Raw genomic sequence first — 126503 nt, 5'->3', positions numbered from 1 at the left:
AGAATACAAAGAGATGGGTTTCATTATGACAGCCCATGCACACACCATCACATCCTCTTCTTTGCTTCCTGCCCCCCTTCCTGTCCCCATCCCCAACCCCATTGGCTTCCTTTCCCTTTCTCCTCCGCTTTTTCCTCATCCTTCCCTTTAGACCTCCGCTCCAATAATCTCCCTTTTACTTGCATACTGTGTGTGTGTGTGTATGTGTGTGTGTGTGAATGTGTGTGTGTGAATGTGTGTGTGTGTGTGTGTGTGTGTGTGTGTGTGGTGCCTTTCCTTGTTTAACTTAATGATCTGATTTTTTTTTGCAAGTGTCATAATTTTGTTCTTTTTTTTTTTTTTAAAAGATTTAATTATTTGTTATATATATGAGTACACTGTCACTGTCTTCAGACGCACCAGAAGAGGGCACTGTATCCCATTACAGATGGTTGTGAGCCACCATGTGGGTACTGGGAAGTGAACTCAGGACCTCTGGAAGAGCAGTGAGTATTCTTAACCACTGAGCCATCTCTCCAGCCCCATAGTTTTGTTCTTTCTACCAGAATAAAATTCTTCTGGGGTATGCATCATATTTTTTTATTCACCCATCTGATGGCAGACATTGAGTTTGGTCTCCTAAGGAATAGTTGTCCAGTAAAAAAAAAAATTTTTTTTTTACCTGACAGGTTTTAAAAAAATAATATTTAGTGTTTGTGTCTGTTAGGGTTTTCATTGCTGTGAACAGACACCATGACCAAGGCATCTCTTATAAGGACAACATTTCATCAGGGCTGGCTTACAGGGTCAGAGGTTCTGTCCATTATCATCAAGGCAGGAACATGGCAGCATCCAGGCAGGCATGGTGCAGGAGGAGCTGAGAGTTCTACATCTTCATCTGAAGGCAGGTAGCAGAATACTGGCTTCCAGGCAGCTAGGGTGAGGGTCTTAAAGCCCACACCCACAGTGACACGCCTACTCCAACAAGGCCACACCTCCTAATCGTGCCACTCCCTGGGCCAAGCACAGACAAACCACCACAGTATCTTAAATATATCGTTGCCTTCTGGCTTCCTTCTTTTGTTTTTACTGCTTGTCTTATGAGAAAGGATTTTGCTATGTAGTCCTGGTTGGACTACAGGATGTATGCCAGATTGTCCTTGAACTCGTGGGTGATTCTCTTGCTTCTGCTTCCCAAGTGGTATTGTCTTGCATAGAGTTTGGGTCTCTAGCCCAGGATAACTAGAACCCTCTCTCTCATCCTCCTGCGTCTACTTCCCAAGTGTTGGGGATCAAACTCATGTACGCTAGGCAATTACTCTGAAACGTGAGCTGCATCTCCAGCCTGCTCCCCCCACTCTGCCCTCCGTGTGTGTGTGTGTGTGTGTGTGTGTGTGTGTGTGTGTGTGTGTGTGTGACTTGTATCCATGCTCATCAGAAGAGGTTATCAGGTCCTGAGCTGGAGTTTTATTTCGTCATGAGCCACCTGCCATGGGTGCTGGGGACAAAACGTAGGTCCTGGGCAAGAGCACCAAGCACTGTTTGAAGAGCTCTAGCAGGCACAACCATGGCAAACATGGCACCAGCAGGCCTTGCTCTTCCAGCTCCCGCTTCCTTGCTAAGCCACTACATTCCCTTATTTAGATTCCTCCACACTCCAAACGCTAGCCACCCAGGTCTGTTCCCTTATTTGGCCAATTCCTCAGGCTTGACTCATTCCTGAGGCTGACCACCAAGGTCCAGCTATCAAGACAAGACGTCAAGGTCTCCCAATCCAGACTCCCCACTTGTCTACCCTAATGAACGTGTCCAATCAGAACTCACCAACCCATCCTTGCTCACTGTAATACAGATCCTCCCTGTTTCCTTTTAAAACCACACCCGCAAATCTATTTGCTGCTCTTTCTGCCTAGCTGAGATTCAGCCTCCATGTCTCTTTGCCTTGTTTAATAAAGGATCACTCTGTGTTTGGGTGTGGTCTAGGCTTACTGGGACCCAGAGGTGAGGACCCCGAGGTGCATGCATGGGTCCCTTCACTCTTAACCGCTGAGTCACCTTTCTGATTTTTCTTTTTAAATCTTTAATGTATGGGGTTATAGATATGTACTACCAAGCTGGTTTACGTGAGGCTGGGGAATCAAACCTGTGTATGCTAAGTAAGCATTCTACAAAGTGATCTACATCTCCAGTCCTCCCCCATTTTGTGTGTCTGTGGGTGTGTCTGTGTGTGAGCAGGTGTGAGTGGAGGTCATAAGAGGTTTTAGACCTGGAGCTGAAATTACAGGTGGTTATTAACTGCCCTGTATGGGTTCTGGGAATTAGATTTCAGTTCTCTGAACAAGCAGGACAAGGTTCAAACCCCTGAACCATCCGTGGTTTTTTTATTTTAGCAGCTAAAAGTTTTCACCTTGGAGCTGTCATACCTGTATGTTCATGACCCTGGCATGTTGTGCCTTCGTTTCCGTTCAGTTCCAGGATTTTTTTTTCTTAACTTCCTCGTGTGTGTGTGTGTGTGTGTGTGTGTGTGTGTTTTCCAGTCATTTTTCTTCTCATTCAAGAAAAATGAATTTGTGTAACTTCTGTGATTTCTCTCCCTATTATTTTCTAATTTTACTCTCCTATGATATGATAAACTACAGATTATTTTCATACCTTTTGTATTTTTTAAACTTTCTTCGCGGCTTTGAATATGAACATTTTTAGAAAAGGTTTTTGGGCTGCTGAGAAGAACAGAAGTTGCACATCTTTGGATGGACTATTCGGTGAGGATCCTAAGTCCATTTGCTTGATGGTGTGGTCTAACAGTGTTTCCTTGTGCTGGTTTCATGAAGTTGGGAGTCTCAATGTTCGATCCATATGCCTGTGTCATTGTCACCTTTGGGGTGACTTGTTCCCTTTATTGGTAGCCATGGTCTTCTGAGATATTAGTAATTTTAATTTGAAGTTGTCTTAGTCAGGGTTTCTGTTCCTGCACAAACACCAGGACCAAGAAGCAAGTTGGGGAGGAAAGGGTTTATTCAGCTTACACTTCCACATTGCTGTTCATCCCCAAAGGAAGTCAGGACTGGAACTCAGGCAGGTCAGGAAGCAGGAGCTGACGCAGAGGCCATGGAGGGATGTTACTGACTGGCTTGCTTCCCCTGGCTTGCTCAGCTTGCTTTCTTCTAGAACCCAGGACCACCAGCCCAGGGATGGCACCAACTACAATGGACCCTCCCACCCTTGATCACTAATGGAGAAAATGTCTTACAGCTGGGTCTCATGGAGGGATTTCCACAACTGAGGCTCCTTTTTTGTGATAACTCCAGCTTGTGTCAAGTTGACACACAAAACCAGACAGTACAGAAGTCTACATCATCAGATGCCAGAATGGGCCAGTCTTTCTTCTTTGTCCTCGTCTTCATCCCTGTCTTCTTCTTCTTCTTTGCTTACAATTGCTTGGTAAATAGACTTTTATTGTTTTTTTCTTCAGTCCATGAGACTTTTTAAACTCGTCAAGGTGTGCTTTTGAGCACATACATAGCTAGATCTCGTCTTTGCAATCCAGTCGTCCATTCTGCGTCCATTGTATTTGTGTCCCCACACCCACAGTGTTCATTTGCTCTTTCTGTGAGACTTTTTCCCTGTGCTCTGTTTTCATGGTTAACACTTTAGTTTCTCTCTCTCGGTGTTGTGAGTAGTATTCATTCCTTCGAGCACACACCATATTGCAGCCTTGGTGGTCACGAGCTGCCTTCATTTGTACTGTGTTTGAAATGCCCTTAATATCATATTCATACGATATTATCTGTTATCAACAGTCATTTATTTTCTATCAACAGTCATTTATTTTCAAGGCTTGAAATATGTCACTCCAGGCTTTCCTGAACTTTAGAGTTTAGGGTAAAAAGTCAGATGTTCTGATCTGTTGGCCTTTGTAGGTGAGTTCATATTTCCCTCTTACAGCCTTTAACCTATTATATATATTTATATAGTGTATACTTATATATTATATATTTATCACGTATATGTGTTAAATATATTATATATATAATAAATATATCACTTTGCATTTTTATTATATTGAGTATAATGTACTGTGAAGAGGTTCTTCTCTGACCACGCCTATCTGGAGTTCTAAATGCCCCTTGTGCCTGAATGTACAATTCTATTTTAGATTTAACTATTTTCTCCCATAATCTCATTGACAAGGTTGTCCTTGCCTTTGTTTAAACATTTCGAGGTTGTTAGGTTTGGTTTCTTGATTGGATCCCTGAGTTCTTAGTGTTGTAAACTTTTTTTTTGTCATGCCTGGATGTAAGTGACTGTGGTTGGAATGAAAATGGCCCCCATCGGCTCATAGGGAGTGGCGCTGTTAGAAGGTGTGACCTTGTCGCGGGAAGAATGTCTCTAGGACTTGGCTTTGAGGTTTCAGAAGGTCAAGCCAGGACTAGTAGTTAATGTTCTCTCTCTCTTCCTGCTGCCTTGCCCAGCTCCTTCTCCAGCACCACATCTGCCTGCTGTGAGGTTCTCACAGCATTATGTTGGGACCATAATGGACTAAACCTCTGAACTGGGAGCCAGCCCTAGTTAAATGTTTTTGTTTTATAAGAAACCCTAAGACAATGTTTCTTTGTAAAAATCTTTTTTTTCTCCCCATCTTTATTAACTTGGGTATTTCTTTTTTTTTTTTTTCTTTTTTTTTTTTTTTGAAGCTGGGGACCGAACCCAGGGCCTTGCGCCTGCTAGGCAAGCGCTCTACCACTGAGCTAAATCCCCAACAACTTGGGTATTTCTTATTTACATTTCGATTGTTATTCCCTTTCCCGGTTTCCAGGCCAACATCCCCCTAGCCCCTCCCCCTCCCCTTCTATGTGGGTGTTCCCCTCCCCATCCTCCCCCCATAACCGCCCTCCCCCCAACAATCAGGTTCACTGGGGGTTCTTTGTAGAAATCTTAATCTTAACTTAAAAACTATTTTTAAGTGTGTATGGGTGTTTTGTTTCCCCCTGCGATTATGTTTGTGTACCAGACATGTATGTGCACGGCCCCTGAGAAGGCCAGAAGCGGGCATCGGATCCCCTGGAACTGGACTTAGATGGTTCTGAGCCACTGCTTGGGGGCGAGGAGTAGAACCTGGGTTTTCTGGAAGAGCAGCAGGCGCTAACTTCTGAGCCACCTCCAGCACTCCCTGTACCCGCAAATGCTCCGTGGCTCTCTCCTCGTGCCCGTCTATCCCCGAGGTTTTTACTTTAGCTTGGTTGAGGTATTGGTAGCACTCTTCACTGTGGGATTCCTTCAGTGTCTCGGTTTCCTTGTTGAACTTTTCTATTTTTGTCCACATCGCTGACCTTCTCATCCAACATGACGGCTACCTTATGCCGAGGGGTTTCCTTTCTGAGTCCTTTCTGCACTCTATCTGCTTGCTGTATTCTTTATGAGATTATTGATCACTTTTGCTACTGAACTTTTGAGATCTTCATCCAGGGTTTTACCCACTCCCGTGTCTTTTGAGTTCAGTGGTCGAGTCTCCTCCGTCTTTCAGAGAAGTCACGCTGGCTTACATTTGGTCATTTCCCCCGGGTTGTGATTTCTCTTTCCTGGCTCAGATCACCCTTCCGGGGTTACCTGGAGGTCTTCTTAGTGAGCCGCCCGTACTCGAGGATTCAATCCCCGGTCCCATTCTGAGCACCTAAAGCAAACTGCTGTAGTAGCAAGAACACCGAAGTGTCTGAGATACAGAAAGACAATCAACAAGAGTAATAACGCGCAAATATATTATCAATTGGCAGACAGACAGACAGACAGCATGTCGTGGAGGTAAGAGCTGTTTAGGACTGTGGAGGTTTGAATGAGATATACCTCATATTCTCAGGCCTTTGACTCTCTGGTTCCCCCTCTAGTGGTGCTGATTGGGGGTTGGGGGGGAGGCACTTAGGAGGTGTGGCCTTGCTGGAGGAAGTTTGCCACTGGGGATGGAGTTTGTGTCCTTCTTAACTTGCCCTCTCTGCTTCCTGCATGTGCCTGGGGATGGTGGGCTCTCAGTTTCTTGCTCCAGCAACCATCCTGCCTGACTCCCTGCCGACCCTCTGTGTTTTACTCTTTCCCATCTGGAAGTCGAATAAACCCTTCCTTCTGTAAAATTGCCTTGGTCATGGTGCTTTGATATATAAGTACAGAGCAAAGAATAAACGGCTACGGTGAAGGGATGTGGCAGGGAGACGGAGAAGGAGGTGAAGCAAAGTTAAAGGGAAGAGAAGAATGGAAAAAAATTTTATGATGGATAAAAGAGGAAGACATTAGGGGAAAAATGAAATAATAGATATTTCCCAATCATCAAAGAGATTTAACCAAAGTATGATAAAAATAAGAAGGGAATAAAAGAACGAAAGCATTCGGGTCAGGGTTCCGCGCATCCCCTCTCGCCCGCCACCCTGGCGCTTTGTGACTGTGTTTGTGCTGTTCTTTGATTCCTATTGGTGATAAAATGACACCAGGAGGAAAGGGTTTAATGCAGCTTACAGTTCCACACGGCAGCCCGTCGCGGAGGGAGCTCCGGACAGGAACCGCAGCCCATCGTGGAGGGAGCTCCGGACAGGAACCGCAGCCCATCGTGGAGGGAGCTCCGGACAGGAACCGCAGCCCATCGCGGAGGCAGGAGCTGGTGCAGAGACCATGGAGGAGGCTGCTGACTGGTTTGCTCCTCATGACTTGCTCAGCCTGCTTTTCTATACAACACACGACCACCTGTCCCAGGGCGGCACCACCCCTATGGGCTGGGTTCACTCACAGACATCGCCAATCTAGAAAATGCAGCTCAGCTTGTCCATAGGCTAACATTTCCACAGCTGAAGTGCCCTCTTCTAAAATGACTCTGGCCTGTGTCAAATCGATATAAAAACTAGCCAGTGTGCGGTCGTCTGTTTTTTCGTACTTTTAAAATGTAAAATCAGTCCTATATGGCTTTCGGAAGTTCTTCCTTTCTCATTCTTTTTGAAACAGAGCATGTTTTTCTTATCCTAACACTTCTCTGGGTCACATGATTCCGATTCCAGTCCGTGATCTTTCTCAGCTCTTCCTCAGTAGTTTCGTCGTTCACTGAAACAGAGCCTTCCATTTCTTGTGGGTCTGCTAAGAGTCTCCTCTGAGGGTTGAACCTGATCTCATGACCAGTCTTCATATATACTATGAGGAAAACCTAACGTAACCACCTTAGTATAGCTGGAGAAAGGATTTGATAAAGTTCAATACTTCTTAATGATAAAAGAACAAAAGATGCTCAGCAAACTTAAAAACAGAAGGGTGACTTCCTCACCATCATAAGGTTATTTATGAACAATCCACTTCCGGTATCATACACAACGGAAGGACCGAAGCTTCCCCAAGGATCAAAACAAGGCAGAGAGATTGGCCTTCACATCCACAATTCGGTATTGTACTGGAAGTCCTGGCCAGAGCAGTTAGGCAAGAAAAGAAATAAACATCTTCTAGACTGTGGAAAAGAAGGAGCAAAACTATATTTCAGATGATTCTACACGTAGAAAATCCTCCGGAAAGCCAAGCTTGTAATCCCAGGACCCTGAAGAATGAAGCAGGAAGGGCCATGGATTTGGGGCTGACTTGAGCTAGTAAGACTGTCAAAAATAAACTAAAACAACATTTAAAAAAAGGAGAGAGATGGGAAGAATTCCTTCAGAATTTACGAAAAGCTACCATGGCTAATAACCAAAAGTAGTTATTACAGGATGCGAGGTCAGTCTACCAAGATAAACTTCTATTCCAATAATGGCCCCCAAGAGGATAATAAGACCTGTATGGGGGCTGGGGATTTAGCTCAGTGGTAGAGCGCTTGCCTAGGAAGCGCAAGGCCCTGGGTTCGGTCCCCAGCTCCGAAAAAAAGAACCAAAAAAAAAAAAAAAAGACCTGTATGAGAAAACCTATAGAATATAGTTTTTAAATAAATGGAAAAGGTATACCATGTTCCTGGACAGGACGACTTTAATATATTTTCCAAGTTATCTACATATTCAATACAATTTCTATAAATATTCCAGTGCTTTCTTGGGAAAAGAGAAAAGCTGACATGCAAATTCATACAGAATTTCAAGGGGTCCCCAGTCAGCTAGAACAAGATTGAAAAATAAAAACAAAGTCGGAAAAAACATATTTCTCTAATTAAAACACTTGGTACTGGCATAAAGGCAAACATATGGATCAGAGGAATAGGACTGGGTATCAATATAGAATGCCCTATATTTTATACACACTTGATTTGACAAGAGTGTCAGAGACTATACAATATGAAAAAGGAAAAATATCACCTCAATAAATAATGTAGGGAACATCCACATGCAAGATAATAAATGTGATACTTGCTTCAGTCTGTACAGCGAAATTAGTTCAAAATGGGACAACCATAAATGTAAGCCAAAATCAAACAAGTCTTAGAAGAAAATGTATTTGTACGTCTGTATGACCTTGGATTTGACAATGAATTCGTATGTCTAATACCAAAACATGAACATCAGAAGAAATTTGATTTTATAAAATTAAAAGCTTTAAACTTAATAATGAATTATCAATTAGTTAAATCAAAAGACACCGACAAGATTTTCTTTAAAGGAAAGAAAATTAGGAATGTTGGTGGCAGCGTGCTTATCCAGTGGATACCAGGTTAGGTCCTAGCACTACACAAACAAAAGATAAAGCAGAAAAGAGTTAAAAGATGATAACATAGTCTTGAACAATATGTTAATGAATGCTTTGTGGGCTGGAGAGATGGCTCAGCGGTTAAGAGCACTGACTGCTCTTCCAGAGGTCCTGAGTTCAAGTCCCAGCAACCACATGGTGGCTCACTACCATCTGTAATGGGATCAGATGCTCTCTTCTGGTGTGTCTGAAGACAGCTACAGTGTACTCATATAAATAAAATAAATATTAAAAGAAATAAATGCTTTGTGTCCAGAATCTAGAAGAGATAGTTATAACTCACCAAGAACACAGCACAGGTTGGAAAGGAATAAAGAGGCAGTGGGGTGAGTTTGTAATCCTAGTGCTTGGAAACCTGAGGCAGGAAGGTCTCAAGCTTAGAGCTAGCATGAGTTACATAGTGAAATTCCTTTCAAAACAAATGGAGGGCCATAGTATCAGTGGTTAAGAGCACTGGCTGCTCTTGCAGGGGACCCAGGTTCAATTCCCAGAACCCCACAACACTCTCTGACTTAAGTTCCAGGGGGACTGGTACCCTTTTCTGGCCTCTGTGAACACTAACACACATGTAGTGCACAGACATACAGGCAAAACACATGTGGTGCACAGACATGCAGGCAAAACACCTACGCACGTAAAGTAAAAATAATGGAAAGAGTAGAATTATCCAAAAAATTCTCCACAGATCCATGTAAATGAACAATACATATATGATGTCCAACACGCACGATCAGTCAACATATATAAATAAAAGGCAAAGCAGGATACCAATTCACTGCTACTAGGACAGTGAGGAATAAGAAGAGAAAAATGGCAAATGTGTCTAGGTCGGTCTCTATGATAGTGAAACACAGAAACACACATGCCCACACATTACATGTGACCCTTAAAACTACATGTGTGTAAATGTACAGCTTGGTTTTTCTTGTTTTTACACATGTGTTACAATTTACAGGAAAAAAAAAACTTCACGTAGCTTCGTAAAAGTTAAATGAACATACAAAATGTGTTTTTAATCACTTACATATACTTAAAGTATATTCAAGTCTAATATTAATAAACTTCAATTTTATCAATATCTATGCATACAAACACAGACTATGCATAATGGTGTTCACAGCCTAGAGGAATGTCAACAAATGTAAGGACTCACTGTCACTTACAGCTACATAAAGTTAACGATGTGCTGCTCTGACACGTTCGTGGTCACTCTGGGGAGCTCAGGGTTTGCAAGTGTGTCCCCATCGCTTGTCTTCCAAGTAGTTGCACACTTCGTAAAAACTCAGTATTTTGGGGCTCACTGTATAACACATATATGATGCAAAATACATGTGTGTGTGTGCGTGTGTGTGTGTGTGTGTGTGCGCGTGTGTGTGTGTGTGTGTGTGTGTGTGTTAGTCAGATGTTATCTCCAAAGATCTGATATCTCCAGTAGTGGATATCCAGTAGTAAGTGTTAGGAGCTTAGAAGTGACACAGAGTTTGATGTGGACCAGGAGCAGAGTAGAACATAAGACTCTGAGCCTCTCTGTCTTGGCGTCTTCACCCATCACCATAGCAACACGATGGTCCTTATTGCACCCTACTTATCACCACCATATCCCAGCAGTCACCGTCATAGGCACCCGGCATCGAATTCTCACCATAACCGTCACACATATACACATGCGTCACACCTTGCACTCCTAGCTCACCATCGCAGACCCCATCATCTTTGCACTCCATCACCGTGTATCTAGGCCGTCATCATTGTAATTCGTTTGTCACTAGGAGCGGAGAAGCCGAGAGTCCCACAGCTGCACAGCGGTCTGTAGCCCAGGCCTTGTGGCCAGGCGCCTTAGTATTAGCTGCACAGACAAGGTCATTAGAATAACAGTTTTTTTATCTCTGGAGTGAAACAACTCTGGTCGTGAAGGATGATCTTAATGTATTCCTGAATTATTTCTTCTTCTTCTCCCCCTCGTCCTCCTCATTTTTCTTCTTCCCTTTCCCTCCCCTCCCTCTCCCTCTTCTTCTCCTTTTCTGTCTTCCTCTTCCTCCTCTCCCTCCCCTTCTGGTCCCCCTCCCTCTCCCTCTTCTCCTCTACCTTCCTCTTCCTCCTTTGCTCCCCCTCTCTCCTCCCCCACCTTAGCACCCTCCTCTTCTGGTTTTTGAGACTCAGTCTCTCTACGTAGCCTGGGTGCCCTAGAACTGGCTACATAGACCATGTTGGCCTTGAATTCACAGAGACCCACCTCTGCCTCTTAGTTTGGTAGAATTCATCATTGACTTCTCCGATTCTGGGCTTTTCATTTTCAGGAGACCTTTAATCACTGCTTTAAATACATTGCTTATTATTGATATACTTGGGTTTTAAAAATTGGTCTTGGTTTGTGGGCCACTGTGCCAGATGTTTTCCACGGAGATCTCTGGTCCGGCTAGGTTGGCGGGTCCAGGAGAAAGGAGGAGAACTCGGGTAGGTGTTGTTCTGCCTCCGTTTCAGGCCAGGCTTAGCCAGCAGGAGATGGACTAGTCAGCGAGTGGTGCAGGAAGGTTTCTGGCAGCAATTTTGGGAGAGCAGATCTCTTCCCCAAGCGGGCGATGTTACAGCTCTTATGACAGAAGCTCTCAGACAATGGAGTGATTCTTGTGCACCTTTAATTCTGAACTTGATCCTGAAATTTTTTGGATAGGTCAGACCTCATTTACATATTCGGGGGCGTGGTCCTGTCTCTACGACTGATCTGTCTTGAGCCTATATGACCTGTGGTCACGTCCTCACCTGTGGAGGAGGGGTTTGGGGCATCAAGCTCTTCGTGACTTGATCTGTCTCAAACATCTCTACAGGGGTTTGGGTGGGTGGGGGGCTGCAGCTAGTGACACCCTGATCTGGGAGGCTGGGAATGTGCCTGTCATCCATTTTAGGGTCTCCTGGGGATTCAACCTATTTCAACCAGGAATCAGGGTACCTTTTGCTGCCCGACATTGGGTCAACTTTGGTAGACCAGATGTATCTTGAAATTTATCTACCTTCAGATGTTCCAATTTACCAAAGTATGGAATTTAAAAAGTATTTGCCAATGATTCTCTGGATTTTGATATTTTTTTATATACTTTCCCCCTTGACTCTGAAATTTATTCAAATTATTTCAAATTATTAATCTGAGGCTTTTATTTTCTTTGGTTAACTTGGATAAAGATGTACCAATCTCAGTTATCTTTAAAAGAACCAGCTTTTTGCTCCATTGAGCCTTAGATTATTTCCTTTTTTTTTTGCTTCTATATCATTAACTTATTATTTATTATTATAATTTATTATTTATTATTGGCCTTTATTATTTCTGTGTAAGAATTTTGAATTTGGCCTCTTCTTGCTTTTGTTAAACCCTGAGATACACCATCCATTTATTTGTTTGAGATTTTTCTCAGTTTTTAATGTCAGCATGCGCAGCTGTGGCCTTCCTTCTAAGCTCTATCTTCGGTGTGTCCCAAAGGTTCTTGGACATTGTGTTTTCACTTGCATTTAAACAGAACAATCAAACATGTCCCTGACTCCTCCAGCAACCCACTGATCCTTCAGAGACATAGTATTCTGGCTAGGGATGTAGCCCAGTGGCAGATCACTTTTTTAAACAAGAATAAAGACCTAGGTTCAATCCCCAGAACCACGCACACAAATGTATCGTTTGATCCTCAAGTATTTGTTTACTAGCTTTTCTTGTTTTCTTTAAATAACGATTTAAAAATTAGTGTATATCTATGTGCATACCTCACTGTGTTTGCTGGTTGTGTGCAGGCCAAAGGGGATGTCAGATCTCTTGGCAGCTGGAGTTCCTGCCACCTGACATGGGTTCTGGGAACCGAATTCAGATCCTTCAGAAGAATACAAAAAGTACTTTTTTTTGGTTCTCTTTTTCGGAGCTGGGGACTGAACCCAGGGCCTTGTGCTTCCTAGGCAAGCGCTCTACCACTGAGCTAAATCCCCAAGCCCCACAAAAATACTCTTAAACACTGATCTATCTTTCTCTCCCCTCTTCTTCACTTCTGGGTTTTATTGATTTATTTTTATTTCATGTGCATTGGTGTTTGGCCTGCGTGTATGTCTGTGTGGGGGATCCACTGGAAGTTAATTATGGTGCTGGGAACTGAACCTGGGTCCTCTGGAAGAGCAGCCAAGGCTCATAACCACTCAGCCATCTTTCTGGCCATGACTTCTAGTTTTATCACATAATGATCAGGGAAGACACAAGAATTTATTTGAATTTTTATTTGTATTTGATAAAAAAAATCATCTTATGGCCTAAAATGTGCTCTATTTTGGAGAACATTCTATGGGATAATCAAAAGAATCTGTATTCTGCAGATATCAGATCGCCGTTGTACAGATATCTTTAGTTCCATTTGCTCTATGATGTAGCTTAACTGTGAAGTTTCTTCTTTTTCTTTTCTGTTTTTGTCTAGGTGATGTATCCATTGGTGAGAATGGACTATTGAAGTCAATGGCTTTATATTTGGACCTGTCTGTCTCTCTTTATCAACTAATATTTGTTCTCATACATCAAGTTGATGTATGAAACTATACACATTTATATTCTGTGTAATCTGTAGTAATCTGACTGTGTTCTGTGAACATCTTGAGGCTGAATGAACAAGTAATGGACAAGTAGTTCGGTGGGGAAAATTCCAGGGCAGTGTAGCACTGAGGATGGCACATCTCTTCGCCAGGCTTGCAATGAAGAAAATCAGCAATTGCAGGAATATGAGAAGAGTGCATTTGGAGAGGAGAAGGAATTGCAAAAGCCTGAAGCCACAGACACAGTGCGTGTAGACACTGCGTCTGCAATTGTCAAAGCAATTAGGCCATTAAGGAGAAGACACGGACTGCACTGGGGCTCTAGGGAAGGTGAGCCTTGGCCTGGCTCTGTTCCTTGCTTCATCTGTGCTCCTCCATATGCCCGGATGTGAGCAAGCCCTGCCAGCCTGTCTTCCCCGCCTCGGTGAGATGTGTTCTTCATAGCTTTGAGTCAAACAACTGCTCTCTTAAGTTTTGTCTTTCAGATATTTTATCACGGTATGAGATCACGCTAGACTCTGAATGACCTTTCTGGCCCTTCTTTTAACCTATCCGAGCACCCCCTTTTCCCATTTTCTATTTTTCTTTAATTGAAAATATTTTTTTTCATATAATATATTCTGATTGTGGTTTCCCCTCCTCCAACTCCTCGGAGATCCTCTCCTCCCTTCCCATCTGAATCCACACCATCTCTGTCTCATTAGAATCTACAACAGGCATCTAAAGAACAATAATAAAATAAAACGAAATAGGAGAAAACACAAACTCAACAAAACTGGAATAGGACAAAACAAACAAACAAGCAAACAAACAAGCAAAGAGAGGAAAGAGCGCCAAAGAAAAAGCACATATAGACACAGGGACTAAAAGGAAAAAATAGAAAAACATAAACAAAACTGGGAAAATCCAAGAACCCAAAACAACAAAAGCCCTTTCCCCTTTCACTCAATATAGCTTCCCCTTTCTTACCTAGACCCTTCTCATTTTTCAGACCCACACAGAGTAATGCTCTAGCCCATCGCCGTGCTAATACTCCTGTTCATTTTTTTAAAGATTTATTTATTATATATGAATACACTGCAGCTGTCTTCAGACACTCCGGAAGAGAGCATCGAATCTCATTACAGATGGTTGTGAGCCACCATGTGGATGCTGGGATTTGAACTCAGGACCTCTGGAAGAGCAGTCGGTGCTCTTAACCACTGAGCCATCTCTGCAGCCCCACTCCTGTTCATTTTTAAATATAGCACACATAGGTTTCTGACTGCAGTGGGGTCAGTGCTGCTGGCATTGCCGCCTGAGTGTCATCTCTACACATTGAAGTGTAGTCTATCGAGTCTGAACACGGCACTCCTGGGCCCTCCCTTCTTCCTCTGATAGCATTGAGCCCTCCGCTAAATGCAATGACCATGGTACACCAAGCTTGAGAGAACACAGTGGAGCAACCCTTAGCCTGTATTCGGGTCTGAACCCTGCCTCTTCCAGGAAAAGTCCTCCTTAGATACCCTAGTTTTTTTTTTTTTACAATCTTAATTCTGTTCTCACTTTTTCTAAGTGGTGTGATTTGACCAATGATATATGAGTCAGATTTTTATTGCTTTACAAACACTTGAAACATTTTAAAACAGAAGGATTTGTATGGGTTCATGTTTTCAAAGGTTTCAGTCAAGAGTAGGTGGCTGCATTGTTTCTTGGTAAAGTAAGGCAGAGGACTGTGGCAGAGAGGGCATCATGGTGCGGAATTTCTCTAATGGTAGCCAGGAAGGAGAAAGGGATAACAGTCTGGCTCCAGAGGTAAAATAAACCCTTCAAAGACATGCCTCATTGACTCCCATCTAAGATCATCTCCCCAAGTTCCACCGTTTCCCAGTAGTCCATTCAAATTTTGAATTCACCAATGGCTTAAAACATTGATTAGTTCACAATTATATATATGCTGCCTAAGGGTTTTACTGCTGTGAGCGGACACCATGGCCAAGGCAACTCTTATAAGGACAACATTGGGGCTGGCTTACAGGTTCAGAGGTTCAGTCCATTATCATCAAGGTAGGAACATGGCAGCATCCAGGCAGGCATGGTGCAGGGAGGAGCTGAAAATTCTACATCTTCATCTGAAGGCAGCTAGCAGAATACTGGCTTCCAGGAAGCTAGGATGAGACTCTTAAGCCCACACCCACAGTGACACACCTGCTCCAACAGGACCACACCTCCTAATTGTGCCACTCCCTGGGCCAAGCTTATACAAAATATCATATATGCATAACACACATATATGGATTAATTAGATTGCCTTACAAGATGGGGCTGGGTAGTCCACCAATGGCTGTATGGAGAGGCTAAGAACCTAATGGATGCTCAGCCCAAGAAGTTGGATGCCTCAGCAGAACTGTTAAAGCCTGGGGGATCCCTGCAAAGTGACTGGCACTGAGTCTACAGTAGAAGGCCAAAGACATTGGAATCTCTTGTCAGTGGAGGATCACAGTAACAGTGATCAAACTTACTCAGAAGTAACAAAGCACACACACACAAACACAGACACACACACACATACACACACACAGACATACACAGACACACACAAACACACAAACACACAAAGACACACACAGAGACACATACATACACAGACACACAGACACACACAGACACACACAGACACACACAGACACAGACACACACATACACACACACAGACACACACAGACACACACAAACACACAAAGACACACACAGAGACACATACATACACAGACACACACAGACACACACACACACACACACACACACACACAGAGACACACACTGCTTTTCCCTCATATTTCTTTGTATCTGATCCACCTATTAACGAATGTTATCCACACTGGTGTTGTGTCTTCTGACTTCATTGTATCTGTTACAAGATCATCCTATCTTAAAGGAAATTACAAGTGCTTTCCCATGAAGGAGGTTCTCATCTTTCTGCTGTACTCTTAATACCCAAGGCAGATTCGTTGAATTAATAGTACCCAAGGTGATGGTCAACCCCCTCCATTCTGTCTTCTTACATTCAATACTATCACCTGGCCCAACTATTTCTCTAGTGAACATGCCACAAAAGTAGTGGGCATTGCAAGTGGCCCACAGACTTTTCCCCTCATCTGTGTTGTCTGTGTAGCCTGCTGAGTGGGACACATTCTTTTCAGCCAGCCAATCACCTCTGAGAGCTTGTGACCTTGTCTCCTCACATTCTGCTGAACGCTGTCACACCTGTTAACCTGTCGCCACTGTTCCATCAAAGGAAGAGGTCTTTGGATTACCACCTCGGTTACCGGATCAATGTCTTACCTAGAGTTATGCTCTGATTGAGAATCCATAGGGAAAACATGTGGGACATTTGCTACAGAAGTAGTAGGTGTTGCGTGTTCACTGGAGGAACTGGTGGGGAAAGCGGCGATGTTTAATACAGGAGTAGATGGGGGTTGGGTATCATCTTGGGTGAGGTTAATTCGTTAATCTGTTGTAAGGCTACTTATTTGTGAATTCCCTTCGGTATGAGCTTTCGAGTCACCAGGTATGATATGCTAGGCTTCATTTAAGGTTTGCTATGGTGCTTCTATGCAGACCCCGTGCATGCACCAACGCTGATCCACTAGTCAGAGCAGAGAGTAATAAGTTCAGGTGGCAGGTGCTACTCTATCACACTGAGAGATGGGATCTTCAAAGCGCCAACTACCTTTTTGTTATGTTAATAAACTGGCTGACTCTAGCACTTTTCCAGTAGCTTCCGGGTGGAGACTAGATCAAGAGTAGAACTGTGACTTTCAGCCACATTCCCCAGCCTTCCGGACTATCCAGAAGGCTGGAGGTTGAGACTATTACCAGTGGCCATCGATTTAACCTATCGCTCCTACATGATGTTGCTTCCATAAGAAGGGGCATCAAAGACTGGGTTCAGGGAGCATCTTGGTAGTAGAAATTTGGAGGATCTTGGACTCTCATGCTCTTCCTGAGGGCAAAGGGCTTTGCTCTTTCCATATTCCTGGGCCATCTCTTCCCTCTGGGGTTCACCAAAGCTCTGCAGGTCCTTTAAATAAACCACTTAGCATGTTTCCCTGAGTTCATAGCACCACCATTCCGTGTCAATACAACACAAGGAGGAGAGACTCAAAAGATGATGGGAGGTTGGACCCTACCAAGCGGGCGTGAAGTGACTGACAAGGTACTTTAATTGTAAGTGGGACTGGGTCACCTCCCAATGACAGTGTCAAAATTGAACTGGAGTTGAGGACACCCAGCTGGTATCCACTGCAAAATTGCTAGGCTAGAAGTTGCCCCACATTTCTTGGTGACCAGAAGTTTAAAAAAAAAAAAAAACAAGCCAAAATACCACCACCACCACCACCACCACCACCAAAATATCTGTGAAGACTGTTAAATAGAGACTAGAAAAAGAAAGAAAACACCCTGGTTTTCCCCATTTCTATATTGTTAGAACATCACTTTGGAATACTCTGGAAGCAAAGAGTGTTTCTCACTTCCGCTTGCTCCGACTCTGTAGTGAGCTATACTCATCTGTCAGGAAAGTCGGAGCCCACCTAAAGAGATTCCCTACAGATCCTGGAAGATGCTCTTTAGAAAGTCATATGTCAGTCAGCTTTACAAAGATTATGATGCCAACTAAACTCCTGAGCAACAAATCTCCCCAGGGATCCCTAGAGGCCAGTATAGGCATCTTTAGCTATAGCTTTGAGTAGAAAGATAGGCTCCCAATTAGTCTCCTGCACTTCCAGAACATATGGTGGTACAAGGTGGTGTCAAATACATACACAAAGCACAATAAAAGTGGTTGCCACGGCGAAGAAAAATTGGTTGTACACTAAATCAGTGTGGTAGTTTGAATATGCTTGGCACATGGGAGGTGACACTATTAGGACGCATGGCCTTATTGGAGGAGGTGTAGCCTTGTAAGAGGAAATATGTCACTGTGAAGGCAGGGCTTTGAGGTGTCATATATATGCTTAAGCCTGGCCAGTGTGATCCAAAGTCTCCTGCTGACTGCCTTCCAATCAAGATGTAGAACTCTTGGCTTCTTCAGCATCTTGTCTGCTTGGATCCTGCCATGGTTCCTACTGTAATGATAATGGACAGAACCTCTGAAACTATAAGCCAGTCCCAATTAAATGTTAGCCTTTATAAGAGTTGCCTCAGTCATGGTGTCTCTTTACAACAATGGAAACCCTAACTGAGACAAAAGTTGGTACCAGGAGTGGGGTATTACTGTGATAGGCCTGACTATGTTTTAGTTAGGAGGAATGTGGATTTGGGGACTTTGAATTTGTAATGCTTTAAGTGGGACTTAATGGGCTGTTCTATAGGAATATGGAACATTGATGCTGAGGGTAATTTGCACTCTGGAGATTATTCTCATGTTTTTGGTGAAGAACATTGCTGCTTTTTGCTCTTGTCTGAAGAGTCTGTCTGAGGGTAAGAAGAAGAGACTCAGATTAATTGCATTGACAATGGAATTCTCAGAAAGGCCCAGCATAGACTTTGTCCTCTGGTTCACTTTCATAAAGAGCATTTTGATCAAGTATAGAAAGTTTAAAAAGAAAAAAAAAAACAAAATGTATGGATCAAGTATTAAAGAGGCACCAGGGAGTGCAATGGAGCTAAATCCTGGGTTAGAGGAGCTGAGCAGATTAAGGGAGTGGTGACTTTGGGGTAAGATCCCACCCACCTAAGCTCATTGTTTATGTGTTTGCAGTTGAACAAGCAATAGTTATGTCATGTTAGCTGGTATTACCTGGTTATTGTTTTTATTTAGATTATTAATCTGAAATGAACTACAATCCAGAAATGGATGGCATACCTGTGATCCAGATCTTGAGGCTGGAAGACCCAGGCTTTTGATCTGGATCTTGAGGCTTAGTGACCATGAAAAACTTAGGCCCAGGATTGGAGAGATGACTCAGCAGTTAAGAGCACTGACTGCTCCTCCAGAGGTTCAGCTCCCAGCAACCATATGGTGGCTCACAAACATCTGTAATGGAATTTGATGCCCTCTTTGAGTGTGTCTGAAGACAGCTACACTGTACTCATATACATACATCTTTAAAAAAAGAAACTTAGGCCCAGGCATAATGGGATGCACATTTAATCTTAGGAGACAAAGGCAAGCCGGTTTTTCAGTTCAAGGACAGCCTGGTACAGAGCAAGTTCAAGGTAAAAAAGATTTAGGTCCAGGCATGGTGGTGCACGCCTTTAATCCCAGAATTTAGGAGACAGAGGCATGTAGATCTCTGAGTTCAAGGTCAGCCTGGTCTAGGCAGTGAAGGATATAATAGAACAAGGGGGCCATGTTCCAACTCCAGCAAGCAACAGAACTGGACAGCTTCAGCCACATGTCTCTCTCTGGCTTTATAGTCAAGAGGATAAGGCGACTACTGGGACAACTGAAGCTGGTGAGCTGGAGCTAAAAAACTAGCAGTGATTAAGAAGAGACCAGCATCGCTGAGGTGATAGCTTCTGGGAAGTGTTTTCTGAGAGCACAAAGAAGCTGGGTTCCAGAGATAACCAAAGTTGTACCTCATGCTGCAGCTGGACTTGGTAATGTGTAAGAATTACCCAGGAGGTACTGGTTTTGAAGGCATTGAGGGGTCATGGAGAGCAGCTGAGGCCTAATCCTGTGAGAGGTCATTGGTGAAGGTTGATTGCATTGCAACTGCCTTACAGTTGATGGCCTAGGACTGAAGGGGTCATGCCAAGAAGTTGATGCTTGGCACCATGACGAGAGCCTATGAGAGGCTATTGCTGAAGCCTAGTTGCAGTGAAAAACCTTGGCACATTGGGGATGCCAGTACCACAGGATGACCATCGAAAACATCAGCAGCAATGGAGTGCAGTCAAACAGACCCTGGAGCGCTACAAAGGGTAGAGCTGGAAATGTGGCCCAAGCCCTTTGGAGGTGCCCAGAAGATCATGTGTCAATTCCAGACACTGGAACAAGAAGCTGTAAATTTGAAGTTACCTTGGAGACCCCAAGATGTTTGAGATGCTAGAGCTGTGGGATACCTGCTGAGGAGAACCGCTAACAGGGAGCGGAGACAGCCGAAGAGAAAGACGTGTGCTGCAGTCAACGAAGCAGAAAAGTGTCGGAGATCTGAAGACCGCTTTGACATCAGACACAGAGATGCAGAGTTTGGAGTCTGCCCAGCTGGTTTCTGGCCTTGCTTTGGTCCAATATTTCCTCACTATGATATTGTGGAATAGTAATGTGTATCCTATGATGTTGGAGGTGTGTGATCTGCTTTTCGATTTTGATTTTATAGAGGATTACAGTTAAGAGATTGCATGAATCTCAGGAGAGACTTTGGACTTTTAAACATTGGTGAGAATGGGATAGACTATGGAGATTTTTGAAGTTGAACCAAAGGTATTTTTCATTATGCTATGGCTAGGTATGGCCTTCATAGACTCGTGTGTTCGAACAAGCCTATACCAGGCAGAGTGTGGAATGTGGTAGTTTGAATATGCTTGGCCCATGGGAAGTGGCACTATTAGGAGGCATTATTGGAGAAGGTGTAGCCTTGTCACTGGAGGTAGGCTTTAAGGTCTAATATATATATTAGACCATATATATATATATATATATATATATAATATTATATTAGCTTAAGCCTGGCCAGTGTGATCCAGAGTCTTCTGCTGGCTGCCTTACAACCAAGATGTAGAACTCTCAACTCCTTACTCCAGCACCTTTTCTGCCTGAAACCTGCCATGCTTTCTACTGTGATGATAATGGACTAAACCTTTGAAACTGTAAGCCAGCCCTCATTACATGATTTATAAGCGTTGCCTTGCTCACGGTGTCTCTTCACAGAAACCCTAACTGAGACAGTATTGGTGAGAAAAGTTTAAAAACACAGTTGAGTCTACACCCAGTCCCACAGTATAATCAAACTAATGTCTAACATGGTAAGACATGGTTGGGCTAAGCCCCAAGAGTGATTTGCTCCTTTCACGGGTGAGGATATGTTTTACTTATTGCTTATTTTCAGGATGAATTGAAGAATTTACTTGTCCCCCAAGCCAGAGCCTTTACAGTCACTAAGAACTTGCTTGCTTTTGTGTTTCCCTGTTAAAACATGCCAACTTTCAGCCTACATGATCAAGGTCTACACATGATAGGACTGTCACCACAGAGTGTATGCTACCTCTTATCAAGAGCCATCCTACCTTGGCCACCTGCAAATTCTGGAAAACTTTAAGGAACCACACATTCCCATAGGGGAAAAAAAAAGTAGGAAAACTGGATGCAAGGTTCCCTCCTCCACATACATACTAAGACTTTGCAAGCCAGAGCTTTAAACTGTGTCTTCCTGAATTCATATAAAAACCTAAGCCCTTACATGCTGGTACCAAGAGTGAGGCCCTGAATGTAAAACCTGGTGTGAGTGTCAGACATTTAGGTCAGATCTATTAGCCTTCTTTTCCTCGAGACACTGAGAAGAGTTTACCTAAGGATCCCTTGAGACTTTTCTTTCTATTCGCAGAAAATTTTACATTCCCTTGTACTGACATATGATCTATGTCCAAGGTTCAATTTCTCCTGTATCTCTTATTTTCAAAAGGTGGCCCTGGCCTTTCTCCTTTTTTCATTTGGCTCCTTCTAGTCCTTTCCTTTCTTTGAAGATGGGGACAAGAAGGGTATGATACAATCTGACTGATCATACCTTGTGTCCTCCCCCCCCCCTTTTTGAGATAAGGTTGTTTTTGACTTGTAATCCTCCTACCTCAGCCTCTCAGGTATTGGGGTCATAGGTCTGTCTCATTGCACTTGGTACGATAAGGACTCTCACACTGAATAACGAGGCTTGTAGTTGAGCTTAACAGGGGGAAAGATATGCCCAAACCAGAAAGGTATGGGTTTCCAATATCTAGCCCAGTAACAGGCAAAGGAGGTGGGCAGTGATTACAGACTGAATGAGGAAGAACACCGGAGGAGGAAGCTTGGGAGTAGAGGGGCCAGGGAAGGAGCCTGAATAGCAAGTTTTGTGAGTGTTTAGGGCTTTAGGAAGGGAGTATCCATAGTGTTACAGGCGAAAGACAGGTCCAAAACGATGAGGACTAAAGTCTGACTTTGGATTCAACAACTGGGAAATCACTGGTGACCAAGTTTCTTCAGCGTGGTTGTACTGAGGAGGCAGTACTTGAGATTGAGGAGTCAAGAGCAGGTGAGGAGAAGGGACAAAGGCTTTGAGAAATGGGAAGAAGTGCGATGAGACATTTGTGCGCATGTCAGTCTGTATGACGGGAAGCTGAAAGACTGACTTCATTTCACCCACGATTTCTCCGCGGAGATGGGTGGGTAGGAACATCACGCTCACTTGCTGCTGTAATTTCACAATCAAATTAAACTACCACTTATGAACAAATAGGATAGGCCGGCTCTATTTCAGTTATGACTTGTCTTCATGTAGGAAATAAAAGCAGGTTGTGGTCAGTATCATCAGCCCAACATTGGACACGCTTAAAACTGATGTGGCCACTTATCGAGTGCCTATTATCTCTAGTAACTAGGCCAAACTGAACAGAAGGCAGACTAGAAAATGGTGCAATCGAGGCAGGAGGATAAAGGTTTCCGACTGGGCAGAGCAAACGTGGTGCATACCACCAGCCTGGGGAGAACCTAGAACCTAGATGGCGGTTGATGGGAGCCCAAGTCTTGGTTTGGTTGTATGGACATGACCTTCTGAATGGAGAGTTGATGAGGACAGGGGTTGTCAGACTGGGAAATCTCTGGGATCCATAAGGGGCGGGGATAGAAGACAGGCCTGTTAAAAGGACTGCAAAGCATTTTAAGAGAGAGTTTCTATTTGTCTTCTCCAAAAGTTTCTGCTGAGCCTCTTGCTGCATCTAGAGCAGGCAGGCTTTCTGTAGGAGGGGCTTGGTCTTTCCATGGATGGAGACTCAAAAACAATTTGAAAGCTCCTTCTCCATGTACAATCCAACTTGAGAAATATTCCACCATTATGCAAATACATGCAATTAAGTCTCTTGTTACACAGTGTGGTATGGATGTAACTTTAATTCTCAAAATTCTCAAAAGGTGTGACACAAATTTTCTTAAGAAGAATGATGAGTCAGGAGATCCTATCCCGTTGGCTCACCAAGATATGTCAATCATAGGCACACTGGTCCAAGTTCCTAGAGTTTCTAAGTCCTATCCTCCAATGGCAAGCCAGTATCCTCAGGGCTGGCTTCTTATTGGTTTGTAGGTATGGGCGGGGCCACCCACTAGGCTCCCACTGGCTCCACCCCCATTCCATGCAAAAGAGGGCAGAGCTCTGGTGAACCCATGTGATTGGTCATGTGGTCGAGGACGGATCGCCCCACCCCTTCAATGACGTCACCACCAACCCAAACTATCTCGAGAGCTAGCCCAGAGGTGGAGAGGGCTCTAGACCCAGGGGGTCCAGGGGAGGGGGCTGCGGCAGGCCCCACCCCCTCCAGATCCTCGAGGCCCGCGGGGTCCAGGGGCCTGGAGGGGCCCGTGAGATGAGCCCAGGGGGTCCCCAGGCACACTCTACACCCATTGGCTGGCCTCGTCGGCATGCAAATAAGGCAACGTCACTTCCTGAGGCAGCTGAGCGCCATCTTCTCTTTCTGGCGCGCGGGAGGAGGGACGGGCGCGGGGCGGGGGTCCCGCCGCGTAGGCGGAGGACGCGGCGGTGTTGCGACGGCGGCGGGACGCGGCGCTCCTCGCGCCCCGTGGTAGGTACGGTCAGCCCGGCCTGCGCCGTCCCCGATCCTCCCCGCGACCCACCCGCCGTCCACTCCTGGGTCCGCCCCGACGTCCCCACCGCTGTCCGCTGCGCTGTCCCCACTGTGGCCTGCCGCGCCGTCGCTACCACGGTGCCTTCGGAATCCCGGACATTCTAGTGCGCGGCTCGGGTCCCCTCCGCGCCCGCTCGCGGGTCACGTGGGAGCGGGGCCGTTCTGGGGAGGGGGAAGGGCGGGGACAGGGGACGGGGAGAACAGAGGAGAGGACTGGGCAGGGAAGGGGGACCTGCGGAGCCCGGGCACCGGGAACAGAGGCCGGGATGGATGGGGAGAGGGGGCGGGGCAGGGACGGGACGCCGGGCGTGGCGAGTGAGAGTGGTTGGGAGCGAAGGGAGGGTGGGCGAGGACGCTACTGGGAGGCGCGGAGAGACTCCGCGGTAGCGGGCATGGCGCCCCTCTGCGGCGACCCGGGAATCAAGCTGAAGCCTGACGATCAGTCCGTTGGCGAGGATGGCGGGATGCAGGGCAGGATTGTGGCCACGTCTGAAGCGCCGAGTTTTCTTGAAGGAGAAGCTGATCTCAGGCACTGCCGAGGGCAAAGCCCTGCCCCTTCATCCAAGATGCTGCGGCATTCGTGACTGATACGCAGATGCTGAGTGTAAAATTTAACTTTGCATCTGCCATTTTAGAGGGATTAAAATAGGTTTTATTCGCACAGTTTCTACAAAGGTTTGATTTGACGTAGTGTATTGTAAGCAGCACATAAGTTTTGTAACTATGCTTGACTTTGAACCAAAACTCGTTTGAGTGCTCAAAGTTAATGCGCTTAGGATGAGTGATCACTCCATACAGGTAACCAACCTGCAGTATACATTAGTACCGTCGTAACCTTCGCCTCAAGGGTTTTACTAGTTCGGGGCTTGGACTGGTCTAGTCTGATGTGGGAACAAGGGACAGCATGTGTAAGAAGTTATGGTAAGTGCGATGTTAAGCTCTGGTTGGAAGTCATGCATATCGCCTAGAGATGTCACAGGTGGTGGTGATGTTGGCCCCATAACGATGTCTTGGGTAGATGGAGGCCCTGGTCAGAAAATAGCGTTGACACAGTGATCCTTAGGTAGAGGTCCTTAAGCACAGATTTGTACTTAGGATAGGCAGGAAATGAAGTCATTTCAGGCTATTTTAGGCATCTCGTTGAGAAATGGGAGGAAGAGAGGTCTGGATCATTGGCTTTAGGGGATAAAAGTTAATGTAGTTTTTAGCTTGAGGTTTTGGGATTTGACGATATCTTTTTCATTTGAAATCAAGCTTTCAATGTACTGTTGCTTCATTGGTGGTCCCCTATACTCTGGGAAGGTAGGGCTTAGCTTTTCCACACCGCACCCAAATCCTTTGTCTGTTGCTAACCTGCTAGTTAGAGAAAGCAGATTGATGACGGTCAGGTGGCTAGAAAGGGGTTTTCCTGTGGGTTGAGGCAGACTTTCTGAATCACAGTGTTTGGAAGTTGCTAAAAGAAAGTCCTAATAATGGTTGGGGCATCTTACGGAGGTTTTTTTTTTAATATTTTATTTATTTATTATATATGAGTACACTGTAGCTGTCTTCAGACACACCAGAAGAGGGCATCAGATCTCATTACAGGTGGTTGTGAACCACCATGTGGTTGCTGGGATTTGAACTCAGGAACCTCGGGAAGAGCAGTCGGTGCTCTTAACCACTGAGCCATCTTTCCAGCCGCCCTCACTGAGTTTTTGATTTAGATTTTACTAATATGATGATTATGTGTAGGGCGTTACCAGTGCTGTCAACTGCTCTTGAAGTAAATTCCTTGCATTGCTTCACAGATGCAGGCAGCTGAGGCCCAGAGAGACTAGGTGGTTAGCTAGATTTTCCCAGCTATGAAGTGTTTGAGTTGGTCTCATCCAGGAAAAAGCTCCAGGACCTGTGTGCTGTGTGACCCTTGCTGTGTTGGCACCCAAGATAAACGCGTTTTAAAAATCAGATTTTGTTGGGCATGGTGGCAGATGCCTTCAATCCCAGCACTCAGGAGGCAGAGGCAGGTGGATCTTGGAGTTTGAGGCCAGTTTGGTCTGCAGAGTGAGTTCCAGGATCACCAGGGCTGTCTTGAAAAACCAAAAACCAACCAACCAACCAACCAACCAACCAAACCAAACCAAACCAAGACCCAGATTGTCTAGGAACTAAGATTTTCTGTGTCCTAAAGGGATTATCATCTGATCATCTTTCAAAATGTGAAGTATGTGTGTGCCTGTATGCTGTGTGCCCATGAGGGGAGGTGCTTGTAGAGGGGGGAAGACCAGGTCAGTCAACAAACGAGCTCTGGTGCTGGGAACTAGACCTGGGCTCTTTCCAAGAGCATGGGCTTAAACATTGAGCCGTGGCCCCAGTCATGTACATTTCTTTCCGACTGCCTAAGTGTGAACAAGGACAACAACAGACATCCTTAAGTGGATGGTGGGAGGTGGGGGGACAGGACATAAGGCTGCTACAGGTCACTAAGGGAGTGGAAGACGTAGTCCTCCTCAGGGAACAGCATACTGATTGGTTATCAAACACCAAATGGTCAGCCCTGAAGTAACATGCAGACCACTCAAGTTGTGTTTAGGAATATATGTGCATACACGTATGTATGTAATAAGTTTATGAAAAATGCTCTGAATTTGGAAGAACAAGGAATGGAATGTGGGAAGGTTTGGGGAGGAAAGGGAAGGGGAGTGATGTAATTATAATATCAAAAATAAAATAATAAAATACATATTCATCAGAACTACCCTTACCTGGGCATGACACCAAAGCAATAGAAGGAGCTCCTTAGGAAGTGTTTTGTGTAGGAGTTGGGTAGTTTGAGGTATTTCGGTGTCTAGAACAGGTTAAAAGTGTCTTTCCATAGGTGGGCAGGAAGCTCCGTTGTCTATCAGCCACTCTTTCCAGAGGTGAAGAATCTGCAAAACAGGGTTCCATTCCTCCCGATAATCCAGCGTTCTCTGTGAAGTTTAGTATCTTAGGATGGGTAAACCCTGTGACTAGAACGTTGTGCCCTTCCCAGAGTGATTGTCCAGTAGACCAGGGATGCTGGAGGAGGTGCTTGGACATTATGAAGCTTCAATAATTGCCTGTTTCACCGCTCATTTCCTCAGTTCTGTTTTTTAAACGGATAGTTCTGGGGGGGGGGGGGCTCTATTTTAAACCACAGTAACAACGAAGGAATGGGGGCACTTAGAGTTGAAAATGAAAGGAAAAAACCTGACAGCATTTGGCCCTGTTCCCAAGCCCTGAGCAAGTATCTATAGAAGCCCTTTAAAGCTCTCTGGTTCACGCACCCTCACTCTGTAACCCCTCTGCTTCAGAGAACCGTGAGTGCCGTTGTTTCTGACAGTAGGCCAGGACCTGGCACTTTCTCCTCCAGTGAAGAGTAGGTCTTGCCTGTGTGACTTGACACTGTTCTGTGCAAACGGTAGGTTTAACATTCTTGTTTGAGCTGAGTGGATGGGGCAGAAAGAACCACCAGTGTTTGGAGAATGAAAAGCCCTAGAAGATAACAGTGGAGTTTGAAAGAGGAAATAGCTCATTTGAGAGGACAAGTGAACATAATTGACTATGGTCTTGTCCTGCCTTGTTCTAGCTAACGTGCTCAGTCTGCCTTGCACGGTGACTGTGTGGTGTTTGAAAATGTATCAGGTTCTTCTCGATAGTATAACTTTTGAAAGTGCATTCTGTTTAAAAATTTTTACTTCATGTTCTGTAGGATTTTTGTAAAGGTCCTTTGTTTTGCACCACTAATGGTCCCTGAAGCTCCAAGACAGCCTTTCCTAGGTAAATGATCTGACAAGAAACTTAACTAACAGTTGGTCGACTCCATAAAGTTTTTCCTTGTTATCTCTGAAAGTGTCCTCTCTGTTAATCCTCAGCCTCCTCCTCCCCTGGTTTGATTCTTCTAGCTTTGAGTTCTAACAGTTGTTAGATTAGGGTATTGTTTCCTTTACCTCACTGGCGTTTGATGGGATGTTTGCCTAGAATGTGTTGGACCTCAGTCTATCCAGTCATCTGACCATTTAAAATTTAAGTTTTTGTTTACTTAGCATTTGTGCTGTTTTGTGACATTCTTTCCTTGAAGGAAGTTCAGTCCGTTAAGTGGTTGCAGCCGAGTGAAGGAGCTAGTGAAGGAGGCTTGTTGTCCTGCTGAGCCCGAGTCCCAGAGACTGCCGTCTTCTCCTTATCTAGGGGTTACAAAGGCTCTTAGAGGGTTGGGGACCCAGAGTTTTGGAAGATGGTACCAAATTGTGTTTAAACACATAAGTTATCACTCTACTCCAATTACCGGCCTGTTAAGAAAGTTACTCAAAAGTTGACTGTCTTTTTTTTAGTTAGCTAAAACATTTCCCACTTGAATTTGACTAATACTTTTTAAAGCTTTTAAAGATGTCTAAAAATTACATGTGTGTATGTGTCTGTCTTTCAGTTGCACAGAAGAGGTCAGAGGGCATCTTAGAGAAGTCAGTCTTTGGATCTTGGATCTGCAGCAAGCACATTGACTTACTCAGTCATTTCTCTGGCCCTAAAAATATTTCCTGACACAGTTACAGATTTACAGAAGAGTCACAAATGCATTACAGACAGGTCTCCCCCCAGTTACTGATCAGATGTCAAACAAGGTCTGAGAATCATCCCCCAGAGCATTCTCACAAACAGAGCATGTTCTGTACAGAGTCGTCAGGACCTAGGAAGCAGTATATTTTCCTGTCTAACCTTACACGCCTTTGAAAATTGGGGAGTTGTCCCAGTGATGTCGTTTGTAGGAAAATGATACAGATTAGAGTTGCATGGTTTAGTTTATCCTTCTTTCAGGATAGTTCCTTAGCTTTTTTTCCTTTCATGATATTAAAAATATTTTAAAATTACAATAATTTTACTTTTGTGTGTTTATTTAAACAGATATGTAAGTGTGTGCAGAAGTTAGAGGACACTGTTGATTGGTTCTCTTCTGCAGGGACAGCTCAGGGAGCCTCGCTTGGCAGCACGCACCCCACTGGCCCTCGAGAGTTCATACATCTGAAAAGGTCAAATAATTGCCTCCATGTTTGCACAGCGCACTTCCTAGTTCAACACAAAAACAAAAACTGCAGTTTCACTCAAAGGTGCCACCATGAGAATGCAGAAAGGGATGATGTTTCTCAGGACCTGATTTCTAAGCAGAATAAAAGTACATACAAGTGGTCTCTTCCTGTGTGGTCATTTTGTGAGTCCTGTTCTCTCTCTAGCCCTGCAAGCCCAATTTCAACCTCCTTCCCTGGTGTAAGCCACAGGCTCCTTTCATATTTTTGTGTTTGGTGGCAAAGGTAGACTTGCCTTAAGATATTTCTTAAAATGTAAAACTTATGGCTCTGTAGAGAGAATTGAGAAGTGTGGCCATCACCAGTCCCTAGGAGAACTTTTCTGCACCTCTCCAGTCAGTCTGTTGACTCCCCTGTAGACTTGGTCTCTTTAGATAGTTCCTGTAATGAGATGGCAGAAGGACTCCATCCAGCATCTTCTCAGAGTGTAGTGTTTTTTGCATCAGCTCCTTTTATTGTCAAACGGCGCTGCTCCCTCTGTACGTGGCACATTTGCTTATCCACGCACCATTTGATGGACACTCAATCGGGTCCCACGTTTACAAAATTAGCTGCTGCACTTGCCTTCTTCCGACCCTGACCGTGCCAGTCTGTGTCTTCATTGATTTTGGAGACTGGACCTCGCTATAGTCAAAGGTTGGTATTGGCTAGGATCTTTCAGCTTCAGCATTCTGGGCTTCTTAACAGACCTACCCTGAAGAAGGATTTGTCCCATTCTTTATCACACTTCTCAGCTTTTATTGGTCTGGGCCACCTTGAGCACTTTGTAGAGTAGAACAGCATTTTATTACCACATTCATGAGTCTGAATTAGAAATCTGTGTGGAATGTGGAGACAGCTACCCCTCTGTTGGAAGGCTGAGAAGCCAGTGGTGACTTGGTAGCTGGGACCAAACTTTGCAGAAGTCCCTTTATTGTGTGGAATTCCCACGCGGTCTTGGGTTTGCCTGTGCAAATGTAGCTGGATTCCATGAGAGTTCTTAAGAATAAAGTGTCTGGGGTTAGGGATTTAGCTCAGTGGTAGAGCGCTTGCCTAGCAAGTGCAAAGCCCTGGGTTTGGTCCTCAGCTCCGGGAAAAAAAAAAAAAATGAAGTGTCTTAGAGTTCATTTGTATGGCATGGCCTCTGCCATACTTGATTGGTTTGGTTAGAAAGTTCTGTCCAGCATTCTGTTACCTATTTCAGGTTCTGTCATAAGAGGAACTTAGGGGAGAGGCACTGCACCATACGTTTTTTTGAAAACTGCCACAGGTTATAGTCCTTTGCTGCCATGTTTCTGGTGCTTAGATCGCCTTGGTTTCGGCCTGTAGAGACTTATCCCAGCTTCTTTCCTTGTTCTGTTGACGCGGCCAGCACTGGAACTTCTGCCCATCTGTCTTTGCCTTGCTTTAGCCATGGAATTCTTTCCCTAAGGTATCCCGCCCTGCCCCTTGTTCAGTTTGAGACAAGGTCTCACATAGTACAGCTTGCCCTTGAGCTTGCTCTGTAGAGGAGAATGCTGGGAACTCTTGCCACCGCCTCTCAGGTTCTGAGGGTTTTTTTTGTTTGTTTGTTTGTTTTGGTCCTGGAACCTGTTATGTCGACCTCGCTGGTTTCAAACTCACACATCCCCCTGCCTCTGCCTCCCAAGTGCTAGGATGGGAGTGCTAGCCCCTTGATTTGTAGTAGATGGTACTATTTAGAAACTAAGATTAGGGCCTCGTGTACCTCTGCTGTTGTCTGGGTGTGCGATTGCCACCGCCTTCTCGGGGGCAGAGGTGTGGACTGAGATACGCACATTCGTGTCCGCGATGCACCAGCTCCTGTGAGTGATGCTGCGAGTTGCAAACGGCGAGGTTACCCTGCTGCCTCCCAGTTTAAGAACTGCAGGGTTTATCTGTACCTTTCTAGGTATTTTAAGTTGGTTTTATTGGGAGGGACTGTCTGCAGGTATTACATGCACTGTAATCATGGAGAAGACAGTGGTCGGTATGTTCACACAGTTAAGCATACTTGGCTAAGTTGGATTGTCTCTTCTTTTGAGGCAGACTTTTGTTTAATAGTTTAAACTAGCCTCCAACCTGTGGTCCTCCTGCTTCATCCTCTCAAGTTTGGGGATTGCAGATACGTGACATCACCCTATTTACAGATGTTTGAAAGTTGTCATTGTCCTTTCCCTTCCCTGCCACCGATCAGTTCTCTGGCCGAAGGCAGCCACTGAGATCTCCAGATAGGTCTGTCATTTCTATGTAAATGGAATTATAATTATATATACGTTTGGTTTTTTGTGTCTTGCTTCTCAGCAGACTTTCCAAGGCTGTAGCATGTGTTGCTACCTCTCTTTGTTGTCCAAACTATGGGTGTCCACAGCTTGCTTGCTTCTTTCTGTCTTCCTGCTTGCCTGCCCTCCTGCCTGCCTGCCTCCCTCCTTTCTTTCTTTTAAAGATTTGTTTATGAGCACACTGTAGCTGTCTTCAGACACACCGGAAGAGGGCATTGGATCTCATTACAGTCGATCGTGAGTGAGCCACCATCTTGTTGTGCACGGCTTTCTTAATGTGATGGATGTTGGAGTTGTACTTGAATAATTCTCTGAACACTCTTGCCTGTTTCTCTTGGGTGAAGCTGCTCGCTTAGGTGGTGGCATCTTCACGCTTGTTCCCTTGAGGAATTCAGGCTGCCTTGTGAATTGGCTGGCCTGTGTCCTCACCTTTGGCATCATGTGCCGGTTCTGATTTCCCCACGCCTTGGCAGGCCAGGACTTTAGCTTTTTAAAGTGACTCCGATGTGCGGCAGCCTTTCCTGTGTTTTGTAAAAGTATGTTCAGGTCCCTGCTCATTTAAATTTTTTCGTTTTTAAAGACACATTGTATTTTATGTGTGTTTGTCTGCATGTATGTTTGTGTCCTATACATACATGTGCAGAACAGACAGCTTCCATATGAGTTTGAGAACTGAACCTGGGTCCTATACAAGAGCAACAAGTGCTCTTAACTTTTGAACTATCTCTCTTCAACCCTGTTCAGTTATGAGTTCTTTATTCTGGATATATCAGAAATGCAATAAAAAAATCCCCTCATTTTTGTGGAATTTTTGCTTTTGGCGGTGCCCTCAGAGACATTAACTTTGTTGAAGTTTGTCTAATAGACTTTTTCTTCTGTGTGGGTGCATTTTGGTGCCACAGTGGGCTCTGGTGCCAAATCTGAAGCCATCAAAATGTGTGCCTGGGTTTTCGTCCAGAGCCTGCAGTTTGGCTTCCGTTTTAGGCTGAGTTATGATGCGGGTGTCGAGTCGAGGGCCCTTCTGTTGCTCGGGTGTCCTTTCCTCAGCACCGCCTGCCACAAAGGGACTGGATTAGCTCTGCTAAATGGTACTTGTACACATACGTTAGTTACAATTCTTTCTTCTTCTTTCAGGAAAATATCAAAAATGTTTCAAATTCCTGTGCAGAATCTTGACAACATCAGAAAGGTGCGGAAGAGGGTGAAAGGCATCCTTGTGGACATTGGACTTGACAGCTGCAAGGAGCTGCTGAAGGTGGGTGACGGGTGACAGGTGACAACGACGGGACAGGCCTCTGGGGCTGAGATTGGAGAGTTGACAAAGGGTGAAATTCTTCAAAAAATGCGGTTTCCTGAAGTCTTGAAAGACAATAGGATGGAATCTAGAGACGTAGGATGTGCCACCAGCCGCTGACGTGAGGTGACCCTTCCCTAGTCCACCAGCCACCGCACTGACGTGAGGTGACCCTTCCCTAGTCCACCAGCCACCGCACTGACGTGAGGTGACCCTTCCCTAGTCCACCAGCCACCGCACTGACGTGAGGTGACCCTTCCCTAGTCCACCAGCCACCGCACTGACGTGAGGTGACCCTTACCTAGTCCACCAGCCACCGCACTGATGTGAGGTGACCCTTACCTAGTCCACCAGCCACCGCACTGACGTGAGGTGACCCTTCCCTAGTCCACCAGCCACCGCACTGACGTGAGGTGACCCTTCCCTAGTCCACCAGCCACTGTACTGACTGCAGTGCTCAGAGGTGACCCTTCCCTAGTCCGCATAGGTCTCTGAACCAAATTCCCTGCAGGATGAAAGATACAAGCGGACATGTTCTCTGCTTCCACAGCCGAGGGCAAAGCAAGCACAGAAGACCGACTGTGCTGTGGTGGTGGCTTTGTCTAGTGTTCTTGAACTGTCTATGCCATCTACATCATCACTGCTATGACAGTGAACTGAGTAAAAATGAGTGACATGACCTTAATTCACCCTTGGCCTGTTGCTATGCAGTGCTAGCTCTGACATGTATGTGTATGTTGTGGAAGGTGTCTGCCAGGCCACACAGTAATCCAGTTGTAGCAAGAATTTTGATTTCTTTGGAAACTTCAGAAATGAAAGAAACATTATGGGAATGTGATTTTGTCTTAACCCCAGGTGTGGGATGCGGGGCTGCTTCAGATTGTCCACAGCAGCTGAGATTTGCCTCATGCTCTAGCTAGCAGGGACATGATTTGCTAGTCGCAGATAGTTTCTGTGATTGCGTGACATTTGGAATTCTGGGGACTTTTCAGAGGGTACATAAATGCTAGGGCCCTGAGAGTTAGGGGCTTTTGGGAGGTTGTTGGTTGTGGTCTGTTGTTTGTAAAGAAGAAGAAATCAGATATACTGACAGTGAGGATCAAACTTGTCCCAAGGAACTTGAAACCCCTCTTGGGTAACGTTCTTCTGCCTGGAGGACTTCCTTTAAGTTGTAGCGTCAGACTACATTTAGCTGTCTGTTCTTTCTCTCCCCAAAGTAAGGTTTTATCTATGGTCATGTCATAGACTTGTCATAGAGAGAGCTTTGCTGTTTTATTATGAGAACAAGGCTTGCTTTGAACTCACAGAAATCTGCCTGCTTCTGTCTGGAGTGCCTGGATTAAAGGTGTACATTACCGTGCCTGGCTATGTTGGCATTTTTGTTATGAAATTCTAACATCCTTTTTTTTTCTTAAAAGATTTACTCATTTTATGTATATGGGTGTTCTGTCTGTATTATGTATGCCGGAAGAGGGCATCGGATCCCTCTCTAGATGGTCATGAGCCACCATGTGGCTGTTAGGAATTGAACTCAGAACCTCTGAAGAACAGCTACTGCTCTTAACAGCTGAGCCATCTCTCCAGCCCCTATCTTTTTAGATTTTTAAGATATGCTTTATGTGTTTGAATTTGGTTATGTGTGTATGTATGTATGTATAGCATGTATGTGCCTTGTCCCTGCAGAGATCAGAAGAGGGCATTGGATCCCCTGGAACTGAAGCCATCATGTGAGTTCTGGGAAGCGAATTCTAGCCTTTTTCTAAGAGCAGCACCTGATCTTGCCTGTTGAGACATCTCTTCTGCCCTCCCCCATCTTTATTTTTATTTTATGTGTATTTTGAATGTATGTCTGTGTACCATTTGTACGCCTGATGTCCAAGGAGGTCAGTAGAATGTGTTGGATCTGTTTGTACTGGAAATAGGGTGGTTGTCAGCTGAGAACTGACCCTGGTCTTCTGGAAGAGGGCTCAACTCATCCTTTTAACCACTGACCTCTCTCCAGCCCCTTTTCTTCCTCCTCTACCTGCTCAGTTATCTCTGACACATGTATGTTACCTATCATTGCGTGTACTCCTGGTTTGGAGTAATATTTTACTCCTGATTAGCTAGCTGAAAGGTTTTGATTGGATACTGAACATTACTTGTTTTATGACTGCTGGAATTTTGTGTGATCTCTTACTGTGCTGGGTAGTTTTATGTCAACCTGACAAAAGCTAGAGTCATCTGAAAGAAGGGATCCTCAGAAAGAAGGGATCCTCAACTGAGGAAACGCCTCCATGAGATTCAGCTGTAGGCATTTTCTTGATTAGTGATTGATGGGGAGGGCCACCCCATTGTGGGTGGAGCCATTGCTGGGCTGGTGGTCCTGGGTTTTATAAGAATCAGGTGGAGCAAGTCATGAGGCAGAGTAGCAAGCGTTGGTGTAGGTGAAGGTAGTGTATTAATTACCATTGGCCATTAACTGTTAATTGGAATTAACTGACTCAGCTAATTTCTTTTTGATTATTAAAGGTAATCCTTGATTATAAAGACAATACTATAAACTATAAATGTTATAAAATGTAGCTAATTGTTAGGTAGAGAATGGAATTTAATTGCCATATTTAGAGAGGTTGACCTGTGTGCCATGTTGAGCTTCTGGTTTCTGTGCACATGGCCGTTGGTTTACAGGGTTTATTTCCCGTGTTTGTACTGGGTGGTAACTTTGCTGGTTCTTTGGTTAGCTTTGTCTTGTCATGAAGTGTGTACTTTACTGACTGGCCCATTCGGGACTTGGGAGTGTTACTGATGACAGGTTTATCTGGTCCTGTCATTTACCTAGCCAGTAGCAGTCATTCTCTAGTGACCAGAGGCCTTTCATCCTTTTGCAGTGTCACCTTTCCCAGCTGTCAGTAAACTTTCCAGATGATGCATCATGGCACCCCTTTCTTCGGGCTTTTCTGAGCTGTACCTTGGCCTTCCCAATTGTATATTTCTGTTCTCTGTTTTCACGCCAAACGGTTGCAGCATGCAGGTGGTTCTGTTCTGTTGCTCCCACTGTGATGATGGCCTGTCCGTGGACGTCTCATTGGCCCCTGCTCTGGGTTCCATGGTGACTCTGAGGGCACTGCATACCTTGAGTTCTGCCTGCTTTTTGACACACTTAGAAGTGATTTGTGAATGCTCCGTGGCAACTTTATAGTGCGTGCCAAGGTAAAGCAAGAATAGGTTTCACCTCCAATTTAGAAAAGTGTCAAAAGTGAACTTCAGAGAGATGGGAAGTACTCTGGCTCATTTCCCTCAGCAACTGCTGTCATTGCCTGTGAAACCGTTTTACTCAGAGCCTCTGTCTCCTGCAGCGTCTGCACAGTTCTACACTCTGCTCGGGCCCTGCCTGCTTATCCCTTCCTGGCAGTGTTGGCCGCATGTCCCTCCTGGTCGTGCTCAAGTCAGGCTGACTGGATTTGGGTTCTCTGATTTCGACTTCTCTACATCCTGAAAGCGCCTATCACAGCACTTGTCTCCAACAGGAAACAGTGTTTGCTTGTGAAGTTTTCTCATACCTGTCCTTCTCAACTGTGAAACTGAGCTTGGAATCTCTCTCACCCTTATGACAGAAGTGTTGTCTGCTTCTCCCCCATTTCTACCCTGTCAGTTGTGTGTGGATGTACCCACCCCCTTTCCTGTTGTTCCTGTGGACCTGGGGCTGGGCCTGGGGCTCCAGACAGCTGCCACTTAGCTCACCAGCTCCAGTTAGTATACTTCCTTTGTACCAATTTTCCTACCTTCTCAATGGAGCAAGGTGTGTGTGTGCGCGCGCGCGTGTGCGTGTGTGAATAAAATAACTTCTGGGGTTAGATGACTCAGCAATTAAGAACACTGCCTGTTCTCAGGTTCGATTCCCAGCATCCATACAGTGGCTCTCAATCATCTGTAACTCCAGTTCCAAGGGATCTAGCATCCTACTGTGGCTCCTGTGGACACCAGGCATACATGGACATGTGTAGGTAACACATACGTAAAATTAAGGAAAAAGAAAGGAAAAATGACTTTTGTTTTAGGTGAAAATAGAAAACACTGGCTGTGTTTAGATCCTGGCTAGAAGGTCCTTCAGTGGGCATGGTGAACACTGCATCGTGGTGAAGCAGGCTGTTGAGTGCCCGTGTCAGTTCTTCTCTGGACTGACTGTTCTCGAGCACTGCGTGAGCTTAGGGACCATTGGCCTTGCTTACATGTGAAAAGGATAGGTAACTTTTTCTTTTGGGAGAGAGAGATCTCTGTTTATTTCTTATAAAGTTGTACTTTAATGTGGACAGTTTAAACCTTTCTCTTGAGACGCATACTTTAAATGGCAGACGTCGTTAATGACTGCTTCCATTCTTTGCCATGTAGATTTATGAGAAGGCCGACTGCTTGATCGTGAAAGGAGGGATTGTGTACTCACGCGCTCTGTCGCTGAGCCTCGTGGCCTGACAGTTTCACCTTTTGATTTTTCCAGTCAGGTGTTGTTAAGGTTGCATTTGGACTTTGGGATCCTCCTGCTTCAGCCTGGTGTTACAGGCATCCACCTTCACTTCTGGTTTTAGATATTTCTGTAACTCACAATTGATACATGTTTTTTCTGTCCCCCCCCCCCCCCCTTAAGGATCTTAAAGGCTTTGATCCGGGAGAGAAGTACTTTTGTAATACATCGTGGGGAGATGTTTCTCTTTGGGAACCTTCTGGAAAGAGAGCGGTATGTACTTTGTAATTTGTTTTCATGGGGGCAAGTGAGCCGAGGCTCCCAGGCTGCTGGTTAATTGGGAGGGTCTGCTCATGAGGTGGGAAGAAGCGTAGCTAGAGTCGCTGTTGATGCTGACAGCTGTCCGCGTGCACAGTAGCCAAGTGTCATGAGAACTGACTGGAAGACAAACCTTTGCTGGTAATTCTTCTGAATAAAGGCTGTGCCATCCAGTGCCATACTCATCATTAATGGCATTCTAGTCAGTGGGAGACTGCATGTACAAAGGTGATTATCTGAGATCATAACGGAACTAAAAACACTTGTCTAGTAATGTAGGTCATAGTGTGATGTATTGCAGTTTTTGTAGGAATGCTGGTCTTTGGGGAGAGAGGGAGGGTTTGAAGACAAGGTTTCTCTGAGTAACCCTGGCTGCCCTGAAACTAGCTCTGTAGACCTTGAACTCACAGAGATCCACCTGCCTCTGTCTCCTGACTCCTGGAATTAAAGGTGTGCACCACCACTGCTTGTGAGGCTAATCTTCATAAGCTCATGTGGCTGACATAGGAAAGTATAGTGCGTGCAGCCAAGTATAGTAAATAGATAATTATGACTGTTGCTAGTTTAGGGGAGGCTTGCATTGCTACAGGACGGGGATGTGTTCTTAGAAACGTGTCATCAGGTGATTGCATTGTTGTTCAGTAAGCCACATTTAAATAAGTGTGCCTACCCAGATGTACAGGCATCCATCCATCCCAGCTTAGTCATGTATAGCATGTTGCTGTGCTGAACATGGTGGACAGCTAGTATTACAGTGGTAATTATCTGAACATCTGTTTAGAGAAGAGGTACTTCAAAAGTATTATATGTAGAAGATTTCCTAAGAGTTCATATCTGCGTAGGACCTGAGCTTGCAGATCCTCCTGGAAGTTGTTGTGGGGAAGGCAGTGGACATAGATGATGCCTACTGCCAGCTTTCTGAATGTTGTACATTTAGACTAAACTATGTTTACGTTTTCATAAATTCTTAATAGTTAATTTTTAATATTTTTACTTTATAATTTTGACCTTTTATCTTTTTGATTTGTAAGAAAATACAATTAGCTTAAAATACAAGTATTGTACATATTCTCTCCTTATACCTTTATTTCATATGCTCTATCTACTTTTAATCTTTTGTAATATTGTGCATGCGCTCACGCACGCACACACTCAACACACTCACTCACACACATATACTCACATTCTTCTACCTAGGCCTGTTGAGATTGGAGTCAAGATTGACATCTCCTGCTTCGTCCCAGTGTCCCAGTGAGGGTCTTTGGCACTGTAGGTGACCGGCCATCCCAGTGTCCCAGTGAGGGTCTTTGGCACTGTAGGTGATGGCCATCCCAGTGTCCCAGTGAGGGTCTTTGGCACTGTAGGTGACGGGCCATCCCAGTGTCCCGGTGAGGGTCTTTGGCACTGTAGGTGATGAGCCGTCTCTTCTGATGCAGTAGCTCCCTCCTCTGGGTCACCCCGGAGTGACCATTTGGCTTACCAGTCTCTCTTGTTACACATAGAACATAGAACCAGGTTCCCATAGAACTGTAGAAGATCTAGCTCACTGTTACAGACTGATGCCACACAGAAAGGGAGCAGGGTTCCTCTGGTCGCCTGGAGCACACAGGTTATTATGACATGGGGATGACTTCCATGAAGTAGAAAAGCTTGGAGTGTTGTAGAAAATCATTAATTTGAGAGCTGTAGTAACTTGGGGTGTGGATTCAGTTTGCAAATCTGATCCAAACTGGGCTTCTGTTAGAGCACAAGGCTCCTTTCGCATGTGAGATCCACAGCTTGGGAACAGTGTTCGTTGAAGCCAGAGATTTGAATATCCAGGAGTATGTGGATATCATACCCCGTGTCCATGTATCCTAGACTGTCAGAAGTTCTGTGGTGCCCTCCAGCAAACCCATCAGCTGTTGACCACAGACTTCCCTCTTCACAAGCGAGAGTTGTGTTCTTTTTAACATTTATTTGTGTGTGTGTGTGTGTGTGTGTGTGTGTGTGTGTGTGTGTGCTTGCGTGTGCGCTTGCATGTGCATGTGATATGGAAGTCAGGGAACAGCTTGGGGGGATCAGCTCTCTCCTTTGACTATGCGTATTCCAAGGAATGAATTTGGGTTATCAAGTTTGGTGTCAAGTGTCTATCCCCTGAGCTATCTTGCAGGCCTGAGAAGAGTCTTCATGAAATGATCTCTCACTGACTCTGGCTAAGGAGCTGCAAATTAGTTCCTACAGTATAGAATGGATTGAGTATTTCCACTGAGTATTTTAAAGGAACTTTAGATGGTAGTCTTGTGAATTGTTTGAGATATATAAATACTGTGTGTGGTCACATTGCCTTCAAGAAAGACTTCTCACAGTGAAACCCTGTCTTTGTAAACCAAATAAAATAAAATAAAAAGAGATTTCTTTTTATTGAAAGAGATGTCTGTATGAACTTTATGGTCAAGTTAGTGTCAGGTTCCAAATGTTTGAGGACACGGGCTTGGAAGGTGGCTTAGTGGGTAAGTGTTTGCTATGAAAGCAAGAAGACCCGAGTTTGGATCCTTAGTCTTGACCTAAAATCCAGGTGTGGCTGTGCACTGGATTATAACCTGCTGCTATGGAGGGATAAGGAAAAGACAAAACCGTTATTGGATCTTGCTGACTACCAGTCTGACTTCAAGTTCACCGAGACGGGCAGAACTAGACACCCTGGATCCTCCTGAAACCCTTCACACACACATGGGTGTATGCACCATACACTTACATGCACACAGAACACATACATGCACACAGAACACATACATGCACACAGAACACATACATGCACACAGAACACATACATGCACACAGAACACATACATACAGTTTGGGCACAGTTGTCTTGGGAGTACAGAGGAGAACTTAAGCGCACTAGAAGCTCAGGGCTTTCTGGTGTGTCAGAGCAGGGACGCCAAGGACACTACAGATGAGGTAAGAAGGAAGGCCCGACCCCACTCCCTTTCTTCTCATTGCTGGGCCAGCAAATGTATTGTTGGAGAGTGAATAAACTTTGTCCAGTTTAGCTTATTGACAGTGTTTGTTGACATGCTTATTTTAATAATCCAGTCTCTCTGCCTCTGTCACACACATACATGACACTCTGGCAAGGGGAATACAGGTGATCAAGCTTGGTGAGAAGTGTCCACTGAGCTGCCCTGCCGACCCAAGTTAGAGGCTTTGAGTTAGAAATACTGTGTACACGTCTGCTGAGTGGTCAGTGCTGTAGAGAGGGGACACTGGATCACAGACTGAAGGGAATGATGAAAGTTAGCTTCCTTAGTCAGGGAGTTGGTTGAAGTATCTTAGGCCTTGGAACAGGGAGCTAGGGAGAGGCCTTTGTGGTTACAGCACTTGTTGCTCTTGCAGAGGACCCAGGCTTGAATCCTTAGACCTTCATGGTGGCTCTTAACTGTCTTTAAGTCCAGTTCCAGGGAATCCAATGCCCCTTTTGATCCCTGTAGTTACCAGAGACATGCATGGCACACCTACATACATAGACATTAAACAAATCTTAAAAAATGTTAAATAAGTTATAATAATAGCTTGAGATAACAGATTTGTGTATTAGACAGCTGCTGTGCTCTGGGAAAACGGTATGCATAGTGTGTAATATTGGCCTGATATCCCCATGGTGTCTCCTCCTTTCTTTGGGGAAATGGGATTTAGGAACAGGGGCAGCATGGCAACAGGAATGTCACCAACGCCCTGGCCCATGTGGCTTATGCTAAGCAAGGTTGGGGAATCGCACATGAGGCTTTGTTAGGGAAGAGGAGAGTGCCCAGCTGATAGGTTTCAGAGGTCGGACCGTATACTGTAGAGGCTTGGGGCGTATGCACACTTGATTGGAGATGACACCATGCGGAGTCCTGACCACCCTGAGTGAAGAGAGTACTCAGGTTCTGATGTCTTGTCTGCTTTGCGTTCTTTATGGATAGACACCTTTCTTTTCCATGGGTAGGTGTCTCCAGCCCGCACTGCCAGGCTGTGAGCATGTCCCCATTGCCTTCCAGGGAAGCCGTCCACCCACTAGGAACATGCGTGTCCTTGAGGGACTAGGAATATGCGTGTCCTTGAGGGGACAGTGGCTGTGGTTCAGTCTCCATCTTGCTGCTGATGGGTGATGTGAGCCGTTCTCCTTTGTTGACTTGGCTTTCAGAGATATCCTTTGAGAAGCTTTGTAAAATCTGTTTTGTATTGAGACTTGTACCTGTTCCTTGTGTTCTGGGCACCTGACCTTTATCAGGTGTTTATAGGGCCTGCTCAGCTGCTCATATGCTGCTTGAGAACTGAAACCTTTGGTGGCGTCTTGAAGGAGCTGAAGCGTCCTGCTCCCTCCCATGGAGTAAATTTTATCATCTTCTCCTTTGTTGGTCCTGCTACTGGGCCTTTCAGAACCTTGGCCACCCTTGAGATTTATTCAACACTGGTAGATAGAGCAGGCGCGCGTTACCACATCCCTTGGCCTGTGCTTGACGGCCAGCAGGTAGACGACTCTGTGCTTGACGGCCAGCAGGTAGACGACTCTGTGCTTGACGGCCAGCAGGTAGACGACTCTGTGCTTGACGGCCAGCAGGTAGACGACTCTGTGCTTGACGGCCAGCAGGTAGACTCTGGTTGAACTACACTGTACTTCACCTTAGTTTTGTTGCCTTCGATTCTGAAGTAAGTCTGGGTTCCAGATACGTTAAATCTGAAAGGGTGCGTGTTTCGGGAACATTGGAAGTTTGCTTTCTGCTTCCTCTTCAGTCTGTAGCCTTCACTTTGTGACTGTTGCCTGAGACTACTGAAGGTCCTGAAATCCTAGAACCCAGTTTCACTGGGGACTGAAGGTCATTAATAAGATGTTGAATTGTGCGTCTACCTTATCAGACCCGAGTGGAGGGACAGTTTCGGAGGGAGTGGAGTGGGCGTGTGTTTACTGGAGTGACTGAGACTGCAGTTTCAGCAAGGACGGGCCAGCTCTGGTTGCTGCTGCCACAGCCTACTGTGGGCCTCCATAGTAGGTGACACGGGGAAGGGGTGCTGTGGTTTCTGTGCCCTGGTTCTGTGGATTTAGGTGAGACTGGAGGCTTCCATTCTTCCGTGACTCCAGAGAACAGGAGCCATTGTTGTAGAAGTGACGGCTCTCCTTAATGCAAGTGATTCTTGGCTCCCAAATCTGTTGAGTTTCTGCCTTGTCAGCTTGAGAACAGTTTCTTGTTTATTCTTTGAGACTTTCTTACATGTATATAATGTATTTTGATACCATCCACTCTGCCCCCTGTTCCTACTCCCCAGACCTTTCTCCTGTGACCGCCTTTGTTTTATGTCAGCTTGACATAAGCTAGAGTCCTCTAAAAGGAGAGAACTTCAATGGAGAAAATGCTTCCACAAGATCTGGCTGTGAATATAAATAAAAAAAATCCAATCAAAAAAAAAGGTCCTGCATTCTCTTAAACAGTGATTGGCGGGTGTGGGCCCAGAGAATTATGGGTTCTGTAAGAAGGCAGGCTGAGCCCATGATGAACCTAGCACTGCCCCATGGTCCCTGCAACACTTCCTGCCCTGCCCTCTCTCCGAGATGGACTGTGACCTGGAAGTGTAAGCTGATAAACCCTTCCCTCCAGCCTGCTTTTTTGCTCATGGTCTTTTCATCACAGCAATACCAACCCCACTAGGACACCCCTCTAACTGTAACCTCCTCTTTTGTGGTGTGTGTGGTTGTCATCTGTTTGGATGATGCTAGAGATGGAATTTAGGGCCTCCTACATGGTTAGCAAGCTCTCCACTGTCGATCTTTATCTCTCACCTGTGCTTTCATTCATTCATCTATTTACTTGTCCATCACCGACAGGGTTTTACCGTGTTGCCCAGGTTGGCCTTATGCATTTTATCCTCTGGTTTCTTCTCGAGTAATTGGGATAACAAGCCTGTCTTCCTAGTTAGCCTAGATCTTAATTGTCTTGGGGAATGGGGAAAATACAGTTAAGAAGGTCTTACAGGTTGAAAGCTAGGTCAATTGTAGTTGAATTCCAAGTTTTACAGTGTGGAGTGAAGGGGAAGCAGTGGGAAGGTGGAGGAAAATAACTTATTTGCAGAATATTATAGGACATAATGGAGTAGAAGTTGAAGTGATGAGAGAAGTGGGTTTAGGTGATTACCTGGAGTCAGCAAATGAGGACTTTGGACTACATCGAGTGTCCAGAAGTTAACAGTACTTGATAGTTTCCCAAATGGTTAAGCAAAAAAAAAAAAAAAAAAAAAAAAAAAAAAAAAAAAGTGCTGAAAAGAATAGTATTTGAGACGTGAAAATGATGTGCAAGCACCAAGTACCGTGGACATGGTTTTGTTGGCGGCACAGCTCAGTTTACTCACGAGCCTTGTGGAGAGGCAAAGCAGAGGCCAGGGAACTGCAGCATGGCTCCCAGTCGGAGGCTTCCGCTGGTAGAGTGCACCGTTGTTGGCGTTGTGATGTTCGGAGTGAAGCACACAGATGAGGGGAGTATAAGGGAACCTGGTAACTCGTTCCCCTGCCTGAGACTCTCTTCTCTTTTGACAGAAATACAGAACAAAGCCCTACTGCTGTAGTCTCTGCAGGTACTCAACGAAGGTGCTCACCTCCCTCAAAAATCACCTGCACCGATACCACGAAGAGGAGGCTGACCAGGAGCTCATGATCCCCTGCCCCAACTGCCCGTTTGCCTCTCAGCCCAAGGTTGTGGGCAAGCACTTCAGAATGTTCCACGCGCCTGCGCGGAAAGTCCAGAGCTACACAGTGAACATCCTGGGTGAGGCGAAGACTTCAAGGAGTGATGTGATAAGCTTCACATGTTTAAAATGTAACTTTTCAAACACTCTGTACTACAGCATGAAGAAGCATGTGCTGGTGGCCCATTTTAATTACTTAATTAACTCCTACTTTGGATTGCGAACTGAGGAAACAGGAGAACAACCGAAAGCAAGTGATCCAGTTTCTGTGGATAAAGCCCTGCCATTTGACAAGTACTACTGTAAAAAATGCAGCGCCATCGCCAGTAGTCAGGATGCCCTGATGTATCACATTCTGACATCAGATGCACATAGGGACTTGGAGAATAAGCTGAGGTCTGTTATCTCAGAGCACATCAAGAGGACCGGGTTTCTGAAGCAAATGCATATTGCTCCAAAGCCAGTGACCCACATAGCTTTACCGCCAAACAGCAGTGCTCCGAGCATTGCAGCCCCTCCTCCTTGCTTCCAGCTTGCTTTGCCACAGAACAGTCAAAGTCCCGGCACTGTGCAGTCAGTGACTGTGGCCCCAGGCACTTCTGGGAGCCTTACACACTCACCACCTACCACGGCCCAGTCTCATGTAGCTCTGGTCTCCAGCTCTTTGCCTGTGTGCCAGAGTAGCCTCACCCTGCAGCAGTCCGCTCCCCCACCTGTCTTTCTCTCTCACAGTGTCCCACTGAGTCAGCCCGTCAGTACTTCTGTGCTGCCTCTCACTCAGCCACTTGGGCCTGTGAATAAGTCTGTTGGAACAAGCCTCCTCCCTGTGAACCAAGCCATGTGCTCCGTGAACCAAGCTGTCCGCCCTGGAGTTTTACCCCTCCCTAAGCCCATGGGGCCCATAAACAGACCTGTGGGCCCTGGTGTCTTGCCTGTGGGTCCCTCTGTTAACTCAGGGGTTCTCCAGGCTACATCTCCTGGGGTGATTTCTGTAGGTCGAGCAGTTCCATCAGGAGTCCTTCCTGCAGGTCAGGTGACCCCTGCTGGTGTGATCCCTGGGCAGACAGCCACTTCCGGGGTCTTACCCACTGGCCAGGTGGTCCAGTCGTCAGTTCTCCCTGTTGGCCAGACAGCGCCATCTCGAGTTCTCCCTCCTGGCCAGACAGTGCCCTTGAGGGTTCTCCCTGCAGGCCAGGTGGTACCGCCTGGGCTGCTTTCTCCAAACCAAACTGTCCCCTCGGGAGTTGTCCCTGTGAATCAAGGTGTGAACTCTGGTGTTCTTCAGCTCAGTCAGCCAGTAACACCAGGAGTCCTTCCTGTGGGCCCACCCGTGAGGCCTGGTGTTCTGCAGCTCAGTCCGTCTGTCAGCACCAGCATCCTGCCCGTGAGCCAGCCGGTGAGAGCTGGAACGTCCCAAAACACTACTTTCCTTACTTCAGGTTCTATTCTCAGACAGCTCATTCCAACTGGGAAACAGGTGAATGGAATCCCCACCTATACGCTGGCCCCAGTGTCCGTCACTCTGCCGGTGCCCTCCGCTGGAGGCCTTGCAGCTGTTGGACCGCCACCCCAGGTGCCAGTGCAGTTCCTGCCCTCAAGCTCGGGCACACAGATGGGCAGCTCCTTGCCCAGCCTGCCCTCGCCACAGGTGCTAGTGAGCCCTGCCCCTAGCGTGTTTGTTCAGGCTACCCCGCCTGTGGCAGATGCAAATCAGGCACTCAGACAGGCCAAGCAGTGGAAAACATGCCCAGTTTGCAACGAGCTCTTCCCTGCCAACGTCTACCAGGTCCACATGGAAGTGGCTCACACGCAGAGCGAGGCCAAGTCCAGTGAGAAGCCTGAGCCCGAAAGGCTTGCTGCATGCGCCCCATTTCTGAAGTGGATGAGAGAGAAGACAGTGCGCTGCCTCTCTTGTAAGTGCCTGGTCTCGCAGGAGGAGCTGATGCACCATTTGCTCATGCATGGCCTGGGGTGCCTGTTCTGTCCATGCACTTTTCATGATGTCCGGGGCCTTGTGGAGCACAGCAGGACTAAGCACCTGGGCAAGAAGAGACTGTCTATGGATTACAGTAACAGAGGTTTCCAGCTGGACTTGGATGCTAATGGGAACCTGCTGTTCCCTCATCTCGATTTCATCACCATACTGCCACGAGAGAAACTTGGAGAGCGAGAAGTGTACCTGGCTATCCTTGCTGGAATACACTCCAAGTCGTTGGTCCCTGTGTACGTTAAGGTGAGGCCTCAGCCTGAGGTTGCACCAAAGATACCTAACAGACAGAAGCTGACCTGCCCGTTCTGTTTTGGCACATTCATGGCTGCTGATGCCTACGAGCTGCATCTGAAGGAGAGGCACCATGTCATGCCCACAGTCCATACAATGCTCCGGTCTCCGGCCTTTAAGTGCATCCACTGTTGTGGGGTCTACACTGGAAACATGACCTTAGGAGCCATCGCTGTCCATTTGCTCCGTTGTAGAAGTGCTCCAAAGGACAGCAGCTCAGACCTGCAAGCCCAGCCAGATTTTATCGAGAGCAGTGAACTGCTGATGGTCAATGGGGAAGTGATCCCCGAGTCCACCTTTCCTCTGAAGAGAAAGCTGCCAGAAGGCCATTTAGGGCCAGAAGAGCAGGGGGACGGGGACGAGCCCCAGCTCACAGTAGACACCGATGCGAGCCCAGGTTCAGAGAAAGGGCTGAGTGCTGTGCCTTTGAAGAGACAGAAGAATGAGAGCAGGACAGAGGGGTCAGGGGCCAGTGATGACTCCCTGCAGGTGTTGGCGTTAGACCCCAGTAAGTATGGAAGTCGTTCCTATGAGGAAAAGAAACAGTTCCTCAGAGACTATTTTCACAAGAGACCATATCCTAGTCGAAAAGAAGTGGAACTACTGTCCTCGCTCTTGTGGGTGTGGAAAATCGACGTGGCCTCGTTCTTTGGGAAAAGGAGGTATATCTGCATGAAAGCAATAAAATCCCACAAGCCCTCTGTACTTCTGGGTTTTGATATGTCTGAGCTTAAGAATGTCAAACACAGGCTGAACTTTGAGTGTGAGTCAGAAAACCTGTAGGAGAGTAAGTCTGAAGTCTCCTGACTTCCAGCCCTTCCCACCTCTCGCTCTGTTGTAAGTGTCCGAGGCCCTTCAAGGTGTCCCAGGTGCTCAGAAAGCCTGAAAAGGAAGCACACACTGCCACAGAGGAGCTGTTCTCCGCAGTTTGCGTTGCGGCTGTCTGTTTTCCTTCTGTCATGTAAATTAAATCTTTGGTATTCCATGCACGCCTTGTTTCCCCACGAGTGTCAGTGTCAATAGCAACAACCTGGAGTCTGCAGATACTTGGTTTTTCATTTTAGAGAATTTCTGCTTGTTTGAGAAACTTGATTAATAGAAAATTGAAGCGTTGCTCCCTCTTAGTTCCTAGCTGCAGCTAGTGACAGTGTGTGTTTAGAGAAGCAAGCACTCTGATGTGTATGACTCCCTAAGGACATACTTTTAAGCATTAACTTCTGCTGATTCTGTGACCGACGTTTGCTTAAGGCTACAAATTTGATTTACACCTTTTCAAGTGTCCCCTGACAGCTATTTTTTTAATATCATTATTCATTAAAAAAATCCCAGATGTTTTCCATTTATTAAAATATCCTGACTCTGAGGTCTGGTGTGTAGTAATAATCAAGTGTTGCTTTATAAATAAAGACTCTGTAGGAACAGAAATGCTTTATGGTGCACACTGTCTTTTGCTGTGATGACAAGTCATTTCTCCATTCAAAGGTAAGACATTTTTAGTGCCTTTAGACTAAACTGAAAACCCTGAGGCCCTTCCTTCTTGGAACTGCTTGTGAACAGTGGGAAGGAAGGGCCCACGATAGACATTCGTGTCTGGCTCTTGATTTAGACACAACCTGAGGTGGAATTCGGGTTTCGGGCATAAGGCGACAGGCAGACGAGCTGTGCCTGTGGTTAGAGTAGCTGGGGATGCTGTGTGGGAGTCAGGCCTTCAGATGAAGGGATGGTGAAGCAGTGAATGCTCACAATCCTGCCGATGCCACATCTTGCTTTTCCCCCTCCCTACGCGATCGGTAATGTAAAGCACCAGACTTGGTAACGAGGGCCGGCCAGCTCTGGTCCCAATCACCCTCACCCCTCCGGGTGACGCAAGCAGGGGTTGGCCCTCAGAACACGAGCTTGATGACCCTGGGAAGCGCTGCAGTGTTGCTGTATGGCGGTTTTAAAATACACTTGCATGTGATCACTGAAGTGTTGACTCGAGGCGGTTATCTGTGACTCTTGTAAATTCAGAGCCTGTTGGACCTTATTTTTTTTTTTTTTAATTTTCAGAGTGTCTATTTTTGAATTAAAATTTGTTAAACCACTGAAATTAGAACTGTTCAATTCTTATAACATTAAAACATTAAGTTAGGCAGGGCGGTGTATACTTGTCTGAGCTCCAGAACCAGGAAGGCTTTGTGTGCCTAACGTGTGTTCCATGTTACCCTTTCAGACTCCCCGTAGCCTCTCGTGTTGATGCTGCTCTGCACCTTGTGTTGTGCAGAGGCAGAAGCGAAGGTTCATGCAAGCGTCCAGTGGTCCAGTCTGCTCGGGATTTGAGCTACTATTCCTGGATTTGTGCTAAAACTCATCATGGACAACTTAAACCTGGTTTCCTTGCTCAAGTTCAGGCACGATGCCATGTCTTTAGGCTTCTATGTAGCTCTTTTAGTGTCAAGATCTAGAAACCACCCTGGTGTGAGGCATCTTCCTGGGTATACAGACCAGTCTGGAGGTAGTTTTAGAGTATTTACTGTGGCTAGGCACCCCTTTGAATTGGAATATTCTTAATGAGCAACGGGAGGAAGGCCTGGTTAAGTCAAGCCCTCCACCCAGGCAGTCTCAGCTGAACTTTGCACCTACAAGTGAAGTTTCCACTAGTGAAATGCTAGAACTGCCCCACGGCTGCCAGTTCAAGCCCGTTTATCCTCATTGTTGTCCGGCGTGTGCTTGTTCTCTGCTTTTTCCTAACAGGATGTCACTGCTGGCCTGTTCTACTGTTCTGCCTACTTAAAGCCTCAGCTTCTCAGGAGTCAGCAAGTAAAAGACCCCAGCTCCAGAGCTCTTCTAGTTCCCGAGCGCTGTCCTGATTGTTACTCCATCTTTAATACCTATTTTGACCACAAGCTTAAATAGATTTCAGATGCTAAAGGATCTTGTGTGAAAGTGAAGTTTTGGTTTTTGAGACAGGGTTTCTGTGTGTATCCCTGTCTCTCCTGGAACTTGTCCTGTAAACCAGGCTGGCCTCGAGTACACAGGTCCATCTGCCTCTTCCTCCCAAGTGCTGAGATTAAAAGGCCTGGGCCATCTGAGCTCTGTTTGTTTGTTTGTTTGTTTCTTAAGGTCTTTCTGAGTAGCCAGGCTCTCCTCAAACTCAGAGAGGTCTTGGCCCCGAAATCTGACTACGGGAACTGTGAACTTGTGCCACCACGACAGCATACTAAGAGGCCATTTTTAAAAGAAGTAAAGCATCCTGCCCTGAAGATAATTTTTTTTTTTTTTTTGGTTCTTTTTTTCGGAGCTGGGGACCGAACCCAGGGCCTTGCGCTTCCTAGGCAAGCGCTCTACCACTGAGCTAAATCCCCAACCCCAAGATAATTTTTTAAAGCTTAAGTTTGTTGACATGTGCTGGAGGAAATGCATTTATCATATGATGACATACATGACTGGGACAGAGTGCAGGGCTCTGGAGTAGGCGTAGCAAGTGTCAAGGTAGCCACTGCTGCTGTCTTTATTCTAAGTCCAAGATAGAAAGGCAAGGCAGCTGAGGCTCCCATCACATTAATGAACTCTGCTGCAGGGTCGTGGTTGTCTGGTATATGTCACTGCTGATGCCTTCACTTTGCTCCTAGGGATAGTAGAGATCCGGACCCTTTTTTGAAAAGCTATACATTGAGAACTAAGCAGCACACATCTCTGCCAGTACCCAGGAATGTACAGTTTCCTAACCGAGTACTTACTGTTTACATCAGCTCTTGAGATTCTACACAACATCCCATTTCTTGATTATAAAAGGCAAGTTGAGCTACAAATGCCATTGAAGCCAGTGATAGGGTGCTTGCTTGGCAGTGGGAGGTCTTGTTCAATGCACAGCACTGCCAAGAGCTGAACAACTGAGGTAGTAAAAGCAGGTGACCTTGCTACTAAGCCATTAGCATGGTTTCAGCTTGGTATTTTAAAAACATGTTTAAAATGGGCTCCTAACATGATTTGGAGGTCTGTTCAGTTATATGCTGGGAATCTAGGGAGGTGGTTTGGTCTATAAATTCATAAGTCCATTCTATTACAAAGTTCTTTCATGTATCTTTAGAGCTGCAAATTATTGTCTAAATTAAGCACATCTTGTCCTAGAATCAAAATGCCTGCCAATGTCTCTGAACTTAGAGTAATTGAGACGAAATCCCCCATAGAACTTCAACACTAAGCTCTAGATCTAACCTGCTTGAGTCTGCTCTGACCTGAGGGTCCGTGCCGGCCTCTTCCCACTGCTTGTTTTTTCCCTTCTGGGATTTATTCTGTGTATCGAGTATACCATAGCTGTCTTCAGATCCTGAAGATCCGTAGAGGGTATCAGATCCTGTTACAGATGTGTGAGCCACCATGTGGTTGCTGGGAATTGAACTTGGGGACTTCTGGAAGAACAGTCAGTGCTCTTCATCACTGAGTTGTCTCTCCAGCCTTGTTTTTCCTCTTGTAAAACAGCGTGTGGGGAGGAATCTGTCTGTGTCTTTGCGAGAGGGTCATTTGTTCTATTGACTTTGTGTTTTGAGTTCTGTGTAAATACTCATCTGGCAGATACATAGCTGGCAAAGATTCCTCTCTACTATGTGGGTGTCTTCTTCAGCAGATTATTTCCTTAGTTGTGCAGAAACCCACTCAACCCCTGGCTTTAATTCCTGGACATAATGGAGTGAAACCCCTTTGATCCACCTGTATCTTGTAGGTGTAGCCTATGCTTTCCTCTAGTCCTTTCAGCACTTCATTTAAAATGGAACTTTGATCTACTTGGAGTTGATTTGTGCAGGATGACAGAGAATGGATCTAAGTAACCACATCCCTCTTCCCAGTTACATGGATAAACATGCACGGATATTTTCCAGTTACATGGATACACATCATATATTTCTAGTTTCCGGTTACATGTGAATACGTGTATATAAATCTGGAATGGCAGTCCCTCCACTTTACTGTTTTTGCTCAGGATTGCTTTGGTCTTCCCTGGTTTTAATGGATTTTAGGATTCGTTTCCATTTTTCTGTGAAGAACGTTGGCAGATATTTTGACTGGGATTGCATTAAACCCATAAGATTAAGGCAGGACACAAAACAAACCATTTCAAATTCAGAAAAATAATTCCATGCATCTTACCAGATTGTCAGGTAATAAAAAAATTGATAGTAAAAATTCTGTAAAGTACATAAACTTGCTCTCTTCTGTGTGCACACCCTTCTCTCTCCTTCCCTACTTCCCCTCCCCCATGGTCACCTCCCTGGACTTGGTGCTTGGGGCCAGTAAACTTGCCCACCCAAGTGCAGCATCCTTGAATGTAAGAGCTGGTTCTTTGAGAAGTAAAATAGACTTTTGGCCCAGTTAACCAAAACAAAGAAAGACGTTCTGAATTAACTGACTCAGGAAGAAAGAAGCATTACAAGATACCAAAGAAATTCAGAATATTGTAAGATAATACTTTAAAAACTTGGAAAAAATCTAAAAGAAATGGCTGAATTTCTAGGTTCAGACTACCAAAGTCAAGCCAAGAAGAGATCAAAACACTAAACAGATCCAAACAAAGGAGACTGAAATAGCACTAGAAAGCCTTCCAACTAAAAAAGCTCAGGGCCAGATATATTCACAGCAGAATCCTACCAGACACTCAAAGAAACTCCACATTTAATTCTTATATCATTAAAAAGGAAAGGACAAGAGCACTCCCAAGCTCATCCCACAAAGCCAGTGTTACCTCAGATTATCAAAACCAGATCAAGACAACCAAAGAACAAAATTACAGACTGAGATCCCCGATGAATACAGATGCAAAAGTTCTCAGTGAAATACAGCAAATTGAAAACTGGCGAATATCAAAAAGACGGTTCCCTGGGAGTTGGCTGTATCCAGAATGCAGGGACGGTTCAGCACCCTTACGTCAGTAAGTCCTATAAACAGACTGAAAGAAAAGTCTCACGATCATCACAGTAGCTAAAGAGAGAGGCTTTGATGAACTCCAGCGTTCTCTCATAATAAAACTCCTAGAAAGGACGGTGAGAGGGAATGCGCCTCAACCCAATGAGAGCGACGTAAGACAAACCCACGGCAGTGTTACCTTCAACCAAGAAGATACTCGTGCAGTCCCCTCAACGTTAGGAAGGAGACAGGGCTGTCCACTATTCCCACTGCGTTTCAATAGAGTGCTCAGAACACCAGCTGGATACAAGTAGGAGGCCATTGCTCCTATGCGTAGATGCCATATGTAAGAGATCTCAAAATTATACCAGAAAACTTCTAGAAATGATTCAGCAAGGTGGCAGGAGAGGAAATCAACTCAGATATTTAGGACTAGCCTTTCCATGCACTAACAAACATTCAGAAAGATCCTGACACACTTCCTTTCCAACATCTTCGAGTACAGTAAAATATCTTGGAAGAAACCTAACCAAGAAGGTGGAAAGGCCTCTCCAATGAACATTTAAAAATTTTAAGAATTGAAAGACAAAAAAAAAAAAAAAAAAAAAAAAAAAAAAAAAAAAAAAAAAAAGGACATCCCACGTTCACAGGAGAATTAATACTGTGAAATGAACATTCCACCAAATTAAAATTTAAAAAGCAAACACTCTATTGGTGATGCTCCTGGTGATGCTCCTGAATATAGTGGGGAAAGTTTGTGAGCCGGTGTCAGGACTGTAGACTCCTCTTCACAGGGAAACAGGCAGTCCCACCGATGATTCCCATCTACTCTGTTAACAGAGCTCTAGGAGCTGCAAATGTCAGGTTCCTACTGTCAGACGACCTTAGTTTCCTGGCTGTACAAATGACCCTTTCAGAACTGTTTCCTGTAAAACCAAAAAATGCTAAACGGCCCACCTAACTTTCACGGCTGGAAGGTCCGCCCGGGCAGCATCCATCCTTTCGGTTCAGGACAAGATGCTGTGTGCTGGTTCAGATGAGAACGGCCCTTTGTTGGCTGACATGTTTGCATGTGTGGTCCGTTACTGGAGCCCTTTGAAAAGGACCAGAAGGTGTGGACTTGTAGCAGTGTCACTGGGAGTAGGTTTGGAGGTTTCAGCCCCGCAGGCCAGGCCATCTCTGCTTGCTGTCTGTAAATGAGGATGTAGTGCTGTCAGTCAGGCATAGTGCCATGCCTGTCTGCTTCTAGCCGTGACCAGGGACTGACCCTCTGAAAGTTGCAAGCCCCAGTTCAATGCTTTCTTTTGCCCACATCATGGTCTCTCTTCACGGCAATAGAGTTGTAAGACATGCTTAGATCAGGCATGTGGCCCTGGTTCCCACCCAAGCACCCATACCTCACACTACAGGATGTGAATGGCTGTGAAACTCAACTTGAGAAAGTGTATCCAGCTGGCATGTACCTGACGGCGCCATTGCTAGGCCTCAACTGTACCTGACTGCGCCATTGCTAGGCCTCAACTGTACCTGATGGCGCCATTGCTAGGCCTCAACTGTACCTGACAGCGCCATTGCTAGGCCTCAACTGTACCTGATGGCGCCATTGCTAGGCCTCAACTGTACCTGATGGCGCCATTGCTAGGCCTCAACTGTACCTGACGGCGCCATTGCTAGGCCTCAACTGTACCTGACGGCGCCATTGCTAGGCCTCAACTGTACCTGACGGCGCCATTGCTAGGCCTCAACTGTACCTGACAGCGCCATTGCTAGGCCTCAACTGTACCTGACAGTGCCATTGCTAGGCCTCAACTGTACCTGACTGCGCCATTGCTAGGCCTCAACTGTACCTGATGGCGCCATTGCTAGGCCTCAACTGTACCTGATGGCGCCATTGCTAGGCCTCAACTGTACCTGACTGCGCCATTGCTAGGCCTCAACTGTACCTGACAGTGCCATTGCTAGGCCTCAACTGTACCTGACTGCGCCATTGCTAGGCCTCAACTGTGCCTGACGGCGCCATTGCTAGGCCTCAACTGTACCTGACGGCGCCATTGCTAGGCCTCAACTGTGCCTGACTGCGCCATTGCTAGGCCTCAACTGTACCTGACGGCGCCATTGCTAGGCCTCAACTGTACCTGACAGCGCCATTGCTAGGCCTCATCTGTGCAGGGTTTGAGTTTTCCCCGCCCTGAGTTGGGAATGTTGTAGTTCATAGTCGCCATTTGGAAAGATAAAAACGGGTGCTATCCCTTCTCTGGCATACGTGTGCTTCCTCTTGGAGGCCAGCAGAATGCTTGAGACTTGAGCGAGCCCTGAGGACAGCATTATAGTTTTGGTAATGTCAGAATGATAGTGTTAGGGAAAACTGCAAACAAGGGTAAATGTAGGGGAAGTTGTGTAAAGACCCAGAAAAACTTCCCCCGAAGACTTGAAAGGAATATTCTGATTATCTATCAATGTGAGTATAGGTCTGTTTCCTTATCTGTAAAGTAGTAATAACAACACATAGGGGATGTGCCAGGGTTAAGTGGAACAGTTATGGCACGTTAGGCTTCGAAACACGCCAGTCAGTCCTTCTGTGTGCCCATGTCATCTTGCCAGTGGCATGTAAACTTAAATTCTTCCCTCACTCTAAACACAGCTAAAGTGTATGTGGAGGTTTGAATGAGAATGGTCCGCGTAGGATCACATATTTGAACGCTTGGTCTTGGTTGGTGGAAAGGTTTGGGAAGGACTGGGATGTGTGGCCTTGCTGGTCGTGTGTCCCTGGAGACTGGAGATTTCCAAAGCCCACGCCATTCCCGGTTAGCTCTCTTCACCAGCACAGAGGCCTCGCATGTGTGAATCAACTGCTTTAAGTTCTCAGCGACTGCTCCAGCACCATGCCTGCCTGCTGCCTCAGCGGCCACGGACTCACCCTCTGAAGCTGAAGTCAGGCCCCGGTTAAACGCGTCCTTTTATACGTTACCTATCTCTTCCCAGCAATAGAACAGCAGCCGAGAGGAAGAGGAATATCAGTAACACACGTTAACTCAAAAGAAAAGCTTTTTATTCTGATATGTACAACAAAAAAATTTAATATATAATGACAGATTATTTGAAAGAAGAAATAAAATGGTAAGAGTAGAGTTCTGTTTAGAAAAATACTCTCAGGCATCTGCTAAACACATGTAATTCCTCACAGACAACAGCTTACAAAGCTTAGACCTCTTTGCTTTAAAAAATGTTTTGAATTAATTGATTCACATCTACCAAACAACTTGGGCATGGCGAGAAACATCACTTCCTTTCTTGGTAGCAAAAACAGCGTTGTTTAACACGGAATACCAAGCGACAGTGTAGCCGAGAACAAGTCTTGTAGGAACTGAGTAGCAGTTTTTTTTGGTTCTGTAATATCTGTCTTAGTAAAACCCATTCCAGATCGCTGCAGCAGCACAGAAACAAAACAACTGCTCTTAGCGATTTGGAAGCCATGGATCTGGGTGTCTGGATTCTCACCGAGACCCACGGAGGGAGCATCTTGCTCTCCTTGTGTGGATGACGCTCAGCACATAACTGAGAAACAGACACAGGCCGAGAGAATGATCCTTAGCCAGAGCAGCTTCTGCCTGGTAAACAGTTCCCCGAAGGAAAGGAAACTATCTGACTGGATTCATTCTGGACAAAGGACAATGCAGTGAGATGCATTCACGAAGAGGGCAGTTCCGCGTCTTACCAGCAGGTGACACTAGACCATAGGGCAGCAGCTGGGGCACTCGACCTGGCTACTTTAAACCTTTATTTCCATGAAGGATTCACTTGGGTCAGTTTGTTCTCAGTTAATTAATGTGATATTCTCCCCCAACACTGTATCCAAACAGAAGACACAATTCATATAATATTTAATTGGGTCAGACATTAACAAACCTCCAAGAAGGTTAAAGAGAAGTGACCTTCTGTCAAAACCATTAAGTTCCCTGCGACTTGTTAGGATAATTCCTGACACTGCTCTCTGTTCCAGGAGCAGACATCGACGTGCTCTAATCTTCTCTTATAAAAGTAACCAGCCGTTTCAGAAGCAAGGCTAACACGCGCATCCACTAAACGGCTGAGGGCCTTTGGGGCGATACTCGTTTCTACTGAAGACATCTTAAAACTGCCCCAGTCACCCAACCCAACGAAAACACTAGCGGAACAGTTGATTTTGAATCCCACGTGGACTCGCTGGCCTCACCTTCTAGCCAGCAGAGTTGCTGGACTCCTAAATCCACTTTAAGCTGACAGCAGTGACTGCCTGGCTGTCGTGGCTGGGACAGCTCTGCAAATCCCTGTAACCGCAGTGGTTCTTGAGTATAGGCCAGAGGGCTTTTTTTTTTTTTTTGGTTCTTTTTTTCGGAGCTGGGGACCGAACCCAGGGCCTTGCGCTTCCTAGGTAAGCGCTCTACCACTGAGCTAAATCCCCAGCCCCCAGAGGGCTTTTTGAGCTGGTTGTAAACAATGTGAAAACAGACTTTCTGTGATGGAACCCAGTCTTAGTTTCCATTCTCCTGTCACAGCCACCCTGGGTCAGTAGAGCACTCAGGCATCACAAGATAGTTTTACACGAACTGGTTAAAAACATGAATTTTACTATTTTTATTTTAAAAAAGTCATCTATAAAGCTTCATTTTAAAAACAAGTATTTAAGCAGTGTTAAAAATACTCTGCGCACTTTGTATTTTGTTTCACTCTGCAAAGGTTCTGGACATGCAGTCAGGCTGGCCCAGATAATTTGCAGTCGTGCATATTTTAAGTTCTGTGGAAAAAAAAATCCTATAAAAATAGTATTCTTGTTCAAAAGTTTAAATAAAGAATAAGGTTGTAGGAATGATGATGAAAAAAAAAGAAAAGATGAAGTACACAATTATTTTCCTTATTTTAAAATTGACAAAAAATTTAAAGCATTTCCCTTTGGAGTCGCTATACATCTAATAGTACTACCCGCTAGTTAATACTTGCCAGCCGTGCGTCTTGGTAACACACAGTCTGTCTGGGACTTCAGCCTGCCAAGTGGCTCCAGCCCTAGAGGGTAATGGCCGGTCCGTGTTCCTCCACCCCTCCCTGGGGGAGGACCAGGCTGTGTCGGGGGTCTGGTTTCAGAGAGCTGAGAAATCTGTGGATGCTGCCATTGCTCTCCCTCCCAGAGCTATGCAGGCCCACGTCCCCTCTGTGCAGCCTGTGAGCCAGGCTGGCGCCATTGGCCCTCGAGAGGCTGCCTGGAGGCACAGCCTGCATCTTGGGAATGTGGTGAGGCTCTAGAGCCCCCTCGATGACGATGTCGGCCTCCTCATCACTCTCCATTTCCTCAGAATTCTGCAGGGCGTGGGTGCCTGGCAGGCTGTGGTGACTGGTGGTGCTGTCTGTGGACTGGACAGAGCTGCCGGAGGCGCGGCTGCTGCGGACCACATTGTTCCTTTGGTTGGCGGGCTTGACAGTGACAATGAGGTTGTGGCTGTTGGCTATCATCATGTCCGTGACTTGATCCAATGTCTTTCCAGCGACCTCAATCCCATTCACCTCCAGGACTTCGTCATTCACAGCCAGCAGCCCAGTGCTCTCCGCAAGGCCGCCGGGCACCATTCGGGAAATGAAGATCCCTGGTACCTTTTCCAGCCCGTGGGGTGTCACTCGCACGCTGGTGCCATCTCGGATGTAGAAGCCCAGCGGCTTCTCACAGCCGTGCCGGTAAAGCCTCACGCGGCGGTGCGTCTCAGGGAGGATGTCCACGTCAATGATGGAGGACACCGGGCGGAAGTCGTGCGGCATGCTGATGTTGAGCTGGGCACGCCGACGCAGACCCTCATCCCTCAGGGTCACCAGCACCTTCTTCTTCCTCGACAGAGTGCCTGCTCCGAAGCTGTAATGGTCTGCCTCCTCTGAAACAGTCCAGAGAGCGTAAAGTGAGAGGTGCGTCACTCAGAGGCAGAAGAGCACCAGCGTCCCGCGGTACCCGGACGCCCGTGTCTGCTGTCCTCACAAACGCCAGCTTTCTGTTTCCTGCCCCACATCTACTGCCCTAAGTCTGAATCCCAGAAGAACTACTCTCTCTGGGACTTGACATACAGAAAACACCTCCCAGAGCTATGGCCAAACTGGCCCACAGGTAACGAAACACAAAGACTTAGGGTGGGGGGCAGAATGAAGAGCTTGCAGTAAAGAGAAGCGGCAAAAGACAAAAGGGCTGAACATCTGGAAGGCTGGCAAATAGAAAACGGATTAAGGCACAGCTGGGCCTGGCTGTGGGACACTTCCACAAGACAGACGGCTGGACTAGGGGCTTCCTTCTTAAGCATATCCAGCCAAGTCCCTAGAGGACCCCTGTTATCCCGTCTCATCTTGCAGCTCTTAGGTCAGAGGACTGGCTCTGTGTCAGGCGAGTTCTTTTCTGTGTAGCACTCAGGGCCAATGAGGAGTTTCTTAGGGAATTAGGTTTTTGTTTTGTTTTGTTTTGTTTTTGCTAGTTTCTGGTCAGTGGCTGATGAGGTGTGGCACAGCACCTTGAGCCAACAGGGTGACAGGCCATTGCAAGGTAAGACAGGATGAATTAACTGGACAAGGATATGCTGACTAGCCTGGTCAAAAGTGCAGTTTTAAGAAAGCGAAAGGGAGTAGACTGGTGTCTGGAAATGCTGAAGAGAACATTTTCTCAGGTTAGAAAAACACGGCATTTGTTTTTATACTAAGCCTTTAATTTTTGACATGTGAGGCTATATAAGAAAGCACATCTGGACTCTGATCAAAGGCCTCAGTCCCTGTGGCTCGCCTCGAGGGATACAGAAGTGTCTGTTCTGCATACTGGTCCTGTAGCATTTGCACCTCATGGCGGCCTCCTCTGCATGGACTTGGGTGCTGTGATGCCTTTCTTTGCCAACAAAAACCCAACTAGAAAAGTCCTTGCAACACCCCTGTGTTCAGAGGCTGACCATTTCTTCGACCCTTGCCATTACAAGCAGGACGCTGAGCGGGGCCGCAGTGGTCTTTCAACAGCACTCTGCTGTTATTGGCTTCCTTCACGTGCCCGACTGGAAGAGACAAAAGACTGATGGAATAAACAGAATTAGGCCAGGCAGGGATGGCTGGATGAGAGAAAAGACTAAGAGACCAAACTGGAGGCAGCCCAGAGCCCAGAGCTCTCCACGCAGGCTAGTGGGAGAGCCCAGAAGTCTGACCTGGGAAGAAACTCAAAGCCAAGAGGGCCAGTGCTAGGGGCAGGGCCAAAGAGGACATCTCTAGGTTGCAAAGCCCAGCAAAGAGAAGTCCCACTGTTGCTCAGGCTTGCATTAGGCAGGTCCCCCATCAGGTGGTGTTCTCATGAGCACGTGTGAGAAGGACGCCTGCCTGCTCAGTTCAGGGAAGGCTCCTGCTAAGACCACACACAGGCTGATAACCAGGACGGCTTCAAAAGAACTTCCATCACCTGTAGATCAATGCCTGAAGCTACACCCATGATGGGCCCTGCGCTAAGCACACGGGACCACTGTGTTCAGGCTCCTCCCGGGAGACCCTACCTAATACGTTCACTGAGCCAGAACCCGGGGTGGCTTTCTGGAAGCAGCCAAGCTATAGTTTGCAGTGTGTGACTCAACTCCATGCCTCGGCTGAGCTCCTCTGCATAGAACACACCAGAAGCCCATCACGAGCCCCACAAACAGCAGATCACCCGACACCACCCTGGGGCAGTATCTGTCAGGCACAGCAGCTATGGAAACCAGGGGGATGAGACCCCAGAAAGAGGAAGGGGCATGCAGTGCACGGTGCAGTGCCAGGTGAGTGGCGGCCCCACAGCTCTCCATGGCCAGGTTTTGCTGTAACCCATGGAAAGTGAGCATGAACTTGAGTTCTAAATTTCTCTCCACGACATTAAATGGATATGTTTTATCTGTTAAAGGTGGGATTTTTGGCTCTCCTGTCAAGTGGGGCCCAGGGCACAATGCAGCCATTCTTGCGTTAGAGACCCTGTAGTTGTGAGCAGTGAGATTTAACAAGCCAGGTTGCCTAAATTTTGGCTTTCATGGTATGGCTAGCCCCTAGTGCCTAGCCCTGTTTTCTGGCCCTGACCCTGCCTCTCCAGCTCCCGTGTTTATTTAACTATGCGTCAGGAGGTGTTTCAGCAGAGCTGCAGGCTCAGGCAAGACAGCTTTTCCCGTCACTGTTTCCCGTCACGTTGACCAACAGAACCTCTCACTTTTCAACATAAGACAGTGCTCCACAGAAACAGCAAGGGAACGGGTGGGACCTTGGTAACTTACAGAGGCCATGCTTCGCTGCAGGTCCTCTTCTGTAGCTCCCAAGACAGTGATACCATGTGTGAGACATGTGTGCCAAGTACATATGGAGGGCAGAGGCCAGGGCACAGCTCTGAACATAGCGTCTGACGGGGACGGGCACATCAGAGTGGTGTGGTTACAGATCACACATCTCAGGGCAGAACGCTTGGAGCTGGTGCTAATCCAGGAGCCCTGGGACGAGCTTCCAAGGCTGGAGCAGGTGCCCCTGTGGCTCCCTGGTTCATCCACACTGACCTCCCTGGGGTCAGCCTGTGGATGCTGGCTTGTCTAGATGCTCTTGTGATGCTGTTTGTGGGGAATGTGACTACGGAGGACGCATGCCCCAGCAGAATGACCAGGGGCTCACAGAGCAGGACTTGGGCTCACAGAGCAGGACTTGGGCTCTCCCTGTGCAGTAATTTTTCCTGGTTGACCAGGTTTGTAGACCAGCTAAGGCGGTCCAGAGCTCTCATTCGGGTCTAGTGAGGAAGGGCTATGCTCCAGATCATAGCTTCATCCTGAGAACCACAGAGTTGGAAGTCGGAGACTATGTCTGTCTCTGACAAATGGCTGTGTTAGGAAAGGGTATGCTGGCTTCTAGGCAGGAAATAAGAGTGAAGTGTTCTGGGGGACAGGCAGATGCCACATGAGTTGAAACAGTATTTTCTGAACTCTCGGGGAAATGGGGCCACCGTAGACGAACCTGGGCTGTCTCTCCCCAAAGCAAGGTGAGCTGCAGCCCATAGACTTGCATGCAGGATTTTCAGACAGTAACGTGTTTCTATCTCTTGCTAAACAGAAACCATCACACGTGGATTTTGTTTATAAAAAAAATCCTAAATTATTCTAAAGAATGCCTCATTCCTAAAATTCCAGCCTTGGTTTCTAAAATAAATACCCTTTAAAAGAGGAAAATTGTCACAGCTTCTTCACCACGCAATATGCTAAACTCTTTTCTACAAGTGAACAATGAAAAGAATTTCACTTTTTGAGCTGAATATATCTTGTCTTGTTTTCCCTCATATTTCCTTTCCTTTCCTTTCCCTCCCTCCCTCCCTCCCTCCCTCCCTTTCTAACTTCTGTTTCAAGATATCCTCAATAAGGGGACAGGGAAGAAAATGGAAGTTTAACTCTGTAACACTCTGGAGACTACAGGTCTTTAGAAAGACTTTAAAGGAGATATTTTGTCACATTCAATCTCTTATAGCATATATGTACTTGGCATGGTTAAACTGTCCCTAACCCTGAGCCAAGCCTTTTCTTGGTGAGGAGGATTCTGCCTCCTTCTGCAGGGCTGTGCTCCCAGGAGGAAGCCTGTTTACTGGACTTTGGCACAGGACAAGAACAGGAAGGAGCCCCATCTTTGTGTGCTGGCTTCTTCTAGGAATGCAGGTGTTTGCTTCTGGGACTGGGCAAACCCAGGGCTTGGTATCAGCTGGGTCTGCTGTGCTCTCAGCGGAGAGACCCCTTTTAATTTTCCATTAGGTATTTTGGATGGAGATTGGAACAGGCATCAAAGTCTACTTCAAATCACTGCTGTGTATTATGACTACAGACAGAAACCTCAAGAGAGGTGACTCACCAATGCCATGTCTAACATCAGATGGTAGTGAGGTCCCAGCTCTGGCAACGGGCCACCCACAACCTGCTCTCTGAAACCCAGTTAGCCAGCCTGCGGCAGCCCGGCAGCCCCAGGCAGCATTCTTCTAGGTGAGCAGCTGCTGAGGATTACACTGCCTTTGGCTCACAGGGAGACTCACCCGACCACTTCAGCCTCCACTGCCCTGGGACTCTTGGCTTCATCAGCCAGAAAAATGTCTGGAATCAGCAATCATCCTGTTCTAGGCCCTGGAGCACCTGCATGTTGGAACAAGCTGTTTCTAAGCAGTGGGGAGCTGCAGGCCAGGACCCAGGCTCTGGAGCTGCTGTCATGGCCTCACCATGGTGAGCAGGACCATCTGCTCCATGACCTCTGCTCTCAGCAGAGGTCCATGCTCACAGGGTCACGTATGTCTGGGATGCTTCTCTGCTGTGGACAGTCGCATCGCTGGTATTCCCATTCTCAGAGAAAACAGAAATAGAAGAACCGTCTCCCATCAGCCATTGGAAGCAACAGCAGTCCAGGCAGGTACGCGGTGATCTCCACACATCCCGGGGACCTTCCCTCTGAGCAGTGCATGACATCAGTTCTGCCTTTGCTTATTCTAAGTCTCCCAGAGAGCAGCAGCCTGAACATGTGTCTGCGTGTCCCCTGGACGGGGAATACCGACAATCCACCCTGAAGAACAGGCAAGGATGTCCCTTTATATGAGCTCTGAGCACAGACGCTCATTCCAGATGACCTCGCAGGTGGGGCAGAGTGACAGGTCTGGCATGGCCTGCGCACGATGAGAATGTGTGAGCATGCTGGTGGGCACCAGGCACGAAACAGACTGATGGGGGCTTTCGCCATGTGACGGCGCTGTATTCAGAACTGCCTCCCTGTCTCTTTAACCAGGAGGCGCCAAAGAAGAAGGTGTGGGGACATCCTGGGGAAGAGGGTGAGGAAACCTGTCTCACCTGTCCTGCCCAGTGCTCTTGGCCATGTTCCTGGGTCTACAAGGCACTCAGGATAGTCCCTGCATCTCCCACAACCGCTTGTCCTAGTGGAAGTCGATTTAGATGGCATAATTAATTTAAATTTAAGTTAAAGACCTTTGAGGTAGGGCCTTACTATGTAGCTCTGGCTGGCCTTGAACTCACAGAGATTCCCGTATCTCTGCCTCTGAGTGCTAAGATTAAAGGTGTGTGCCACCACCGTGCTCACCAAGTGATGCACACACAGGGTCACATTGTAACACTTGCTTCGTCACAGTACAGGATAAGGGCACTGATCTGTGTTGGTTGTTTCTTTGTGTGTGGCTCGCACAGTAGGATGCTTTCTTTGTGTGTGGCTCCCACAGTAGGATGCTTTCTTTTAACTGCTTAGATTGGGAATATTTGTTCAATAAATATCCATTCTGAATGACTTTTAGTGGCCAGATAAGATTCCACTGTATGGGATTCCCTGAATTTCTTTAACCCACCCTGTTGTCAGACATTTAGTTAAATTTCAACTTGATCTACAGAGATGATAAGTGGGCAGCTTGGTCTGTGCATGTCACTGAGTCCGTCCTGAAGGTGAGCCCCTGTCAAAGCCTCTCTGTGGACGATGTAAAATAACCCCCCTTAGCTATTTGAAGGTATGCTGGGCCCCGTGTGTCCTGATCCAACCACAGAAACAAGTTCAAGGAAACGCCACCAACTGCAGCATCTGTCTGAAATCACCATCGGTCTGGTGTGTGTGTGTGTGTGTGTGTGTGTGTGTGTGTGTGTGTGTGTGTGTGTCACAGCACGAGACCTCAACACAGCAGCGGCAGCCATGAGAAGAGGGCTGCTAGCTCAACAGGGAACGAGTTTGAAAACCATAAAGAAAGGGAAGCAGGAAGGCAGGACATGGCTTTCATTCTCTCAAGGACATCAGAATGACGGGCTACCTGCAAGACTTTGAGTGGCTCGGCTGGCATGCCCACACACGCACACCCCAGCCTCTACTCGTCTGTGGGCAGCCCGAGACCAGCCAGCTTCTCTACCCACATAACTCAGATGCAGACAGATGGGAAACACCTAGAGGAGCCACACCACTGCACACAGGACAAGCTGGCGCAAGACCTTGTTTCCAACAACAGAAAGAGACATCAGTATTTTAACGCCTGTCACAGAGGTTGACACGCCAAATGTGCTCCTGGATTCCCCGGCAGTTTTATTTCCCCACCACTTCATCTTGAAGCCTTAAGACTTATTTCTTTCCTCTAATTTCACTCCAACCTCTAACCCCTAGGGCACCCCAAATGATATGACTGCAGAAAAGCGCACTGGAATTCCCTTGTATGGGCAGCGTCAGACACCAGTCACGGGCAGGGCTCCTAAGCTCCAGCAAACAGACTTCAGAGCTGCGTGAAGTACCATCAAGGGCTGCTTCCGCCTGTGCTCTCCAGTATGCGGAAGAAACAACGGCACAGGCTGGGGGTGAGGGTGTCTTCTATCTTTAACGTGACAGACAGACATCCATCTATGGCTCTGCGGGCTCCACCATCGAGCTCAGGGCTTCCAAGTACATACGGGGGCTACATGTCGAACAGCGTATCTTAGGACCTATCACCGTGGTTCCTTTACCAGGAAAAAAAAAGCAAGGATTTCAAGGAGCAGCCTGCTGTGCACTGTGGTTCACTCCTGTAGTCTTAGCCATCGAGAGGCTGAGACAGAAGATTTAAAATCTGAGGCTAGCCTGAGCTACGCAGAGGAAACCGTCTTAAAAACAAAACAAAGCACCACAGACACGAAAGTGAGTCACCGCCAGGGCAGACGAGGAGGGAATGGCGGCTGCGTGAGCGCCTTCTAGTTGAGTGCTGGGGTCACAGAGCTAGCTGCAAACACCGGGCCGGCTCGCACGGCATCTTGGGTACCCACTCATCCTCACTACCACTCATTCAAGGAGCCTCTGGAGTAGGCTCCTCTCTACAGGAGTCTGTCTGTCCTGCTCTGATCAGGTCCTTGGGCTTCTCCTGAAGCTGGGTGGTTTTGCCCAGCACTCCTCCACAGGACCGTGAGGCCAGGAGGTCATACTCAGGGCATGTGTTTCTATCCTCCTGTCTCCATGGAGAGGAGGCTCATGCTGTGCTCGGTGGGATGCACAGTAGGAGAAAGCAGGCTATGGCAAGGAAGGTCTCCCCTGCCTCAGTGTCATAGCAGTATGTGCTGACACTTAGGATCCCTGATGACACCACAGCAGGGGACACTAACCCATCAGAGTCAGGATTGGAACCTCCTAGCTAACCAGGAAGTAACTGGTGCATTCTGATAAGACACGCAGGATCTCACCCGCCTGGAGGCCATGTGCACCGGTGTGTGAGGATCAGATGCCCTGTGGTGTGGGTCTCTTGTAGTGGCTCTTTGAGCTATTGGGGCAGCCACCGTCTCACTATGCAGAAGGTGTGGCCCTCCTAGGCTGTGCTGTCCCAGGGTAGAAAGGCTTTCCCTCAGCATTCAGTCAGCCTCTGCTTCTCAGATGACAAAATCCATTATCATCACAGAGGTCTGTGGTCACCTCTTCCTTTTCTGTTCCCTATAAGCACATGGGCAACCCTCAGGTGAGCAGGGAACACAGGGGTCTAAGACACACCCCCCTGCTCCCTGCCAAGCAGCACAGGGAACACAGACATAATGTGTGTGCACTCAGAGGCAACCCTTAGTTAGAGGGGAGGCCCGCAGAGGGCGAAGGGGCAAGCACCTAGCAACAGGAAAGATCCACAAAGTCAGCAAGACTCCGCTTTGACACAGGTTACCCCAAAGTAAAAAGGCTTGAGATTTCAGGAGGCTGAGAGCAGAGTAAGTGTGTGAAAAGGCGCTTTCTTTCAACAACAGCCCCAAAGGACTTAGTTTCCACCTAAGTAGTCTTTTCTAGAGATGTAAGGGAGTTTCTTTCTTTAACATTTTGTTTCTATGGAGAGAAAGGAACTAAAGCTTTCACAGAGCAGAGCATCTGTACTCACTATTGGGAAAAAATGGGTGCAACAATAATGATCAAAACTCTCCAGTACCGTCTGTGCACTCCTAGGTCAGCCTGCTGGCACCGTGGTGCTCCCCTTCTGACAGGAGAATCCTCCATGAAGAATCATACCTTCTATGTCCCACACACTTTGTCTCTAGAGAGGCCAGCATGGTAAACACCTCTATTCTTTATAGAAGATTTTTCATGATCAAAATTAAGAGGAGACAGAAGGGCATCCACAACACCGGCTGGCAAGGCAGTGAGATAGACCTTTTACCTACTGTCTGGTCATTAGCGCTCATTTGCTCTCCCTCTCTCCCTCCTTCCCTCCTCCCTCCCCTCCCCCCTTCTTCCCACTCCCTCCCTCCCCTCTTCTTCCCTCTCTTCCTCCCCCTTCCCCTTCCTCACTCTCTCCCCTGCCCCTCCCTCTCTTTTGAGTTGCTACCATTTTAGAATATAAAATTTAGTAATTTTTTAGTATGCTGTGGAACCATGACCACTACCTATGACAGGATTTTTTTTTATCACTCCACAAGAAGCCTGTACAACTAATGTCCCCATCTTCTTGCCCCTGAGAACTTCATTGGTTGTTTTAGGCATTTGCCTGTTCAGGATACTTCATTCGAATGTAATCAGGCAACAGTCTGCATCTGGCTTCTTTAGTGCCCGGGATGTTTTCACTTCCTAGTGTCTCCTCCTCATGGCTCATCCACACTGCACAGGCTAACTTCCTTACTTCCCTACATGGCTGAATTCCGTTCCCTCCTGCAGATTTCATGGCTTTACTCTACTCACTGAGCCATGGATATTCACTCGGTTATTTTTACTGTTGCCTGTTGTGAACAATGCTGTGGCAAGCATATCCTACAAGCTTAATGGTCAACGGCAATCCTGGTGTGTGTGGTGTGTGTGTGTGTGTGTGTGTGTGTGTGTGTGTGTGTGTGTGTGTGAGTGTGTGGTGTGGTGTGGAGGGGACCTAACCTACAAGCTTTATGGTCATTGGCAATCCTAGTGTGTGTGTGTGTGTGTGTGTGTGTGGTGTGGTGGGGACCTAACCTACAAGCTTTATGGTCATTGGCAATCCTGGTGTGTGTGTGTGTGTGTGTGTGTGTGTGTGTGTGTGTGTGTGGTGTGTGGTGTGGAGGGGACCTAACCTACAAGCTTTATGGTCATTGGCAATCCTGGTGTGTGGTGTGTGTGTGAGTGTGTGTATGTGTGAGTGTGAGTGTGTGTAGTGTGTGGTGTGTGAATGTGTGTATGTGGTGTGTGTGTGAGGTGTGTGTGTGTATGTGGTGTGTATGTGTGAGTGTGTGGTGTGTGTATGTGTATGTGTGTGCGGTGTGTGTGTGTGAGTGTGTGTGTGTAATCATCTGCTGCAGTGACCTAGCATTCATCTTTCTGCTTCCTAGCTGTGGCTAAAGCATAACCGACAGCTCACACACCCCTGCTGCCACCGTTAAAGCAACTGCTACCCCCAAGCCTTTCCCAACGTAATAAACTGTACTTGAATCAGGAGCCAAACCCAATCCTTCCTCCTTTAAAAATATAAGGGACTGTCCAGATCCAAAGCTATGTCCTCATACATCTCTGTGTACCAAACACAGTAATTGTTGCCCTGGGTTCTGACATCAGAAAAGCAAGCATCACTCTGCGCTTCTCCATCGGCCTTAGAGAACTGGATCCACTCCACCAAGTGCTAAGAGAAGGGACATGGTGAGAGAATCAGTGTTAGAGTGTAAGGCCCACCGTGTACAGCCACCAGTGTCTCCAACCTCACACAAACGGACTGCACATTAGGAACTGGTCTCCTCTGGGATGCTTAAAACCATCTACCAGACTGGTAGGAAGATGGAAAGACACAGAACTACTAGGGGAGGAAGCATGGTTATGTCTGGTGCTGAAACAACCTGTGGGAATAGGCCACAGCCACAGGGCAGGGCAGCTGGACCCCAGAGAGGAAAGCAGAAATCGGTGACCCGCCCCCCATTAAATAAGGTTCTTCAAACAACTTTTTCTTGAAAGTAAAAAGAATACCAAATGCTGACAGTGCTTTCTTTGCAGAAAGGAAGCAACCCCTGAGTTTTGGGGTGAGGGCTCTGGTGGGTTACTGAAGCTCATACCACATGCGCACAGAAGGCAGCGTGCTGTCTTGGGTCTATCACTCAGAGTTCTCTGTGGATTCAAGATTCCCAGCATGCACACTGCTGCCATGCTCCCAGCCTCTAAGAGCCACTTTCTAGTGCACTGGAGTCTGCTGGCCCGGGGAACTGTTTGCTATGTCTAAGCTGAGTTATGACAACCATGGCTTGAAACTATGTTATTTATGTGGCCTATGGGGCTTCTGCAAAACCCTAGGTCTGTACCTGGCACTTTGTACATTGTACTTAAGCAAGGTCATGGCCAAGCCCCTTTCCAGCAAAGCTCCTAGGGGCTTGTGAGAGTGACCCATCCAGTTCCTCATTGTTCTTGCAGAGTTTGTGGCTGGCATCTTCTGACAGAAGGGAGACTGAGGCCAGAGGCTGCAATGTGACCTCAGGACCCAGCCTCACAGTTTGACACAATGGCGAACAGGCTAGACAGAACAAAACAGGAAATGTCCAGTAATCCTACCCGTTATTGACAGCCTGGTGTTAACATTTTCCATTACAAACTTTGGATCGGGGCTCTACCCTTCAACTCCGTTTAGCCTTAGTTTTTTCTCCCCAGTGAGCCCACAGTTGGTTGGGGCTTTAGCATATGGATCTGAGGGATACAATTCAGTTGAGAGCACCATGGGTACTTGTCAGTGTTCTTGTGCATTTTGTGGTCATGGCTCTCTTTGTCAGACAGAGCCTACTCTGCTGTGCTACAGGGATGTAATACTGCCAACCTCTTCAGTCCCTCTGGGTGGGCACCTAACAAACACCTCTGTCATCCTGGCCATAGAGAACATGCATGATCACCCAGTCCATGCCTGTGGGTGACCTGCTCGCAGAAGCAGGATTGAGGCTGCTAACTAAGCTGGGCCGTAGGCCTACTACTCATAGTCGGTGGGAGATCCTCCAGGCAGCCTCTCTAGACCCAATATTCTCAAGTGTGCGTCAATCACAGCATCATGGGTATGAATGCCCTGCTGTCCTCTGCCCAGTGGTTAGTGGGTCTAAGAGGGAGCTGGGTGAGGGGGTGCTTCCAAAGGGGGAGAAGCTCTATGCTGAGGGTCTGTGATTAGGAATAATCCAAAGGGGGAGAAGCTCTATGCTGAGGGTCTGTGATTAGGAATAATCCAAAGGGGGAGAAGCTCTATGCTGAGGGTCTGTGATTAGGAATAATCCAAAGGGGGAGAAGCTCTATACTGAGGGTCTGTGATTAGGAATAATCCAAAGGGGGAGAAGCTCTATGCTGAGGGTCTGTGATTAGGAATAATCCAAAGGGGGAGAAGCTCTATGCTGAGGGTCTGTGATTAGGAATAATCCAAAGTGGGAGAAGCTCTATGCTGAGGGTCTGTGATTAGGAATAATCCCCAGTGTGGAAGAGTAGAGAACCCCAGGCAGGGTGTGGGCAGGACAAAGCACAGAGATGGACAGGCAGGCTTCACAGACAGAGCATCCACAGAACAGAGGCGGGCCCAAGAGGATAGAGGCACCATTAAAGGACAGGGGCCAGGAACCAGAAGCCACCTTTTCAAAGCACATGAGTATGTGCCTGTCATTCAGGCTTTCTCTGTCTCCACTTGAAGATGGATGTCTAGAACACAGGCAGGCTTTTCCATCTCAACCCAACTTAATTCTCAAACAAGTATCAACCATACTGTACACTCCCCATTCTTTTTAAAACGAGAAACGAAAAGGCTCCAGACGCCATGACAAGCACCTGATCCTCTCCCGTCCCACCTGGTCCTGGCCTCCGTGGAGAGCACAGGGGCAGCTGACTTGACCCAAAGTGAGTGGGTGTGGACATCTGTGGGATTGGAAAGAAGAAAGCACAAGCAGTCCCAGAGGGGCCTCTCCCACTGCCTGCCCATGCTCACACGCTCACACTGACACACAAAGAATGAGAGCTGAAGAGGGCGGAGCCTCACTGGCACCAGCAGCTGTGCTGCGTGGACACTGGGATGAACTGAACCCTGGGCCATGAGTGCAGACCCCGGGCCACAGGCAGAACATCAGTCACTTAGATCAGCCTCACAGGCCCTGGAGAATAGGGCACACCCATACAAACATGCATATGCACACACAGGTGACCAGCGGCCGGTAGGGGAAAGTGACTTCCTTTTTTTGTTTGTTCAGTTTGACCAGTTACGATTTGTCCCTTAAAAAACAAACAAACCCCAAACCAACAAAACCCCAAAAAACAAAACAACAACAAAAAACCAACCAACGGCAAGAGGGTGAGTCTGGTCATTCTTGGGACATGGACTATATCCATGGGAATCCTCGAGGTGATAGCCTTTGGGGGAAAGGGTGTTCCTTATAGCTGTATTGGTTTCAATACAATTTCCTCCAACCAGCAGAGTCAGTTCCGAGCCACTGGATAGACAGGGCCTACTTCGGTTTGGCTTTGCAAACTTGGTGCCTTTCCCCCAGATCTAAGGGGCCCGTGTTCACGGCCATCTGGCCTGATCACACGTCACTGCAACTGAGCTCCCACCTCCCAGCTGCTCTTCTCTGTGCCTGTCCCCTTCGCCATGGGGGAATGGTTGAAGGGCAATAACATGGCTTCCTCTACAAAAAGGAAAAGCTCTCCACAGTGTTCTGTCCTCTGGGGGGACTGAAATTCCACAAGGAAGGGGTGAGAGGCATATCTAGGAGAGCTCCAGAGAGCTGCAATTGGCAACTCCCTCACCCCCACAAATGCCCAGCCTTCTAGATGTCTTTACCACCGTGATTTGTTAGGATACCTTCTGTAGCCCCAGGCCTTCGCAGAGACTGCCAGATGATGAGTGAGGACACGGCCTATGGATCTCACAGCAACTGGGAAAGTGGAACCTCTCAGAGACTGCAGATGTTCAGGGCACCCTGGGAAACTTAGGGTCTTCCTATGTGACCCACGGTGGTCAGTATCTCTGCGTGCTCGAGCCACTACAGAGGTGAGAAGAGGGTGAGGATAGAGTTAGGACAAGAGGAGGAAGTCGCTTCAGCTTCCTCAAATGTCTCTGCCCCTTTCCTCGTCCCCTCTCCCCTTCGGGGCTGTGCCAGAGGGCCACCCGTTCTCTACTCCCAGAAGGAGGACAGCAGCAGCCACAAAAGCTACTTGGGAAGCAGCATCCCATGAAGCAGGGAATATGCAGGGGCAGGGAGTGAGGCTTAGTGCAAGGATTGGGGAGAGCTGGTCACAAAGCACCATGGGGAACGTGCTGCTCCCTCCTCCGAATCCTTCAAGGCTCAGAGCATAGCCAGGCCAGGTGGTCTGGTCCACAAGGCAGTTAAAGGAAGGGCCTAAGGCCGCCATGACCAACCAGGGCTCTACTGGGACCCACCCGGGAGAGGTTAGAGTGCAGATAAGCCATCAATGTGCACACACAAAAAAAGATTTTTTTTAAAAAAGAAATACTCTTTGCTAATTAATGCCTGACCAAAAAGAGTTATCTAGTTATCCAAACTACCACTGAGAGGAAGGGGACCCTTGCTTCACACTCATACCCCCAGCAAAGAGAGTTCTTCAAATGCCTGGGACCTTAAAAGGTTTAGTCTGCATGACAGGAAATAGCTGAGAGGCGGCCTTTGCAGGTAGGAAGGGAAGGCAGATAGCCCAGAGGCTCAGTCCTCAGCAGAATCCACACAGGGCCCCATCGGAGCTGATGCTTCCAAACTCATATTGTCCAATGACCAAACTCCTCTCCTGTTCCGACCTGCCTGAAGGCCTGAAGGCAACTGGGAGGGATCGGCCTGAGCGCCCCCGTTTTCACAGCCGAGGAAAGTCCAGGGAAATGTACCTCTGTGTGAGGGAAGAGCTGTCCCGCAGACCCGAGTTTCTCCTGGCCCCACGCACAACCACGCCGCTCCCTCTGCAGCTTCCCTGGGTGTCGGCTGTCCCAGGCCTCCTCACTGCCTTTGCCCCTGTGACCCTGTCCACTGTCTCCGATCTGCACCTAACCCTCCCGCTAGTTCTCAGTGCCCCCTCCCACTGTCACTGACAATACAGCCTCAACCCACAGAGATACAGGGAGGGGCGGGCACCCGGATCGGGGAATCATTTTTGGAAGTGGGCGGACTCTCTTGTGCAGAAGAAAACAAACAAAATTGTTTTTAAAAGAAAGCCCTTGCTTGTCAATGCCTAAGGAGTCCATCTTCCCTCGTTCTGACACCACCTGAACTCTGACGTTCCCTCCGACAATAGCTGAAAACGCACAGGAAAAGCACTTTGTATGTTAGGGGGCTGGTTCTGAAGATGAATGTAGAATGGCTTTCGCTGGTGATGGAGGAAGCTGATTTAACCCTTTTGTGTGTGTAATAATTACCTAGAGGTCATCTGGGAGGTGAGTCGTTCATGAGGTTATCACGAGGCGCGTTCACAGCACTTCGGAGTGATTGAAAACTCATGACCTATTATTTGGATCAATGTTTCTGGAGGCTTTTTAAATTGATATTTCCATTTTATCTTTCAGTTCTGGGCACAGGGCTGTCCATCCGACTGAAGCTGCACATGCTTCTAAGAAGCTGTGAGCTACAGGCCAGCTGGTCAGAACTCAGTCCTTAGCCTTCCTCCCGGCTGCCTCAGCTCACGGGACGGAGAGCGCTTGGACCTCACATAGGGCCTGCTGGCAGGCAGTCTGTTCTCCACTGTGGGACGCCCATGAAGCCTGGTAAAAGCATAATCCAAAAGGAGGCTATGAGTGGGGAACCTGCGTCCTTTGAATTAGGCTTCCGAAGGGCAGGAAGAGTCTAGCACAGTGAGAGACGGCGAGGAACAAGACAACAGTCAGGTTATTTCAAATGAGCAGCAAGCACAGGTCAGGAAATGCCACTCAGGCGGAGCAGGAACATATGTCTATTTTTCCAGCTGCTCTAAAACTGCACATCAGGTCCCCTGGTGCCAGACGGTTCCCAGGGCTGGGGAGATTTCCTGAGGGTTCAGGCCAGCGAGGGAGGGAGGCCTGTCCCATAGAATGCACCCAAACCTAAGCTCAGTGCAACCCACAGCCAGCCGCTCTCTCCCAGAGGCTTTGTCTTCTGTCTTCTGTGCACGGAGACCGGAGACCCGCCATTTATGCCTGCACAACATTCCTTTGGCCCCAGCGCTCCCTGCCTTCCAGACCACAATCAGCTAAATTCAGCAAAACCAGTCACAATGATTCTTCTGTTTCAAAGTGGCCATAACAGTTTCTATAAAATTTTAATTAGTGAAGAAGGGAAAACAAAATGAGTGAAACCTGCAAGTGAAGCCTTTTAGCTGGCGAGTCGATGTGGACGCCCACCCGGGGCCAAGTGTGCACGCGTGTGGTTGATGGTGGGGTTATGTCAGTGGGGGTGGGCGCTGCCTCGAAGTTCCTGCCTTGTGTTTCTTGTGGACTTTGAAAGTATGTTAGTGGTCAAGCAGCTTCGTTTTCCTCAGCCTTCTCTGTTTTCTGGACAAAGTGACCTGAGCTGATGCCTCCTGACATGGCCGAGGAATACCTGGCCTCTAGCCGGAGGGGGCACTCACAAGGCCCCCAGCAGGTCAGGAGCAGGTTGGCAGCGCCTCTCCTTACTCTTCTAGCCTTAGCAACTAAGCAGGGAAAGGGAACAAGCTGGCTGCAGGTGAGCAGTAAATCCCTCTCTGGGAGTGAGCCTGCCGCGGTCTTCTGTGACCGACGATCACTGAGCTCTCCTAAGTGCACCGGGCCACACAGATGCTCACGGTTATGACAGCCAAAGGGAGCAAACACAGCAGGCAGTGCTCCACACACAGCCATCTTACCCCATCACGAGGAGCAGCGAAGCACCGGTACATGCTGTCACACGGACGGACCTTGGAAATGACATGCTGAGCGGAGGAAGACCATGGATTGTGGGGTTCCATTCATACAGAATGTCCAGAATGGGAAAACCTATTCAATCTGAAGGTAGATGGGTGGTTTTCGGGGGCAGGCGAAGTGTTAGGGTGACTGCTGATGGGGACAGTCTTTTTAGGTAGGTCACGAAAAGGTCCTAGATTCTGCTGTGGCAATGCTGCATGACTCTGGGAAGGCGCTGACAACCAGCCAAGGCCAAGGGATACTCTGGGCAGGCCGGTGACATGGCATGTGAACCGTGTCTCCAAAGCTTTTGCATGGTGTATTCTGACGTGTTGTAGCCTTAGATGCCTTCGAGAGTCCAACCTTCACTTTCTCAGTTGACGCTTCTTCCTTTAAACTTCGACAAGCTGAAACCGGAAAGTGTCAGCTATTCTCTTCTACCTGTGAGCGTGAGTTGCAGGTAAGCCCCTTATCCTAGGATAGTCCGTCCTCCATCTTTAAGCAGGTCCAGGTCTGCTATCTCTGAGGATAAGGGAGTTACACCAAAGGCTTGCGAGCGGGCCCCACTGCTTGGAGTCTGGCTACCCTCTTGTGAATTCTAGTCAAACTAAATATGGCCGTACTCCCTGCTCATGGTCTTCATTCTGTCACTTCCCGGTTGTCTCCACTTTGGTTACGATGGCCTTTGAGACTGCTGGGCCCAGCTGTACGCAGTGAGGCGCAGTCATGAGGGTTAACCCTGGGCCCTTGCCTGCCTGTTTACTCAGAGCACATGATTAAGAGAAACAAAAAGAGCTGCTAGCCACTGCGTTTTAATGGTAAGGAGGTTGCTTCTCTGCTGCTCTCAGGAATGTGCTAACACTGCTTCATTAACAGGGCCAATCGTGCCCTTGTCAGATACTGATTAATAAAGTCATATATTTTTTGTACAAAGCAGAGATAAGCTACAAGCTCTTAAGGCAACGTGGAAGGAGTTGGTATTCAAAGAATATACGCAAGATGGACGAGATCAGTTCTTCACTTGTTCTGGACCCAGCATTTTAGTTAGTGAAGTCCTGCCATCTTGGAAAGCTCTACAGTGTGTGTGTGTGGGTGAACCACTCTAAGAGTGGTACCCTCTCTCACCCTGTGGCCTTTAAGACTTTGCTCCACCACAGAGTCCTGCACACGGCCCCCTCCCTCCCATGCAGGATATGACACTGCCTCAAAGACTCTTGGCCCCCAATCAGCACTATACTTAGATCTCATCAGGTGACATAGCCCAGAGGGCTCAACGGAGTGAACACTGACAGCCAGAAAGCTAAAGCTAGGTTGTAAGGCATGCTTTCCGAGCCACTCTCAGAGTGTCTGGCTGGAACTGGTAGCAAGGGGCTCCAAGTGGAAGCTAGATCTACACCAAGAAGACAGGTCAGCTCAGCCCTGTGCACAGACATGCGTGTACAAAGTTCACATCTGCCTTCACACACGTACTCTTTCTAGCACATTAGTAGAAGGTTTTGAGTCTGCAGCTCCCACCGTGAATGTGTGAGACTGTCTAGAGTCATAACCTGGGCATATTCCACTTAAACACTGTGTGTCACACCCCAACTAATGAGAATGGGGTGAGGGCTGTGTGGGCACCGAGGTGTGGTTTTGCTCTTTCATAAAGACTCACCCTTGACAGCCAACTGGATCCTCAGAAAGTAATCAATTTCAATGTATTGTAAAATGGTTAAAATCCATTTTAACGAAAGCACACTAGCTTCTACTGGCTTTCCTATCCAAACTTGGAGTCACAGCAATGCCATAGCACTCTGAGGTGAAGTTATTCTAGGTACACAAACACCCCAGGGTACATACAATGAGACAAGCGTGTACACATACCCTGTTTCTCATACGCTCTCACACATGCTCACAATTAAAAAAGAGTATGTGTGCACACACAAACCTTCACATATGTGTATAAACAGGTGCACACATACTCTTTCAGGATACAGGTGAACCCGCACCCTTGCATAAACAGTCAGTGTGCATGCACACAGACTAACTCTTGCTGCAGCTCTCAGTCCTGTCAGCAGTCACGTGCTGACAGGATTCCGACTGTCTGTAGCTTCTATTCCTCCTGTACATAAGAAGTAGCACACAAGAACCAGGAGACTGGAAGCACTCAGAAGACGAAGGCAGGGGGACTGCTAACTAGAGGCCAGCCCACACCCAAAGTAACACATAAACACTTACTTCCAATCCCTGACCAGCCTCAGTCACCTTCTTTATTTTTCCTGGCTGCTTGTTAGGTTTTTTGTCAGCTTGATGGGGACTACAGTCATCTGGGAAGAGGGACAGCTCAACTGAGACAATGCTTCCACCAAGCCTAGAGGCAAGTCTGTGGGGCCCTTTCTCGATGGATGACTGGTCTGGGAGGCCCTGGGAGGCCCAGCCCACTCTAGGCCTTGCTGCTGCTGCCGGGCAAGTGGTCCCGGCTTGAATACATAAGCTAAGTGAGCTGGTCAGCAGTGCTCCTCTGCCACTTCAGCTTCAGCTCCTGCTGCCTGGCTCCTGCTGAACTTCTGCCACGACTTGCCTTCATGACGGACTGGGAGTGGGACGGGTAAGCCATGAAAACCCCTTTCACCACCATGCTTTTGGCCGTGGGCTTTATCAGAACATCAGGAGGTGTTAGCACTGGTGTTAGGTGCAGTTTAAGTCATCAGAGTGGTTTCTGTGCAGAACTCCTCTACTGTTTTTGAGGCCAGCGGACTTCTCCCCAAAGATACCACATGGGCCACTCCACGCTGTGCGTGGCCCCTTAGGGCCCACATCCTGCTTCTGCACCACACCATCAGGATCTTTCTTGTGAGGACCAGTCTGGGAGACAGGAGGCTTCAATGGCTTTTAGACTTTTGTTTCGAAACGAGTGAACATATGCCTTTTATGATAGAAAGTGTGCAAATGCTACAGGCCGTAGGTGAAATCCACAGGCAGTAAGTGTGAGCAAGACCACAGGCCGTGAGAGCGCCTCAACACAGCCCTCCACTCGAGCAGGTCGGTGGGTCAGTTAGCTGCCAGCCCTGGTGTTTCAGGAGGAGTGGGGAGCAGCAGAGGTTACCTCAGCCCCTACCAGCTTGGCATAGACAGACCAAACATGCCTATACCCAGCTTCTCAGTGCCTGGAACATGGCTTCCTGGCCCTGTACACCTACTGTGTGAGCACAGGCTTCTCTCTGTGTACAGTTCAGCCCAGGGACACAGTAGCTGACCTTCACAAGACCCTTGAGAGACTTCAGTCAATCCCCCGAGGCCTGTAGCTAACAAATGGGGGAAACCGAGGCACAAGGGAGGTGAGACGACCTGTTCCAGACCTTGAGGCTACTGAGTTATGAGTTGGACTTCCAGTCAGCCACCAGGCTTTGTGTCTGCTGGGACTTTGGTGGCTCTGAGGGTGTGAGTCTGGAAAACTCAAGTTTGGGTGCTGTTCTCAGACAAAGAACTTAACCAAAAGCATGTAACAGAGGGGTTCCTCCCTACCCCTCCCCGGTCTCCAATGTGGTTTAATTAGACACAGGACTCTGTGGTACTGTGGTGGAGGGCGAGGGAAACACCCTGTGTCCCAGCCCTGCTGCCTGCCACCTAAGGGACCATACTATGTCAAGTACTCTGGTTTGCATGCTGCACCCTGCGGATGTCTGGGGAATGGGGATCTGGGTGCCAGACTCTGCGTTTCTTCCAACCACGACTCTCCCCATTCCTCTCATAACTGAGAGGTCAACTGGAAGCAGATTTCGGAGAGCCAGGTACCTTCCTCATGCCAACCTGCCTCCCCAGATTCCTGTCCTAGGTCTTGAACTACCCCAGCCCACTCTCAATGGGCCTTTCCCATGTATAGGAAGCACTAGAGAGAGCCCAGACTCTTCTGACCCTCACTTGGCCAGAGAATGGTTGCCTCCCACCAATCCTTGAATGTTCAGCATGGAGAAGTAAAGGAAACATGAGTCTCGGTTTCTTATAGAGATCCAAGTCAGAGGTAGGCAGGGCCTTGGCTAACGGCCCTCCTAAGTTTGCTGGACAGCACTCTGAAGATAATAAGAGGTCCAGGAGAGTCAGGATAGAATGTATCCCTGCATCTGGGCTGCTAGGCTCACCATGCACCTCCTGCAGCCTCAGGTGTGAACAGGAAGTACATGAGAAATAACTTATGGCTAGGATAACGGCTTCGGGGCACCACCTGGCTCTGGCCTGCCCAGTGGGCTGCTTGACCTGACACTCCCAGGCTGTGGGCAGAAGACAGACTCCAGGCATCCACATGTTGTCTCCACCCCAGGGTTGGCTCGACAGCTCGGCTGTGATTCAGTCTGTATTTATGAGATACTGCAGTGGTTACCAGAGAGTACAACCATAATCGAAAAAACTGAAAATAACTGTTGGCAGAAAAGCCCATATTTAGGGCAAACCTCTTTCAGTAATTCCCAGGGCTTTGTGAAGTCACCCGTCCAGACAGATTGCAGAAGTCCCACAAAGGAATGAGGAGTGCCAAGGTCTTGGGGGAGGAGAGGGATAGACTACCAGGCCCTGCCCATCCTCAGCTGTGGGCCTGCACCAACTCTGATAAGGTGAATTCAAGAAAAACAGGAGAGCAGGCCCTACTACCGGTGACACCAGCAGACAGCAGGATACACTGGTGACAAGAATGTCCCTTCTCTTCCTCTCCTTCCAGAAGATCGCTAACTTCTAAGGCCTTCAATTATGCCCCTAGTGCGACACCAGGAACCCACTGTGGGTTGTTTGGGCCACTCTTGGCTGTAGAGCACTTGGGCAGTCCTTTTGCAAGCGCTCCCTGTCGGCTCACAGATACCCGCCATCCTCTTGAAGGCCCTTCACTCTCGGGCTCTTCTCTCACCCGTCATCAGACCAGACCCCTCCAGGAAACCTCAGTGGCCAGAGACCCAGAAATACTGCTGACAGAAGCATGTGGGAATCGCTCGATTGTGATACCATATAGTTAGAGTGCATGACTTGCCTACAAGCCTCACTTTTTTAAGTTGTTAAGTTGAACAGTTCTGTGGCTTTCAGCAAAATTCAGAGTTGCACGGTTACCACCACAGTCTAATTCCAGAGTGTTCTCATCACCCCCAAAAGAAACCCAGAACTGAGGGTACCCCTCCCTGTCCTCGGCTAACCACCCCAGGCGGGGATTTGTCCTGGTCAATGGACTGTTGCAGAGTTTATTTACACAAGTAAGAGCCTGTGTGGGTACGGGCCCAGGTCTTCCTTCTGTTAGGACAGTGTACCTTGTATTTCCCACTTAATATTGTAAAGACGCTGGGTTTTAATTCCTGAGCAAGCCTTCTTCCTGATGTTCAAGGAGGTCTTCAGTACAGGCTGACAGTCAAGACCCAGCTTTGGGAATCCATGCGGATAAGGGTCCTGAGTGGCAGGCAGCCTCCAGTGAGGGGCGAGCTGCAGCAGGACAGGGAATAACCAAGTCTGTCTCTTGTGTAGACTCCCAGAGGACATCGTACAACCCACAGACATCTGGTCCAATGGAATTCTAGCTAGCAGGCCTCATTTGAGCACGTGTAGTATTCTGTAACTTAAAAGTCCAGCATCATGTGTGTGTGTGTGTGTGTGTGTGTGTGTGTGTGTGTGTGTGTGTGTGTGTGTGTTAGGGGGATGAAGACTTTGGAGGCAGACTCAGGAACAATCCTGGCTCATCACCTGATGCCCTGTGGCTCCAGAAAGTGTCCTGTCCTGTCTGGGACTCAGTTCTGTCCTCTGTGAAAGGAGCAGTTCCACTTCTTAGAAAGACTGTAAGTGGGGAAACCTTGTACTCAAGGAGAGCGGACACGGAAGCTGGGAGTGTGTGTGAAGCCTGCAGGGGAGGGGGGAGGGGTCCTGGCACCACTCTGAGGCAAGGAGCCCTGGGTGCTCTCCTAGGTCCTGGCTGTACAACAAATGCATCCACTCGAGAGCAAGCTCACCACCATCTTCTCATTCGTGCCTAAAACAGTCCGTAACTGCATGCCCACAGCCAACAGATAGGACTTCGGAAGTCCCTACCCCTATGGGCCTCCCATGTGTCCTGAGGTTTTGACCCCTCCTGTCTTATACACAAAACAACCACACAGCATCGGGACAAGAAACGGGTCTGAGGCACTGCCTGGACAGACACTGGACAGCTAAGCATCTTTCGGTGTGAGACATGCCTCCCAGCAGGAAAGAAGGTCTAAGAAAGCCTGTTCCAAGAATGGCAAACCCAGAGGACGGAGAGTAGCGACCACTCTGGCCCCCTTGTGCTGGACAGCAGAATGGATCTCTCTGGTGCTGTGCTGCACATCCTTGCAAGTGGGCTACAGACTGAGACCCCTGTGCAAGCGAAGCCTCTTTCCTCTGCCCATGATGGCGCTTCCTGTGCTTTCCCGCCCTTGTATATGGTTCTTAGAGCTTTGCTGACACAAGAAAGCCTTGTCCAGCTGGGAAGAGATGAGAACAAACATTGCTCAAAAGACCCGGCAGTTCCCTACAGCTCATGGACCGCAGCCTCCATGTGAGTTCCTGAGGCGACACAGACATGGAGTTCTGCCAGGGGGCAAGAGTGTGGGAAGCTCAGGCACAAGAGTCCTGCTGGTTCTTTGGTCTGTGCATAAGGAGTAGGCTCTAAAGATACTAAAGCATTCAGACGCTGGTCTATAAGAAGGGCAAATCTACAGATGCCAGTCAGTGTACAGTGTGAACACATTTGCCCAGAAGGCTGTTAAAGAAGCCTCGTATCCTAGATGCACAGAACACATGAAACTCAAGAAGGATGACCAAAATGCAAATGCTTCACTCCTTCTTTAAAAGGGGAACAAGAATACCCTTGGGAGGGAATAGGGAGGCAAAGTTTAGAACAGAGGCAGAAGGAACACCCATTCAGAGCCTGCCCCGCACATATACAGCCACAAAACTAGATAAGATGGATGAAGCAAAGAAGTGCAGGCCGATAGGAACCGGATGTAGATCTCTCCTGAGAGACACAGCCAGAATACAGCAAATACATAGGCGAATGCCAGCAGCAATCCACTGAACTGAGAACGGGACCCCCATTGAAGGATCAGAGAAAGGACTGGAAGAGCTTGAAGGGGCTCAAGACCTCATATGAACAACAATGCCAACCAACCAGAGCTTCCAGGGACTAAGCCACTACCCAAAGACTATGCATGGACTGATCCTGGACTCTGACCTCATAAGTAGCAATGAATAGCCTAGTAAGAGCACCAGTGGAAGGGGAAGCCCTGGGTTCTGCCAAGACTGAACCCCCAGTGAACGTGATTGTTGGGGGGAGGGCAGTAATGGGACGGGGAGGGGAACACCCATAAAGAAGGGGAGGGGGAGGGGTTAGGAGGATGTTTGCCTGGAAACTGGGAAAGGTAATAACAACTGAAATGTAAATAAGAAATATCCAATTTAATAAAGATGAAAAAAAAAAAAAGAAGTCTCATTAGGTGTCAGCCTGATCCCAGAAACAAGAAAGCTGGAGATCTCTCAATTTTATGATTCAGACTGGCGGGAGGTTCATCGGTCTTAAGCACAGGTGTGCAGAGGCACAGACGGTGCATGGCATGGGTAGAGGAGCTGTTCATGTGGCGACTACCGTCAGGGAGGCTTGCTTCACATGCAGGAGTGCTTTTCGGCATGTACATCCCAGCCGTCTAAGCCTTGAGTCTAAACGCTGTCATCTGTGTCTAAATTCGTGCCAGGAGTTACCCAGAACACCAAAAGCACGTGCCTTCACATCTTTTTATGCAAAGTCAGCGTGACCACATGAAGGATTCCATCTGATCCTTAAGGAATCATTAGCAACCCTGACAGCTGGGCATCTGGCTGAGTGAGGAGCACGGCCGTGCATGCACGACTGAGTTCTATCCCTAGTGCTGGGGAGAAATCCTGCAGATGTAGAAGTTACAATACTTATGGCAGTGCCTCTTACCGAGGGGCCACGTGACCATTCCCACAGCTAAGGGTATTTTTCTGGATGGTCTCTGAGTCTGCCCTCCCCACTGAGGTCATCTGGCAGGGTCCCAGTCCTAACTGCAGGAACTCCCAAACCTGTATACAGCACATATCTGACCCCCTGGCTGTGGCCTTCTCGCTCCCATACAGGAGTGAGGAGAATGATGCAGAGGGACAGACAGACGGGCAGATCTTTCTGGAACAGGAGTGCTAGAGCTGTCAGTTCTGGGCCCTGCTCCTAGCAAACTCAGTGCAGAACACTCGAGTCTCCAGAACTCATTTCCTACCAGAATGGATGTTTTTCTGGTTCAGAAAGACCCAGAGCGATGATAATCGGAGTGGCGTGGCTAGTGCTCTGCATGTGCTGACAGGAACTGGGGAATGCCTTCCTGGCCCCAGTGTGCACACTGTGAACCCCAGGCAAACCACAGAGGTGCTTAGCGCCATATTTCCTATGACTTCCCCATGGAGTACCTGTGCACAGGAGGCAGGGATGAGACAGTGGGAAAGGCAGCCTCAGGTCTTGAGGAACACATTTTAGCATGGGACAATTATCTCCCAAGAGATTTGCTTTTTGAAAAAGAAAATATAATCCCTTGCCTTTGATCTGGAATATCCAACAAGGCCACCGACAGACATCAAAGATAAAAGATGTTTTACAGTAATCTGTACCTTGATATACCAACGACTGGAAAGTTCTGAGGTGGACGGCAGTGACGCCCACCTAACAGTGTGGACACACTGATTGCCACTGGAACGTGTATCTCAAAATGGCTAAGATGATAAACTCATAACATATCTTATAAAAAGCAGATCATTGTGTCAGTGGCACTACTAGCCTTCATCATTTCCCAAAGTCTACCTCAGTCCTCACATGGATCCGTGTAGCCGGCTCCATGTGGGAACCGGAACGTGTGGCTGGACATGGCCAGGGTGAGCACACACACCCTGGTTCGCTGCCACGGAAAAACGACAACCAAATAAACAGCTCTGACTTCAGTGGGCGTCCTCACCCCAGCCCTCTGTCTGCCTTTGCTAACTGCAGTAGAGCGGCTGGAGGAGGAGGAGCCTTGCACACAGGTGGTGACCCCTGTGCTGACCCACTTTCCCACAGGGGAGGTGGGAGGTACAGAGATAAGGGCAAAACAGGAAGAGAAAAGTGCTGTGTAAGAGGAAATCCAACTCTCCCGAGCATTTCTGGAAAAAGTGTTCATGGTGGAAATTTTCGTATCTCTGGACTCCGCCGAACGGAGAGAAGCGAATCACGCCTGCAACGACCTCCTCACCATAACGTGCAGAAAGCAGGGCTCTGTGTGCTCTCAGGTGACGGCTTAGGAGCCTCTGTGTGCTGAGTCATGGGGAAGTTGGGCCACAGGCTATGTCCCAAGACTCCTGGGGCTGAGAGCTGAGGAAAACCCAGATCACATAAGGGCCCTCACAGGGAATGAAGTCTGAGGGGCCCTGATGTCAGAATTCTTACAGAGGGGGACTCTGGGAGTTGACAGCGCTTTGGGAGAGTGAGTTGGGAATAATATGGATGGGACAGAGAGACTGAGGTGGGGTGTTCTGAGGGCCCAACGGGGGCTGAGTGAGAGTGTAACTGGGATGTGCTCCGTAAACTATGGAGGCCACTGAGCTGTGCCCCTGCGGTTACTTAAGAGCAGGGGAGCACAGGAGAAAAGAGAGACAGTGAGAGGTCGGCTTAGCTGGGGTCCAGGAGCATTTCTGGAGACTTCTGTGAGCACGGCTAGGCCGAACATGACATGGGAAAGCTGCCCACGATGCTAGGAGACAGGCTGGAACCGGACACAGGGAAAGCGGGAAAAGGCAAGTAAGCACCTGGGCACTACAAACTCAGCACCAGAACGGAGATAGGTACCAAGGAGGTGGTTTCCAGCAGGGAACCGGAAACCATGGCCTGAGGCAGCTTCCCTGCTCCAGGTGGCTTCTCAAGATCTCTCTCTCTCTCCTTCTCTCTCTGGTGAGTCCCGACTGCAGGGTGAACTGTTCGTGAGCCCAGCTGTGCCGCCTGCACTGACTGACAAGCTCCATGGCTACCATCTATCTGAACAAGGTATCTTCTGACACCGAAAGCCTTTTGAATAGACTGGGATACAACACGGGGCCAGTGTCCAGGTCTTCCCCCAGGGACTAACTAGAGCCAACACCTACCTGTCTCAGCCCAGCAACGTTTTGGCTTTGGATTCAGAACTACCAGCAGCTTGGTATCTAAATGGCTCCTGAGCTTGGTAGCCCAACAGCTGCACATGGAGCTCCAGCCTCTGGTGGAGAGAGAGCTGTGTTCCCGAGCTTCGGGTAGTTGCCGTGACCATGCCACAGATGTCCCAATTCAAGGCAATCTGAATGCCAAGTCTCCCTGGTCCGACCTCCAACTCACCTGTTGTGGGGGCCTCACATTCTGCCTCCCTGAAGCCTCCGGTGAAGATGAGATTTTCCCCAGAGCTCCTTAACCTATGTGACAGCTCCTACGTGAGCACCTACTGTCTACAGGCCCTACTGAGCCCTTACTGTCTGTAGGCACTCATGGAGAGTGCAGCTCCTAGCGTTCCTACCATGTCTTCCCAGTGCAAACTTCTGCTGGCACCCCTAAGTTGACCTGCACCTCAACTCCCTTCCTGACACCCTACATGACCTTGTGCCTGTCCCAGAGGCTCCTGTTCTCACCCCACAGTTCATTTCCAGTGATACGGGCACTGCCTCCTCACAAAGCCTCCTGGGCGGGTCTCACGCTGTAGCCTTTTGACCCGGCCTTCCTTCAGCGCATGCCCTGCTTATTCTGAGCACAGCACCTGTCATCTGGAGAAAGCTGCAGGCCACTCCGCTCGAGGGCAGGAGCCTTAGCCTAACCTTACATCCCTAGGAGGCAGCAGAGCTCGGAGCACAAAGTAGGTACCTAATAAGAAAAGGCGTCCTGTAACCGAGTGGCTAACTGAACCAACCCTCAGAGTCATGGCTTAATGGAGAGTGCATGACAAGTCTTCCAGAGTGCCTCTGGCGGTGGACTAAACACCTGAGCAGGGAGTGGCAGTCTGTTACAGCGATGTTGATGATGACGATGACGACAATGATGATGATGGCCTATACAGGAGAAGGTTTTCTTGCGGAGGGCTCTTGATTTTATGGTATAAAGTTTGAGCTGGCTGACTTAGGAGCCTACATCTGGGTCAAAGGGGACAAAACACTACCATGACTTTTGAGAGGTCACATGTCTAAAATCTCTGTGTTAAAGCAAATGACTCCAGCCAACCCCTGTGGTCCTGTCAGGCCACGTGGGTAGCTATGGAGCCCCCACTGGACACCTTTGGGTAGCATAGCCTGCATGTCCACTACCAGCAGGAGGCCTGCTCTGCCTACCACCTCTGTTGGACTTCTCTGTGTAAGCAGCCTCTGCTGGCTTCTCAGGAGGCTCCACTCAACCATCCGCTCTGCGGTGGCCCCCAGAGCTGCATGACCACATGCTTGATTTTCTCGACAATGCCCACAATGGCTGGGCTCACACTGCCCGTTGTAATTTATCGTGTGGCCCCCATGCTGAGAGGGCTGATGTCACACTTGATGTCCTCACCACAGAACCTAGGAGAGGCCAGTGAGCTTTTGGGGAAGGAGTGAACCCTCTAGCTTGCACATCTGAGATGGATCACCACGAGACAAGATCCCATGGGCAGTATCCTAGTTATTGAGCGGCCTCTTAGTGGTCTAGACAGGGTGCAGGTTACCCAGCAGCCACTGTAGCTGTTAGAAGAATTCCTTACATGTAAAATCACTGTCCCATGACAGGACCCTAAGTTACTCAGGAAGTCAGGAGGGCAGCCCTCTTAGACTATTACATGATTTATGGAAGTAAGGGGGACAGCCCTCTCTTAGACCATCTATTATATGGTTTTTGTTCAGAAATCCACATCACCTTGGCTCCAGGGTATCATCAGCCTAAATTTATATATATATATATATATATATATATATATATATATATATATATATATATACCTATTTACTGCCACCCACCCAGTGAGCGATTCCGATGCCAGAGAGAAGAAACAAGATGACATTTGCCTTTCTAACACACTGGTCAAGTGACAGCCAACTAATTAGGCCATCATGTGAGCTGCTCACATGAGCGGTATCCACACTGCCAGATGACATGTGACAGGAGGGTAGATGCTACAGGCTGACAAAGTGAGGTCAAGAGGAGCATCCGTGGAAGTCAACACCAGGTGCCTGCCCGGGAGGCAGGTTCCCAGGGCTTGCAGCAGCTGGGGGACGGCCACCATCTGCATGGCCCCAGTCCTTTTGGCAGGAAGACTGGTCTTCGCCATCGTGTCTGAGAAGACAAATCTAAAGACTGCGTTTCCATAGGGCATAACTACGTTCAAAGATGCCTCAGATACAATGCTGAAGTCCTACTGAGGACAGGAGCATGGACTTATACACCTTCCCTGATCTAATAAACCCGGCAAGAATTCGTTTATCCCAAGAGATAAACTGACAGCTCTGTTAAGCTGAATGAAGAAAGGCTGGGGAAACCAGCCACAAAGGTGCTGGTGGCATTTAGGTTCATCGTGACAGGAGATGCTCATCAACCCACAGCTGCAAAAAGACAAAAATATAGCGCCAGGCCAAGGCCATCTCCATGCATGGATACAATGACCTGTTTATTGCCAGCACATCCGAGGTCTGGAACAACACTGCCAAATGGTGAATGTTGTCTTGGGGGAGGGGATTATTCCCCCCGAGTTTCTCTACACAAATATGTCACAAACAGAAACATCTTAAAACAACAATTTATAGAGCACTTCACAGTCAGGTGTATTTCTGACGCATTGCACTTCGAAAGCAAGAAGTCAAATTATAAACACTAGGCCTGACTGTGTGAGAGAAGTCGAGACCAGAGGGAAAGAAAAGCATTAGCTGAGCAGGTGTGAAAATCTCACCATTTGCACACCAGGTCCCCGATAGGGCTGCTGGAGAAGGCTAATCCTAGACAAGCTGGCCAGCAAGGGCACAAGGACACAAGGCAGACAAGCTGAGGCCTACGGGGTGGCTGTGAGTGGCTCCCAGACAGCCACGTTCCTCTGAGTGGTGGGTGCCTCTGGTACGCAGCCCTTCACAAGCTGCCTCAGCACATTCTCCCCACGCCTACTCTGAGCCAGGGCTGCAGGCCTGTTGTTTTCTCCGCGTTCCCACGGTAGTGTAGCGAGAGCCTTTTTGGCCTTTTGAAAAAAGCAAAACAGAACAAAACAAAACCAACATAAAAAAAAAAAAGACAGAAAGGAAATCTCCAAAACACGCAGGTTTCTGGGAACTGGGATGGCCCCAAAGCTCACGTGCTGCACAGCGGAGCCTGTCCAGCAGAGAGTTGAGAGCCAGCTCCATGCCTGTCCCTGTACGCACCGGGGCAGGACAACACAGTGGGGTCGGAGAGCAGAGTGTGCTTTAAAGGCAGCGCTAGGCAGCCTCTGAGGAGAGAGTAACCTGGGAGCTCAGGCTGCTCACTGGTAAGGAACCCTCCTACCAAGAGCTGACGCTAAGAATCCAGGGGAAACACTCTGAGCAGCATTCTTATCCTTAAAACTCTCGGAGAGTCTGAAACCAAAGTGGAACCGCTCCACTTCCTCTGAAGAGCGCTCCTTACTTTCCACAGCAACTCAATTAAATGAAAACACAGACAAACGTAAACTCGGATACATCTAAGCATTTGCAGCTAAGTGTGCTTTGTTCATTCTAGGAACCCGAAGTGCCCAGAACAGCTAATGTTAGGAACCCCCACCCCCCACCCGGGCAGGAGCCCACCTTGCTCTGGGCAGGGCCTGGAGGTAGACAAGATCATGGGCGTCACTGGTGCTTGAAGGACTGACCTGATGAATTAGTGGTAATGATGTTAGTGTTTGTACTTCCTGTTTATTCTGCTAGAAATAGGAGGAGGCACAAGGAGGATCCCTCCTGGCCTCACTTCCAGCAGCGTCCCGAGTGTTCCTGCACCGGCTAGGGAAGGTAGGAGGGGAAGGCAGCGAAAAGAAAATGAGCCACTGAAACTCACTGGGGCTGCAACCTAGGCACGCAAGCCATGCATTCTGACCGCTTTGTTACTGTCTCTATGAACTTGATCATCCTGGACTTTGTTACTGTCTCTATGAACTTGATCATCCTGGACTTTGTTTTCACACACACCAAACTCTCATTACTCGGGGCTCTTTCTTTCTGGGAAGTCGCTAAGAGCAATGTGAGTTAGTGAAGCCAGGGCCATGAGCCCTGGAGAAAGATATGCTTGGGTTTCACGAGACTCCAGTCATGATGCTTTCAACAACCAATTAGCATCCCACCTTGCTGAGCTCATGGCCGGTGGACCTGAACGACACGTCTGTTAACACAACATCTCCACGAGGCAGGTCACCACACCCTAGGCTGAGAACCTTAGGGGGCACTCAGGCCTTAGGCTCCAGGCCACTGGACAGACGGAAATCACCAACAAAAAAGAAAGCAACACAAAAATGACAACGGAGTCGGTGGACAGAGTGTGCAAGAGACAGATGCCAGCAGGAACTCAGACAACTCGAGGTGCTTTGCTGTATGTCCTCAGCCAGAAACGTATATGTCAAGTGCACCAGTGACCAGAAAACCACCCTAAGAATTGACTCAGGGTTGCAAGTAAATATTAGCAAACAGACATGCTCTCAACCACAGACCCCTTCCATAACAAGAGCAGGACATCTGTCCCCGTGTCCCAGCTTAGTTCCCTCAGCGAACCATTTGTGATACCCACCGCCATGAGGCAGTACTTAGCAGGGTAGCATTCCCTCCTGTGGGCATGCACACTTGGTGCTCTGGTCCCTGGCAGGTAGGTTCTTGGGCTGTGTTCACTCTTGGGCTGTTGTGAATGGTGCTGAGTGCTGTCTTTACGTGGGGACTTACCCCGACCCAGGCCCGCTGGCAGGGTTAGTTAAAGGGACACTTCATTTTTCACCTTATTGTTATGTCCTTGTGTGTCTGGAGGCAAGAGACTATTATTGTAAGAGGCAGACTGAATGTTTTGAGCAGAGCTGGGGGCTTCATACATTTATGAAGATGGTCATATAGTTTCTTCTTAAAAACCCGTGTCAGCTAGGGTTGGAATGACGGCTCTCATTTTAGAGCATTTACTGCCCTTCCCAGCACCCACACTGCACTGTTCACAATCACCTGTAAGTCTAGCTTCTGGGGATCTGATACCTTCTTCTAGCCTCCAGGGGCACTCCCATGCAACAACCAGAAGTGCACAGGAGAGAGTCACACACACACACACACACACACACACACACACACACACACACACACTACAGGAAGTGACCTGGGCCTCATTGGGTAGGACTCATGGTGGTAGCACCATGATGAGGGTTCAATAAGAACTGGCCTCTCCAGATCAATGGACACTTGATCTTCATGGTTATGGGCCGACAAGACGGTCCTGCAGACAAAGGTGTCCAGCCGTCCACAGACATACAGATGCCTAGACCCTTCCCCAACACAGTTACTCCAGTAAAACTGCACAGGAGAGTGAAAAGACGGCTCTGAGCGATCCAGAGGTGTGATGAGAGGCCAGGACAGGACGCACGGGCCCTGGCTGAGAGTTCGTAGATGTGGGCATTGCACAGCAATCCAGGAAGCAGATGTCACTTTCCCACCTCAGAAAGGATGGTGGGGCCTACGAGAAGGACCTGGGTTCATTTGACAGACGAACTCACTCTGAAAAACACAGTCTTGTGAGTACCACGCTGCTCCTCACAGCAGAGGAAGACTAACGAAGAGGAAAAAGAAATAATATGGACAGGGAGACTGGGCCTCCACATGCTGAAGGAGGGAAGCCACCTGAACTGTGGGTGAGGATGACGCAGCCCCACCTAGAACATGCAGACCCGAGCTCCCGCCCACTCCAGGTTCAGCAGCTCCATGCTAAGGGGCTCTCAAGATAGCCTGCCTCTACTGGGACCTCAGAGCCCCCACTCCACAGCCAGAAAACATTAGCTTCTTTCAGGACGGGTAACAAGGCCCACGTGCATGGGCGACAACTCTCCAGAACCTTCACCCTCTGCCTGTCCCTGTGAGTGAGGCTCTGAGCTGTGGTCACTGTGGCATAGCCAAGAACCAGCCCCGGGATCCCCATAGTCTGGTGGAGATGAATCACAAGCCACTCTAAGAATCTGTAGTAGGTTAACATCCAGAGAGAAGAAGAGGACAGACGAGCAGCGGAAACCATGAACTGATTAGAGCAGATTGAAACTGGCCTGTCTGAGCAGAGTTCCAGGGAGGGGTAGTGGGATGCAGGGGTTTGCACCAGGACCAGCTGTGGCTACCACAGAGGACAGAGAAGAGCTAAGAGGGCACTGTAGGCTGCAGGGAGCATGGGAGTCCTGATTCCAGTGTCTCCTACGAGGGACGGACTAGTCAACTCTCTGCAGCATCAGCAACACCCAGGTTCTGCTATGGAACAGATGCTGGCATGTTCTCATTTTGCACCAGAGAACTGGACTAAAGTGAGGTCAGGGTCTCCTCCATCACCCATGACCACAAATAAGAATGGCACAAGTCAACAGGCCACAGACAGCCCTTCGGCATGCCATGTGTTATGCTCAGTAACTCGAGCAGTGCCGTGTCACCCCCACTTTGCAAACAATGACACTAGGGTGCAGGGAACAGACACAGGCCTGGCCAACAGTTCGGAGTCTCACGGCCAACTTCCCACCTTGGCTCTTCATGCCCTCACTCAGCCCTTGACAGCGCCTCACCCTGGGTCTTTCTGTGAAAAGCCACGAGAAGGATCTGAAGTCACATGACAGATGACCTCACACTAAAAGGCCAGACTTGTAAGTGCCATGCTGCTACTGGGGCAGAGCAAGGAAGAAAACGAGGTAACACCAAAGGATGCTGGGAAAACACACCTATGCCAAGGCCTTCTCAGCTGGCATGGCTTTCTGGAACATGGCTTTACTGGGGTTCTCTACTGGTTCCTCAGATCGTGCACACTGCACACAACAGTGCTCACGATGTTCAAAGTAGGTCCGTCCCAGGCAAAGGGTAATGATTAGTAAACTGATTATAAAAGTGCTCTTTTTTGTACTTCTAAGCTTCCCTTGCAGCTAGCTCTTTCCTTTAACATGTTCCTAAATGACAAGGTTCTGCCTAGCTTAGATGAGAGGGAAAAAACCTGAAGTGCATTTCTGAGAGGAAGGCAGGGTGAGTTCATAGGAGACCAAGCTGACCCCGCTCCAACCCCTCCTGACTTCAGCCACCAACCTATACCTACATCTGTAAGCTATTTCAAGACAAAACATCGGTTGCTTACAACAATGGTAGGATTTTAGAGGTTAAAGTTAACCAAATTTAAAGTTAATATTTTCCCTAGTCTTACAAAGATGTGAAAAGTACACACTTAACTAGGGCCCTCAAGTTTAGCTCTTAGGATGACAAATGCCTCTTTGTTACCGAATTCACTTGCCTCTAGTCAAAATACCCAAAATACCAGCATTATTAACTCTTCATAAAAGACTGAAAGCATCTGCATTATTCTTCTTACATCTTTATAGGGCAGAGGTCAGCGCTATTTAAGGTGAAAAAGGCAGCGTGACTACTTTTAAGACCTTTAAACAAATTAGCATTGCTCTGAGAATTAATTTTAAAGTCTACTACGAAAGGCCAGAGAACTGAATCTCAGTGTCTCACACCAGCAGTTAAAAGTTCTACTCTTTTCCTTAAGTGACTGCTACGGGAGCGGAGTGCACAGCTTCCCCCTACCTCGCTTCTGGATGAAGACTCGAAGCAAGGGGTTCGCACTTGAGACGGCCTTGCAGAAGTTGTCGTCATTGTTGATGGGCAGCAGGTCCCCGTGTACATCAGCATAGCCAATGGTCACTTCGGTGTTGGAGATGTGGTGGGTGTGCACCACCAGCTGGTAGAAATCTTCAAACTTCCCAGGCTTGTGGCGGTCCAAGGAGAACCTTCGGAACTCGGCCCCAAACTACAAGGCAAGAGACGGGGGGAGATTAATTCTGGGGAAGAGATGGTGAGAAGACGGCACAATGTGCTTATGGAACAGTGCGGTAATCAAGTCCACTCCGCAGTCTTGGGACTGAGTGAGTCGGATTCTATATAAAACATATAAAATTTTATTTTTAATGTTTGCTTTAAAGTTTTAGGTTCTCAGATGACTTTAAAAAAATCCCCTTTGTTTGGATTAATCTTCCCCATGTTTCCTACTCCTCCCTGCTTGAACCTTTCCACTCACGGAATCGACTACCACATTATCCATGGACTACTTACTATCTTCCTTTAAGCACCCACCATGGCCTCTTACAAGTTTTCTGGCTCCTACAACAGTAACTCCAAGTAAACACACGCCAGGACCCACAGACGAGAGGCAACAGAAAGACGCTGTGCAGGTGGCTGGAGGCAAAAGGCATTGACTGTAAGTTTGTGAATCTTACGAACTGTGACAACTGTGATACTTGTGGAACAGTGACGCTTCTGTTAGGGGTGACCAACTGCTTTTGATTTACTGCCCCATACCATAGGAGGGAATCCACGCTGGGTACTGAAGCCTGGTCAAAAACCCATCATGGCAGGGGGGGAACGGAAGGCCACAGGGGGAACTCAACATTGCTATTTAGCTAAACCGACAACACAGCGAGCAACCTTCTAAATATTTATGTTTATAACCACAAATGCTTAATCAGAGAGGGTTCTCTTTCCAGCGAATCATGGTGAATGAAGCTCGTGGTGTTGGTCAGATGCCTGCTCTGGGTCTGCCCCGGAATGGGTCCCTCAGCAGAGCTCAGGGAGCCTTACCCCTCACTGCTGAGCTATTTGCTAAAGATAGGGAGAAGGGAAGTCACTGTCTTCAGCTGTGGACCCAGTGGTGACCCCCAGCAGGCTTCGATGGACAGTTCTAATCATATGCTAACACAGATGGCCCCGATGTAAACTAAATGGGTCACCAAAACAAACCGGAAAGTCATCAACGTTGGAAGAGGACAGGCAGGGAGGAAGGAGAAGCATGACGCAGATGGGAGACGTGAGATACGTGTGGGGGAGGAGCAGTCAGGTCAGGATGCAATTATATACAAGTTGAGTTAGAAAGAAAGAAAGAAAGGAATAACAGGGGAAATGAAAAGAGGACCAGCTTCCTTTCAAAAGAGCAGTCAGCTTCCGCCTCTGCACAGTAACTGGCGGCTCTGTATTTTCTACAGAGCCTGGGCCTGACCTGGTTGCCCATGGAGCTGCTCCCAGAGCTTGTGTTTGCCTCCAGAAGACCCCAGCCCACAGCCTGCAGGTCACCTCTTGAAGGCTGCAAGGAGATGACCACGGTCAGTATGACCTGAGAGTCTTAGCTCACACTAGTCTGCAGCATAATTAAGAGGTAAGAAACAGGGCTGGAAAGTATCCAGAGTTAAATGTTGAATGTTACACGAGAACTGCCATTACGGCATCTGGACATTATACTGGACAGGTCATCTCAAGTCACTGGGGTCTGCGTCAGAAACCACCTCAATGCTCTCGGGTTTGGGGCCGTATCCCAGGAATTTGTGTTTCTAAGAAAACCTCCCAGAAGTAACCAGTGTTAGCCTGGGTCCGCATACAGAAGGCCAGTGGCATAAGGAAAATGGCTCCCAGAGAACTGTGTGAAGACAGACTTGCCTGAGAAGCGACTGCTGGTTCCACTTCTTGCCGGTCACACAGAGCAAAGCCAACCTCTCGCCTAACTCCTCTGCCCAGGACACCCAAACAAAGGAACAATTCGAAATGTTGGCAAAACTCTATATTCAGTGACTAGTCAGACCTACCGTCCCCGCCCACACACACACAGTAGGGGAAGAAGTATGGCCAAGAGTTAGTGTCTGGCCAGTCACATTTATGCCCAGCTAATGCCCTGGAAAGGGCTCTGGCTCATCTCTGCTGGTGTCAGAGGTGAAGATCTTTCACCCCAGCATTTCTTCTCAGAAATTAACAAAGACACGGTGCCATCAGTGGGCAGCCAGTCGGAGCACACTGGTCTTCATTCAGAGGGGTTGGAAACCTCTAAAATACAAGAGATAAAGCCTACAGTCCAAGTTCTACATGATCCTTTCCCAATGTAGGTATCCAATCAGATCGTAACACATTTACTTCATGTTTCCCGTCTGTAGCTGACTTCTGCCGAGTCCTTGAGCACACCCCTTTCTTCTCAAGGAAGACTTGAAAGACCGTAAGGGTGAGTAATGCCCCCGGGAGCATTTCTCTCCCATCCTTGTTTGGGTCTCCTCAGCAGGATGCATCACCGTACACTCACCTGAGGAACTCCCTTCCCTCTGCTCACAGCACCCTACACTGCAGACTCAGCACCCAGAAGCTCCCACACTCAGTACCCAAGTTCCCCAGCAAGGTTCCCACCTCAGTTTCACCTGGCAACTCGTCGGCACGCAGCTCGACATAGTTTTCACTATTTGGACAATTTTCCTAAAACGTGTGCCTTCCTGTAGCAATTTGGAAAGACAAAGGAATTCAGACTTTTCTTGGCCTGAGAAGTCTGGTTTGTGTTTGACCTTGTGACCTGCCTGCCGCTCAATCAGAGAGCCGGTCGTGTTTACTGTTAGATGCTGGTCACATCTCCAACAGAGAGGTGAGAAATGCATTTTACCTAGAAATTAATTATTTTCCACTTAACATCAGAGTAAACAAGGGGCCTTTGAATGAAGGATTTAGTAGGTACGACTCGGTAATGCCACAGGATCCTTGGTAATGCCACAGGATCCTTGGTAATGCCACAGGATCCTTGGTAATGCCACAGGATCCTTGGTGATGCCATAGGATCCTTGGTGATGCCATAGGATCCTTGGCAATGCCACGAATGTTTCTACCTTTCAAACACTGAGAAGCCACATGGCTCTAAGGACCAGATAACACATCTTGCCTATCAAGTGCTCTCCCGTTGTTCACTTTACTCGGAATCAGAAACTGTTCATATGGAACTCCCAGCAAACAGATTACCTAAATGATTCTCCTGGTTGAGCTACTCTTGACACGTGACCTAGGGAGAGGTCAAAGAGCCCTCTCCTCACCTCCTCACCTCGGCGGCCTCACTACACCTGGCTGCTTTCACTGACGGAGCATTGGATCTGTGTGTGAGCGAAGCTCATGATGGTGTTGACATCTGTAGCAGTAAAAAGCAGACAAAGAAGACATTTTCCAGGTCACTGAGCAATAAGTACCTTTCATTAAACGAAGGGTTTGTAAGATGCTTATCCTGCATGACCTGCAGTTATCGACCAACCTCTGTACCTATATTTCAGTCATAACTTGGTAGACGTTGTAATAACTCGATGTAGAATTCTTAAGAGGTAAATTCTATAATCCGCAGTAGCCATTTTTGTTTTTATTTAAAAATGTAGTTCTTTAATAGCTCCATGTTTTTACATAATTTTTATTTCTACGTGTATATAGTGTGTCTCAATCACATCAGACCTAGACCTTCCCTCCCCTCCTCCAGCCTCAGCCCTGCTCCCCTCCCCTGTGTCCTCTTCTTTGGGAAGCGGTTGCTGTGTGCACATGTGTGTGCCTGTCCCATGAAAACTCTCGGCAGCCACTCTCTTGATATTTGCTGTTCTGTTTTGTTGGTTTGCCTTCTTGCTTTGGGCACAGGGTCTTGCTATATAGATTAGTTTAAGCTCAGTTCTTGCCTTTCCTGCCTCAGCCTGGGGAGAGGCGATTACAGAAGTCTGACACCACAGCTGGCTCATTTTAGTCATTTGTACAATGTAGGGATGGTTGTTTCAATACATCTCCAATGATGTATGCCTCTCTCTCTCTCTCTCTCTCTCTCTCTCTCTCTCTCTCTCTCTGTGTGTGTGTGTGTGTGTGTGTGTGTGTGTCTGTGTCTGTGTCTGTGTGTCTGTCTGTCTGTCTGTGTTGCCTAAGCTGGTCTTGAACTCTCAGACTTAAGAGATTTCCGTACCCCGGTCTCCTGAGTGATGTCATTACAAGCGTGTGCCAGTGTTCCTACCTCTGGAGCTCTTTCCAGTTGTCAAACTGGAAATACCACTGGCCACAATCCAGGAGTGACTTTTAACCGAGGTTTTATAGCCATATGAAAATATTTCAAATTAAACTTATCTAAACTTTACACAGAAGCCCGGTAGATAATCAAGCATAAATTAGTGGGACAGAAGAATAGAAGAAAAATTTCTTGAGATAACAAAGAAATTTCAAAGAGAAAAGGAATTATGTAAATTTTCTGATCAGTGCCTATTCTATTTTAAAATGTCTAATAGAAATACCAAGCCACCCCATTCAGAATTCACTGTCTACACTGAAAAGTTCAGCTGGGTGTGGTGACATGCACACAGGCAGGAACATGAGCTTGCCTGTGCGCGTGAGCGCCCACACACACACAGACCCCTCCCAAAGTTGCCTTACTGGGTCTAGCTAGGCCAGCAAGCAAGATACTATATAATAGAGTATATATAGGGAAGGGGAAAGCCCCTCTTTCCCACCAGCACTCAACTCAAACAGCTGACTCCTTTTTCCTGGAAGAACTGATTCTAGGCACACGGAAAGACGTGAACATAGCCTGGTGCAGGTCACCTTTCCAGAAGTGTACTTATCAAAGAAAGGAGCGACCAGCCTGAGCCATCTCCCGGCAGTCCCTATCAACACAGGAGAGATAGGACCTCTTCTAATGTGTGTAAACCCAAGTGCTTATAATAACACAAACCGTCAGACTTTTAAGAGTGCTTATTATGATAAAACTATCAAATAAGAGAAACAATCAAGTACTCTTTACAGGAAGAATGTCATTGGGAAATTCACAGGTATGTAACTCCTTAGTTTCCACAACTTTCAGCAAAATAAATTGTCACTCCATTGGTGACCTCAGTCTTTATGTCTGCCAGAGGACAGTAAACACCGAGGGAGGCCATCACCTTCACCTATTAAAGCTTAAAGAGAAATTAATCGAAATACAAAATTCTTAGACCAGTAAGCAAAAGTACATTATGCTCAGCTGGGGATGTGGCTCGTGTCTGGGATCCTATCATTCAAGAGACTGGGGCAGGAGGATTGCCACAAGTTCCAGGACAGCCTGGACCACACAGCAGAACCCTGTCTCACCTAAAAGTGAACTTCATTTTGATTCATATATTCAACAACAACAATTAGACGACTATATAGTTCAAAAAAGATACATGTATAATAATATAGATCATCTCAACTAATCTGTCTGTCATCTGCCTCCTCTCCCCTCCCCTCCCCCCCGTCTCTTGAAATGAGGAACTGCCAGCTCAGTGAGAGATCCTGTCTCAAGGCAATAAGTCAGTGATGAAGGCAGATATCTTCCTGCCTCCTCAGCCTCCAGATGTATGCTCCCCCTCAACCATGTGTAATTACAAACATACACACACACACACACACACACACACACACACACACACACACACACGAAAAGAAAGAGTCGTGAGAAAACATACACTCACATGGAGACTAAAGTACATCATACCAAATCTTACAGAATGTGGCAGCAGCACGCACAGGGAAACTTAGAGGTCTAAACCCCTAAAGGGAAATGCATTAACTTAAACGTGCATCACTAGAAACTAAAAGGGAAAAAAAAGTTCGAATGTAACCCGAGCAAGCAGAAAAAAGTGGACAGAAGATGAGCGAAAGGAAGAAAGGAAGGAAGGAAAGAAGGAAGGAAGGAAGGAAGGGAGGAAGGAAGGAAGGGAGGGAGGAAGGAAGGAAGGAAGACAGACAGAAAGCAAGCAAGCAGAAAGCTGGGCCTTTGAAAAGATCAACAAGATCAATACATCTTTAAGTAGGGGGAAAAATCTAATTATTCAGATCGTGAAGGAAAGGGGGGACATTGCTGTGGATCTTTAGGAAAGAGGGATTATGAATCTTCCACTAGCAATGGCCACTGTGATAAGGATCCCCGCAGGAGGTTTCTGGTCTAGGACTCGGCTCAGGAGACATGGGAAGATGAGTCTGAGCACTGCGTAAGGGCAGAAATCCAGGAAGCCGGACAAGTCCCACAAACATGGAGCTGAAGGAGACAGGAACCAACCGGGACATGTGCCAGTGGCCAAGCCGGGACAATCTGAGCAAGAAAACAAAACAGCACAAGATAAACATCCACTGATGTAAACAGATGCCAGAGTAAACACTTGACAGACAGAACTTCCATGCAGAAGAATACCAAAGGAGTTATCTGAGCTCGTCACTCTCAAGGAGGGGGGCACGATTCTTCATCTTCTGCACATGGGGTATGCATGCATAAGGAACTTCCCCCCAAGGGTACAGTGTGGGAAAGCAGGAGAGCGATTTCACAGTGGGGTCTCTGGACACACTTCTCTCCTTGGAGGTCATCACCAGTGGCAAGTCACGGTGGCCAGCGTGGGCGCCTGGTGTGATGGATAGAAACGGCACACTGCCCTTGTGGTTTTCCCTTTCAGAGTCAGATTCTGGGTCTAATGACAGAGAGCTCAACAAACAACAAAATCCCCATCAAGGGACACTCTGTAAAACAACGGCCGTCGGTCCTCAAAAGCAAAAGGCCATCAAAACCCAGGACAGTCAGAGGGGCTAGCACGGTCAGAAGGAGGCATCATGGGGCTGGGGATTTAGCTCAGTGATAGAGCGCTTACCTAGGAAGCGCAAGGCCCTGGGTTCGGTCCTCAGCTCTGAAAAAAAGAACCAAAAAAAAAAAAAAAAAAAAAAAAAAAAAGAAGGAGGCATCACAGATGAGTGGAAGGCCTTGCCCTGGATGAGGTCTTGGAACTTCAGGTTAGAAAGAACAGCGGGGAAAACTAAACCTGAATAAACCACAGGCGCTCTTAATTACAATGTGTCAGCATCGGCTCATTCCTTACAAAAATACCCCAGGGGAACATTACGTGTCCCAGACCAGGGAGAGGACTGTGGGCTGTATGAGAACCCTCTGGGTCCTCCCTGCAATTCTTCTGTACATTGAAAACTGTTCTAAAATGCTTTAAGGCATTTTTTATATTAGTCTACCAAGCTAACAGGTCTCCTTGTGGCCTTTTCTTCTACTCTGTTCGGGCTGACCCTCTCTTGTCCCCCACAACCATGTCCCTCCCCCTACATGTCCCCTTCTGCCCTTAGAGCTCACCTTTTCAGTTTCATGCCACATGTGATGTTACCTTCCCGACACTTTCCCGACACTACGCCCCCATTCTATTGCACGCTTCCTTCTCTAAGCTCTCACGGATGGATCTGAAAATATTATCTGAAGTGACCCTGGCTCAGAAGGAAAAAAAAAAAAAACTCGCATGCTTTTTCTCACATGTAGACCTTAGCTTTTAGTTTTTTTTTTTTTTTTTTTTTTGGTTCTTTTTTTTGGAGCTGGGGACTGAACCCAGGGCCTTGTGCTTCCTAGGCAAGCGCTCTACCACTGAGCTAAATCCCCAACCCCAGCTTTTAGTTTTTATACGTGTATAACTACGTGAGCTTGAATGTGAACATAGGTTGTCAACCTAAAATAATCTTTTTCTGACTGAGCAAAGATCTTTACCAACCCCGTATCCAATAGAGGCTGCTATCTAAAATATATAAAGAACTCGAGAAGTCACCCACACACCAAATAACCCACTAAAAACTGGGTACATCCTATGGGGCTGCAAACCCCTTCAGCTCCTTCAGTCCTTTCTCTAACTCCCCCATTGGGGTCCCCACGTTCAGTCCAATGGTTGGCTGCAAGCATCCTCATCTGTATCAGTAGGGCTCTGGCAGAGCCTCTCAGGAGACATCCATATCAGGCTCCTGTCAGCAAGCACTTCTTGGCATCGGCAACAGCGACTGGGTTTTAAAATAAATTTTTAAGAAAAGATGATCTGTGAATCCTATGAGTGGCCAAATCCAGAATTAATAGACTTTAGATGGTATAGTTAGGTTCCAAGGAAGAAACAAACTATAAGAACTTATTTAAGAGGGAAGAGAAACTCCAAATAACTTATAACAAGGGTATTGAATTAATTTCTAAGATGCCCAGCAAGGAGATTCCAGGCCTCATGCTTTCTTCACTCATGAATTCTACCAAATGTCCATGGAATTTATAGCAACCTTTCATACTATTTAAGAACGGTATGAACGAGCACATCTCACCTTATTCTAACAGACCAGTAAAAACCCACACCCCCCAAGAAGGCATAAGAATAAGTTCACAGCTCAAAGTCCATCATAAAGAGGACAAAAATCCATTAAAAATACCAGCAATCTATAATCAGTAACATAAAAAAAGAATTATACAACCAGAGCCACCAAGGTGAACTACAGGCATGCGAAGTCGTGGTCACATCTGAAAACAAGTTATTGGAGTACACAACATTAAAGGCCAAGAGCGGGGGTTGGGGATTTAGCTCAGTGGTAGAGCGCTTGCCTAGGAAGTGCAAGGCCCTGGGTTCGGTCCCCAGCTCTGGAAAAAAAGAACCAAAAAAAAAAAAAAAAAAAAGGCCAAGAGCAATGCAATCATCACAACACCGAAACCAGTAAAAATAAGACTCAGCAAATTAGGACCACCCCAGCTAGCACCCCAGCTAGACTGTACTTGACGGCTTAAGGCAGGCTAGCCTGCCCCAGAGCTAAGAGAAAATCAAGAACGTTCATGTTCACATTTGAGCACAGGCAAGAAAGCGAGGAGGATGTTCGAACATTTCTATTCATAGACAGAATTTACCTAGAATTCCCTAGAGCTGATGAGTGACTTCAGCACAGTTTAAAGACAGCATCATAACACAAAACAAATGTTATTTTTAAAGCACAGCAGTGAACAATCGATCTGGAAATAAAGTAAAAAAAAAAAAAACAAACCCAATTCTACTAATAACACAATGAAGGGATATAATACTTTAAGAATAAAGTAAACAAAAGATATGAAAACTCGGAATATTGTTGAGAAATTAAAGAAGATACAAGTGGATGAAGGCATTCTGTGTTCATGGATTGCAGGACTTGTCCTTAAAATGGAAATGTTCCCTGAGTTCCTCTACAGATTCAAAGCAACTACCAAGTTGGTTCCTAAAAGTATTTGGACATGTGGAAGACATAACATACCCAAAAGAGGGGCTGGGGATTTAGCTCAGTGGTAGAGCGCTTACCTAGGAAGCGCAAGGCCCTGGGTTCGGTCCCCAGCTCCGAAAAAAAGAACCAAAAAAAAAAAAAAATACCCAAAAGAGGTTCGGTCCCAGCTCCGAAAAAAGAAAAAAAAAAAAAGAGTGGTATTAACAAGGCCAGGAATATATAAAACATACCCAAAAGAACCAATCTTGAAAAGAAGAACTGGAGGACTCACACTTTCTAATTTCAAGCTTCCTAGTGTGGTGCTTGGTACACTGTGAGGACTAATCATGTCCATTGTGTTGGATCGAGAAGTACCTGAGACAATGGGTTCCCAACCTTCCTCATGTGACCCTTTAATAAAGTTCCTCAGGTTGTGGTAACCCCCACAAACAAAATTATTTTCATTGCTATTTCATAACTGTTGTTTTGCTACTATTATGAATCATAATATAAATACCTGATATTCAGGATATCTGAAAGGGTCATTTGACCCCCAAATGGGTGGCCATCCATAGATGGCTAAATCACATTTCTGGGAGTGGCCAGAGACATGTAACTAAGAGGGGAAGCCCAGCCTTGGTATGAGTGGTACCATTGCATGAGCTGGGGCTCAGACGTATAGGAATAAGACTCCACTAGAGCAGGCATGTACTCTCTCTTGTTGTTGGTGCTGTGTTGTGACCTGCTCTGCCCTGCCATGTGCTCTGTAGCCATGGCTGGCTGAAGCCCTGCACTAAAGTAAACCTTCCCTCCTTCAGCTGCTCATGCAGGCCTTTTATCACCGTGACCCAAGTCTGACCAACACATAGAAGATCAATAGAACCAATACAAACACATGGAATAAAACACTTGATTTGTGGCCAGCTGATCTCCATTAAGAATATCGAGACAATCTCTAAGAGAAAAAAATAATCTTTTCAACAACCAGTGCTGGGTCAGCTGGATACCTAATTGAGAACAATGGACTCCTAGCTTACACCTCATTGATTCAGGGCTGACGGTGAAGGCTCATCATGCCTTTAATTCTAGGGCTCAGGAGGCAGGTGAGCTCGAGATAGTTCTAGGACAGCCAGGGCTATAGAGAGAAGTCCTGACTTTAAAGGTTCTGATTGGATCATGGAGTAAACTTGAGAGCTGGTATTTCAAAAAAACTCTCAATATACACAGGATTACATTTTTATTACTTGGTTTAGGCAATTATTACTTAGATATGATACCCATGGCATAAACATCAAAAGGAAAAAAATTAGGTAAAGTGGATTTCATTAAAATGTAAAGGTTCTGCGCACTGAAAGATACCATCAAGAAAAGTGGAAAGGTTATTTACAGAATGGGAAAAGTATTTGCAAATTAAACACCTGATTAGGAAATTGCATCAAGATCATATAAAGAACTTTAAAAACTCAACAACAGGCTGCCAGATACATGGCTTGGCAGGACAGTGCATGGCAGGCAGATCTCTATGATTTCAAGGTCCACATAGAAAGCTCCAGGCCAGGGCCACATAGAAAGAGCCTGCCTCAAACAAAACAAAACAAAACAAAACAAAACAAAACAAAACAAAACAATGTAACTCAACAACAGAAAGACGACTCACCCTCCCACCCGCCACCCCCTAAAATGCTCAACAAACTGGACTAGACATTTCTCCAAGGAAGATGCACAGATGCCAATTAACACCCGAGCAGATGGTGCTGCATTGCTAGTCCCTGGGGAGACGTGGATCAAAAGCTCTGGGCAGCTTTCTCAAGCCCAAGAACCCTCCAGAATGCACACGACCACTCTGTCCTCAACACCTCTCCTGACTGCCTGCACTCTCTTTATTAGTAAGCTCGAACCTTGGAGAAGTCTATCCAGTCACTCCTATGGCTCCGAAGGGCATCCTCCTGAGGTCCACGGGAACTTGCAGGGAGGTGGAGTCAGCTGAGAGAGGCTCACGAGGTCAGTGGCTTACTCTGCCTGAGCTGCTTACTCTGCCGCGTGCTTCTGTCTCTAGCTCCTGCCTCACTACAGGCTCAGAACATGATTTTTGGATCAGAACTTCCAGAATCACAAGCCAAAAATGCACCTTCTTTCTCATTCTAAGTGATGTGCCTCAGGTAATCTAATAGTAATGGAACTCCAGTGAGTGAGATACCATTTCAAGTCTATTTGGATGGCCGTGATAAAGATGGTAAGAACATGCTGGTGTGAGTGGGCAAGAATATGAAGCCTCCTGCATTTCTGATAGCATTTCAACTGTTGGCGGAACAGTTGGGGAGTTCCTTAAAGTGTTGAACAGAGTCGCTACATGAAGGACCGCTTCACCTCTAGGTGTACAGTCAAAGAGATGAACCCGCACACGTGTAAAGAGCAACGGAACAAATACAATGTTTATAGCAACATTGTTTTCAAAATGAAACAAGTGTCCAATTGTCCAACAGGGCAAAGGAAGCAGGGTACAGGCATATACCAGGATTTGTTCTGTGGTCAATCCATGCTACAACAATGAAGGGCCTTGAAACTATTATCCTAAGAGGGGGAAAAAAGACCTGAAAGAGTTTATAACACATCCTACTTATATGTTATGTCAAGACTAGGCAAATCACAACGGATAAAAAGTGTAATAGAGAAATGATGTTGTGGGCTGAAGGGGAGAAAAGAATTAAGAGAATCCTTAGCCGGTATGGTCATAGGGGTTCTGTCTGGGTGAAGAAAATGTTCTAAAATTAGATTGTGGTAATGACTGTGCACCTCTGAGACTGTATTTAAAACCGCTGAATTTTACAATTTATAGGTGTGAATTTCATTTCCTATTAATTATAGTGTCTACAGCTGTTATTAAAGAGTTCACCTTAAAGATTATGTTTGTGAAACAGCCCATTGGAAAGGCTCACTGGAAGCCATGATCGAAAACTCAGAAATCTGTAGGGAAGCGCTAGACAGGTGCTACCCATGGAGGCTCTGGCTCTCCCTCGGTAAACAGGAAGAAAGGTGACTCTGGGGGTCTAGCATTTGTCAGTGTACAATTCAGAGAACAGTACAGTTAAGAGATCAGGGAGGCCAGGCCCTATGACTTCGGGGCCTGTGGAAGGAGGAATGGGCTGTGAGGCTCGGGCCAGCAGAGCTGGTAGAGCCAGCTTTTCCAGTTTGAATGGGAAGGAGGTCAGAGGACAGGCACTCTGAACAGGGTGGAACATGCCTTTTCCCCTCACACTCCTGTCTCCACCCTGACCCCCCGAACTGCAAAAATTCCTCTGTTCATCTCTAATTCAGAAACCAAATTTGGACAATTGGTGTTTCCGGCGTCAGAGGGCTCTCTGGTCATTACTTTCCTTATTCAACGTGTATCCTCATCACCACTCCAATTCATTGCTTTCCAAGTTAAAAGGCGCTGTTGTGATTTAATTTTCCTTAGTACTTCAAGGAATATGTAAACTTACCATATGTGTTTCCATGTAGAAACCTATTGTGCTATGAGAGTGGCAGAACTCAAGTTTGCTCAGCTAAAGTGATGGCCTTGATTAAACTGTAAGCTTCTCACCTCCCAGGAGGCTACCTTTCAAGGCCCCAAGCTGATGGCTCCGGAGAGAGTGAGAGATTTCCCCAAGGCTACAAAGTAACTTGATTCCCTCCTGGTGGGAAGTGGGACCTTTAATTCTTGACTCTTACTTCCTTGCTCTTTCTGAAGCATTTAACAGTGGCCACTGGTGGCCAACAGTCCTTGCATTTCTCTTACCACAGAAAACAGCCGTTTAGAAAGCAATTTAAAAATGGCCCCTTAAGGTTTGTAAGTTGTAGAGCTGGTTATCAGTCGATGGAGCTTTTAAAGATGACTGGCTCACACGGGATCTGATATAACCAATCACAGGCGTTCCTCTGTAGGGCTTGTTTTGTCCTACATGCTTCCTCTTCCTGGGTCTCTGCCACAAAGTGAGCGACTTCACCTTGTCCCGTCTTTGATGTTCTCTGCCTTGCCACAGGTCCAGAGCTGGCCAAGCATGGACTGAATCCTCTGAAACCGAGAGCCAAGATAAACTGCTTCTCTTTTTTAAGTTGTTTTTCAAGCATATTTAACACTTGATGGGAAGCAATGAATACCTATCAAACACATGTAGATACCATTTTCACTTAAAGACATCTCGGTAAAGAGGCTGGAGAGATGGATCAGAGTCCCAGAGCATGCTCAGACTGCTCTTCCAGAGGACTCGAGTCTGTCTGGCAGCTCCTAGACATCTGTGTAACTCCAGGAGGACCCAATGCCCCTGGCCTCTGCAGGCACCTGAATTCACATGCACATACTTAAAACCAATAAAAATAAATAAAAACACTTCTTGCAAAGCAAAGAGCATCCCCGGTGATGCTCTCCGCATGCCCTTGTTTTGGACTTTGTGGTAAGCCTGGCTGACACCTCAAGCTTAGCCCTGACAGCATCTTCCTTCCAGGTTCAGGGAAGTGAAAACTGGCCACAGCTCTGTTCTTACAAGCTGTTGTCTCCCTATTGGTGCTTGGGTCTGAGCCCACTGGGTCCTCTGACATCACAGAAGGAAGGTCTTCTATCAAGTCCAAGACCAATGGCCTGTCTTGTATTTAGGGGTAAGAGATACAAATACACCGCCCTTTACGGAGGTAGGCCACAAAACTCAAGCGGTGGAAGGACTCGATCCCTCATTCTCTGCCAGGATCTGAGGTATTCCAGAGATCGCTTCCCTTTTCCATCGGGTTTCACAAGAAGGCAGAGTAAAAACTGAAAGGCATAAATTTCTGACTGTCTGTCATCCTTTGTCATTTGAAACATTCTGCGTTCGAGAAATATTCTCCCCACTTCTGCACCCAAGTTAAATCACTGCTTGTCTCTGCACTGGCCGGGGAAGTGGACCACACATATTCCAAGCACAGTAGTTTTGGGTCAACCCACAGAAACCAGTATCATTCTGAAGAAGGATAGCCTGGTGTCTGGTGCTGTCCCCAGGCACATCCTGGAGACCACATGATTCATGTGTGCCTGAGCCTAGGGTGTCCCTGCTGGAGCAACCTCAGTCTAGGCTGGGTCTCAAGGGACCCATAGATGTGTACCAGATGGAGACATCAAATGCCGTACAGATGCCCAATGGATATGATAAGAATACCTTTCCCAGCCGTGTCTAACAAGCATGCCTCTTTAAAAGAAAGATCACATAGCACGTGGTTTGCCTTTCTTTATGGTTTAAGTAGGGCTACGACTACATAGTTCTACACTCAGAAGGAATGCAGGATTCTCCCACCACTCATGTCCTCCTCCCCAAGCAATCAATGATTCCAGCTTTGATATGGTCTTCAAAAGGTTTTATGAGAAGAAGGGTAGTAAACTCATGTGACCTGAATGTCCTCCTCCCATCAACAGGGTCTTGCTCAGCAGTCCTGGCTGGTCTTGAACTTGTGGTTCTCTTGCCCTCACCTCTAGAATCATGGGCTTAAGGCAGGAACCATCTCACCCCGTCTTCTTCTCCAAACAACAGTAGCAAACTATCTAGCCATGAGGGCACACCCCACTTTTTCATTAAATTGCTATATTGTGTGTGTATGTATGCGTGTGTGTGTGTGTGTGTGTGTGTGTGTGTGTGTGTGTGTGTGTATTTACCTTGGTGTTATGGTCTATGGAGGATGGAAGAGATACCCCAACTTACAGATGCCCTCCAACTTGAAAAGGGTTATTTTTACTTCGTTGCTGGCTTCCTAAGGTGGCCACAGGACAGGATACCATCTGTCTCATACTAAGTGAAAGCCTGCTTAAGATCTGGGAATCTATACCAGTCAGAACTGGCTCAGGGACCAGCCCACCTCTCAAATACAAGCAGTCACACATCTGAAAAAGTTAATCTATATCGGGAAGTAGCAGGAACCGCCTAACTTCCCACTGAACTAATGAAGTAAGCTTACCAATGAGCTTTAAGTCTCAAAGTCTATAGAAGCCTGGGCACTGGCGCTGACTTGGGAGATCATGAAGCAAGGCCGGAAGAGAAGGTCGTCAAACAGGTCCATGGTTCTCACGGGCTGCGGGTTCCCCTATCCCTGCCCGGGGCACATATACTTCCCGAATTCTCTATCCTTCTGAAGCCACAGGCTGGCCAACATGTTGGCAAAAACAAGGAGGCAATGTTTCAGAAAGTAATTCCAAGAATAAGAGCCACAGCCAAGTGAGGCAGCGGAACCTCCTGGCTGCCTGGAGGCCCTGGGTGCTAACGTGAGGGGGGGTGGGGGCTTTGTTTCCAAGAATCACCCAAGAAGGAAACAGAATGAACCAATCACGGTGGCATACTCGCTTGCTATTGGCTGACTCGAGTGGGGTCCCCAGTTAACCCTGAGCTGTGGCCTGGGCCATACACGTGCTGCAGGCAGGAACTCTCTGGGGGACTCCGAGGCTTCCATCACAGTCTCATCCTGAGTAGACACTAGGAAGAGAGCACCTGAGAACGCGCTTCATCGAAGGGCAGCACAGGAACCACTGAGCCATCTGGGTTGGGGTGGGGGGCAGGACACTGCCACAGAATGTCCTTTTGGGGGATACCCTGTTCTTTATTTGAACTTCAAACTATATGTAGGAGCTTACTCGCTGAACCAATCTCTTCTTGTGCTTCAGAGTCCTACAAGAAGAACATGGTCTCCATTTTAACCACTGAAGGGCTTAGTATGCAGTAGCAGCCAGCAAGACGTTTACTGAATGGCCAAGGAAGGAGCGATGCATTGAGTAGTCCTACCTTCATTCACCCACTGAATAGTCTTGGGGCACCTTTGTGCCCAGATGCTATCGTACACACTTAGGACATGAGAGGGCCCAGAGAGGAAATGCCTGCCTGCCTGCCCTGAGGAAATCTATACCCTTCAGAAGGTGGGCAGCATGAAGCAGAAAACGGTCAGCTCTGCAGTGAGTTAGGCAGAGAGAATCATGGGAAAAACAGAAGTGGGAGAACTCCGTGGCCTTCAGGGTCATATGTGATGGACCAGTTGTGTCGGTCAGCTCCCTAACGCTGGCTCTGACTGGGATGGCTCAGGCTGCTAGATCTCTACAGCTGCTTCTCCAGGAAGGAGGCTATACTTCCCAACCCATGGCCTGCTCTTCAGCCCCATTTTCCCAGTAGCTTTGGTCTCAGCAGACTGTACTGTTTTTCCCATCTGGGACGACGGGGTGTAGCTCCCAATGTCCAGATTACCCAAGATACCTGAAGTGCTGCCGGCTTGCAGGCAACCTTTCTGGCACCCTGGAGCCTGAAGTGCTGGTTTCAGTCCCGCCCTCCCTCCGCAGAGGTGGGATCTACCTCAGAGAGTCCAAGAAAGGTTTTCTCCAACTGAAACTATTCTCCTTGTATCTCTGCTGCCAGCTGTGGTGCAGGAGGGACATCGATGTAGCTGGAATAGCACTTGCTTACTTGTATACCCAACAAAGCACCAGAGGAAAGAAGATGGCGGTGGGTAGTCCAGGAGGGCTCTACGGTACATAGGTGTAGGAATGCCCAAGTGTAACCCAGGCCTCCTTCCTCTCCAGCATCCAGTTCCTAGAAACTAGACTTCATCTAGATTCAACCACCTAGATCTAAGGACCTCAGGCATCTCACAGGGGGACTCCCAGCAGACCAGGATGTCTCAGAGGCACAGGGAATGCACGGTAATCGAGAGAGGGGAGAGGGCCTGAATGTGCCAAGTGCTCTGGACCTCGAAGGGGCCTTCCGAACCCAGAGGGTTCTCGCTCTGCTCCCGGCCAGAACAGAACAGAGGCCTGACTCACACTATCCTGAACTAGAGGGTTTTTGTGACTGGAAAGAACCGCCATCTTTCTACACAAGGATAACTCTCAGACTAAACAAAATCTGCCCTGCAATTCTGGAGGCTGCTACGGTCCCAACCCCACAAGGCCTGCTCCTGCAAGGATCCACCCTGTGGGGCCGAGCTGTACCAGGTCCTGCTCTACCACCAACGGGCTTCGCCTCAGGCCTCTCTCGGAGAGACCCACCCTTGTAGGCTCTGCCTTGTACAGACAGACACCCGGCTATAGGGCCCTGCAAACAAGAACAGTCTCCTGCAGCCAGAAGCACTGGATAGGCCCACAAATGACATATACCAAAATACTTACGACAATGAAAAAAATGGAACCAGTAAATGAACAACACAACAGTCCAGATTGGCCATACCCACAGACAGGAGTGATGTTTTAAAAACGTTTAAGAATTCAGGGACTTCTTTACAGGGTCTGAGAAAAATGGAACTCAGCGCTGAATCTGCCCTGTGAGTCCGATGAGGTCATATATTTGGACACAAAACAACAACGGAACAAATCCTGGCCTTAGGATCTCTGAGAGAGAAGCCCAGCACACCAGGGAAGTTGGCCTGCTGGTCCCATGTCCTTAGAATGCACCGGCTCCTGCACAGGCGTGATCTTGAACACACAGCATCCAGGCTTACGGGAACAATGTGGCTTGGAAGTGTCAAAACAAAGGAACATCTTCTTTTATTCTTTATTTTTGAGAGAGAATGTCACATATCCCAGGCTGGCCTTGGATTTGCTATGTAACCAAGGATGACCTTCAATGGTTAATCCTCCTGCTTCCACCCACCAATGCTAGGACTGCAGGAATGTTCTATGCCTGGCTTAGGTGGTGCTGAGAATCAAACCCAGGTATTAGCGCACGCTATGCAACCATTCAGTCCCCTCCGCTGTACTCTCAGGACTGACAACTAGGGCTGCCAACAGCCATTCACAGTTAGCGTCTACATTTCAGTATTTGTCCATTCAAGAAAATTCCGAGCAAGGCCTGCTAGAGCCAGCCCTGGGCTGGGGTTAGCACATGGTGCTGAATGAACGACTTGCCTTCACGTGGCTGAAGGTTTGCTGACCGGCAGGAAATCTGTCAGCAGTCATATACGCAGCACCTAATTATGGTCGGAGACATGCCAGGGGAGTGATTGGGAAGCCAGGCCTTAATTTAAACTGGGTATGCGAAGCAAGCAAGTCATTAGGTAAGGAGACTGGGGGATACACGCTCCATCTATGGGACAAGCTGGAGGGCAGCGCAGGCCAGAAACACGGTGCCCTGCCCTGTGCCAGGCGCTGTAGGGAAAGGACAGGAAGGGTCCCTGGCACAAGCCGAGGCCCTCTGCATGTCTCTAATGTTCCCACTATTCATGGAGATGGGTCCTGGCTTCACAACCACCTAACTCCAGAGGAAGGAGTCAGGCAGGGTCAATGACGGCTCCACCCAGGTTACGGCCGAGACTTGCCGTGGACTGTCGGAGACATGGCCAGAGCAGGATTTGTTAAGGAGAGAGAGCCTGGATCACAGTCATCAGATATTCCAACTTGAATGGGGGTGGGTGGGGTGGGATGGATGGATAGATGGATGGATGGACAGATGGATGGACAGAAAGAAGAGGATAGATGATAAAGACATGATAGATGGGATATATATGCTATACATGCATATATAATATGATGTTGTTATATATTGTATTATCACATAATACATATAATCATATCTATTGTATAATATATTATATATCATATATTATGGAATGATAGATAGATAGATAGATAGATAGATAGATAGATAGATAATAGTTAGAGGGAGATAATAGATATACCACAGGTGATGCTCTGAAAGGCACACTGGGACACAACTTAGAATCAGGACACACGCCTGTGAGTCAGACAGGGTGGTGCTTGGTCCTTTCCTGTACCTTGTCCTCCCATTGCCATCAACGGTGATGATGGCATCACCATCACACCTGCTTTACTGCCTGGACCAGCACCACCGGGTGCATGACACTGCCCAGTGTGACTTGTGAATCAAGAACTCTCACTGGAGTAGGCCCATCTGGGAAGCCATGCACCTCTGAGGAAAGGCTTGCACCCTGGCTCACCCAGAGACTTTGCACTGGGGACCCAACGCAGGCAGGGCAGGGACAAAGGCCAGAGACAAACAAGCATGACAGAGACGAAGAAGTCACTGTCAGGCAGCCTATGTATCTTCTTCAATCCCGACAGCAAGTCTACACGCAGAGAGGTATCAGTGTCCCGTTTTCACAGATCAGGAGAGCAAGACCTAAGAGCAGTGGTTCTCAGTCTGTAGGTCTTGACCTTACAAGGATCGCCTGTCAGACGTCCTGCAGATCAGATATTTACACTATAGTTCCTAACAGTGGCAATTGGCAGTTGTGGAGTAGCAGTGAGTTGATTTTATGTGGGGGTCACCTCAACATTAACGAGTCACAGCATTAGGAAGGTCGTGAGCCGCTGAGCTAGAGGGGGCTCACTGACCTGCTCAGTAGCAAGGCTCGTAATGAAGAAGCTGGGGCCCGCTCACAAGAGCGATTGAGACAACTGTAGTAAGACGGTCAGACAAGGAAGATGAGGGGGAAAGGGAGGCCTGAAGCAAGGGACTGGCATGGGTAGGAGGGGCTGCCAGTGAGGACAGAGGCTGCTCGGTACCTGGGCAGACAGACTGACTGTAGGTAGGGTGGAGTGCGAATGTACCTGCCCATCTGTCTCCCCCTCCACAGGACTTTCCTGGACTGCAAACCCACAGCGAGAAGCCTAGTTACAGAGCAAACAGTCTGACCCGCGCTTATGAAACGTCGAGGCGTCAGGCAGTTTGCAGGTTGGGAACTGTACAAGGGAGGCCAGCTGGTCCTGGTGACTCATGACACAGGTTCAGACAACAGAGTCAAGTTGGGAAGGACGCACCATGCTCAAGACCACAGCAGTTCCCAGCCCTGTTCTCTGCACTAGCTTCACAACGCTGGGCAGTGCACACCACGTCTCTGGGTCTTAGACTTCTTGGTAAGCAGGGGTGAAGAGCTGCTCTTTATAGGGTCTTGTGAGAATCCAAAAGGAAGCTTGGTTGTGCTTCAGTGTGGGAGGAGAGCAAAATCCCCTGGAGTGGCCAGCACCTCAAGGCTCTCACCGGGTTGTCAGACAGCCTTCCTCACAAACCAAACCTGCACACTTCCGGACATTCAGGACAGACCAACTGCAGATGCTTATACTATGGGCAGCTCTGCTCCAGCTCAGCTTTCACTCCTAACTTCTGAGGGAGAGCCTGGCTTACTAGGCTTGTCCCTTCCATTGCTATAATGGAAGTGGGAATTCTTCAGGGCCATTTTCCAAAACCGAACAATGCTCTTATGGTTTGTTTTTAAGTAACACTGTGAGAGGGAGGGAGAGATGGCTCAGAGGTTAACAGCACTGACTGCTCTTCCAGAGGTCCTGAGTTCAATTCCTGGCAACCACACGGTGGCTCACAACCATCTGTAATGGGATCCGATGCCCTCTTCTGGTGTGTCAGTGATAGTATACTCATATAGATTTTTGTAAAAAAAAGATGTTGATGGTGGTGGTGGTGGTGGTGGTGGTGGTGGTGGTGGTGGTTGAGAGACCGAAGCTTGAAGCTTTAGGTGGCTGCTAGCCTCTCCTCTCAGCTGTGTGATTCAATGGGCCTCTGCTAAGTGACCTGGCTGTGTCGGGGTGTGGAGAGCCCAGTATATAGTGATACTGTTGCTGCAGACAGCCTGATGTAGCACTGCTAAAGGAAATGGGTGATACGCCAAGCCTGTACTCCTAGGCTGTGCTCCCTGCATCTGCCAGACACACAGCACACAGGGCTGAAGCACCCATGCTGTGTTAAGAGGCAGGATCAAAGGCTCAGGCTGCTGAGGGATGGGGACCTCACAGGATACAGGAGGCCATTTAGGAAGCAGCCCAGCCCGGAGCACACGTCCGTCCGTCCGTCCGGGAGACAGCAGGGAGGGAGGTGGGTGGATACTGACCTCAGCAGGCAGGTGTTGTGTGTTTCCCAGGGATGGAATCATGGGTCATGGAACTGGATGGTTCAGGGTGATGTCGCAACTCAAATTCTGGACTGAAACACCCGGGGCTTAATAGTTTTGTCATGAGCTCTCTCGATGAACCTCGGGGTCCTCATTGCCACAGAGGAGAAACAATACTCTGTAAGGTGTTGTGAGCATCCACAGAGTGTATGCCAAGTGCCCAGGATGAGGCCTGGCACAGATGTTACCCAAGGCTATGGCCACCAGACTCATTCAAGCTGATGAGTGGGGTGCCACCGTACCTAGACTGTGCTTAGGATGTGTGTCTGTGTGACGGCTTCTTCCACAGGCTGGATCACGTTCCTGGAAGTCATACCACTAAGCGATAGGTGCTAATTGGGGGCCTGGTTATGGCTACTGCCTAGGCTGGGAAAGGAACCTCTATGTCCTGTCCAGCTCCTTTTCCTCCACTGCCATTAAGGTCCAACCCCTGAGACAGTGGCAGCACAGGCAACTGCCTGCTCAGATTTAGTAGGGTCACATCCCCCCCCCGCCCCCAGCAAATCTCTCCTTCTCCAACAAAAGGAGCATCTGGGTAGAGTTTTCAGACCAAACTGAGCATACGAGGTGACTCCATACGGGCTCCAAAATTCGGCATCGACTTCTCAGGCTCAGCCTCAGGGAGAAACTGTGTTGTCTCCTTTCTCATCTCCGTCAATCATGGCACTGACAGGCCTTGGGCGGTATTATGAGCAGGTGCGTGTCCTCTGCCCTGCAAGGGACCACCCTGCAGGCAGAGAAGTTTATTTGTCCCATAGCAACGCCCTGCTATTTCAGAACACTGAGGGAGTGAGGACGCGCTGGCTATCCGGAGGTGGGGCAGCCAGTGGCTTAGGCCCGTGAGCCGTGGAGAACAGGATACTAATATTACTTTCATTGCTAAATTCCTCTACAACAGCTGACCACCTAAAAACAATACCATACACAGCCCTCAAATTTCTCTTCCCTGATCATGCCCGAGGGTCTTTCTATGGGATCACATGTTCCTCTCCAAAAGCCATCTGAGGAGAGACTTCCTGGGCCTAGGTACCTTCACCTCACTGATTTGGTCTGAGAGGCAGAGAGAGGAGGTTTGCCAACATGGAATGATGTCGAATTTAGCTTTGACAAGCACACCAAGAGGATAAAATGAAGAAACAGAGGCATTTGCTCAACAGCCAGGACTCTGAAGAGGAACAGAGAAATCCTAATGGTGCTTTGATGTATGAGAAGACATGGGGCCTCAGGTGTGTATGGATGGGAAGATGGCCAGGGAGACCAATGCCCCCATAGTGAAGGTGGAGTGCGAGATTTTGGCTCTATAGGTTCCCAGGCCTAGCATGAGGCTTTGTTCCACACACACTACTTCCTTTTTCAAAGGGAGGTGGCCCACTTCCCCCTCACAGGAAGAATGAACACTGCGGAGATGGCTCGTGATGGCCCAAGCTGGCTGACCCTCGCTCACGCATCTCAAGTCGCCTCCTGCTGTCCACATTTCCAGGAAATATCAACATTTGGGTCTCTGAGATTCAGAAGGTCAAGAAATCCAAGTACAGAAGCAAGCATTCGGCCACGGCGAGGCCTTGCAAGAGCCTCTTCGTTCGCACGTCGGCAGCGGGTGACCAAAATGGCAAAAATAGACTTTCCTTGATTTACTCTGATTAATCCACAAGTATCTAACGAGTTGCTGTTCGGTTCCTCAGAGCTGCAGAGCTCTGGTGCTTCAAACAAAAACCTGAAAAGAAATGAAATCATGGACACAGCACGGCCATTTTATACATCTGGAGGACCCTAGCCCTAACCCAGGCCACACTGCCTGGCACTGAGCACTGGCAGGTACACACTGCCTTGGTTGGTTGGAGGGTCACTGAACAGGTCAGGGTAGCAGACAAGCTACAGACTGGATGTAGGTGGTCCACACGTGGATACAGGTTATCTGTACACAGATGTATGTGGTCCACACATGGATGCAGGAGGTCCACACACCACGATGAGATGTAAAGCAAGCTTTCTCCTCACCCAAGCCAAAATGACTGCCACAGGGAGAATCAAGGCTCCTCTCATCCCCAAGGGGTAGGCCTGGTGTACTGGGTGAATAGCTCTGCTATGGGGATGTGGGTCAGGCCGAATCTCAGAGACCCAGGTCTACCCAAATGGAAACCTGGGAATATCAACAGCAGGAGCAGCAAAGGTGTATTTTTAATGTCCCAGGTTTCTGTTTGGTTTAGCTGTTCTCCTCCTCCTGTCCCATAGAATTAGCATGAGTTTTCTCCCCACGCATAGGAGGGCTGCTCTTGGCAGAAAGATGGCTGTGAATCACGTATTTGCCGCTTTCGGAAAGTAGATATTTTCTAACATTGCGCTGCGGACGATGGTCGAAGTCGTCACTGTACGGAAAATCCTCTGGCTTCCCATCTCGGTTCGTGAGCACTTACTGGATATGCACCGTGTGCAAAACCTCACAGGTTACTGCTGAATCATGACTGAGAAATGCCAGTAACTTTCTGGGCTTGTCTTCTAGAATGTTCAACTTGATGTGCATGTGATAAGAGGGTTAAAGAACTCCAAACAAGGAAAAGACCAGAGCCCAACAGGCAGCTGTTGCATCTTCTGGAAGTTACAACCTGGGAACTGGTACAGAGAAACCCCCCCCCGGAGTTGCAAAGAACAAAGGAGGGTATTTGGGGCATCCCCAGAGGACAGGCATGGCGATCGACCCTGCAGTCTGATAAGAAAGCTGGGCTGTTGACCTCTGGCTTCACATAAACGCCAGGTCGGGGACTGGTAATGCTTCAAATGATAGGATGAAGGACCGTCCCCGCCCCATACACACACCCGTGTCACCTCCTCCAAACCTGCCCTGCTGAAAATAGAGAACACGGTGTCTGCTTTCTTGTCTTTGTACCCCAACATGGGCTCCGCACTTGACACACAGTAGTTGCTGGGTAAAAAGAACAAAACCCCACGATCAAATGACTGAGTGGCAGGCAGGATCCGCATTTTATAACCAGCTACGGAATAGAGGGTTTCCCTGAGAATGTGCATCGATACAATGCAAGGAAAAGAGAACATCTTAAAATCATGGTCTCAGTTCCTTCCATGAGCTCCAGACCTAGAGACTCAGGGAGACCCAGAGTTAGAGTCTCGAATACTAACTGGGGACACCAGGATGTGGCATCTGTGACCTGGCCTGGATTCCATGACTTGACAGTCCCTAAGGAGAGCCAGGAGCCTTCCCCACTTGTCTTCATCAGGGTTTCTATTCCTTCACAAACATCATGACCAAGAAGCAACTTGAGGAGGAAGGGTTTATTCAGCTTACACTTCCACATGGCTGTTCATCACCAAAGGAAGTCAGGACTGGAACTCACACAGGGCAAGAAGCAGGAGCTGATGCAGAGGCCATGGAGGGATGTTACTTACTGGCTTGCTTCCCCTGGCTTGCTCAGCTTGCTCTCTTATATTTTTGGTTGTGAGCCTAGCCTTTAACGGCTGAGCCATCTCTCCAGCCCTCAGCTTGCTCTCTTATAGAACCCAGGACCACCAGCCCAGGGATGGCACCACCCACAAGGGCCCTCCCACCCTTGATCACTAATTGAGAAAATGCCTTACAGCTGGCTCTCATGGAGGCATTTCCTCAAGGGAGGCCCCTTCCTCTGTGATAACTCCAGCTTGTGTCAAGTTCACACACAAAACTAGCCAGCATATCACTAGTGGCCATAAGCTATTATGACACTGATTGGGTTCCAGAACCCATTAGACCCTAGACAGGGCAGAGACATTCCCAGGGGTTCAATGTCCCCTTACAGGTCATGGAAGTGGCAGGAAACCACGTTTTATAGGTTAAGATGGGGACTGATGAATTCTTTCTTGAGGCTTCAGTGTACTGGGAACCATGCCTGGCACACATTTCACACATGCACTGAGGATGTTAAGTGTTAACTGCTTTAAAATGGGTCCCTTTACACAGAGGGCAGTACCCCATCTGTGCTATGTTTTACATCCTGTGTGTCCAGTATAGCTTTAGAGCAAGAGCATGCTGGGAAGGAGTTGAGGGGCTAGAAAGGAGTCTAACACCCACACTCTGGGGCCAGGATTTATACCCAACAGGAAGTAAGGGGTCAGTATGCATGTGCATTTGCACATAGACAGCCAGCTGGGCACATCTGCCTGTGTGTTCTGCTGCTGTCACCTCATGCTCCCTTCACGTTGTCCCTAAAGGACCAGAAGACCCTTTTAAGCCAAGGCACACCTCTCCTCTGTCAATCCAGACACAGTTCACAGACTCGAGAGCTTCTGAGACCTTTAAAGATTCCGTCTCACAATGCCTTTCTCTAAACTTGGGAGAACCCCAGCCCAGTCTCTGGAATGCCCCAGGTCCCAGCCTATAGTTCCCCCACCCCCTTAGCTCCGGAGATATAGTAGCTCCTGACCACATACCCAGAAAAGGTGGCAAACCTTCTGGGGGGCAGTGACATCATCCGTGTTCCCCAAACTAACATCCCACTGCCTGGGTCCCTGTCAAGAATTTCGGCTAAAAGCAGCTTCTCCAATCAAGCCCCAGAACCTGTTGAAACACATATGCACAGAGATACGACGAAGCAGAGTCTTAACAGGGTGTAGCTGACACACAGGTGAGTCAAGCCGTGTCCAGGCAGTTCTCAACTGGCCCACAGGAGGCAAGGCTCAGCCATCCAACAGGGAGGCCTGGCCCAGCTGCCATCCCACCCCATGTCTCATGCCAGATAGAAGGGCGGGTCCCTGCAGGTCCTCGGCAGCCAACACACTCAGCCAGAGATAAGATCTCGGGGATCAGAGGAGACAGGCTGACAGAAGACACTGTGTGCCCAGCTGTCCACAGCACAGCTGTGCCAGCCCGACATGACCAGTCAGGGCATCTATCTAGGTGCTACTCACACACATGCCCTCCCAGGAGGCCCAGGTTAACGTCTGAGCTAGGCTATACGAGGGAATGGATACTAATTCCAGTCAGAACCTGGAAGACCAGTCTCACTTGCTCTCGTGGGACACACCGTAGACACGAGGCTCCCAAGAGCCAACACAAGGAGAAGGGGGAGGAGGATTAAGGATGAAACCGGGAAGCTAAAAAGAGATGGACAGACAGCACACGGCCCTGGTAGTCCCAGCTCATTGACAACTCAAGAAACAGACAAATTAAATCAGCAGAGAAAGGAGCAGGGTAGGGGATGGATACCAAACAGCATATATGAAATACCCGAAGTGGTTTCTCGGAACATTTTAAAAAAGCTATTGCATGTGTCTGATCGTGTGTGTGTGTGTGTGTGTGTGTGTGTGTGTGTGTGTGTGTGTGTGTATGCTGTGGTGTGCATGCCATGGAGTGTGTGGGCAGTCAGTTCTCTCCGTCCACCTTTATGTGGATTCCAGGGATCGAACTCAGGAGGCCAGGCTTGCTTGGCAACTGCCTTTACCACTGAGCCATCTCACCAGCCCAAACATTTACTAATTATGTATTTGAGGCCTTAAAAATGTGCATGTCTTTATCCCAAGTATTTTGAAACACACAAAGCCCCGTATTTGTTTAATACAACCAATAACTTTCATTTGCCGTATGTTTTTTATTCCATGTAAGCTTTCTAATAAATATTCAATACGGTTCACGGTACAGTTTAATATGGGGGGAAAACCAGGCAGAAATTCCAACAAGATATTGGTTATTTTAATTATGATCAGGACGGTAGATGTAATACTACGTAGCCATTTTTTTTAAAGTTCTGTAAAATTATTAAAGGCATGAAGAAACACTTGTCACATGTTGGCAGATTGAAAGGAGACTGCACGTCACGTCTTCGCGATCCTCGCTCTAGAAGCAGCGACGCGACGTTTGCCCGTGAGCACATGCCATCCAAAGACATGAGGCAGCAGTTGTGAGAAGTTTATCTGGGACAGAGCTACCCTCTGCCAGCCTCAGGTTTCTTTAGGGAAGACACAAACAAGAAGGAAACCTTCAGTCTCGGACAACACAAGGTGGGCCTCGGGACGGATCCTTTAAAAATGAGTAGAAAGGGGGGGTCAGAAAGGCAGAGTGAGCCAGGTTTCATGCGGAACCGTCAGAACAGCTTTGCAGAAGGGGGGGGGCAGTCTAGGAAAGGCTCTCAGGTGGGGAAAAGCACAGACTCTTGGGTAAGGGCACAGGCCAAACCAGCTGTGGATGGACAGGAACCTGGAATCATTAATTCATTTAGTTCAGGAGCTGGGACGCTGCTGAGGTGAGAGGACCTGGGGCTCCTTTCACGGTCTATAAGCAGAAGGCAGGGCTGGTCATATCAAGGAGGGGAAAGGCTTCACTGAGGACGGGATGGATGGGAAGTGTATCCGCTGAGCCACCCCCATGGCTGACAGCAGCGGCCTTCTTGGCCTTCTTGCCATCCTTCAGAGCGGCCTAGGCATCTGCCCTTCTTCCTTCGCCCAAACACTCTCCCCTACGAATGTTCAGTCTCTCGCCTCTTCTGGCTGCAGGATGGAAAGGCAAAAGTCACAGCGGAGCGAGGAGGGTGGGCGGAAACAGGAAACGGAAAGTGCACAGGGCAGAGGAGCAGATGAGCTGGAGTTAACAATTTTATTTTAGGGAATCGTAAGGGAATCTGGACCGGGCAGCAGCCACCAGGCCGAGGACCTGTGCTCTCTGCATACACACCTGGTACAGCCAGGAAGTGGTCGGTGTGGCAGATGACTAATGATGGCAGTCCTGAGAGGTCTCACGGCCGGCACTTACAGTGCTGAGACCCTGACTTGTGGCTGGATGCTGATGATAGTGGGTGTGCTGCAGTTCCCAACATGTCTTCGCCCTCACCGCTTCATCTCACCTCAGGAGGTGAGCGCCTCCTCTGAATGATAATACCCACAGATGGAGTGACTCAGACAGGGAAGCTGAACACCTTGCCTCAAATCCCCAAACAAAACCTGGGCGCACTGAGCGGCCCAGCTGCCGTTTCCTAAGCAAAACCACTACCCTCGAGTTCTACACTTGAGTTGCGTGAAGTCCTCGCTGATAGCAAGTTCTGCCTCCGGCACGGTGACAAAAACCCTTGCCCTGAAGAGATGGACTCCACAGTAACACACGTCAACTACAGAGTGAGAGGAGAGCAGGAGGGTGTGTGGAAGGAAGAGCCACATGGGACATTCTGGACAAGCAGTGAGGGTGGCATGCTGTGGGTTGGGGAGTGTGTGACAGCCATCCCAGCGCTGTCTAGGTCAGTGTGGGCTGCCCCCCTCCCCGTAAGTCTCCACTCAAAATAGCATCTGAGCTTGAAGCCTCAGGGACACAGAGTGGCATTTCTCCACTGAACAGAGCTGGAGGAGGTAGCTGGGTGAACGTGCCAGGAAACAAAGGTAGGTGGCCTATTCTCCCCCAGGCCCACAGCCCAGAAATGCAGGATAAGGCCTGGCGAGGGCACTTCCTTCAGATCTGTCCCATGGCCTCGTTCTGAGTCTGGTATCGTACAGCGCTACACACAGCTACTGAGCGCCAGTACTGAGTGGTACTCAGTTCACACTCGGCAGTCAGGAAGAGTCCTGGTGATGGGTGTCGGTTTACCTTCACCGTGTTGACGCTCACAAGAGTGTTACACACCAGTGCACGCGCACCAGCGTGCACATGGTGCCCTATTGAGCTCCCTGCTATTCACACAAGAGGTTAACATCATAGGGGGCTGAGCACAGTGACCGTAGGCTTCTGTGTTCCTTCTCACGGTGAATGCACCGCCATTTCCAAACAGTATAGAGGAATGAAGGGGCTGCCCTTCATTTCAGCGCCGTTCAGGCAACCCTTCCAACTTCCCGCTGCCGTTGATGGCCCCAACTTCAGGGCTGCAAGAATTTGGGATTTGGGAGTACTCTTGGACAACAGAGGGGATGGGAAAGTCATAGGATTACCGCCTGGCAACAGGGTAGCAGGTCTCGTTATAATATGTAAGAGATTTCCCATATGTGGAGACCCTGCAATTCACCATGGGTCCGCAATCCTGTTACTGGGGGACTGCCCATCCTCAGGACTCTACAGAGACCCTGAAAAATCTTACGCCAAAGAACTCTTCTGCGGCTGGTCAGTAGTCTAGTGAAAGCATCACCTGACCCAGGCCTTAGGCCCATAAGAAGCACTGGGGGGAACTCACACATGGGGACCTGGACCATTCCGGCACCTCTCCCTTCTTCACCCAGAATACCACAAGAAACAAGGCTACTCATCTCCTAGTCTGTAAAAGGCTCCAGGGACTTCTCCCACCTGGCCCTAAGCAACAGCAGTTCCTTCTCCATCCCGGGGGGTCCACATTGTAGACCTTCCCAAGACCAAAGCTTTTGCAGCGAAGGAGCTGCCTCCGCAGAGAGGAGAAGCGCCAGATCCTATCAGCCAATTATCCAGACAGGGCTACACGCAAGTTCGGGCACGCTCTGCCTAGGCACAAGCAGCGGGAGGGGCCTGGGCGCGCCCAGGGGGTCTGAGTCTGCGCCCTGGTCGCGCCCCCGTAGCGGACTGTAGTCTGGTCTAGGGGAGGCTCGCCCAAACGGGAGTTTTACTGGTCCTTGCACCCTAAGAACCCGGGGGAATCTAAGCTGGGGGCGGGGGGACACTTGGGGAAGATGTCTAGGTAGGAAGGGTGCTCAGGGATGGGTCGAAGAAGATTGAACTTGGGCCAGGGGAACGATCAAGGGTTCTGGGTCTTGAGGTAAAGGAAGGGCGCCTGGGACTCCCGGTCTGGTACCCATCGGCAAACAGGAGGTTGGGCCAGGGCCCAGATTTGGGAGCCGACCGCCAGTCTGCTCCTTAAGGCCAAATAGGCGGCGCAGCCAGGCCCCCCTCCTGGTTCTGGCCCCCCAAAGACCCCTCCACGACCCGAATCCCAGCAGTCTCCAGTTCCAAGATCGCCCCGGAAACACAGCCCTCCCCTCCAACGTGTGGCGCGCCGGGGTCGACTCTAGTTCGTGGAACAAAAGAGCAGCTCTCGTGGAGCTGGTTCAGAGCCTACACGGACTGTCCCATGGCCCTCCGCCGCCGGGCTTTGTGTTCGCATAGGGAGTAGGGAGGATCGCTGAGGTCCCGGAGCACATCCCACCAACCCTGCGCAGAGGCATGCAGCGCCTAAGCTCCAAAGTTGTCGACTCCGGTCGCCTCCCACACCGCTCCAGTTTCCCTCCGCGGGGTGCCCCATTCATTTGCCACGGGAGCGAGTGCAGACCGCCACGGTGGGCCTCGAGCGCTTACCTTGCTCTTGACTTCCACTGCGCTGCAGTCGTAGAAGCGTAGGGTCTGAGACTTATGAAAACTCCGGTTCATGATTTCGGCCCCACTTAGCCTCGCCTTCGCTCTCGCCGCTCAGGGGCCTCAGAGAGAGTCTCCGTGGAGACGCCCCCCGCCGTCTGCCCGGGCCCGGCGCCGGGCCCGCGCTCGCTAGGGCGCCCGGCTGCACGGCGTGAGGCGGGCCAGAGCGGGGCTGGGCGCGCGCCTCGGGGACTCCAGGGGCCGCGCGCGGGAGGAGCTACGGGACGCCTCCCCCGCGCCCCGCCTCCAGAGCCCCGCCTCCAGGGCCCCGCCTCCAGGGCCCCGCCTCCAGGGCCCCGCCTCCAGGGCCCCGCCTCCAGGGCCCCGCCCCAGCGCCATCAGGACCCGCCCACGCCACGCCCCCACCTGGTACCCTTCCAAAAGAAGCTCTGGGCCATTTTCTGGGCTCACGGGTTTGCTTTTTCCCCAGCGGTCGGCCTAGGAAAGGGGTTCTCTAGGAAAGGGCATGCTAAGGAGAAGCAGCCCAAGTCTGATCTGATCGGGCTCCACCTTGCCTGCCTTAGTTGCCAGGCTGTATGTAGGTGGTCCGGCCCGTGAAGTAGTGAACTCTTAACACACAGGCAGGACAGAAAGCGACCGGATAGTAAACCGATGCCAAGTTGTGAAGAAATAGTTAAGGTTAAAAACTAATATTATTAGCAACAAGAACTGAAACGTTTTTAAAAAGGCAAGAGAGGAACACTTACAGGCGGGTTTGAGGAGCAGCGAGGGCTTTTCTGAGGCTGTTCATAGAAAATAGGATAGGTTTGGAGAAAGACAGGACTGACAGTTATATCATGGAAGACTTATTATCAAGAGCACTTAGAAAGAGGGGAGAGAAAACCCAGGATGGAACCTGGCTCCTCCTTAAGAGTTTGTAAAGAAGTTAGGACGAGACACACCAGCTTTCACAACTACCTGAAAATGTCTTTAAGTGTTTTTGTAATTGACTTGTTTACTTTTTTGTGTACACTGTAATATACTTTACAGAATTGTGATCATTCTGCTTTGTCACCACCTGGATTATGACGGATGCTTTCATCAGTTGTCTTTAGAAAATGTTCTTAAAAATGCTTATGTGGGTGAAGATATAACTTCTAATGGCTCTATTTTATTGGCTACGTTTGCGTTCTATACATACTCATATTATTATAAGTGCTGAATTCCAGGTTTCACTATTTTTGAGGCTTTTAAAAGATATTGACTATTAAAATGGAATTATTAGGCTATAAAACACATCTACCTCTAAAGCTTTTAAATACAGACTGCCAAATTGTATTCCTTAAATTTTAATTTTTATCCAGTTTTGCTGTGCATTTATTCTGTTACAGCCAGGGTTTAATACTGGGGCCTGTGGTCACAGCAGTTTGGAATTGTAATTCTGCCCTTAGAAGAAAGTCCAGGTTGTTCAGAGGACCCCAGACAGGCACGGGTGAGGAAAGCCAGGAAGACATGGGGATGGGGAGGATGATGGTCAGAAAGCTGCAGGGGCAAGGGCAGGCTCCTCTCTTCTCTCTTCTCTCCCAGTCCCTTCCCCACCAGAGCTCCTCCCTAGAGCCCCTCCTCTAACCTTCTCTTTCCTTCCTTCTCTCTCTCACAGGCCTTTACATACCCTCGGCCAGTCTCCAACTTGCTACATAACTGAAGCTGCCCTTCAACTGCGCATCTTCCTGTCCCCACCTCTGTAACGCCAGGACTACAGGTGAGTGTAAGTACTTCCATAGTCTGTTTTATTCAGTGCTGGGTATGGGATCCCGGACTTCACGATGACTTATGGGAAGGGACGGACTCCCAACTTAGTACGGTCCTTTGTTGAGGAAAGTCACAGGTCTGCTGCTTACAGTTTCCGCCAAAGGGACTGTTCTGTGGGTGGGGGAGGCCCAGGAGCTCGGTAAGGGTTGAGCGCCCTGATGGTTAATCCTGGTTGTCTGCTTGACTCCATCCGGAAATAACCAAAGCACAAGCCTCTTGGCACTCCTGTGAGGGGTATCGTAAATACTGAACTTATTCCTGGATCCTAAACCTACTTATTTCTGAGGCTTTTAAGAAATACAGACTCTTGGTCAGATTGTCTGGAGCAGAAAGACCCACCCTAAATGTGGACAACAGCTTCTGGTGGGGACACGGGTAAAAAGGATAACGGAAAAAGAAAACATTGCTTTCTGTCTGCTTGCCCCCACTCTCACTGGCATGTCCACCTGTGCTGTTGCTGCAGCATACTTGGCTGGTTCTAGAGCCAAGCTCTTTGGGCTTCTAATGTAGATTGAAGACCAGCAGCTCCCAGGGATCCTCTAGGCCTTCAGTGCCAGATTGACATCCAGCCACACCTGTGTGTGTGTGTGTGTGTGTGTGTGTGTTCATTCATTCATATTTGTTAATTCTATCATTTCTGGTCCTTTAGATAAACCTTGACTAACTCAAGCCTTAAGCCAGACATTTCAAAAATGGATGATGAATACCGGTCTGGGGAGTGGGTGGAAATGAAGGTCCAAGAGCAGGTTCCAACTTGGCGGTGGTAGTGTACACTTTACATCCCAGTACCCAGGAGGCAGAGGCAGACAGATCTCTGTGAGTTCAAGGCCAGCCTGGTCTACAGAGCGAGTTCCAGAAGAGCCAGGGCTATGCTACATGGAGAAACCCTGTCTCGGAGTAGGGTTGGGAAGATAGCACGTTCGAGTCTCTGAGAAAGGGAAGGTGAGGAGGTACCAAGCTTCAAGTAGTCCTTGGTTGGCAATGGGTCAGCCAGACGGGAGTGAGACAGTTCTGTGAATCCTGTGGCTCTCAGTGAGGGGCTAAGGCCTGTGTGCTCACCTGTTCTGTCAGTAACAACTTACTGAATTAACACCACTACTGAAGGAGATCCCCAGGAAGCTGGCAGGCCCAGCGGCTCTGCAGAGGGCTTGCACTTGGATATCACCCGTTGCCTATATAGACTGTGGCTTAAGGGACGGCAGTCTGTTTCCCTGTACACAACCAGGGTATCCCTGTGAAAGGCTTTTCAAGCCTTAGAACTTCAAGCCACTCCCTCTTGGCCCTGGCCTGGCAGCCTGTATTTTCATATCTCCACGGGGCCACAGGAACCTTCAAATGCTTACCGGTAGACTGGTTTTAGCTGAAGACTGAGAAAGGAAATAGAGATGGACAGGCCTAATCTTCCTCAAGTCCTGGCTCCAAAGGGTCCACCGAAATTGGTAACCCTAACTGAGTTTGGTGGCTCATGCCTTAGTCCCAGTTATTAAGGGGTTAAACTAGGAGGATTGAGAGTTCAAAGCCAGCCTGAGCAATAGTCTGAGATGGTCTTCAACCAACCAACCAAACAACCAACCAAACAACACATCCACCCCAGGTAAACAGATATAGATTCCAAATATAGCCAGTAGGCCAGTATTTCTCCCTTTGTGGGGACAGTTGAATGACCTTTACGCAGAAGTCACCTAAGACCATCAGAAACCACAGGTATTTACCTTGTGATTCATAACAGTACCAAAATGACAGTCACGACGTAGCAATGAAAATGATTTATGCTTGGGGGTTACCACAATTTGAGGAACAGTATTAAAGGGTTGCAGCATTAGGAAGGTAACCAGTCCTTGAAAAAAATGAATAGCGTAGAACTTCAAAAATCTTAGATTTCTAGATAAGGGGCGGCTCAAAACACTTTATCAGAAGGATAAAGGAGATTGGCAAACTCAATTTCTTTCCCAGCTTTTAAGGCAACAGAACACTCCTAAAGGGGCTGTTATCAGGTTGATAGGATTTGGTAGTAGAGAAAAGTATTGGGAATTACTAGGTTATCCAAGCTGTACTGAAAACGTTGATCCCACCCAGAGAGGCCCCGGGTTGGAGAAAGGGAAGCCCTGTGTGCTCATGGAGCAGCCCATCTGAGATCTCAGGAGTGGTGAGACCTGGGTTATGCTCAGTGGTCCTTAAGCAAACCACTGTGCCCCGCTCTCCCCTCTGCTGTGGGACACTTGGCAATGCCCAGAAGCATCCACTGTGAGAAGGGCAGGGTGTGCTACTGACTGCAGAGGCTAGCGATGCCGAGAGGGTCAGCCCTTCCTATAGAAAGGGCTTCAACCCAGTCAAAATGTCTGCTATGCCAAGCGCGGTTGTTCCCCACCCTCAGATCCCTGCTGCTCATTCGTCACCGACATCTGAGGTCCCTGCGGGAACCTCAGTGTACAGAACTCTGCATGCACACTTTAAGTTTGCAGAAGTCTGCACATTTCGAAGTGTGCGGACATGTGCTGGCCTTGTTTTTGGTCTCCAAGTCTGGTGATAAAGAC

General features: G+C 48.0%; 2 protein-coding genes and 1 long non-coding RNA gene across 6 annotated transcripts; 1 reads left to right on the top strand and 2 right to left on the bottom strand.

The window, feature by feature from the left end:
- Positions 1 to 23264: 23264 nt before the first annotated feature.
- LOC120098235 (uncharacterized) lies at positions 23265 to 38957 on the bottom strand. 2 transcript variants are annotated; one of them, XR_005496358.2, is made up of 3 exons: positions 38606 to 38957; positions 26778 to 26942; positions 23265 to 24656 (listed from the first exon to the last, which is right to left on the bottom strand). It is a non-coding gene; the product is annotated as an uncharacterized LOC120098235 (long non-coding RNA). The 2 variants fall into 2 exon arrangements; XR_010059903.1 differs by lacking the exon at positions 23265 to 24656 and adding an exon at positions 25529 to 26069 and having other exon boundaries at positions 38606 to 38744.
- On the top strand, positions 23713 to 48491 carry Adnp2 (ADNP homeobox 2). 3 transcript variants are annotated; one of them, NM_001127373.1, is made up of 4 exons: positions 23713 to 23974; positions 32504 to 32624; positions 37288 to 37377; positions 43973 to 47751. In NM_001127373.1, exons 2-4 carry the CDS (start codon positions 32517 to 32519, stop codon positions 47183 to 47185), a joined length of 3411 nt encoding a protein of 1136 aa, NP_001120845.1. In that variant the 5' UTR covers positions 23713 to 23974; positions 32504 to 32516; the 3' UTR covers positions 47186 to 47751. The 3 variants fall into 3 exon arrangements, with proteins under 3 accessions (NP_001120845.1, XP_038952700.1, XP_063133365.1); XM_039096772.2 differs by having other exon boundaries at positions 23810 to 23970; positions 43973 to 48491; XM_063277295.1 differs by lacking the exons at positions 23713 to 23974; positions 32504 to 32624; positions 37288 to 37377 and adding an exon at positions 38959 to 39031 and having other exon boundaries at positions 43973 to 48491.
- A 6818-nt stretch (positions 48492 to 55309) lies between these two features.
- On the bottom strand, positions 55310 to 122359 carry Pard6g (par-6 family cell polarity regulator gamma). Its single transcript, NM_001100973.2, has 3 exons — positions 122161 to 122359; positions 91800 to 92022; positions 55310 to 58176 (listed from the first exon to the last, which is right to left on the bottom strand). Exons 1-3 carry the CDS (start codon positions 122230 to 122232, stop codon positions 57323 to 57325), a joined length of 1149 nt encoding a protein of 382 aa, NP_001094443.2. The 5' UTR covers positions 122233 to 122359; the 3' UTR covers positions 55310 to 57322.
- Between the last annotated feature and the right edge of the window lie 4144 nt (positions 122360 to 126503).

Source organism: Rattus norvegicus, chromosome 18 (assembly GCF_036323735.1).
Source record: "Rattus norvegicus strain BN/NHsdMcwi chromosome 18, GRCr8, whole genome shotgun sequence".
Classification (NCBI taxonomy): Eukaryota; Metazoa; Chordata; class Mammalia; order Rodentia; family Muridae; genus Rattus; species Rattus norvegicus.
The sequence above is the reverse complement of the archived record's forward strand: the minus strand, read 5'-3'. Positions and strand labels throughout refer to the sequence as shown.

Bases quoted from the DNA above. Each gene is read 5' to 3' on its own strand.
- Adnp2 (XM_039096772.2), top strand. From the start codon at position 23,810: ATGCAAATAAGGCAACGTCACTTCCTGAGGCAGCTGAGCGCCATCTTC. The intron at 23,971-32,503 runs GTAGGTACGGTC...TTCTTCTTTCAG, and splicing joins GGCGCTCCTCGCGCCCCGTG to GAAAATATCAAAAATGTTTC. The intron at 32,625-37,287 runs GTGGGTGACGGG...CCCCCCCTTAAG, and splicing joins GCTGCAAGGAGCTGCTGAAG to GATCTTAAAGGCTTTGATCC.
- Pard6g (NM_001100973.2), bottom strand. From the start codon at position 122,232: ATGAACCGGAGTTTTCATAAGTCTCAGACCCTACGCTTCTACGACTGC. The intron at 92,023-122,160 runs GTAAGCGCTCGA...CTTGCCTTGTAG, and splicing joins CAGTGGAAGTCAAGAGCAAG to TTTGGGGCCGAGTTCCGAAG. The intron at 58,177-91,799 runs GTAGGGGGAAGC...GGACTGTTTCAG, and splicing joins AGTCTTCATCCAGAAGCGAG to AGGAGGCAGACCATTACAGC.